The sequence below is a fragment of the Sphaeramia orbicularis genome, chromosome 15 (genome assembly GCF_902148855.1).
Source record: "Sphaeramia orbicularis chromosome 15, fSphaOr1.1, whole genome shotgun sequence".
Lineage (NCBI taxonomy): Eukaryota > Metazoa > Chordata > Actinopteri > Kurtiformes > Apogonidae > Sphaeramia > Sphaeramia orbicularis.
In genome coordinates, this window is record NC_043971.1 from 47,623,787 (window position 1) to 47,767,965 (window position 144,179).

General features: G+C 39.7%; 1 protein-coding gene across 3 annotated transcripts; it reads right to left on the reverse strand.

The window, feature by feature from the left end:
* Positions 1-10,615: 10,615 nt before the first annotated feature.
* fbxw4 (F-box and WD repeat domain containing 4) lies at positions 10,616-87,798 on the reverse strand. 3 transcript variants are annotated; one of them, XM_030156334.1, is made up of 8 exons: positions 87,432-87,798; positions 84,263-84,358; positions 81,327-81,512; positions 77,492-77,623; positions 38,013-38,078; positions 22,692-22,832; positions 10,955-11,096; positions 10,616-10,809 (listed from the first exon to the last, which is right to left on the reverse strand). In XM_030156334.1, exons 1-8 carry the CDS (start codon positions 87,614-87,616, stop codon positions 10,675-10,677), a joined length of 1,083 nt encoding a protein of 360 aa, XP_030012194.1. In that variant the 5' UTR covers positions 87,617-87,798; the 3' UTR covers positions 10,616-10,674. The 3 variants fall into 3 exon arrangements, with proteins under 3 accessions (XP_030012194.1, XP_030012195.1, XP_030012196.1); XM_030156335.1 differs by lacking the exon at positions 84,263-84,358; XM_030156336.1 differs by lacking the exon at positions 81,327-81,512.
* Between the last annotated feature and the right edge of the window lie 56,381 nt (positions 87,799-144,179).

Below are 144,179 nucleotides of genomic sequence, written 5' to 3' on the forward strand. Positions count from 1 at the left end.
CAAAGCAATTCACATTTGATTACACAACAGAATGTACCATAGAGTTGTTGGCAACAAAAGGCTGGGAAAGTGAGTGAGAAACAGCTGCAGGAACATTTTGCAGCTAATTATGTTAACTGGCAATGGGTCAGTAACAGATTGAGCATAGAGAAGGCATCAGAGTCTATGAAAAGTAAAGATGGACAGAGGTCAGCCATTCTGTGAAAAATTGTATATATGTATGGTCCATATATACATATAGGTTCCTGTTCCCTTATTCTCAATCCAGACTTGATGCGTGACTTTGATTCTGGTCACTCAGATCATCTGGGTATGCTGCCAAGAGCCGTTCTTTGAGGGGTACTGTGGTGTTCCTGTTCTGTTGGTTGGTTTTTTTTGTGTCCTTTGCCCTCCCCTATCTGTTTCTTTTCTCTGCAGGTGTGTGGGGAGGCATGGCCAATGCGCCTCCAATTCTTATCTTCCACTCCTGTGTATTTTAGCCCAGTTTCTCCACCACCACTTTGCCAGAGGATTTCACCAAGTGAAGACCCTCATATCCCCGCTGAGAACTACATCCCACTGTCTTGGATTATTGCCTGGCCACCCTCCGCATACATCTACAGTAACCTTGAGTGTTCCTTGTGACGTTACACCTCCTCTTTGACACAATCAACCACAATCCTTATTCATGGACAATAAACATTCAATAATTCTCCACCTTTGCCTCTACTTTTAGGATCCAGTTTAAACTATTTCAGGCTCAGCTCTTAACAGTACTGACAGTAATTGTTCACAAGGGGGAAAATTTAAGAAATTCAACATCCAAAAAATAGCTTGGGAACCTCTTTCAACTGTGTTTTGTACACTTCAACTACTATGTACAATCGTAGATTTTAAACAGATACCTACACCACTAACACTTCAGGTTAATAGTTCCAGACGTGACATAAATTCAGTAGAAACCACTTTGAGTGATCAGTCTGTCCAAATTGAATGATAGCAGAAAACTATACTAACTATTATAACCAAACAACTGTATCTGACATTAGTCTGTCACTCTGATACTCAGTTTTACTACTGGTAATAATGTTAATTTCCTTTGAACTGCTGTAGTGGTTTTAGCATTATTTCAGCACGTTGTTACATTGCTGCATACACGTTCTAAGAAGAAAATCACAATCCAGTTTGGAATCAAGTGCGGTATAGTTTTTGCTACTCATATTTATGGATTTATTGCCCAGTTTAGCAGACTCATGGATATAAGGATCTTTACTTTGTACTTCTTATTTTCAAATCACTAAAACCTGTGGAAACTGTTACATTTTTTTCATCCCTTTGAGACTTTACAAAGCATCCATTTACTTGATGGGAGCATCCATGAATGATTCTGTTCAAGGCCTTTTGATCCATATACTGCAAGCAATTCTGAAAATTACCCACATCCTCTGAGACATCCAGTACTTTTGTCTTTAACAACCATAATGTTAACAATGAGTTATTGTGCCATGGAATATCTATTGAGCCCATTTACATGCACATTAATTCTCCAAACATTATCCACTTCCTGGAGTTATCAGATTATTCCCATGATCATGTAAACAGCATAATCTGATAAATTTTTATCATATAACAGCAGTAATCTGATTATGAGAAATCAGATTAACAAACCTCAATTCTCCTCAATACTCCAATTTCATTCTTTTCCATCTGAGCATGTAAAAATAATTAAAATCATAGGAAACGGAAGTGATGTAGTCAAACAGGAAAGTGGAAGACAATAACAGGAAATTTGAGTCTATGTACACACGAACTCCAAAAGCAATCACATAATGGACTGAAGCGTCTAAACCAGGGTTTTTGATTGTCACATTTCTTAATTGCACGTAAATGCATCAGATCTGATTATTACAATTATCTAATTACTCCCAGTTATCAATTTTTTATGGTCATGTAATCAGGCTTATTGATAAAGTAATCCACAGGTCTTTTGGAGTGATAAGTGCAGTGTCTTCTACTGCCTCGCTTGCAGAAAAAACCTTTTGGTTCAGTTAAAAAACAGCTCCTCTTCATAACATAAGAGTCACATCCAACGTGATGTGATTTGTGTTAGTACTTTTCTTTGTAATACTGAGGTAATACAGTCCACACCTCCCTGTACTTCATCCACTTTGTTGTTTTCTTGCCCTCAATCTAACTTTGCTTGACACCAGAATCTGATGTTTGTCAACACCCTATAATGAAAGAAACAAACCTCAGTAAAGTGTGCTGCAGAACTCATTTAAATACTCTCCTCCCCAAAATTACTGCTATTAAATGGGAAGTTGTACTATGCATATGCACTTAGGTCAGGCACAAGAGTAACTGTAAACACACCTTTTCAGCACTAACATCACATCATGCCCCTTGCTCGTCCAGTGTGTTTTACTGTTTCTTAATCTACCGTCCCCCTGGCCCTGCTGGTGCCTTCTTAAACGATTTCAGTGATTTCCTAACATCAATAATAAAACTGGAGAAGGTTTTAATTCTTGGGGATTTCAATCTGCACATCGACAACAATTCATCCAGCCCAGCAATGGAACTTTTAGCCATGACTGACACTTTTAACCTCAAACAACATGTATCTGGCCCCACCCACAAGAAAGGACATACCCTGGACCTGGTTTTCTCATTGGGCTTACACGTCACAAATGTGTGTGTTGAGGATGTCCACTTGAGTGATCATTGTGGTGTGTTTTTTGACTTATGTGTGCCTCTTGAGCCCAAGCCTGCACCTAGAAGGGCCAAGAGGAGGATTATTACAGAGTCCACAGCCCAGGATTTCCGTGCCCTGTTTAACCCTAGTCTTCTTAATGAGTGTCCCGATGTTGATGAGTTTATCCAGTGCTTTGCCACACACTGCAGCTCTATTCTTGACCAGGTGGCTCCCTTGAAAACCAATGTCACTTGTAAGTGGTCTTGTCCCTGGATAAATGAAAACATCTTAAACCTAAGGAGAACTTGTCGCAAAACTGAGCGTCTTTGGAAATCAACCCAGTTGGAAGTACACAGGTTACATCTTAAAGATCTCATAACCTCATTAAATAAAATGATTAAGGAGGCAAGATCCAGCTACTTCCACAAACTTATAGCCACAAACAAGAAAAACCCCAAAGTAATCTTTGACACAATCCAGTCCATTGTGTCCCCTGCTGTCCCTGCTGCCCCTGTGCTCTGTAAAGCTGACAGCAATGACTTCCTAAACTTCTTCACAGACAAGATCAGGGATATTAAACACAATATCCCACCACCCTCTGGCCGTCTGACCCGAGCTGATCCCCCTCTGCAAACCTGGTCCTCTTTCGACCCTGTGACACTGGAGGACATCTCAGCACTTTTATCCAAAACGAAACCCTCCTCCAACTCTGCAGACATCCTCCCCCATAAGCTCCTTGTCGGTGTCTTTGACACTATTGGACCATGGGTCACAAAGTTTTTTAACCTGTCGCTCTCAACTGATTTGTTTCCCAGCTCCTTCAAACAGGCCATCATAGAACCTAAACTAAAGAAAACCACACTGGACCCCACAGACTTCAAAAGCTACAGGCCCATTTCAAAGCTCCCCCTATTGGCCAAAATCCTTGAGAAGGCAGTGTCTAAACAACTTACAGCTTTTCTGGAGACACACCAGATCTATGACACTTTTCAGTCTGGGTTTAGACAACGCCACTCAACAGAAACCGCACTATTAAAAGTGTCTAGTGACATCCTGATGGCGGCTGACTCCGGGAAATCCACGGTCTTGGTCCTGCTAGATCTCTCCTCGGCCTTTGACACAGTGGACCATACCATAATGATTGAGAGACTGAGGGACCTGGTAGGGATGTCAGGTCCTGTGCTAGACTGGTTCTCCTCTTACCTGACCGGCAGAAGCTTCACTGTGTCAATAAACAACTTCCAATCTGACTCAGCGGATCTACTGTGTGGTGTGCCCCAAGGCTCTGTCCTGGGACCAGTGCTATTCTTACTCTATGTCCTCCCACTTGGCCAAATTATCCAACAGTATAGTGATGTCTCCTATCATCTATTCGCGGATGACATCCAGATGTACTGCTCCTTTAACTCCTCTGAGCCCCACAAACTGAGTTCCTTAATCAACTGCTTGTCAGAGCTGAAGCAGTGGCTAAATGATAACAGCCTCCAGCTGAACTCCAGCAAAACACAGACCCTCATCATTGCCCCGGATAGTGCAATCCCAGGGATCAAACATCACATTGGAGACCTGAGTTCCTCGGTAAAGACCAAACTGAGGAATCTGGGTGTCATCTTTGACCAGGACATGTCTTTAGAATTCTACTCCAAACACCTAGTGAAAAACTGTTTCTTCCAACTATGCAACATCTCCAAACTCAGATCTATGGTGTCCATAAATGAGCTCGAGATGATCGTTCACGCTTTTGTGTCTTCTCGCTTAGACTACTGCAACAGCCTGTTTACATGCTTAAACAAGAAGGAGCTGGCCCGTCTACAGTTTGTCCAGAACTCTGCTGCCAGGCTTATGACCCGCACAAACAGGAGAACCCACATCACTCCCATCCTTAAATCTCTCCACTGGCTCCCTGTTCTATATCGTCTTCATTTCAAAATTCTTGTGCTAACTTTCCGGGCTCTACATGGCCAGGCCCCTGCATACATTGCTTCCCTGATCCAGCCCTACAGCTCGACTCATAGCTTGAGGTCTTCAGGACAGCACCTGCTGATGGTTCCACGGACCTGTTTTAGCACACGCGGTGACAGGTCTTTTAAAGCTGCGGCACCACGTCTATGGAATGACCTGCCTCTACATCTATGGTCCATGGACTCTGTAGAGAGCTTTAAGAAACACCTCAAAACCCTCCTGTTCAAAAAGGCTTTTTAGTCTCCCACCTGACCCAGGACCACCACAGACTGATTACACTCTATGTATTCATCATAACGTACTCCATGTGTCACCCCCCCCCCAGTCTCTCTATATCTCTATCGCTCTCTCTTTTCTCCTCCTTTACTCTCTCTCTCTCTCTTTAACCCCAACTGGTCAAGGCAGACAGCCATCCTTCAGGAGTCTGGGTCTGCTCGAGGTTTCTGCCCGTTAAAGGGAAGTTTTTCCTCGCCACTGTCCCCAATCACAAGTGTTTGCTCCTTAAGGATTCTGTTGGGTCTCTGTAAACTTAATTTGATTCTGATTTGAATTGATAAAGCACTTTGTGACTCTGTCTGTGAAAAGTGCTCTATAAATAAAATTTACTTACTTACTTACTTTATTAAACATCAACAGTAATTTTTTGCACCAAACACAGGTTTGTGCTGGTACAACGTATTAGTAAATCTGAATAGATCTGAGAGTAAATCTTAGAGTTAAAATTATCAGCTTTGACATTATGTTTTATGTTTTTATTTGCAAAGCTTGGAAAAGAAGTATCCACCTCAATTTTGAAAGAAAACTATATTTGTGATAAAGAAAATGTTTGAAAGTGGGTGAAACTAACCCAGGACAATAGGATTAAGTGACCATCAACCAACACACACCTTTCCTTTTGGCCCTTAGCCAATGTGTTTCTGTACATGAAGCTCGGGATGTACTACATGTGTGGTTTCAACACAAATGGGTGAATCCTCACATTGTACAAGCTGGATTTGCAGGTCAAACGCTCCAATCCCCGCTGCTCTGTGATCTCAGGTGCAAGGGTCACATGCATGTAAACCCAAACAGTGTGTTTCTACAGAGATGAGGTAGGTTTGTCAAGAGGCTAATGTGCTTTAATCCCTTCAAAGGCTTCAGCTGGATCTTACAGTCATTCCACAGTATTTGTAAGGAAGGCTGAGCTGCGTTTACTTCACCAGGACTCATTCACAGACTCTGCACTCAGTACATGCACATAATTTTTAGATGCTGGACATTTGTGTTATCAGTGTCTGAAGGCAAATGGCTTAGCCCTGAGCAGTCCCTGCAGGCTTCTTGTGTCCATCAACTGAGCTGTAACCAGCTCCTTCTCTGTCTTTTGTTTTGTCTTTATATATCTGTCTATCTGTCTATCTGTCAATCTGTCTATCTATCTATCTATCTATCTATCTATCTATCTATCTATCTATCTATCTATCTATCTATCTATCTATCTATCTATCTATTAGGCCTGTAACGGTACACAAAATTTTTGGTTTGGCACGTTTTCGGTTTTCAAAGCCACAGTTCGTTTTTTTTTTTTTTTTTTTGGGTTCTGTACGGGAAGAAAGAAAACCCCTCAAAATGTCTTTAATGCATTTATTAGGAATTTTTGAACATTTTTCCCCCAATTTTTGGAGACAATAGAATATAGAAAAAAAGGAATAATATAACTCTGCTGCTGTATATCAAATAGAAAACAAAGTAAGTAAAATATAACTAAATGTATTTTAAACACTAGTTTTGCACTTTCCCCTGAAAGGTAGTTTTGAACAAACAACAAAAATCTAATCACATTTCTGTCAGTTCACATTCTGCATAAAAATAACTACAAATTTCCACATGAAGTGTACCTTTAACAAGAGGGCAAACTGGTATTCTGTTTTAACAAACTGAAGAGCAACATTGACCACAAAATTAACCAAATTATTTATTTTAGGACAGCTAACAAACTGTTTAGGCCACTTTGTGTATCTGTGTCTGTGTGCGTGCGTGCATGTGCAGGGTGCGATTTGTCAAAAACACGGGGGCGTGGGCATTAACATACGTAGGGGTTCGGGTTCTATCCCTCTATTATGCAGCGTGTGTGTGTGTGTGAGAAAGACACAGAGAGAGGAAGTGTAAGTGTTTGAGAACTACCGGACATAGGCGGTTGTCTTTCACTGGGAACCTGTAGTGATTCCAAACTCCCGTTCCTGTCATGACGGCAGAAGGTCTTCAATCTCTCTCTTCCATGTTCATATCATCTTTGTTTTGTTTTGTTTTGGTTTTTTTATTTATCTTATAACAGCTGCTATTTCATATTTCGGGTCAGTGTGCGCTCCTTCAATATGTCTGTGTGGAACTTGCGCAGATTTGAAGTTCTGCATCGACCGACGTCTTTCGTTATTTTTTCTTTTTCTCAACATACTGTGCCGTAACCGAACAGGTGTGTACCGAAATGGTTCAGTTTGGTATGTGTACCGTGACAGGCCTAATATATAAATGTCATGTGTATATATACAGATTGTAGCAAGTACAGTGAATCTGAAAATATACATAAAGCACACTGTCATTAACGTGAAGTTAGCAGCGGGTTGGATATTCGACGGACATTCAAAACCCGTCGCCTTAGGGACTATCAATAAATTACTGCTCTAAATGTTTTTCTTCAATACCTACTTAGTCATGTGACCCAGAGACTCCAAATCAGTCTCAAATTATTATAATAAAGAGGACCTTTAGGAAACACCACTTAATATTTCTCTCCAGTCTATATTAATATTTTTTATGAATATTATTCATATTTTTTAATAAAAATGTCTCTTCTTCTTCAATAGCTTCTCAGTCATGTGACCCAGAGACTCCAAACCTGTCTGAAATTATTATAATAAAGAGGACCTTTAGGAAACACCACTTAATATTTCTCTCCAGTCTATATTAATATTTTTTATGAATATTATTCATATTTTTTAATAAAAATGTCTCTTTTTCTTCAATAGCTTCTCAGTCATGTGACCCAGAGACTCCAAACCTGTCTCAAATTATTATAATAAAGAGGACCTTTTGGAAACACCACTTAATATTTCTCTCCAGTCTATATTAATATTTTTTATGAATATTATTCATATTTTTTAATAAAAATGTCTCTTTTTCTTCAATAGCTTCTCAGTCATGTGACCCAGAGACTCCAAATCAGTCTCAAATTATTAGAAAAAAGAGGACCTTTAGGAAACACCACTTAATATTTCTCTCCAGTCTATATTAATATTTTTAATGAATATTATTCATATTTTTTAAATAAAAATTTCTCTTTTTCTTCAATAGCTTCTCAGTCATGTGACCCAGAGACTCCAAATCAGTCTGAAATTATTAGAATAAAGAGGACCTTTAGGAAACACCACTTAATATTTCTCTCCAGTCTATATTAATATTTTTTATGAATATTATTCATATTTTTTTAATAAAAATGTCTCTTTTTCTTCAATAGCTTCTCAGTCATGTGACCCAGAGACTCCAAATCTGTCTCAAATTATTAGAATAAAGAGGACCTTTAGGAAACACCACTTAATATTTCTTTCCAGTTTATATTAATATTTTTTATGAATATTATTCATATTTTTTTTTAATAAAAATGTCTCTTTTTCTTCAATAGCTTCTCAGTCATGTGACCCAGAGACTCCAAACCTGTCTCAAATTATTATAATAAAGAGGACCTTTAGGAAACACCACTTAATATTTCTCTCCAGTCTATATTAATATTTTTTATGAATATTATTCATATTTTTTACAAAAAATGTCTGTTTTTTTTCAATAGCTTCTCAGTCATGTGGCCCAGAGACTCCAAATTGTTCTCAAATTATTATAATAAAGAGGACCTTTAGGAAACACCACTTAATGTTTCTCTCCAGTCTATATTAATAATTTTTATGAATATTATTCATATTTTTTAATAAAAATGTCTGTTTTTTTTCAATAGCTTCTCAGTCATGTGACCCAGAGACTCCAAATCTGTCTCAAATTATTAGAATAAAGAGAACCTTTAGGAAACACCACTTAATATTTCTCTCCAGGCTATATTAATATTTTTTATGAATATGATTCATATTTTTTAATAAAAATGTGTCTTTTTCTTCAATAGCTTCTCAGTCATGTGACCTAGAGACTCCAAATCAGTCTGAAATTATTAGAATAAAGAGGACCTTTAGGAAACACCATTTAATATTTCTCTCCAGTCTATATTAATATTTTTTATGAATATTATTCATATTTTTTAATAAAAATGTCTGTTTTTTTTTCCAATAGCTTCTCAGTCATGTGACCTAGAGACTCCAAATCAGTCTGAAATTATTAGAATAAAGAGGACCTTTAGGAAACACCACTTAATATTTCTGTCCAGTCTATATTAATATTTTTTATGAATATTATTCATATTTTTTGATAAAAATGTCATATAAATGTCATTATAAATATAAATGTCATTCATAAAAAATATTAATATAGACTGGAGAGAAATATTAAGTGGTGTTTCCTAAAGGTCCTCTTTATTATAATAATTTGAGACTGATTTGGAGTCTTTGGGTCACATGACTGAGAAGCTATTGAAAAAAAACAGACATTTTTATTAAAAAATATGAATAATATTCATAAAAATATTAATATAGACTGGAGAGAAATATTAAGTGGTGTTTCCTAAAGGTCCTCTTTATTATAATAATTTGAGACTGATTTGGAGTCTCTGGGTCACATGACTGAGAAGCTATTGAAAAAAAACAGACATTTTTATTAAAAAATATGAATAATATTCATAAAAAATATTAATATAGACTGGAGAGAAATATTAAGTGGTGTTTCCTAAAGGTCCTCTTTATTCTAATCATTTGAGACTGATTTGGAGTCTCTAGGTCACATGACTAAGAAGGTATTGAAGAAAAACATTTAGAGCAGTAATTTATTGATAGTCCCTAAGGCGATGGGTTTTGAATGTCCGTCGAATATCCAACCCGCTGCTAACTTCACCTCGGTCTGACACCAAAGCAAATTACAAATAATGCAGCAGTCCAATATACAAGGGCAAGGAAAGGTATATGAACCCTTTGAAATATTCTACATTTCTGCAGCAATTTGTTGGAAAATGTGATCTAATGTGTCTAAGTCACCACTACAGAAAAACAAACTGTGTTTAACAAAACGCCACACAAACAATTATATTATTATATATTTCCATTGTAGTCCACAGAACCATTTCAAACAAAATTAGGTGTTCTTTAACCCTGTTTACCACAAATTAAGACTTTCTTGTAAAATTCCTTTAAACTGACCAACACCATATGTATCGCAGCTTAAAATGGAAACAAAAATCAATTTATTACATTATTAAAATTATTTATTCAGTATTGACCTGCCTTTGAGCTGAAGTTACTTTTACTGACATTGCTTCAATACATTTGATTTTTTTGTTAGTTTTTTTCTTGGTCTGAATTCTACAAATGCATAATACTATGGGTTCTCTAAATACTGCTCAATATTATGGAGCTTTATTATGGGAAATACACATATCTAGTGCTTTTGGAGCTTGCCTTATGCTATACTTTAGAAGTCAGGAAACCAATATAATAAACAATAAGATCATTAATATTACACCCCCCCCCAAAAAAAAAAACTGAAGTTTTTTTTCTTATCATAGATCTTCTGTCATTTCATTCTTGTGAGCTATAGTAGGATGCTCACAGTGTTGGCGTTCTATCAATAAGGCCCTCCTTTCTACACAAGTAAGGTAATGCTGGTTTTTGTGGGAAAAATTACGCTCTTACCATATTGACACAATATCTCAGCAAATAACAATACCAGAAATTAAATCAGTGAAACATATGATTGTTTTCAATGAGGACACTCATCATCCAGTTCTCAAGAGCCTAAAGTGGAACAAACTTGCAGGAAAAAACACAGAATACAAAATGAAGATGGAAGACAACAGGGAGATGCAAATAGAACAAACAGCTTTATTTTACAGATGAATGAATAAAGAGTCTGCGTGTGTGTCATCTGATGGGAATGGGGCTGTGTCTGAAGTCCAGTGAATGCAGGGTTGTGGCCAAGGCTGCAAACAGGTGAGAGCTGCAGAACCGCAGGCAGTAAACTGGACTGCTCACCATCTCTGAGCTCAACTGGAAGAACTACACAACAAAACAAAGTGAAACATCAAATCAAAACTATTACTTGTTTGGTTGATTTGTTTTTTTAACTGAAAATAAGGTCATAATATGTTACTATTTTACAAATCATTTCTTTTTGAATTGTAAAGATGCAAAACTAATTCACCTGCAGACATTTAGCCTGTCGTTTATCCCAGAGTCGAACCACACCATAGTATGATGAGCCACTTGCGATCATGTAATTTCCATCTGTTTGGATGCAGTACAGAGCACTGTCATGAGGCTCCTCCCACTCCATCGCACACTTCCTATAGGGTGGGATGGGAAAATTCACAATGAATTGTTGTTTATGTGTAACAGTAAATTTTAACAAAAAAGCCATGTCACAATTATTCAACCCCTATTTAATATTCTTATTTTTTGAGCTTTCTGTTTTTATTGCCTACAGAGTAGTTGAAAAATTATTAAACCTTTGGTAACTCTATAATGATCCTTCATTTGCTTCATCTGTGATGCATATATAAACCCCACTCTTGAAGATATTCAAGGTGAGTTGTAATCATAAGAAAGACAAAGGAGTTTCTGCATAAGCTGAGGGAGGTGATTATTTCCTCACATCTGAAGGGTCTTGGATATAAGAAATTTTCCCAAAAATTTTACATTCCAAGAGACACCATTGGCAGGTTTATAAGGAAGTTTAAATTTATGAAACAGCTGCAAACCTGCCTGGCTGTGGAAGAAAATTCAAAATTTCAACAATGGCCCTTAGCAACTTAGTGAGGACAACTACAAGAAACCCCTGTGTGACTGCAGGACACCTAAAGGATGACCTGAGGAAGGCTGATACAAGTGTTTCAGTGGAAATTATGAAACAAAAAGACTCCATGGCTGTACTCCCAGACGCACTCCACACTTGACCACAAAGAACATCAAAACTCAACTAGAATATGCCAGGAGGAATTTGGATAAGGCTATAGAATTTTTGGAGACATGTCTATGGACTGATGAAACCAAAAGGAAGTGTTTGGATATATGGACCAGCAGTATGTCTGGCATGTGAATGGCCAGGCTAATGACCAGAAGTATACCACCCCCACTGGTCAAGCATGGAGGTGGGTCATTGATGATGTGGGGCTATTTTTCTATGGCAGGAAATGGAAATCTTGATCATGTACCTGCCATCATGGATTCCCAGGAATACCAGGCCATTTTAAAGAGGAATGTGATGCCTTCTGTTGAAAAAGTAAACCTTGATGACCATTGGACTTTCCAGCAAGACAATGATTCCAAGCACAACTCCAGGTCAATGAAAGCGTAATTGAGGAAAAGACCCTGGAACATTCTGGAGTGGCCAATTGTAAATCTTTTGTGGGATTCAAAGACAGCAGTTGCATCATCAAATATCACTGAGCTTAGAGGCTTTTGCACCAGAAGAACGGGCAAAGTTTGTGATGGAGAGATGTCAGAAGCTTGTCAGCACTCACCAAAAATGTTTGTGGAGTGTCCTTCAGCTTCTACAACTTCTAACAAAGCACTGAAGCTTGGGGTTGAATAACACTGAATATGCACATATGTTAAAAGAGCTAAATTTTTCATTCAGGGTTCCCGTGGGGTCTTAAGAAGTCTTAAAAGTCTTGAATTTATAAATCTGCATTTAATACCTTAAAAAGTCTTTAAAATGTATTAAATTTGATATGGTAGGTCTTAAGTTATGTTGCCATAAACTTGTTTGCTGTATTGTGTTTAAATGTCTGGGAAATGTCCAAGCTGCATAGAAAGTAACATTAGTCTACTCCAGGTGTCTCCAACACGTAGCTCGTGAGCTACCAGTAGCTCATGAGGCCCCTTCCAGTAGCTCGCCAAAGAGTCAATAATATAACAACACAAAGTTGGTTCGTCACTTGGTAAAACACGTCTAAATTTCCACCCAATCAAAATTACAAGTGTCCTGCCCCCCTCCCAAAATGAAAGGGTCTGCTAGCTGTTAATCAAACTTTTGCAATGGTTTACTGTCTGTCATTGGAGAGGGGTGGGTGGAGCAGGATGACCAGCCAGGCAGGTAGTGGGTTAGCCCCACAACGATGTCGGCAGAGAGTCAAGCCACGCCAGTAAGAGGGAAAAAAACATATTTTCATGAATAATCAATCAATCAGTTTTTATTTGTATAGCACTTTTCATACATGTTACACGTAGCACAAAATGCTTTACACCAAATCCCCCAATGTCCAGCAGTTGCAAATAAAAATAAAAATAAAAGCAAGAGTAAAGCAATTTTAAAAAGAGTAAGAGTTTAATTAAAAGCTAAACTAAAAGGGTTACTTTAAAAGTTTACTTTTAAAAATATGAACACTCGCAACGGACCTCAGATCCTCAGGTAGACTGTTTGGGGCCATAAAAGCTGAATGAGGCCTCACCATGAGTTTTAGTGTGGACTAGAGGAACGGTTAAAAGATTACTACCTGAGGACCTGAGGGTCAGAGAGGACTCATATATTAAAAGTCAATCAGATAAATAAATAGGGCTATGACCATTAATAGTTTTCTAAACATATAAAAGCACTTTAAAATCGATCCAGAAGCTCACAGGGAAACAAACTTCTGTTTCACAAATGTGAAAGACAAGTGTGCAGGGTTCTCACTAGGATTTTTTCACAGCATAGGGGCACCATGTGTACATGCCGGTACATGGGGTGAGTTTTGTAGGGGGGTCCGGGGACATCCTACCCCGGAAAATTTTGAAATTTATAACTCTCTGAAACACTATTTGCAGCATTTTGAGGGGCAAATTTTGAGGAATGAAGCCAAGTTTTTGTCTTTGTTACAACAATGATTAAAAGCAAAAACTGTTTTTTTTTTTTTCAATTTGTGAATGGTAATTATTGATGGGAATTACTCCATATGGGATAGTCGGAATGGCACTCACACTACATGCATGCACAGGCTCAATTTTAGATATAATTTTCCATGAGTGATCGGTCCGTTTAAATAAGATAAATTGACTGAAGTCTCATTGTCAGCCAATGAGCGTAAGGCAAGTGATGTTGCCGGGCAGGCGTCAGACAATACCAAAGCACACAAAGGGGTGTTGATTATATTGTTCTCATTTCCTGTCTGCAGCGCTTTGCAAAGGTAGGGCAGCACGATTTTGGCAAAAAATCATTTTTTCCTCTAAAAACTCGATTTTTGATTTTGAGTTCGACTTTTGGGTTAAACTAGAAAAGACAACAGAAGTTAGCATGTCATTTTCAAGAGCAGCTCACAATGCAAGCCACTGCTCCCTACCTCAAATCTGTGATGGTATCATGTGACGGGCCCACAGAAGTTTTTTTTTTTTCTTCATTAAATCTTTATTGAATTAAGTAGAGTATACAAACAATGTATACAACAAGAAAATAACATAACATGTTTGCCAAGGGGAATGGAATACACTACAATACAATGTCCAAATCAGAGCAAATACTGATGGTTTTTATAGCCTGTTTGTTTCCAGATTTATCTAACAGCTTTAAATAAAGTTCAACAACTTTCAAAAAATAACTAATATTTGGTTTTGTGTTAAAGAACTTACATTTGTGAATGAAAAATTTAGCAAGTAAGAGAAATAAATAAATATATATTCTTTTTTCTTTTCTGGGTATCTGGCCCACAGAAGTGATATCAATGTAAGTCAGTGACAGGCATCAGTCATGCGTGCGTGCGTGGACCACATAATATGAGTGATCCTCATGTGGTTATATTTAAATTGGGGAATCCATGTGTGGAAGAGACTGACCCAGGACATGCTAGAGGGATTCTATCCCAGGAGCTGGTGGATGTGTCTGCGCAGGGGGCTGTCTGGGCTCCTCTGCTGAGGCTGCTGACCCCGCGACCCAGAACTGGATCGGAAGAAGACGGTACTGTACGGATCTGGGAAAACGTAAGATGAGTGATCCCCATGCAGTTATATTTCAATTGCTGGATCCGTGCATTAAGCATCGGCTTACATTTCTACTGCGGGTTCATTAACAGATTTAACAGATTTGAAGTCTGGTCATTACACGGACTTCTGTGAAAGACCACTGTCACAGATAGGAGGAAGAGCCTATGGTAGCCTGCAGGCATGCTGCCCGGAAGCGCGCGGCCTGGAGGCACGAGAAAGATGAAATCGATTTCAAGATTTCCCTTTTTTAAAAATCATCCTAATTAAAAAATTCGATTTCAATTTAAAATCGATTAATTGTGCAGCCCTAGACAAAGGAATATCCATCCATCCATTATCTTCCGCTTTATCCGGAACACATTTTTTCAAATTCAAATCTTATCATTACACTGGATGATCACACACACACACAAAAAAACCCCCACTGCTACGCTGGTTGAAAGACAGCATAGCAGGTCAAATCACAGCGTTGGGGGGCCCCCGGAACAGCGTCAGGGGCCCCGACGTTCAACGACGGTAGCGAGGACCCTAGTGTGTGTGTCTGATCTGTGGCGCGAGCCTGGCAGTCGGTAAAAGATGCAACGTAGAGCGGCATTTCACCAAAGTTCACAGCAACTTCTCTCAAGATTTTATGGCGGGAAGCAGCCTCCATAAAGAGAAGAAAAAGCTGAAAGGTACGCTCTAAAAACAAGTGGGTCATTCCATGGCAATTCAACCAACGGTCCCCACATGACCCCCTCAGAAAATTCTGAAAAAATTCACACTTGTTCACCTACCAGATAAATTTTAATGTCATATCTGTAATAGTTTAGGAGATACAGCCCTTTGAAAATTAATGGGTTTTTTTTAATTTTGCAGATTTGCTTGTTGGCCAACTTTGAGGAGCTATATTTCCTTAGGTATTCAAGCCACACTGCTGAAACTTACTGTCTGGGGTGAAATCCCCCTGAAAAGACCATATTTTGCATCAAAATAATTGTCGGTGCCTTCATGTTTGGTCCATGAGGCCTTGAAATCAGGCGAAAAGGCTAATTCTTCAAAATGTCCTCTCTCTTCAGGCTTGCACTGTGCCGTAACGGATGAATGTAGAGACCTAATTTTTTTTTGCATGGATTCTGATGGTCAAGATGCAACAATATACTGCAAAAAGACTACATTTTAATGAAAAGTGCTGCTGCGAGGCAATGAATACAATGGGTCGATTACAATTTTTCACAAAAAACACTCTTTATTTGAGCACCCAAATTACCATGTGGCCAGTTAATGAAAATTTTGAAATTTTTACCATGTCTTCATATATGTTTCAAGATGTTGTGGACAAAATTTTAGCTTTGGGATAGAACTGGTTTTATTTTTTTATTTTTATTTTTTCTGCATGACTATATTTTCTTCAAATTGTATACAAACGTAAGTGTAAATGGCATTTTTAACAGTATAATGGCATTGATTATTGCACAAGTTATGATTATACTTGAGATATTTGAACTAGGGTGTGGAACTGCATGATGGTTCAGATAGAATAATTATAGATTTCCCAGAACTGGCTAAGGTTGATGCCTGTAGTAGAGTCTTCTCAGAAATTGGATGGAGCTGGTCAGTTGACCCAATTTCACCAGGATCAATGACATAAATGTAGCTAAGATTTCCCAGAATTTTTATGATGCTGGCCAGCCTAATTTTGGGAATTCTATTCATAATCCTGAACAAACTTGTTCATCATGGAGGAAAAATGTGTTGTTGGATTGATCTTAAAGGATGAATGTCACAGAAAGACTGAAAACTGGTTCCAAAGTGGCACAACCATCAACCACCTCCTCTACAAGAATGACATTATGCTGTGTGCAAAAAAATGACCATGACATGAACTCCCTGATTCACCTTATTCGGATCTACAGCAAAGACGGGATGTCATTCAAATTAAATAAATGTGGGCGGATGGTATGCAGAAGAGGGAAGGTGATCACAACTGAAGGAACTGAACTACCTGAAGAAAAACTGAGGAAGTGGCTGATAGAGAAAACATACCAGTGGTTGAAAGAGACTGGTCTGAAAGACAGCCCAGAGGCACTAGTTACAGTATGGCTGTACAAGAACAGGCCCTGAACACAAAAGCAATAGAGGCCGGGGTCTACCACACCAAACAAGACCCCAGGTGCAGGCTGAGCCGTCGCGAGTGGCAGCCCTTCCAGCAGCTCCGTGTTTGCCGTGTGGTTTTTTTAGTATTTTTTTGTGTTTTTAGGGCTAACTTTGAATTAGTGTTAATTGTGAATTACTATCTATCCTATGGATATGGATTTTCACTTGCCAAAACTCGTTTATTCGCACTGAGGACCAAAGCCCACACTGATGTGGTTCCACATTTACCTGATGAGGTAAGGAGGCTGTATCATGGCTGCAGAGCCGGCACTAAGCTAAAGGCTAAGTGGCTAGAGAAGAAGTGGTGATATAAGCCTGCGGTACCTTCTGTGATCATGGGAAAAGGGAACGCACTTCAAAACAAGATCGATGAACTGGCTGCACTAGTGAAGAACATTAAGACCCACAGAGAGTGTAGTTTGCTGTGCTTCTGTGAAACGTGGCTCACGGCTAGCATTCCGGATGCTAACGTGGAGCTACCTGGCTTTAGCGTCGTCAGGGCAGACAGAGACCCAAAAGCCTGTGGGAAGCGGAAAGGAGGAGGACTCGCTCTTTATGTGAACACACGGTGGTGTAACCTTGGGCATGTAAGCATTAAAATCGCCACCTGCTGCAGGGACATCAAACTTCTGGAGGTAAGTTTACCTATTACCTGCCCAGAGGGTTTGGACATGCCATTGTTGTTATTGTTTACATCCCGCCACGCGCGGACACAGAGGTAGCGTGTGACGTCATCCACTCCGCCATTGCTAGACTGCAAACACAGCACCCTGAGGCTCTTGTGTTAATCTCTGAGGACTTTAATCACATGACACTGGACACAACACTACCTGCTTTCTTCCAGTATGTGGACTGTAACACCAGGGGGAATAGGACAATTGATTTACTGTATGCAAATGTAAAGGATGCATACAGCGCCACCCCGCTGCCTGCACTGGGGAAAGCAGACCACAACTTGATCCTGCTGCAGCCTCACTACAAACCTAAAGTGAGGAGGCTACCCACTACCACTCGCTCTTTCAGGAAGTGGTCTACTTAGGCAGAGCAGACTCTGAGAGACTGCTTTGGAAATACAGACTGGGATGTACAGCAGGGGTCGTGTGGTGAGAACATCGAGGGGGCTGTCGACATCACCACAGACTACATAAACTTCTGCATGGACGCTGTGGTTCCAGTAAGAACTGTACGCTGCTATGCTAACAACAAGCCCTGGATCACAAGTGACATCAAGGGCCTTCTGAATAAGAAGAAGAGAGCCTTCAAAGATGGTGATCAGCAGGAGCTGAAGCGCGTGTAGAGGGAACTCAGAGTCCAGCTCAGGGAGGCAAAGGAGCAGTGTGGGAGGAAGCTGGTGCAGAAGCTGTAGAACAACAGCACGAAGGACGTGTGGGAAGACCATCACCGGCTGCAGCTTGACGCAGAGCAACAACACCATTGAAGAAGGTGTGGGAAAGGCGAACCAACTGAATGACTTCTTCAACAGGTTTGACCACCCCAACTCATGCACACCTCAGAGCACTGCACCCTCCCCCCCCACCCCCACACTCTGCTCCCTCCCTCTCTCTCTCCCCCACCTGGAGCCAACATCAGTACAGGGGAGAATGTACCCCCACCCCCCATCACAGCAGCCCAGGTGAGTGGAGAGCTGCGGAGGCTTCGTCCCAGAAAAGCAGCCAGTCCAGATGGAGTCTCCCCACGACTGCTGAAGGCCTGTGCATTGGAGCTGGGAGACCCTCTACAGCGCCTCTTTAACCTGAGCTTGGAACAGGGGAGGGTCTCTCAGCAGTGGAAGACATCATGTATCATCCCAGTCCTGAAGAAACCACATCCTGGAGAGCTAAATGACAACAGGCCGGTCGCCCTGATGTCACATGTGATGAAGACCATGGAGCGGGTGCTGCTCCACCACCTGAGGCCACAGGTCCGTCATGCCCTCGACCCTCTGCAGTTTGCATACCAGGAGAAGGTGGGAGTGGAGGACACTTTAGTCTACATGCTAGATCAATCAATCGATATAGCATGATCGATCGATCGATCGATCGATCGATCGATCGATCGATCGATCGATCTATCTATCTATCTATCTATCTATCTATCTATCTATCTATCTATCTATCTATCTATCTATCTATCTATCTATCTATCTATCTATCTATCTATCTATCTATCTATCTATCTATCTATCTATCTATCTATCTATCTATCTATCTATCTATCTATCTATCTATCTATCTATCTATCTATCTATCTATGTCCCTGAGACAGTCCAGCACATCACAGCAGGGTGTAAGATGCTGGCAGGCAAGGCATATATAGAACGACATAACCAGGTAACGGGCATAGTGTGCAGGAACATTTGTACCAAGTATGGACTGAAGGTCCCAGGATCAACATGGAAGATACCCCTGAAGGTGATCAAGAACAAACCAGCCAAGATCCTGTGGGTCCTCCAGATCCAGACCAACAAAATGGTGATGGCCAATCAGCCAATCATAACGGTGGTTGATAAACATCAGAGGACAGTGGTAGTGATAAATGTAGCAATCCAGAGTGATAGCAATATCAGAAAAAAGGAACAGAAGAAGCTCTAGAAATACCAAAGGTGGAGGACCTGAGCCTGAAGGACACACAATACCGCCCAGGTGGAGGAGTACACAGTTTACTCCATGTCTATAAAAGTTTCAGTTGTCATTCTTTTAATACCTTAACATTTCTGATAACAAATGTAACACTTAAATTTAGAACACCTATACTCCAGAGTTACATTCATCACAACAAATCTGTCTAAGTGGAGTGACATCCCATGAGAAGAGACATAGGACTGACAGATAAGATATGACTTTACTGATCCCACTGTCAGGAAATAGTAGTGTTTTCAGCAGCAAAAATTAAAAAAAAAAAAAAAAAAAAAGCACAGAAAGACAAGCAGAAACATTCAAGAGTGAAACGGGAAATATAAAAGAGAATTTTCTATTTATATTGCTTTTTCTGTACATACATACATATTATTTACATATTTGCAATATAGTTGAACATAATGTCAGCGTTTGTTTACATTAATATGATATGGGAGGATTACGGTGAACTGTTATAGAATTTAGGGATAAAGGGACAGTTAATATTATTATAATAAACTATACAAACATAATAACATCTGGGAACACTGTAAATCTGCCAAGGGTACACATCTGAGATCCGTTTGAACAACTACTTGTAATCATTATAAAGGTTTATTCATAATAAACATTTCTGTCTATATTGTATATGACATTAAATGTGTCTTAAACACAGAACTGAGCACTGAGAAAGTATTTTGGGAATAAATATTTTTTGCCAATAGAAATTGATCCTCCATTAGCACAGGCTTATCAATAAGTGATGAAGAGGCAGCGAGGGCAGACAGCAGGGCGGCACAGACGTCTGGACAGTCTATCAGAGACTCTATGGGGGAGGTCACTCATTATCATTGAAAGTGAAAAAGCAAACACCAAAACACCAGTTTACCTCTGTATACACACACATCTTGACTAAAGTTTGCGTATACATTTTCAAAATACTCCAAGAAGCTCTGGAATCAGCATTAAACATTAAATTAAACTTAATGAGAGATTGCAATGTAAACAGAGGAACATTTTGAACATTCATAACGTTACTCCTCAGACAAATTATGCTGCCTTTGCCATTCATGTGTAATGGGTATGTAGTTTCAGATATTCTGTCAGTTACTTGTAATATTCATAATGTACATTGATCTGCAATAGAATAATTAAATGAAAATCTCACACATCTGATATTTACAGTTTGAATATTAAAGTCTCCAGATATATATCCTGATACACAGTATTTCAGACAAATATACAAATATAAAGCAAATATACAGCAAATACAAATAAATAAATAAATAAATATAAATATACAGCAAAATATAATGTGATTAGAAAAATATCCTTTCAGCTTTGTTATAAATAGAAATTCAACCTCAGATATTTATAATAAGTATTAAGACTAGAAAGAATGCAATATGCATTGCTGATATACATCAATGTTTAACAGATAGTTACAATAATTATGATAGTCTACCGTTAAATGTTAAAATAGCCATTAAATCCTCTAATACTGTTTTAGACATCTTAAATTTAGTTTTGACTTATACACTTAAAGTCACAGAAATATTGAAATTTCTCCTTGTAAGAATGTGACTGTGGATATCTTTAATTGCCATTCCTACCAGTGAGTGTAGATCTCTGACTAGAAGAAATACATACATCATATCATAATATGACTACTTTATGGTGGCACATATATTTGCATATATCTGAAACATCTAAATCCACCCATTTGCTATGACTGATGGATCTTTGTTATGTTCATATACTCTTGATTTCCAGACACAACTACTTAATCAGTAAATGAAAAATAATTTATCAAACAAAATATTTACATATACAACATACTATAAATGACCTGTGGACAAAATATTCATTCATTGCAGAGAGCTAGTCAAATATAACTAAAGTTCAAGTTCCTTTGAATAAGCTTGCGTTTAAAGCCACACTTGGTTTTGTTTCCTCATTGGTCTTAACTTCCAGACGAGATAAAACTCTTGGCTGAGCCTGTGAGTCTCCTGAGGATGGTTATGTTTGACCACATGAATTATTGATATATAAAGAGGTACCCCCCTCTGCCATTCTTCACCCCAACCCAACCCCTCTCAAACTCCCCAGGGCGAGCTGCCAATCACATCTGATTTGTCTTACTTGACTGATCCTTCTGAAATACAGCCTGAAACCCTGAACCCCTGCAGCCAAAAAGAAATACTCCCCTCCCCAACTGTGTCAGGACCCTGCCTGCAGATACTGAAGTGATGGCCGTTGCATTAATCTGAAAAAGCTCCCTGTGCTCAAAAAAGACAGTGCTGTGGAATTGGATCGTAATTTTTGAAGAAAGGTGAGAATATTTTACTTGATATGTTTTTTCTATTTAGTAGCTTCTCATTTCTCAAATAACCATGTCAGAAGACAGATCCAGTGGTTGTGGAAAAGACTGTGTCAGATGGGTCAAATTATTGGTCTGAGGTAGCTGGAGATAGCTGAAATTGGTAAAATTGGTTTAATAACATTAAATGTTACTAAAGGACATTCTATTACGTTATTAAAGCCTGGATGAAAGTGGTAAAAAAAACAGAAGATAAAAAATCATAACTGAATGGTTGGAGATTACCTAAACATTTGTGAAAATTGTGTAAAAAAAAAAAAAAAAAATCAGCAATAGAACTATGTTTAGTAGTTAAAGTAAAAGCATTTCTAGATGCACAAAGTGGAGGGAAGTCAAGGAATTCGGACTTAATAGTTGTGTAGCCTTTAGGAAACCACTTATCAGTGAGTGGTTCAGGTAGTGACCTGAAAAATAAGGTCAGCACTGCCTAAATATACTGAAGGATCATGTTTTTCTGTCAATGACAGAGGGGCTCAGGAAGTATGAGGCATGATTTGTGCACCACATTGATGCAGATACTCCAACTCACCCTCCATTAAGACAACATTTTGGCTAATAATTAATGCAATTGTGGCATAATGCCTGCCATAATCAAAGCTAAAGGTGGTCAGTGAAATATTAGAGTGTATGACCTAGGTAATTACTAAGTTTCATTATCTTTTTCTTTTCTTTTCTTTTCTTTTTTTCTTTTCTTTTTTCTTTTCTTTTCTTTTCTTTTCTTTTCACTGAAGAACAAAATAATTTCCCATAGGGGACCAATAAACTGAACATGAAAGCGCATACTTATGAAACATATGTATTTATGGTTTCAACATAAACTTTCAACAATACACATCAGACAGATGGGAATGTACCGTGGGCTGAGGCGGAGATCCCAAAGACGAATGAAGGTATCATAACCACATGTGAGGAGCTGGAAGGGCGACTCAAATACCATGTCCAATACACCTGCTCCACGACGGAACTCAGTTCCCAGACTGCACACACACTCCAACCTGACACACAAAGTACATAGGACATACAATGAATAAGAGTGACAAATTCAGCTATGCAAATCTCTAAAATATTTCACAAAACACAATATTTTCTCAATTGCCAATAGATGATGTCAGTCAAAAGGGCTGATATATACTGTATACATATCTCTGTTTGAAATAAAATAAACATTAAAATATAGGTGGGTCCATCTGATAGATAGGCCAAGAGGTCAAGTAGCCTGATCTGTATTCATAATAATGCATAACCACAACTATTTCAAAAGCAGTATTTGCAAAGGCCTGATATAACTTATGGACCTACAGTGATTTGGAAGTTACCCCCATGTCTGTGTTTCATACAACACTTTCACACATAAGCAAAATCTGTTTTTTACTCAAACTGACTTTCCCCAGTTGTGATGTCAAGGGCAGGCTTACCACTTGCAGAAAACTGTTGAAAGGCAGAATAATATTCCTTACTGTATCCTGTCATGCACATCACCATCTCATCATCATCTGAGATGTTGGTTTTCTAAAGGATTTTAAGTTTACTCTTTCAGTGACTACTCATGCTACATGACATAAACTTCCCGAAATTCCACCCAGAATACTTTATATTCACTAACCAACCTCAACAGTCCTCAACTAGGAAACGGGTCAAATTGATGCAAGGCACAAACGAGACATATTGCAAATCCCACCAAATCAGAGAGATGTCAATTTGCATGGGACTATAGATAGTTATTACAAATTACCAGGTCCATAGACAGTACTAATCCCATACAAAAAATAAATGAAAACCTGTGTCCTTGGTAACATCAATTATGTATGTTTGTATTACTATTTTAATGACTCAACATAAAAAGCACCATAGTGGAGACATTGAGAGCTAATCACAAATATGGCAAAAACATTTTTATGGATGGTGGAGGTATGAAAGTAAGGATAGATTTGGCACTGTGTTGAATCAGCCCAAATGGGTGAATACGTCATCAAATCAAATCAAATCAAATCAAATCAAATGTATTTATATAGCATCGCATCATAACAAAAGTTATGTCATGACACTTTACATTTAGAGCTGGTCTAAACCAGACTCTTGATCGAATTTACAGAAACCCAACATAATCCTCCAGGAGCATATACTTGGTGACAGTGGCGAGGAAACACTTCTTTTTAACAGGCAGAAACCTTGAATAGACCCTAGCTCTTGGAGGATGGTCATCTGCCTTGACCAGATGGGATTAAAGAGAGAGGATTAAAGGAAGAGAAAGAGAGAGAGAGATTGGAGGAGGGAAATAGGGGGAGACACATGGATGCACTGTAAACTGCACTACAACTGTCAAAGGCTAAAACAACTGGTGCTAGTATAGTTACTAGGCCTGTAACGGTACACAAAATTTTCGGTTCGGTACATTTTCGGTTTCAAAGCCACGGTTGGTTTTTTTTTCAGTTCAGTACGGGAAGAAAGAAAACCCCTCAAAATGTCTATTAATGCATTTATGAATTTTTTAACATTTTTCCCCCAATTTTTGGACACAATAGAATATAGAAAAACAGGAATAATATAATTCTGCTGCTACAAATCAAATAGAAAATAAAATAAATTATTAATATTACTAAATGTATTTTGAACATTAGTATTGCACTTTTCCCTGAAAGGTAGTTTCGAACAAACAAGAAAAATCTAATCACAGTTCTGTCAGTTCACATTCTGCATAAAAATAACATAAAGATTCCACATGAAGTGCAACATTAACAAGAGGGTAAACTGGTATTCTGTTTAAACAAACTGAAGAGAAACTTCGACAACACAATGACCCAAATTATTTATTTTAGGACAGAGAACAAACTGTTTAGGCCACTGTGTGTATTTGTGTGTGCCTGTGTGCACGGGGAATTTGCTGTTTTTTTTTTTGTTTTTTTTTGGCGGAGCCGGGGGGTAGGGGGGGCACGCAGTTATATACCTGGGGGTGCGGTCCATAACAAACGTAAAGAACACTGTTGTGAAACAAAAGTGAAACTTTACATACTTTCAACGTTCTATTTATTCCTCTATTATACAGCGTGCATGATAGATAGACAGACAAACAGACAGAGCTAGTGTAAGTGTTTTAGAACTACCATAGTTCACAGGGGCCAAACAACGTCCGTCTTATTAACGTCTCTTGCCTCGTTGTTGTCTTTTACCTGAACCTGAACTGATCCAAACTGGACTGTAATGATGGTGGAGGGTCTTCAGTCTCTTCCTTCCAGGTTCACATTATATTTGTTGTTTTTTTAACCTTATACCAACTGCTATTTCATATTTCGGGTCAATGTGTGCTCCTTTATTAAGTCCGTGTGAAACTTGCGCGGATTTAAAGTTCCGCGTCGAACGACATCTTTCATTCCTTTTTCTCATCATACTGTGCCGTTTCGGTATAGCTGTGTACCGAACTGAACAGGTGCGTACCGAAACAGTTCGGTTCGGTACGTGTACCGTTACAGGCCTAATAATTACCAATAGCTAGAACAAATGTACATAATTACCTCCGCCAAGGCAGTTATGCTTTTGCCGGCGTTGGTTTGTCTGTCTGTCTGTCCGTGTGCAAGACAACTCAAAAAGTTATTGACAGATTTGGATGAAAATTTCAGGAAATGTTGATACTGGCACAAGGAACAAATGATTACATTTTGGTGGTGATGGGGGGGGGGGGCACTGATCTGCCTTGGCAGAGGTCTGCACTCTCCAACTGCTTTTCTAGTTCTTAATACTACTACTCCAAATACAAGTAAGTAGTCATCTGATTATATGACCAGACACAAAGCCTGCCTTTGTTCTGGTTGTTGTATTCCTATTATTTCCATTATTTTTTAATGAGTCCCTCTTTTTTGTAACATTATTAATCATCTGTGAACCTAGATTAGTAATCTGAACACAACTCAATGTGTGAGAGAGGAACACTGGTAAACTGTGTGTATGTGCAGGTGATAAATAAAGTTTGTGTCTTGGTTAATGTTGTGTGACTTGTGTCTTTGTGCAGTACCATGCTCTTGTGATCACAGTTCTGTCCTGTTAGCTCCTTGCCTCTTGATTATTGGAGAATAACTTGCACTCACTAGTGCAGATTATTGCAGAATAACTGTCTCTTTGTTGCCATTTAATACCCTCCATGACCGTGACTGTGTGCAACTTTCGCATGTTTGATACCTGCCCCGTAGCAACCATTTAAAGGAGACAGCCGGCCTTGGTGACCAAGCAGCCCTGTGTTTTGACTCGTGCTCCCCTCCCTCGCCCTGCAGCTCAATCCGCAGGCTCGAGCTCATAATCCCCCAGCCTTACTGCAGGAGGTCGTCTTATTGGACTAGGGCTTTCCCCCCAGGGGACCTTATTGGGTGAGAGCTCTCTCATTGCCAGGGTCTCATAACTAAGCTTGGGCCAATAGGGAAACTGATGAGGCTGAGTTTATGTCTGTGAGGGGTACTGACACCTCATTTTCCCTTTAACATTAGAACCAAAGTGCTTTGCACATTCTGCACAAAAATCAATTCATTAAAGCCAAAGCAACACAACCGTATTTGTTCATATCTATGGTAATCATGCCTCCATCATAGCACTACCACCTACACCAAAAAGAGCTAAGCAACTCTGGCCAACTCACTGTGGTGCCAAGAGAATCCAGCTGCTCTTACAGTAGACAAAAATGTTATATAGGTTGGCTTTGATGAAAGTACAGTGATCTGAAAATGGACTACAAGCATTTCATGTTGTCTAATATGTGGACAGTAAAAATGTGACTTTATTGCCAATGTTGCAGCATAAATATGTCCAAATGAAAGCTACGATTACACTATCAGCCCCACTTAAACTCCTGTCAACTCATATTTGTCAATATGAATCCTGAATCAGTATTACAGCACAATAGCAAAACTCTGCGAGAAAGGATTTCAGCTCCATTTATATTTTTCATCCTGCAGAAGATCCAGTTTAGTTTTATTAAATCAAATTCAATCAAATTTATTTATATATTGTCACATCATAACAAAAGTTATCTCATGACACTTTCCATTTAGAGCTAGTCTAAACCAGACTCTTAAGCCAATTTACAGAAACCCAACAGAATTCTCCAGGAACAAACACTTGATGACAGTGGCGGGGAAAAATTCCTTTTAACAGGCAGAAACCTCAAGCTCTTGGAGGATGGTTGTCTGCCTTGACCAGTTGGGGTTAAAGGAAGAGAGAGAGAGAAAGAGATTGAGGGAGGGGGGGGGGGGGGGGGGGAGGGGAGGGGGAGACACACGGATGCACAGCAAACTGCACTACACCTGTTAAAACCAAAAATAGATGTTGCTAGTATAATACCAATAGCTAGAACAAATGTCCATAACTGTTGAGAAAGAGAGAATGAGAGAGAGAAAGAGAGCAAGCGAGTGAGCGAGAGAGAGGGAGAGAGGGAGAGTGTGTGTGTTTGGGGAGGAACATATTATTTCATTTTATTAAAGCATCTGAGACTGAAGGAGCCAAAAATTAATGAATGATATTTCTACCTAACTCTAACCCTAAACTATAAATAACTACAACTGATGCATCTTATGCCAATAGTTGAGAAATGTCCATTTATTGTCCACTTGTTGTTTAAAGTTCAAAATACTCTGTTTCCCATAAAGGTGGAATAAAACATTTTTACCTCTTCTCATGAAATGATTGTGACACTATGAATTATTCTTGATAAAGTGCAACTGGGACCCAGTATATAATCATTGCATCTGGTCAAAGGCAATTACATATTTGTAGAAAATGGAATAAAAGCAGGAATGTGTCTGAAAACCATACTATTCCAACTTTATGGACAACAGTATATATCAGCCAGCGGGACGGGAATGTCTCCTTTCCTTCGTAAAAGATTGACCGATTAGAGCAGTGATTCCTAACCTTTTTTAGGCTTGTGACCCCATTTTAACATCACAAATTTCTGGCGACCCCAGAAATTCAAAACTGATTTTTTTATTTTTTATTTTTTTCTGAAATTAATTTGTTTTCGATCATGTAATATTTTGCTATACTATGTTGCAAATAAACATTAATTTTAGATGACATTTAGGCTTTATAATGTATATTATTATGGACAGAGGCAGAAAAGCCAGGTGGAGATTACTGCGCAAAGGGAGAATTTTATTTTCCTTGTTCAGGATATATACAGTCAGTCCAGCTTGGATTTACAAGGTTGATAATTAATACTGAACAAACAATAACTCAAATTATGAATTATGAAGGAGCTGCATCATCTGAAACCGACCACAATGGACATTTGACAGATAAACAATACCACAGCGCTTCAGTTTCAGCTTCACAGTTTGTCATGTCTTTAATGGATTGGGATCGTCTCCGTCAACTTACCATATATATGTTTTTTTAGTAAGTTTTTTTTGTTTTGGTTTTTTTTTTAGCAATTACTAGAAATTTCAGGTGACCCCATTTGAATTCCAGGTGACCCAATGTGGGGTCCCGACCCCAAGGTTGAAAAACACTGGATTCGAGGTTGATGCCCAAAGGACTTGTCCAAATGTTACGACCCATAGGTGGGTCTATGTGTCAGTCAGTGGGTGTGTCATTGTATCTGTGCATGAGTGGTTAATATGTTGCAGGTGCGGAGCCAGATCCCACACACGGATTGGACCAGCCAGCCGGAGGTGGAACTCTAAAGATGATGGAGCTGGGCCGCTCCATTGTCGCCGTTCCTCCACTCCCCACCCCATCTTCATTCTGTCATGGTTCCTGGTTGCAGCAGTAGGGGTGGGCTGCCGTTTTCTTTCGTCTCATTTTCTCATGTTTAAGTAAGGGAGGTTAGACTTTGTATTTTGATTTCTTTTCTTTTGCAGGTCAGCCTCATTTCTTGGGTTAGTAAAGTTATGTTTTTTCATTTTGGCCTGAGCCCACCCTGAAGACCAAGCTGCCATTCTGTTGAGTTTTCACTACCTGTCTTTATACTCTTCATAAATAAATCACCTATATGTTAAAATGCACAATCTATGTCCTGGGGTTTTTTCTGTCACTTGGGAGTGAGGAAAGGTGTCCACAAATTCATCCTGTGCCCTAGGGTCCCCTAGCCGGGGGCGTAACATGAATTGGACAAATTGGGGCATTACATGAACCTTCTTAAGTTGGACCTACAGTAAATACCAAACATGAAGGAGATCAGGCAATTTTGTGAAGAGTAATTGTGTTAACATTCTTACCAAATGCGAAATTTGACACATCAATCCCAATTTGACCTTGTAGATGAAGGTCAAAGTCAACCTCCAAAGAACTCATCCAAGAGCTTCCCAAGTTGCACCTATTATACCAAATATGAAGTAGACTGGGCCAATTCGGTGAACAGTAATTGCATTGACACTGTTGGACAGACAGACAGACAACAATACCCCTGCAGCTGATGGTCTGCCCAGAGGTAAAAATTATTTTGTTAATGATCAAAGCAAAGAACAAAGGGGCTCAAGAAAATGCAAGTTTGAACAGGTCGTGATCTGAAGTTTTGTATTGAGTCCGAGTTCTTGATTTTTTGTGGGAGTGAGTTCCATAAGGTGGGGGCTGCTGTAGCATAAACTTTACATTAGCTGGTTGCCTAATAAAGTTATTAAGCACTGTAGATATATACCATTGACCATTAAGTTTGAATAATTTGGTTTTCAGACACATTCCTCTTTTTATTCCTGTTTCTACACATCAGCAATCCCTTTTGACCAAGTGCAATGATTGCATACTGAGTCCCAGTTACACTTTGTCTATCAAGAGTAAATGATCAGTGTTGGGCAAGCTACTTGGGAAATGTAGTGAGCTAAGCTACCAGTTACTCTGCCATGAATGAAGCTTCACTACACAGAAGCTACCACCCAGTCATATGTAGCAAGCTAAGTTACACAAACACCGCAGAAGTAGCTCACTACATGTGAAGCTACTTTAAGTTGCGCCAACTTAACATGGCAATAATCATAAGAAACTACATGTTTAAATTACCAAATACATGTAAAGTCAGTTCCATTGGGTTATCAATATGCCAGAGTAACTATAATTAAAGACCAAACACCAAAAATTACTGACCAAATACTGACATCTGCAGACCAGGTAGTTAACAATGCTCACTATGGTCCAATTGGAGTTCAAAGTCACGTGGTAGTGGAGGGCAGTAAACAGAATACTTTGGATGGCTGTGCAGGCAGGGGACCCACTAAAAACCAGGCGTTTCACCCAGGGGTGGGGCTCTACGTCCTGTGTCACACACATCATGGACATTGTGGACAGTGCATTTCTGAGTTTATCTGATAGGTTTTGAAGTGTGGAAGAGAATGATTTATTTAAGGTGAAATATGAACAAGGATGCATTAGGCCCTTTCCCACCGCAGGAACTTTTGCAGGAACTTTCTGTATTACCCTAAACTTTCAAAGTTCCTGGTGCGTTTCCACCGAAAATTACCCTGGTAACTGACCCTCCCTAGCCCCAAATTTACCCCAAAGAAGTTCCTGGTAGGGAGGTAGTACTTTCCAGATTACAAGGAACTTTAAGGGGCGGGGCTGTGTGCTGGAGAAGGCTGAGCGGTGGACTACACTCGCAGCATTTCCGCATTCTGTTCACCGCCAATATTTAACTCATTTAATTTCCACAAGCTTTGTATTTTGATAATTCGGAAAAAGGACCAAAAGTGAAGCTACAACAAGTAGACGGATGATGAGGAAATTCAAACAGACTTTGAATCGCCAACACGAAACAAGCAAGTAAAAGCTGTCAGAGCCAAATATAAAGAGCCTAAAGAAATATGAGAAAAGCCGAAGAAATTTATGCAGGATTAAAAGAAACTAAAGGACCACAACGGTCGCAGTGGATCCGACTGTCGAACAAACCAATGGTATGTATATCACATAAATATTCACTGTTTAGTTGGTTCCATGCTGTAACAGTAGTCAGCAGCATCAGCTGTTTAGTCAAAAGTGAAGTCCAGTTAACCTAACACTAACTGGTCAACAGTCTGACGCTAAACCTGAATCACAGAACTGGATGTATTCGTGTTGTCGCCGCGAGCTGAACACTGATTTATTCTGCATGTTTTGTGATTTCCACTTGAAATGGACCGGACGGACTCGCCTCTTTTTCCGAACCTGCGGCTCGTTTGTGTCCTGGTCCATCATCTACTGCTGTTTACAATGGCCCAGGTCAGACATCTGACATGTCACATCACACTGGTAGGAATCTGTCATCATGTGTTCTGTTATTCATTTAAGCATTTTTTTTAACTTTTCCTGTAGGAAAGCGAAAAAGGGACCGGGACCATGGAGTTCCAGACCGGCTGTCCTGGACTAGTTGGACCACACACTGGTCCAAAAGCCTGAACCTTTCAGACATGTTTATTTCCCTTTTAATCTCAAGGCACCTTTGTTTTGTTTCAATTTTTAATAAAAAAAATCTAACCTAATTCTGTCTGTTCATTTACAAGGCATCAAAATATGAGTAAAAGTACTTTAATCAGTAATATGCAGTTGAATTAAATGCAGACATTTGAGTAAATCTGTCTGACTTCTGTTGAACCTGGACGATATCTGTAAAACAATAGAAATGAAACAGAATCTTCCATCACACTTAAAGTTAGATGTGATTTAGTTTAAGGAATGAGAAGTTGAAAATACATGTTCTACCATTTTTAAATACAAATTAAGAATATGTAATGATGGTTAACTTCATTTAAAATGTATTCCAGAGGGATTAAGTGATTCAACAACCAGTAAAATGTTAAACCCAACCTGTCCACTTTAAAGTAGTGTGTCATTTTATTTAACTAGAGGTTAGTTTGTGAATGTACATGAACTGTACGGCAGTTTCTTTTACTGCTCCCTCATACATCATCAACCTGATTTGAATAAATTACCCTGAACTTTCGGGCGCGGTGGAAATGCAGTTACCAGGAACTTTTTTACCCCAAAAAGTTCTTGGTAAATAAGTTCCTGGTAATAAAGTTCCTGGGCCTTTTGGTGGGAAAGGGCCTATTGTCAACTTCAGATTTAAGAATTTTATTCAAACAAATGCTCAAAAAAAACTGTAACCCTATGTTTGCCTCATGTTGAATACATTTACATTCATGCAGCTGTTTGTGTGATCAGTAAAACCTACAAACTGCTCCTGATTAAGTCAGGATCATTTTATAATAGTGGGAAAATACTGACAGATTTTTTGGTAAACTAGATGAAGTAGTCTGACATGTCACTGTTTATAAAACATGTGTTTTTCTGGACTACTTAAAAAAAAAAAAGAAAGCAAAAATTGAGAGTATAACCACTTCGCCAGGGACCACTACGCCCCTAACAAACTGATTCCTTTAGTGCAGTGTTTGTCAAACTGGGGCGTGTGAAGTCTTTCAGGGGGGTCATGGGATCAGTCCTGGATGTTTTGTTGTTCTTCAGGTCAGAACATGTATCAGGTGGAACTAATGTTTGATGTTTGGAGCACCCTGGACTCATTGTACAAACGGACACCAAATCAGTCTACTGCCATGGTGATCTGTCACTAGACTAGACAAAGAGTTTAGGTTTGGACAATGGACAAGGACTGGACTGGAAAAGACACAAGGGAAATGCTTGTTTTGGACCATTTTTGACAGTTTGGACTTTAATGTTCTGTGATGTGTAATGGAAACGGGGTCACTGACCCACTGATGTTGGTCACATGTTCATCTTTGGTGCCAAAATTTGTTTGTTACTCTAAAAAAAAAGTCACTTTATTGTCATAGTTGTAAGATAACTGCACTTTTCCTATTTTTATAAAATATTGCCACAGTGAGCAGTCTGGTTGAGTTTATTTAGCAAAAATCTAAGTTATTTTCAAGAGGGAATCTGGTTGTAATGCTCTTTACTGTGTGTTTGGCGGCTCTGAAAAGAGCCTTTGTGGTGATCATCATCCACATACCTCAGCCAACAACCATCGGATGTTCTGCAGAACACTGGTTCCCTCTGCATTAAAGTGAACATCTGACAAGTGCTCCAGGGTGATACCAGGTGCGCAGTGTGGGTCTCATCTCCAACTCCGCCATGAAAACTCAGCCCCGCATGATGTACCTGGTCCGCTCCATACCCTATCTGCTGTCCGTTCACTGGTACCGCCAGCAACGACGCAGGAGGATGTTGGAGAACAGGAAGTGGGGAAAAGCTCCATCACTGTCCAGAGTTTGCTAAGCTGTCCACAAGCAAGGGCACGGCACTTCCAAGAATGTGCATGATGACGTTCCAGTAAGACACGCCCACTCCGGGCGAAACTGTGCAGACAGTGTGTGTACCCCACTCCGAACAATCTGGAGTGCTTGTGTTGTGGATTATATAATTATATTTTCTAGTCTACAAACTGCTTCTCCACTGTGTTGAGCCATATAAAAATAGCGTCTGTGGTCGCTCCACGCTACTTGATCAATAAAAGAGTTAAACTACTGAAACGTTACTTGATTCAGGAAAAAGTGACGTTACCGCCAAGCTACTGAAAATTGTAGTAAGTTAGTAGCTTCACTACAAGTAGCGACGCTACAGCCCAACACTAAATGATATTGTCACAATCATTGGAACTGAATGATGCAGCTTCTGGAATGGCCGCAGTCTCAATCAGTTCTTGTCAAAGTTGTATATAAAATTCACTTTTTTTCATGTGATTGATAAAACTTATGATGGACGAGTGAGTAGCAAGAATACAGGATATGAAGGTACAGGCCTTTTCTCCTATCAATTCTTATGGGAAATATTAACTCACTGCACAACAATATGCATGAGTTGGAGGCACTACTATTTGTACTGACAAATCACAGAGTTTATTGTGAGTTCAGTCAAGATTTAGGATTTTGTTTATTGTCATTGTGTACATAGAGCATATGCAACGAAATTCTGATGCATTTTATAGATGCTACTTTTTGAGTAAAAAAATGAAATACAAGGGGCGCTGTCGAGCATTGCAATGGAGTAGATATGTACACCAGAGCTCCTACAATTTTTTAAAAAATTTACTCGCATTGTGAACCTTAATACTGCTAATATTTAAAAAAAAAAAAAAAAAAAAAAATGTGCACAAGTACTTGATAAAGACCATCTCCGACATGTCACAAAAAACTTCTACAGAACCCAGAGAAAGTCGGTCGAGAAAAGCTACTTCGAATACTTCGGCTAACTTGGACACGCAGGCTAACATCAATAGCATGGAAGCATTGACTACTGACAGTCAGTAGTATACAAGCCTCGACTGACTCATTTTGAGCAGAAAGCAGAGCCTCTATTTCATCTTTACATGTGACACTCAAAACCTTTGGTGAAAGAATTACAAGTGTCGAGGATGGGCTCAACGAACTCAATAAAAGACTGAACAAAGTAGAGCTAACACATACCTCGTTAGCTACGGAAAATCACGAGTTGAAGGAGAAGGTAACATACCTGCAGAACTGTACAAGACATCAGAACATTCAGATTGTAGGAATAAAAGAGAACCTGGAGGAACAGAAACCAACAGAGTTAATTACATTATTCAATCTCTCGTTCCATCCTTCCTTCACTCATGAACAAGATCCAGAAATACTTAAACTCCTCCACTTGGGGCGGCAATTCTTCTCCAACCTGGAGAGGGCATTTCGCCCTTTTCCGACTGAGGACCATGGCCTCGGACTTGGAGGTAGTGATCTTCATCCCAGCTGCGAACTGTCCCATTGCAAGCTGGGGGTCACAGCTTGATGAAGCCAGAAAGATCACATCATTTGCAAAAAGCAGAGATGCGACCATGAGACCACCAAACCTAACCCCCTCCTCCCTCTGGCTGGACCTACAAATTCTGTCCAAAAAAATTATGAACAGAATCATGAAAAAGTGCAGCCCTGGTGGGGTCCAACCCACACTGGGAATGAATCTGACTTACTACTGGCAATGCAGACCAAGCTCTGGCTCCGGTCAAACAAGGACCTAATGGCCCGTAGCAGCGGCCCATGGACCCTGTACTCCCGCAGTACCCCCCAACAAGATATCCCAAGGGACATGGTCAAATGCCTTCTCCAGATCCACAAAGCACATGTGGACTGGATGAGCAAACTGCCACAAACCCTCTAGGAGTCAGTGGAGGGTAAACAGCTGGTCCAGTGTTTCATGACCAGGTCGAAAACAGCATTGTTCCTCCTGAATCTGGGGTTCGACTATCAGTTGGACTCTCCTTTACAGTACCCTGGCATTCTCCTTTACAGTACCCTGGCATAGGCCTTCCCGGGGAGGCTGGGGAGTGCGATCCCCCTATTGTAGGAGCACACTCTCTGGTCCCCCTTCTTGAAAAGGGGACGCACCACCCCAGTCTTTAGGGATGGGAATCGAAAACCGGTTCTTTTTGAGAACCAGATCCCAGTAGCTTGATTCCTTGGAATTGTTCGCCTTCCTGCTTAACGATTCTGCTCATCGATTCCGCCTTTGTTGCGCATGCATGATGACATCACACGTACACTGCATTGTTCTGGTCAGAACATAGCCAACACGGTGTTGAGGCAGAAACAGTCTAAAAAGTTGACACCAGGGCCACTTGTAACACTTGCAAAGCTTCCATGTCTTCAAAAGGGTGGAATCCCTCCAATATGCTCAAACATTTGTCCACACAGCATGTGATTCATTTACTGGAATGTCATGTATTTGATACGCTACTTAGCAACGCTTGTCAATGTAGCGGCAGAGTGAACACCAGGCCCAGTTCCGGTTCCGGTGCGGGCAACAAATGTTGTACCTCCTCAAATACAAGTTTCCAGAGGTAGGGGAAAGGAAATGAGGTGCACAACAACAGGAGCTGAGCCGAGCCGAGTCAAACTGGTTCCACGTAGTGGACATGCAGCAATAGAGGAATTAGTAAAGTGTCTCAAGTTTCACTTTCACTGCACGCCGCCGCCCCCCTGAACCAGGCCCATTGTCATCTGTTATTATTATTTGTACATACTGTATATGGTATATTTTCTGTGCAGAGATGGAAATATAAAAGACAGTTAATGCAAACACACCCGATTGTACTCTTTTACTCCCTCACCCAATGAGAATCGATAAGAGAATCAATAAGGAATCGGATTGATAAGCAAAATTGATAATGGAATCAGAATCGTTAAATTCTTAGCAATTCCTATCCCTACCAGTATTCCAATCCAGAGGTACTGTCCCTGTCCCCCATGTAATTTTGATGAGGCGTTTCAGCCAAGACAGCCCCACAACAACAAGAATTTTAAGGCCTTCAGGGCAGATTTCATCCACCCCCAACTGCAACTCTGTGCAACCACATTGGCAATGGAGGCACTGAACGTGGTCCATTTAGACTCCATGTCCCCTGCCTCCCTCAGGATGTAGTTGAAGCTCTGTCGGAGATGGGAGTTGAAGATCTCCCAGACAGAGGGTTCTACCAGGCATTCCTGACACATCCTCACTGTATGTTTGGGTCTGCCAGGTCTGACCAGAATCCTTCCCCGTCATCGGATCCAACTCACCACCAGATGGTGATCAGTTGACACCTCTGCACCTCTCTTCACCTAAATGTCCAAGACATATGGCAGAAGGTCTGAAAAAAGAACTACAAAGTCTATCATCAACCTCTGACCAAGGGTGGCCTGGTGCCACGTGCACTTATGGACATCCATATGTTTGAACAAAGTGTTTGTTATGGACAAACTGTGTCTTGCACAGAAGTCCAATAACAAAACACTGCTCAGGTTCAGATCAGGCAGGCTGTTCCTCCCAGTTAAAACCCTCCAAGTCTCACTATCATTGCCCACATGAACGTTGAAGTCCCCCAGTAAAACATTTGAGCCCCTGCACAGAGTCTACTACTTCCACTACTCTGAACTGCTGTTTGGTGCATAAGCGCAGACAACAGTCAGAGCCTGTTCCACAGGCTGAAGGCACAGGGAAGCAACCCTCTCGTTCACCGGGGTAAACTCCAACCAGATTATTGTAATTCACTTTTCTCAGGCTATCCCAAAAAGTCGTTGAGGACCCTTCAGTTAATCAAAAATGCTACTGCTCATGTACTGACTACAACCAGTAACAGAGACCATATTTCTCCTGTGTTAAGTTCTCTGAACTTGCCCTCTGTAAAAGCTAGGATGGACTTTGAAATACTCCTCCTCACTTACAAAGCCCTTCATGGCCAGGCAGCTACTTATCTGAAAGAGCTTTTAGTTCCATACAATCTAGACCACTACATTCTCAACATGCAGGCTTACAGGTGGTTCCTAGAATCTCCAAAAGTAGGATGGAAGCTAGAGCCTTTAGCTATGAAGTTCCTCCATTGTGGAACCATTTCCCTGCCTCGGTCTGGAAGGCAGACATGCACTCTATGTTAAAGCGTAGGCTTAAAACTTTCCTTTTTGATGAATCCTATAGTTAGGGTGGCTCACGCTGCTCTTAGTTATGCTGCTATAGGTTTAGACTGCTGGGAGACTCATCTGGATACACTGACCTCTTCTCTGCTCCTCATCCTGTCTGACCTCCCCTCTCCTCTTCTCTTCTATTCACACCCCAGCAAATACATGTTACTGACTTGACTTCTTTCCCTGGATCATCTCTGGACCTGCTGCTGTGGTTCTGCTTCTCTCCAGCCTTCATTGTTATCACCCATTCATCCATATAGTTGTGGTAGTTTTTGTTATAGTTACATAGATGGTAGAGGTTTTGTATTATTTTTACTAACAGCTGCGGTAGTAGTATATCCACTGTCAGTGCTTGAATTTGGAGTAGTAGTATTAAGTTATGGACATTTGTTGTACCTATTGGTAATTATACAAGCACCAAATGTTTTAGTTTTTAACAGTTGTAGTGCAGTTTGTTGTGCATCTATGTGTCTCTCCCTGTTTCCCACCTCCCCCAGTCTCTCTCTCTTTCACCCCAACTGGTCAAGGCAGATGACCATCCTTCAAGAGCCGTGGTCTGCTTGAGGTTTATGCCTGTTAAAAGGAAGTTTTTCCTCGCCACTGCCACCAAGTAATTTGCCCTGGTGGAAACTGTCGGGTTTCTGTAAATTGCCTTAAGAGTCTGGTTTGGACCAGCTCTAAATGTAAAGTGTTATGAGACAACTGTTGTTATGATGTGACACTATATAAATAAAATTTTATTGATTAATTAACTAATTCATCTTCAATGAATCATGTGATCCTGCCACTACAGGTTGTTTCACATTTAAGCACTTTTTTTTTTACCTTTCAACATCCCAGATGTGAAGAGGGGAGAAGTTCTCACAGCATGCAGTTCCTGTAACAAAAGAACTGAACACAGAAAAAAGAGAGACAGAGAGGGGAAGAATTAGACCTCTGTACTGTAACAATTATTTGATTCATTGCCAAGATTTGAATCAACTGATTAATTGGCTTGATATTTTTCTGAGAATAAAATGGAAAAGAATGTTATTGCAAATATAAAAGCAGTAGTGTAGTCTACGTGATACGCAGGTATACGCCGTATAACCATTACAAAAGGTCCCAAATTTCCATATAACCACTGAAAATGCGCAAAGATACATATCGGCACGGTTTTATGACATAACTTTCACTTTACTGTTCATAAATTCCACTTCTCTGTGTTACGAAGTGGACACTTTTGGACTATATGGGGCTTCCGTCAAGCGTAACATTACCTTACGTTTACAACTAAGGAAGCAGTCAAACTGTACGGCGGGAATGACTGGTCTAACACTAGACAATGAAGGATTGTGTTGAAAAAATGAAAAGAAAACAAAGCCAAATGACACTGTTTCAGTAAGTCCACCATTACTACTGCCGCTAAGGGGGACAGTAGTTGTAACCCTAGTATTACTGTAAGAGAGCCTGATGACTGCAGAGGCCACAGCAGCTTTAGCTGATGGTACAGAAGGACAGTCTGATGATGTCACCATCCTACCTGGTAAGTGTAACTCATGCATGTTATTATAAAAATAGTAACTGCTATTGTAACAGCAAGTGATTGGCACACTGAATTATATCGAACATTAGCTAACTGGTGGTTTGGTTGAAATTAATGAGGTGCGGCTGCTACTCTGTGTGTGTGTGTGTGTGTGTGTGTGTGTGTGTGTGTGTGTGTGTGCGTGTGCGTGTGCGTGTGTGTGTGTGTGCGTTGTAGATGAGAACTGGACCTGTCCATCCTTGTGGAGTGAGAGTCAGGTAAGGGAATTCACGGAAAGTTAGGTAAATATTAGACAGCATATAAAGCAGGTAGAAACCATGTAAATGTACAAAGTTAATGCTATATTCAAATGTTAATATAGTTCATTCATAAAATTGCTAATAAAAATTAAATTAATTCATTGGACTAAATCCAGTGGTGCCACAGGGACACATTTCCTGTTCAGTAGTCTCTGTGTTGAAAACTAAATAACTTATCTCCATGTTTAATACATGTATGAATAGGTCTGAGTACGTACTTTCACATGACATGCTGCAATTTCCAAAAAGAAAATTTTGGGTAAAAATACTTAAAATTACTGAGTGTGACACAGGGACTCAAAATTAATACCTTTTTTTTTCACCTTTCACAAACACATGTACAAAACATGCTGGTCTCATAAGAAATGGATCCTAAATGAATCATAGGGCTTTAGCTATGACATTGAAGTACAATTGTAATCAATAATGGATAAAAATATTGAAATGACAAGTTTTTATGAATGCTAGTATGTTGTGACACAGGGACAGCAATTTGTACCTTTGTTCAGTAGTCAGAGTAAAAGACTTTGCTTTAACTAAAGCACAACAAAACTTTTATTTACATACATATTCCAACTGCAGTGATATATACAGATAATAGCAGAGCATATCTGACTAATAATTGGATTGGACCGAACCTTTCTATATTATTGTACTGTTGAATTGCTCGTTCCTTCAGATTCACAGACTTAAAATATCACTGATACAAGCAAGAACAAATATTATTAAAGTTAATAGTGCATTAACATATTTTAGTCCTTTTTAGGCAAATTTTGTATTGATTATATCTTTCTTTTTTTCTACAAGTGATAATGACATTTTGTAAACAGTTCAATAAAATAGAGTTCTTAAGTTAAAAATGAGCCTATTTGGGAAATGACAGGTGAAACTTCAATTTATGACACCGATGTTCACTTTCACATGATCTGGCCCCATTGGCATCTTAACAGTCCATTAATTAAGACACCATGTACATCATTGTATGACTGATATGTTAGATAATATAATAACATAATTTGAGCCCTTGAAAGAGTGGAATTTTTGCCTCCTTTTGTTTATTTTTCATGCATTTTCTTAGCCATGGCTGAAGATTGTAAACAGTTCACTAATAGGTTTTGACCCTGTTCAGCAGGTCTTAATGCTAGCATAGATACAAAAAAGACAACTTGTGTTATACTTAATGTTAATTACTGATGTTTTTGTGTACCTCCAGGTTTTTGTTTACCTCCAGGTTATATTATTTATTCATTCACTTTTCTTGATTTGAAACGTCTTTGTCTTGTCTTGTCACGGGCTGTTGAATAGTTAAAGTCCAGCTGCTAATGACAGTTACACATCTTGTCTTGCTTACAATACATTTACATTTAGATAATACATAACCAGTCTTTCATGATCTCACTTATGTGTAGATGTATACTTTATGCATTAATGAGCGTGGTGGTTCTTGTGTGGGGCTGTTTTGGAGCAGCTGCTGCTCTGGGAGGGGTGCTGTGGTACAGATGTTGCTCCAGGACGGGGGTGTATGAGGCTGGAAGGGGAAAAATCAGAGTATACCCACTAGAATAAACTAGACTACACCATTGTATAAAAGTGAATATTTTATAATATAATGATTTTATTTGTTTTGCCCAGGAAAAGCTGAGAAATCTCAAGATCCTGACCACCACCTGCAACTGGATCCTCGACATAGACAGACTAGTGGTGGTGAGGATGGGAGGAAAGGTCTGGGATGACCTCACAGTTAGTAGTGGGTCACTAAAGGGCTTCTACCTCAACCAAAACTATTCACCCCCCCCAAAAAAAACAACTATTCACCCCATATACACATGACTGTCAACCACCCAAGACAATACCATCTTCATTACGTATGCTGATGACACTAGTGCACTTCCTAGGTTTCATCAAAGGTGAGGATACACTACACTAAACAATGTAGCAAAAAAGTCCATAACAACCAAAAACTCAAATCACACATCTTATTTTCTACACAGGCTTTCTATTGTCTTGTTTCTCAGGTTGTACACAGAGTGTTTGTGCCTATGGCTCTACACAAGCTTCCTTCTTGCCACAGTCAGACTGATGGCAAACATAAAATAATTAACTGGACTCATGCAATAATTTCACAGACTCGTGAACTTAAACTGACTCCTTTGCAATAAAATAGACTGAAGCGCAATAACAAAGTGATGTGCTATTAATGTCAAGTGTCACAAATTTACATCAAACGGTTTCCATTGCAGGATCAACCGAGATAGCATACGTATTCTCCCAATGCTGGTACAGGCATGTTCAATACATACCTAGTCAGGACATCAATAAAAACATCTGTGGTGTTCCAACACAGGGATGTATGATTTTAAGTTCATATGCAATGACCTGATGGAGGTCTCTTATTGGTTGATTTTGACAGTATATGATTGGTACTGCGCCACTTAGAGCCCTCCCCCTCTTAGACTTTGGAGCCTTAGGCTGTGTATAATGTATGCTGTGACTAATAAAGTTATAGATCCGTTTTTCCTAAGTATGTTGTTGTGTCCAGTTGTCTGCTTAAACAGTTAGAACTTAGTTTTGTGTTTAGTACATGACACTCCCTCTATCTCCTAGGACAAAAAATCTGTTGTATTACTTTTTCATTACTATTGACCATTATGCCTATTGTTGCACATTTGCAAAATACCCAGATTTCTATCTATTTTATGTGCTATAGTCAAATGAACAATCTCCACTTAATTTTGCATCTGCTTGAAAGCAAAAATTACTTATTTTTATAAATATACTGGTAGATAAATTCAGGCGTTAAGGGGTTAACTCCTTAACCCCCGTACCCTAAGTTAACCCTACTTACATACACATACATATAACGTCTGTCTAAGTGGGTTCTTTCCAGATATTCCGACTTCCTCCCCACCATCCCAAGAGGTTAATTAGTCAATCTAAATCAGCTGTAAGTGAATTTGAGAGTGAATGATTGTTCATCTGAATATTTCAGCCCTGTGACGAATTAGGACAGACTAGGATAGACTCTGGTACCTCCACGACCCTCATAAGGACTAAGCAGTTCAGAAAATGAATGGATGGATGGACATACACGCTAATACAAAAATATGATGCAGAACACAAAGACAACATGGACACTGAAATGTTAAAAAGGTTAAAGATTAACACATGTTTATCCCCATGGAGAAATTTGGTTCTATATAGCACCAAGCACCAGTAGTACTAGCTTTTATGAGAAGTGAGCTGCCATTGAGGGAGCTCTGGGTCCAACTTCAGAACTTCATCAGTACCTCGGTGAGGGGCACTGAATTTTCCTACATATACTGGGTTTTGGTGGCAGGTGAAGCTGGAGGACCCAGGGATTCAGATTTCCTGGGTAGGTGAAGTACTGTACTTCATTATGATCATAGTAATTTTACGTTACACTCAGTGCAGCAGTGAGGAAATGATTTTGCTCATATGTGGAAATGGGATGAAAACTTTCTTCCGACCACCTCATCCTGCAGTCATTGAATGCTTGCTCGACTCCAAAAGAAAATTAATCCCAGAGAACACCATGTTACAGACATTTTTAAGTCTTTATTTTTAATATCCCTATTCATGATAACTGTATGGGGACCAAATTTGCATATAACTCACTGGTTTGAACTCTGATAAGGCATGTATAAAGTCAAAAGGTACATCAGATTTGTGTTATTCAGGGGCTAACAAATGCATCCAACTGTCTCCACACATTTCATTAACTAACATAAGGCCTATTTTCCATTGAAATGAACAGAGCGATTCATCCAAGTCAACTGTGACTCCACACTGCTCTTCACTCAGAATCAGTTTTCTCATGACTATTGTCCCTGCCTCCATCCACTGAGCATTGTTTCCCACCAGAAGAAAAGAAAAGAAAATAACAACACTCCCTCTTTTGATTGGACTGGCAGGTTGAAATTAGCAGCCAAGGTATGCACCACGAATGCCGTGCATGTGGAGAGGTGGCGGAGGGGTGAAAGGAGAGGGGAGGAGCACTGCAGGACAACCCTGATGGGCAGTGTTTGTGTGCTGGAAGCTATGTAGTGGGTGGGGTGGTGACCAGGGGTGATGGAGGCAGGAGGGCTTCTGTTGGGCTGGGCCATGGTCTTGGGCTTAGGGCCCACCTACAGGGATGACAGACAGGGAGGTGGACCCACCTTTTACACACACAGAGATAGCCACTGCAAAAAGTCATGGCTAGATTAGAATACTGTAGATGAAAATACAGAGACAAATGGATGGAGAAACAATTAACACATGCTTCTATTTCTCTGGAATGTTGGAGCAGTTAGAGATGCTAGAAATCATATCTCATTTCCATGTCAAAACCCATATTTAAATTTCTAATTCAGCTTTGTGTATTGGTTCCTAATCATGGATACTGTACATATCGCTAAGGGGCATACACATCAATCTCCCAGGACCCAACTGTCAGCAGGAGTTATCCAAACAGAGTTAATGTGACAACAATATGAAATATGGTGCAGAGCAACCTCTTTAAAATTTATTTGTGGGAATCACACTTTTGTTTAGTAAAATGAAAATGGTGGGTGTTCATTTGTACATATTCACTCTACGTACATTACAAAGGAATGTCACAACTTTTGGGGAATTTGTAATAGTATCTAAATAGAAAAAATCCAAAATGTAAAAAAAACAACAACAACAAACAAAACAAAATATTTCATGAGGCAGTAGATGGTCATAAAAATGTCATTCCTGACATTGTGTCTTAGAGACTGACCATACAGACCAATGGATTGACCATTGGACACACCTTATCATGTGTTAGATGAAGATGTCCAGTGGAAGCATCTAAAAAGATATAGTTTTGTTTTCTAAACATGTTACCAAATGTACCTGGAATGAAAAAACTATTAAAGACCCAAACTATTCACAAAAACACCTTGAGTTAAGGATCTTTTTTTTATGAAAGAAAACAGACATGCCACTGTGTAAACTGTCTTCATATTCCATTATTGCGTAACTGAACCCATTCTCCCTTCCAAATTGTCGATTTATAATAATAATAAAAATAATACATTTTATTTATAAGCGCCTTTCAAGACACCCAAGGACACTGTACAACAAGATAAAACAAACAATCCATAAAATACAAAGAAATAAACAGATTAAAACAAATAATTACTATATATAGAAATGAAGTAGTAGAATGGATTTATGCCGCTTCGATATGAGTTTTTCATGTCCATTTTCCTAACCCTAACCTAACACAAGCACAGAGGTGAATTGGTGAAACTGACATTCTGTAATTTGGTGAGATATGCAAGATTTTTTATTTCCTTCACACATGAATGAATGAACATTTATTTAGCTTGTTTCCTTGAATGATGGAGATCATAAATCAAAGATTTAAAAGTAATTTTATGTGGAAATTATGTCAATATAGCAAGAGTGACATTTGAAAAGATAGATGGATGACATGCACGACAACAACAATATGGAACATATTTATGTGTTTCAACTGTGATGTGTGAGTGGTAAACCTGCTCTTGACATGAGAACCAAGGAATTATATCACGAAATTTGAATTTGAGTAAAAAACAGACTTTGCTTATCCCATACAAACATGGTACATGAAACACAGATGTGGGGTTTGATTTCCCAATCACGAGAGGCCCACAGGTTACACTAGTTCCATGTGAATACAGTTTAAATCTAAAATGTAACTAAACTGTAACCATGGCAGAGTCTATGTCTTTTTCACTATCCCATGCTTAGAAAAATAATGCTGCAGGATTCTCTATATCAGGGGTGCCCAGCCCTGGTCCTCGAGAGCTACTATCCAACATGTTTTAGATGTATCCCTCTTCCAACACACCTGATTCAAAGGATAAGCCTATCATCAAGCTCTGCAGAAGGCTGATAACGACCGTCAGGTGTGCTGGAAGAGGGACACATCTAAAACATGTAGGATAGTAGCTCTCGAGGACCAGGGTTGGGCACCCCTGCTCTATATATACAAATGTGCAGATGCAAATGCAGCGTGATACAGATACGAGGGCCGTTCAATAAGTTCATGGCCTCACCCAGAACAGAACACAGACTGATAATTTATATTTTATTTTTCAACATAATCTCCATTTACAGCAATGCACTTGGTCCATCGATGTTCAAGCATCACTATCCCATCACGAAAGAATGTAACATCCTGTATTATAACAACCAGTATTTCTGGGTGAGGCCATGAACTTATTGAACAGCCCTCGTACATACCACTGCACACGCCAATGATCCACTCTACTACAACAGTCTCCTGTTTCCCTTTGCAAAATATTAGTGAACCGGCCCCGATGCAGTGCGTTCGGTTGATAAAGCCCCCCTCACTAGTGATGCGCGGATTAACGAGTTACCCGCGAACCTCGGGTATCGGGTTTGGGCGGGGGGGATATACCTCCCATACTATGATACAACGGACCTCAATCTGGGGGTCTGTCCAAGGGGTCGCTGACACACCCCTCTCAGCTTTCTTGTTCCAAATGCCCAGCGACAATGTCACCCCTGCTCCCCCGATGTGCTCAACCCCCGAAAAAAGAGAGAGACTCAGAGGTGTTACGGAAGATTCATGTATGTCTTTCTTCAGTTCCTACAAGAATATCAGTTTTGTGTTCAACTAAACAGACCAAGGTTTTACACTGAGTAAGTAAATTGATAATAAATTTGCATTATATTTCAATAAATACACTTTTTGTGACACTTTTGTTTGGTGGTGTGCCTTGTGATTTTTCTAATGTAAAATATGTGCCATGGCTCAAAAAGGTTAGGAAACACTGTCATAGACTGTACATAGTTAGTGGAAGAAGGAATTGTATTGTCACTTGATTTCTGAATGGCCATTTTGAAGTGAACGGAGATTCGGCCATTGCCAGTTATCGTTGACATACTAGCTTTTTGAGCCAGAAATGACCACATTTGGAAAACAAGGGCAGACTTATGGGAGCCTGAGGGGCCTGAGGTTAGGTTATGCAAAACACTAACTTACTGACCAGGTAAAAGGATACACTTAATAAAGCATTGTGTACCAAATTTTGCAATGTTGTTTGCAGAAACTATTAATTATAACTACAGTTGAGCTCTCTGTCAAGAAAAAATGTATCTGTCTTATTAAATAAACCAAAACTCAGAAGTCCAACCAATAAATAAAAACCTGACAGAGCAGACACAAAAGCCTTGCATCCATCCTGATATCTTATTAACAGTGGACAAAAAATAAAGATGGACCACCAGATTGCTTATTAGAAAGCTCTAATAAGCAATCTGGTGGTAAAATGTAGGAGCCAAGAATGACTCCTGGAAAAAACCTTTGACTAACTATTTTAGAGGGATCCATGTGTAATTGATAGCCAGTGTTGGTCAGAAGGTAATCCTTTATTTCAAGCTGGTGTCGAGAAAATTATCTGCTCCAGATATAGGTACACACAGATTTTCTTCATATTATGCTGGCCTACATTATACATCACATATAACCATTAGTGTCACACAGAGCTCTAGCCAAGATGTTGCTAGCATCACATCACACATGTGCTACAAGGGTGTGTGGTGGGGGGTCAAGAAGCTCTAAGTGAGGCATAGAGGCAGCTGTCAGGCCTGGGCGGCCCATTGGCAGGCCCCCAGTAATTAGTGTTGGGTAAACTCATTTATGGTCCAAATGGGTCAGGTGGGGCTGGGACCAATATGTACGATGGATGACCTCTGACCCTGCTAACACAGGATACAATAGGGTTATGGTCACACTCAATATCTGGGCCCTATTACTCTCCATTACTCACATTAATCACCCATCAGCAGACTGTAGCGCTGGCATACGCAGGTCGGGAAGAGCAGCCACACAATAAAACAATGACTCCCCTTCATGTCTCCTCTTTTCCTCACCCCTCTGAAGCACCAACCAAGCCTGGTCTGGGGTCACAACCTGCACTGATATTATAGCTGCTAAGGTCAGTGCCTCTTTCGCCTAATGGGGAGCAAGTTCCCCTCCTAAACACACACATACCCAGTCTCTATCCAAACAGAGTCAGTTTGCTCTGCCCCAATCTGTGCCCACTCCACCAATCAACCGTCTGGTCCCCCAAATCCCCCCAACCCCACTTCCCATCATTAGCAGCATGCTGGGTCTTTGCTGCCGTTTGGGTAACCTCATCAGCTAGCTGTATTATCTGAGGGCCTGTGTGGCAGGGTCACACAAACTAACTTAGGAACACATAACACCAGCACTACATGCACACACAAAGCCGCTAATTTCACTTATGTGGAGCTTGTATTTAAATGTCTGAATGGACTTGGTTACCAGTCTCTCTGATACATATACACACATTAAGAAAAGTCACAGTGTTCTACTCTGTAAAACATGTATTTTCCTTTTATATGCTCATCATTGCTCTTACTTAAGGTGTACTTGAATGAGAAAGTCCATACCTTGTCTGTGCACATTTTACCCCTGTGGTCCTCTTGTCTGTGTACTGTATACCATGCATATTACAGACATGGTATATAAGGGGTTACACAATATGAAAGTTATTGATTATTTGGTATTTTTCTTTATGGCTCAAGTTGGGCGGGATACCGGAGGGTAAAGTTGTTATCTTTAACTTGTCATTACTTTAACAGCCCCTATAAAATCCTCTATAGGTCAACCTAATACATCTGTTCCTAATCACAGTTTGTTATCCAACATATGTATATTTTTAAAATGCAAACCCCCAATTATACCGGCTTGGATTTTAATGTATAAAACAATTAGTAAATAACATATCCCCTGGCTAAGATGAAACAAATATTTTAAATCCTTCCCTATCAGAATGGTCAGAAGACATCAATGTCTGTCTTGACTTCTGTTCAAATTAGAGATTTCCAAACAAGACAACATAATACAAACACAAAAAGGGAGTCAGTATCTCAGAAGCTGCCCCCCAGACCAATTACAGATGAATGGAGCAGAACAGGTCACATCCCTCCTCTGGGAATGTGGAGGCATTTGGCACTGGACTCCAGGGGCGGTTTAGTGTTGCCCCCCACACCCCCAACCCCCACCACCACTACCACCACCACAGTCAGGAGGAGGGTTGTTAATTTGTTGCGCTTGACCCCGGGCTTTGTGCCTAACGTGTATCTAGTTTGTAAAAGTGCTTTTATCTGCTCTCTAAATATGTCTGAGCTCAAAGGGTTACAATGCTTTTATACTGGTCAGGGAGGGAGACAATGGCCAAATGGTGGAAGTACTGACCCCCGCTGACACACACACACACACGCAAGCACACACACACACACACACACACACACACACACAATCTCTTTTTCAGTCTTTCTTATAAATCGTTATGCATGGGCAAACATATGAATGCACACAAACATGCACCTTCTCCATCTTACAAATCCACACCATAATGCATGGGCACACACACACACACACACACACAGACCCTGTTGTACTCTCTCCACACCCCTGTGGCCCTTTTGGCTTCTGTTTGCGTCTCCCGTGTGCAGGGTCACCACGACATTCCTCACCCGGCCCCTTGGCTCTGTTCATTCGGCTGGAACAGACCCGGACCCAACACAAGCACCACTACCACACTAACATCACACAGATGACAGATGTTTTACAAAAACAATAATGATGATACACTAGAGTATGGAAAAGCTTATTTAAAATGACGTACTGAGTAGAGCAGTAGCTATCAATTATTTTTGTAATCAATTAAGCTATTGATTATTTTCTTTTATTCTATTCAATTAAACGACTGTCTGAATAGGTGAAAAAAATTCTAAAAATGTGAAACAGATATGTCTGAAAATGACAAAAAACTTGTCCTTTATTCCAGAACCAGCTGAAACAACCACAAAAAGTATAAAAGTAAAAGGATATATAAAAAATATCTATATAGAAATAACAACACCAATAACAACAGTATAACAAACAACTATGAAGTCCGATGGTATCTACAAACAATATGTGCACTGCAGTCTTCAACACATACTAACAACTTACCATGGAACAAACATACAACTGAAAAAACATAAAGACAAATATTTGTAATGTTTGTGTGAAAGATTGAGTTTAAAGACGTAAGTGATGGTTCCAATGTAGAAAAGTGAGCATATACATATTCTGTGTCTTTTTGTCCTTGTCTCTTCTGAGTTACACTCCATGTTGTTTGTGTTGATCCTGGTGTCATGTGCCTCACAATAACCGTCCGTGTGAAACACAACAGTGGAACCAATATTAGTGGCAGTGAAATTAATGAAACAAAGCTTTGATTCAGGGAAAAAATCAATTATACATATATATATATACATATATATATATATATATATATATATATATATAGAGAGAGAGAGAGAGAGAGAGAGAGACATACACACCTGTATGTGGCAACTGTAACATACAACACTTTCCTCTGGGATTAATAAAGTATTCTTTCTGAATCTGAATTAAATGTACATTCTACAATTCAGATTTTATTATAAATTTGTGTCATTGGTCTTCAAAATCCAATTTTTATTTTGGCCTAATTGAAAATGGAAAAGGACTTGTCAACAAGTTAAATGCTAAATGAATTCAAAGTTGTTTTCTAACTTGATAGATGCCACTCATATGTGCCACCCTATTTTTCCCCGATGGACAAAACAATTTAGTCCAAATTTCTTTTGACATCTACTTGTTTTACCACAATCTTGAGACACTGTAGTAGAAAAAACCTTGGATATATCAGACAGCTGTATGTTTAAAGATGATCTAAAGTAAATGTAGTACGAAAAGCAGACGCAATAATGCAGTAGTTGTATTTGTGTGAGTGAAAGTTGGTCTCTGTCTCTAACATGCGTTTGTGTGGTCGAGGTCATCAAGGAATGCAACTGGCCAGTATTAAATTGGGATCCATGAGAAGTAGAGCTTCAGTGATCACAGAGCGTTCTGCTTCTCAAAATGTGGTGGGAGTGATGCTCATTAGGATAATGCCCTGTATGAATAACACTACTGCCACTACATATCACATACTCCAATGCCGTTCCACATACAACATGACCAAACTGATGTTTCTGCTTTAGGTGGGTGATTGTTTTTTCACAGTTAAACTTTAACAACTTTAAAATCAACCAAATATATGAATCTATCTATAAATGCAATAGAAAAGAGTCACCAACTGACTACCTGATTTGTGAAATTCCCATTTTTTTCACTAAACTACTGAATTAAATCAAATAAATATATTAAATGTCAGCCCTGCGACGAACTGGCGACTTGTCCAGGGTGTACCCCGCCTTCGCCCCTATGTAGCTGGGATAGGCTCCAAGCGACCCCCGTGACCCTAGTGAGGATAAAGCGGGTTCAGAAAATGAATGAATGAATATTAAATGACTCAATGCTAGTACAAATAATCCAAAATAATTCCATGTTTTAAGCCATGTTTTTATTCACTTTTCTGAGATGCCAGCCAAAACTTGACATTTAATCAGAGATGATAAAACCAATTGATCATAAAATAATCAAACTATGCTAGTAAAGCTCTTGTTTTACAGTTTCAAAGACATAATTACATTGTGGTGATTTGGCCAAAATGTTCCCTTTTAAAAAGTTGAAGAGACCTGATTTATGGTTTCAACTCATTCTTTATGGACAGAACATGATAAATATCTAACAAATAGTAGAGGCAGAAAATTCAAAACGCAGACCTCCGCCAAGACTGACCCCTCCCTGATCACCACCAAAATGTTATAATTTCTTCCTTGTGCCAGTATCAACATTTCCTGAAAATTTCATGAAAATCCGTCCATAACTTTTTGAGTTATCTTGCTAACAAACAAACAAACAAACACGCAAACACACAAAGCAAAGCGATCACAATACCTCCTGGCAGAGGTAATTATCAAATATTTAATCAGCAGCAAAATATACCTGAGTAATGTACACTGACAACAAAACATTAACACATTTTGCAAATGTTTGAGCTACCAATGGAAACAAAATGAGCACACAGAAAAAAAAAAAGAGAAGAATATTGTAATTTGATACCAAATCTCAATATACAAAAAGTAGATGTCATCAGCGCTTAGTGCATTCAGCTCAAACTGCTTTGGCACATTTTTATTAATAATAATATTTAGATAACTTGAAGTTGATGTAAAAATGTAGATTTTTTGTTTATTTTGTAAAAAATGCTTTGAGCATATGGAAATGCAAATGGGTTTGAAATAAAATTCTAGATTACTAATGTCATTTTATTTTAATGCTTAGGGACTGGTAATATGTGGAAAATGATTTGTATTTCAATTCAGCCTCTATAGTGTACATTTTTACATTCTATATACTGTACGTACACCAAGGTTATAATAGTTTTGGATTTTTAATTATAGTTTAGTTTTAATTAGTTTTGACTTTTTTTTCTCTTATTCAGTTAGTTTTAATTAGTTTTTAGAGCAGGTTTGTTAGTTTTTATTAGTTATCGTTTTTTTCTGAATGCTTAGTTTTAGTTTAGTTTAGTTTAGTTTTAGTATTAGTTTTAGTTATTTCATATATTTTATCTTCCTCATCATCCTATTCAAAGAAATTAGTGAGGCGTGGATATGGGCTACCCTGGACACTTTATTTGGGGGTCGGGTTAGGGCGGCTCATGGACTGAGCAGAGACACAATGTACCGTACAATGTATAAATTCCCTATAGCAGGTTGAGGTGGGGTGCAATCCATACACAACGTCACTTACGTGAAACAATGCGAAGATGTGCAAAGCATGACAGGAGATGCACAATGCAGCCAGCAGTTAAAGCAGATAGAAACATATATAAACCAGCTAACCAGCAGTTAAAGCAGATAGAAACATATATAAACCAGCTAACCAGCAGTTAAAGCAGATAGAAACATATTATAAACCAGCTAACCAGCAGTTAAAGCAGACAGAAACATATATAAACCAGCTAACCAGCAGTTAAAGCAGATAGGAACATATTATAAACCAGCTAACCAGCAGTTAAAGCAGATAGAAACATATATAAACCAGCTAACCAGCAGTTAAAGCAGATAGGAACATATTATAAACCAGCTAACCAGCAGTTAAAGCAGATAGAAATATATATAAACCAGCTAACCAGCAGTTAAAGCAGATAGGAACATATTATAAACCAGCTAACCAGCAGTTAAAGCAGACAGAAACATATATAACCAGCTAACCAGCAGTTAAAGCAGATAGGAACATATTATAAACCAGCTAACCAGCAGTTAAAGCAGATAGAAACATATATAAACCAGCTAACCAGCAGTTAAAGCAGATAGGAACATATTATAAACCAGCAGTTAAAGCAGATAGGAACTTATTATAAACCAGCTAACCAGCAGTTAAAGCAGACAGAAACATATATAAACCACTTATAAACATATATAACCCAGTTCCTCAGCAGTAAACCACACCTTAGCAGATATCTCATCTCTTAATCATCTCCAGTTCCATTATTAGCCAACTTTGCTTCAGTTCAGTTCAGCTAGCTGTTGCTAGTAACATCAAACGTTTTTTAACATTCTAACAGGTTCCATACCTCTGTAATTGGATTAGTTTTGATCCTCCTCTTTTCTCCTCTTCTAAACTGTGCAGTTCAGGGCTTGGAAGGCCTTTTCATGGTGATAAACTTTCCAGTTTTAACCTGGATGCTAGTCCTGTTTGACTCTGTACTTTAGCTCAGCTCTGTCTGTCACTCACGCGCACACACACGGTACGCCAAAAAAAAAAAAAAAAAGAAAAAAAAAAAAAAACCCGACCCATGTATCACTAAAGTAAACCCCAGACAGGACTGTGCTGCTTTGTCCCAGCTTTAGTCTGTATGTTCCAGGTAGAGTGGGGACCAGAAGACGACTGGAAACCACCAGTGACCAGACATGACAGACTGTGTAGTGTCATATGGTGTCACCAGCTCAAACTGCTGAAGTGAAATAAATTAATTTCATATCAATCCGACATTGACAGAAACGAAAACGAAGGGAATTGTATCCATAATTTTTATACGTTTTAGTTAGTTTTGTAAGCTCACAATACAGTTTCAGTTAGTTATCGTTTTTTTCTTTTAATTAGTTTTTATTTATTTCAGTTAACGAAAATGTTTTTTCAATTTTAGTTTTCGTCATTTCGTTCGTTTTCGTTAACGATAATAACCTTGACGTACACATCGTGACAATGACAATGTGTGTCCAGCCTATATGCACATGTAATTGTTTTAAATATATGGAAACACCATGTGAACCCATGAAAACCATGCTAAACCTGAGCCCTGACAACACCTGTATGTAATGAGTGGTCTTTTTGTGAAGTGTATTCGTGGTGTCATTCAGTGAGTTGTGTAGTTGTGTGGGTCATAAGTGTGAGGTGTCTCTGGACGGTCTTTCTCATTAAGGGAATGCCTGTCTGAAATGTGCATCTGCACAAACCTATCTATGTGTGTAAGGAATGTTAGGTGTGTGTGTCTGTGTAGGTGTGTGTGTAATGATGGGGTTCAGACGGAGCTATGATTATTCCCATCTCCTGTGGTGCAGGTCCTCTGGAGCTGTGGGCCCCAGGGAAAGCGCCCTGTATTTAGTGTGTGGGAACGCACATTCGCCCCCTTGTCGTTGCATTGTTGTAGCCCCATTCTTTTCTTCTCTTTTTTAACTAACTGAATTCTTGACTCCTGAGCTGCAGGGACAGCTTGGGACAGAAAGACATGAATTTGGACCTTTTTGTTGCTGTTGAGAAGGGCAGAGTAGTGGGGGTGAAACTGGAGTGCGTGAGGATGATTGGATGGCAGTGGTATTGAGGGGGTGGGTTGTCAGAGTGGGCTGACTCTGGCTGGCTGACTGGGTGGCTGCTGTGGCTTCACCCTGTACTTTGATACTGGAGGTCAAAGGTCATCCTACCCTGGAGCGGGTGAGAAAGTGGCAAATTTGGAACGGTTTATCCAACAATCATTTTCTCTTTTTGGAAACTTTCAAAAGCGCTTTTGGTCCCTGCAATGTCTTTGTAGTTGTGCTTGAGGAATTCAAGACAAAACAATTGGAGTTGGGTAGCTTCTCCCTTCACTGACTTCTGCCCAGCGCCCCTCCTCTACCCTAATGGTCAGTGTAGTGTACCCCCACCTCAAACCCACCCTATCTCTAAATCAGGGTATCCACATAGTTTGGCAGAAATTCAGCACAGCAGTGTCTACATATTTTTTTTTTTTATTCTTTGCTAATTGTAATTTGGCCTTGCATATTGTGTAATACATCAAGACACTATGTAATATGTAAATAAAAACAGTAAGACTTGTAAATCTCACAAACCCATACTTTTTTCGTGTGTGTACAGCCTGTTGACGTGGCTCCATATCATATCTCAGTTCTTTCCAACACTGTTTTTATTATCACTTTTTGGAAGCCGTGGCCTTGTAATCCATGCTAGTTAGGGGAATTTTGCTGGTCTTATTCATCCTGGATGTGCTTTTTATGAATCTCGCTCAATTTGCACAACTACATCATGATGGGTTGTATACTCCTGGAATCAGCTGATTACACTGAAGCTGACTGTCTTGGTGGATGTGATAGCCAATACTGCTGCTGAAATCACAGGAAGACGTGCTGAGGATGCATAGGAAAAAAGTAATGAGGGAAAAAAAGGGCTACCCCAGACACATAACAGATAAGGAATGTATTTGTTGCCTGAATTTTCACATGCTAACATAATAGAGATAGTCTCCCTTTTTACAATAAGAGTTATTGGTTTAATTTTCAGACCATTCTCTTTCCTGGCATCTCAGTTATCTTTTTTTTTTTGACAAAAATGACTGAGCTACCTTCTCCCACAATAAAAGCTGTGATGAAAAAATGACAACACAGTAATCTCCATTTTCTTCCTCACGGTCTCTGCACTCATGGGACCTGATTTACTAAAGGTTTGCGCATGAAAAAAAACATGTGCAAACTTGACTGCGCATGCAAAAACACGTTGAAGCTTATCTACTAGCAGGGTGCACCAAGGTTTGTGCCCCTCAAATGGGCCAAATAGCCCACGCAACCCATTTAGTGTGTTTGCCCTGATGCAATATGGGCGTTTTTGTCAGAACGTGCAAAATTATTGGGAGGAGTAGATACAAATATTTATTTAGCGCATGCAATATGATTTACCAATCCTGAAACTGATTGCGGTGGCTGACTTTGCATCTATATTTAGCGGGTCTGAAAGGCAGGTTTTAACTGGCACAGCTTTATGCAAAACTGGCTGCAGGTGTTGTGGCAAGGAGGTGACATAGGCATAACCAAAGGAAACAAACAGAACCAGTCTGTTCTTTTCACATCAACATTTTTGGAATGATGGGAGAAAAATATACTAATTTGAGACATTTGGCCCCCCACTTTATGGGCCTGCCCCCCATGCCCGGTTCCACCAATGACACATCACCATTAGGCCAAGACCGACTCCAGAGAAACCTCTCTCTCTCTCTCTCTCTCTCTCTCTCTCTCTCTCTTTCTCTCTCTCTCTCTCTCTCTCGCGTGCGCACGTGCAACGGAAACCGAACGGGATGGGTTCTAGCGCTGCACAACACACACACACATACACACAGACACACAAACAGCGCTGTCCATGATGTTGTGACTGGACTCCTGAACTGGCTATATAAGTGGATTTTTTTTTTTTTTTTTTTATCATGCCCACAGACTTAAAAGTTTTCATTCACCATACAGAGCGACATGGAGAGAAGGTATTTATTTCACTAATAACACACTTCACCGCTGATAAACAACAACAGAGAAATACCTATTCACCCCTCGGTGTGGAAAAAGAACAAGTTCATATTTATGAGTGCTGAGATATCCCAGAGCAATTTTTACAGCACACTGTCTCCATGACGACAACCAGCAGCACACGCAAAATCGTCATTTCATTAGGGTGGTCTCCAAGACTTTACGCCTGTTGTCATTTGCGACGGCAATCTTAGTTGATCACCCGTGACACGCAAATCAATAGCATGTGCATATTTTTGTGTGAGCAAGCACATTTGCACCCTTTATTTGCGATCTTAGTAAATCAGGCCCATGATGTCTGGTAATGTACATGTTCAAACAGGTCCTGCCCAGGCCACTTCATAATGATTTAGCTCAAAGTAATCTTTGTTAGGATGACATTTGCGCATGCAAAAGCTTGGGTCTTTTCCATATAAATATTAGAGGTCTTCTGTCCAAAATAAATGAACTAAAAGCCTGGGCCCATTGATCTAATCCTGACATACTGGTTGTAACTGAGACATGGCTGATATTATGGTTGACATATCCAGGTACAATCTATTTAGACAGGATCAATCTTCTAAAGGTGGGGGAATGGCAATCCACATTAAAGAAAGCTTTAGTTATTTAGCCCAATCAAAATCTATTACAAAACAGTCTGATCTTGTGATTATTACAGTTAAATTATCAAATAATTCAATCACAGTGGCTGGTTGTTATCTCCCACCGTCAGCACCAGCCTGCGCCCTAGAAACCCTAAGCAGTGCCCTGGCTCCCTCTATCAGACTGGAGTCTGTCATTTGGCTTAAGTATGTTCCAATTTAGGTCACCAAGCATGACAAAGTTCTACAATTTGACTCTTTGTCTAATTACATCCAGGCCAACTAGATATGACATGAAAAATACAAAAAACACTGACTGATATAATTCTCCTGATCTCTATCAGTCTGGTGTGTTTAGCCATGATATTAGTGAGCACTGTTGGATAACCTGTATACATTTCAGCAGTTCTGCCAGACAACCTGCCCCAATCTGTCATAAACGCATCCTAAAAATTTTTAACACAACAACCTCGTTGCAGCTGGACTTGTGTAATCTGCGGTGTCCTGGTCAGGTTATTTTAAATTCAGGTCCACAAGTATCTGTATAGTGACCCCCGTACACCTCAACAATAGATTTGAAATGAACCGGTCAAGATGTGTTTGAAGTGTAAACTAGAATGGGCTTTATGCACAGCCCCACTACTTCCTGAATTTAAGGCAGCTCCTTTATTCCTGTCTTTCATTATTAGACACACCGATTAATCCAGGTGTGCCTGCTACTTCTTGTTGTGACTACTGTGGTCAGGCACATCTGAATTAATTGGTGTGTCCAATAATGAAAGACAAGAAATAAAGGAGCTGCCTTAACTTCAGGAGGTAGTGGGGCTGTGCATAGAGCCCATTCAAGGGGTTCACCAAAAATACTGCATTAATCATTTAGGAATTATAAGCATTTCAAACCGGGTAGTACCATTTTCAAAGGTTCAAAAGTCATTGGACAACTAACTGACAAGCAGCTTCATAGGCAGGTGTGGCCTGTCTCTTGATTATTCAATAACAAATCAATACAGGTAAAAAGTCTGAAATTGATTCCAAATGTTTAACTTGAATTTGGTAACTGTGTGTCTGTGTGTGTGTGAGGAGAAGGGACCAAACAGAGAGGGGCTCTACTGCTGGGTGTTGCGTGGTGGTGGTTCGGTTTAGGTTTTCCAGTGAGATGTATTCTAAAAGGGGGAGGAGAGAAGGAGAGAGCGGAGGGGGGAGAAAAAGGGAGAAGAAAGTGGCGAAGACCAACACCAACAACACCAATAATAACAACCATGGTGATAACCACAATGGCAACAATGACCAAAACAAGAACAATAAAAAAATTTTTTTTGATAAATAAGACCAGCCAAACGAGAAATAGAGAAGAAAACATGAATAGAATTCCACAAACAACACCAGCAACAGATCCACACTGCATCAGCTGCCCACACCAATCCCCCTGCTCAATGACATCTTTGGCCGGATTTAAACAGAGATGAAGCTCACTTCAAAATAAAACAAACCAGCTGTGGATAAACCACAGTGAAATTAGATGATCATCATCATTAAATGTCCTGCAAATTATTTTCATTCATGAATCTTCTTTTATTTTTTCACCTCCTTGCCTACTACCCGCCCTCTTTTCATTTAATTCTACCCGAGCCTGTACAGGTGGAAATTTGTATAATTAGAGGGACAAGGCCACAGGGACTGGGGGACGTGTATGTCAGCATACACATTCGACAGTACCAGTGGTGCTGGGAACCCTACTGTTTTTGTTCAGATTTTTTTTTTTTTTTTTTTGGCTAAAACTGTTGCTGCAGCCTGAACCATGCATGGTAGAGTGGTGCAATTTGGAGGGTTGGTCCAGACCCCTGCACGTAACTCAGATGCAAAAAATGACATACATCCACTGGTAGGGGGCGCTATAATCAAGGCCAATGCATTTTGGTTTATAAATCCCACTCCATATATCGCACATTCAAAAACCTTATATCCTCAGATTCCCTAAATAGAACTGAATCACCTGGGCCATGCCACACCAACTCCCGCCTATACATGTATTTTTTTTCCCAAAATTGCGAAAACTGGAAAACCTACTTTTTCAAACTCCTACTAGGGGTTGTGTCCAATCTGCATGAATCTTGGCACATACACTCCTCTCATTGACCTGATTCAAAGTTATCAAAAGAATTTTGTTTGGTTGAAAAATGCGAAAATTATTAATGAATAAATTTCTATACCTAGCTAAAAAATGGTAACTGTTACATATCTCTATCAAAGTAAATGCTATCGACACCAAGTCTTAGACATTTGGTTGTCATGTGATTGTGAAGGTATGACCCAAAATTGGTGAATGCTGGCCACTAGGGGGCTCTGCAAATATCGGAAATTTAAATCTCTTAAACAGCTTTACACATTTCTCTGAAATTTGGTGGGTATGATGACGGGCCACTCCTGAGACTATATGTTGAAGATGGGTGTGGCTGGGTAATGTGGGCATGGCTTATTACAAGACAAACAACAAACATTTACTACAGCTGAACTGTTTTGCTGAGGGCTGTGAAATTTATATGGACCTTATAGAATAGGACACAGATCTACCATACCAAAAATTGTGGAGGTATTCAACGAGGTGGCATTATAACAGATAAATATGCGTTTTTTTCCTTTAACTTCTACATTTTAAATGACACATTTATAAACTTTACATCTTTGTATTCCTTGGATAGATATAGGTCTTCTAACATAGGCCCCACCCACTTCCGCTGCATAATTCTCTTTCTAAATCATTACATATCGAAAACATTCTTTTTCAAACTCCTACAAGGGTTTAAGCTCCAGTGGCATCAAACTTTGCACATGCAATCTCCAGAGGCCTTCGATCTAAAGTTATCAAAAGAAGTTTGCTGCTGTAAAAAATGCCCTCCTTATAAGCAAACTTTTTTTTGTTAGCTAAAAACACATATTGTTGCATATCTTTGACAAAGTAAATGATACCAACATCAAACTCAATTCACTTGTTTCAGAGGTCAACCAAAGGCTCTGTACCAAATTTGGTTGCAAATCGGCCTATAGGGGGCGCTATAAACAGCATGATATCAAGTCACATAAAAGTTGATCCGATTCACATGAAATTTGGTGAGCATGATGTGGGGTCACTCCTGATGTCAGCAGTAAAGTTTGGTAATAATTGGTCAATGTGGGTGTAATTTAGTACAACAAATCCAAGTCACCACACATTAAGCCTTTCACACTACTGGTGCATTACAGTGAATATGGCGGCTGAGATGTTGGAATATTAACTACAACTGCAAACCATAATGAACGGGGTCCCAGCCTCCCTGAGCTTGGCCTGAGCCCGTTGTCCTTCAGGGCCAACTTCCGTGGGTCCCATGGGGCCTGGGGGCCGAGTGGGCGGAGAGGCTTGGATCCCATTCATAACTGCTTGCAGTTCTAGTTTTTTTGTACCCATCCCTGCATGTTTTTGCGGGTTACTGTTGGGTATCATACACTATATTGCCAAAAGTATTTGCTCACCTGCCTTGAGTCGCATATGAATTTCAGTGACATCCCATTCCTTGTCTATGGGGTTCAATATGACGTCGGTCCACCCTTTGCAGCTATAACAGCTTCAACTCTTCTGGGAAGGCTGTCCACAAGGTTTAGGAGTGTGTTCATGGGAATTTTTGACCATTCTTCCAGAAGCGCATTTGTGGGGTCCCACACTGATGTTGGACACAAGGCCTGGCTCTCAGTCTCTGCTCTAATTCATCCCAAAGGTGTTCTGTCGGGTTGAGGTCAGGACTCTGTGCAGGCCAGTCAAGTTCATCCACACCAGACTCTGTCATCCATGTCTTTATGGACCTTGCTTTGTGCGCTGGTGCACAGTCATGTTGGAAGAGGAAGGGGCCAGCTCCAAACTGTTCCCACAAAGTTGAGAGCATGGAATTGTCCTAAATGTCTCAGTATGCTGAAGCATTCACAATTCCTTTCACTGGAACTAAGGGGCCAAGCCCAGCTCCTGAAAAACAACCCCACACCATAATCTCCCCTCCACCAAACTTTACACTTGGCACAATGCAGTCCGACAAGTATCGTTCTCCTGGCAACTGCCAAACCCAGACCCGTCCATCAGATTGCCAGATGGAGAAGCGCAATTCGTCACTCCAGAGAATGCGCCTCCACTGCTCTAGAGTCCAGTGGCGGCGTGCTTTACACCACTGCATCCTGCGCTTTGCATTGTACTTGGTGATGCAGCTGCTTGGCCATGGAAACCCATTCCATGAAGCTCTCTGCGTACTGTTCTTGAGCTAATCTGAAGGCCACATGAAGTTTGGAGGTCTGTAGCGATTGACTGCAGAAAGTTGGTGACCTCTTCGCACTATGCACCTCAGCATCCGCTGACCCCGCTCCGTCAGTTTACGTGGCCTCCCACTTCGTGGCTGAGTTGCTGTTGTTCCCAAACACTTCCACTTTCTTATAATACAGCTGACAGTTGACTGTGGAATATTTAGGAGCGAGGAAATTTCACGACTGGATTTGTTGCACAGGTGGCATCCTATCACAGTTCCACGTTGGAATTCACTGAGCTCCTGAGAGTGACCCATTCTTTCACAAATGTTTGTAAAAGCAGTCTGCATGCCTAGGTGCTTGATTTTATACACCTGTGGCCATGGAAGTGATTGGAACACCTGATTCTGATTATTTGGATGGGTGAGCGAATACTTTTGGCAATATAGTGTATCTGGTGCAGGACTCTGGTCAGTACCATTCACTGTGGAATTAGACAACGGAAACTTTTATGATTTTGCTTGGTTAAGTAAGTATTGTTTCAAACTCCTTTCAAAAAATACCATTTTGCTTTTTACTTTTGTACTTCATTACAATTGAGAAGTTGTACTTTTTCACTTTTACTTAAGTAAAGGACTTGAATCAGTACTTCTACTTTAATGAGAGCATTTTTTCACACAAGTGGCTGTACTTCTATTTAAGCACAGAATGCCAGTACTTTTGCCACCTCTGGACATTGATGGGTAAAATTAGTGTAATTTGGTACAGTAGTGCTGCCTATGAATCACGTTAAACTGGATGACATGGTGTCTAGAGTTTATGGAACAACTGTGAAAAGTTTTAAGACTTGTTTCCCAACTCTCATCGTCAATTGTCAGACCAAGATCCTTCTCCCAGGCTTCTTTCAAGTGCTGTGTGGAGACTGGTTCATATCTTACAGAGTCCACAAATTTTGTAACCAGTTTCTTTGAGTGGGGGGCCTGATTCATGAGAGTATATAAGCTGATAGCAGCAGGGGCAGTCTCGAAGTTAGGCAAGTTAGTGCAGACATAATCTCTTATCTGAAGGTAATGGAAAAAGTGGGAAGCTGGGAGTAGGAACATTTCCCTCAACTGTGTAAAACTTGCCAAAGAGTTGTCTATATAAAGGTTTGCCAAAGGGTGATACCTTTCTTTTTCCAAATTGTTAAGGATTTATCAGTGAGAGATGGGGGGGAAAGATATAGTTGTGGCAAATGGATATATCCAGAGATGTCATATAGAGTACATGCTTGCCTGACTTGATACCACATTTTTTGAGTTTAGCATAAAATTATCTACTCTGATGGTTTTTAGAGGAATATTCTTAGAGAAGAGAAGAGCAGGGAGAGAGCTCTTAAACAGTTCCTGCTCGATCACAAGCCATGAAGGGGTGGAGGTGGTTACTCTGTCTGGGTATGCACCTTGCCAATATGACACTGCTCAGCAGTTGGCAGCCCAGTAGTAAAATTTAGACCCCCCCCATACTCTTGGGTTTGCGTATGTGTCTCAGCTATACGATGTACGGTATATCCCCAGACAAATAGAAGGACAATAGAATCTAATAACTTAAAGAAAGATTTAGATATAAAAATAGGTAGATTCTGGAAGAAGTATAGAAACCTAGGGAGACCCACCATTTTAACTGCATTAACCCGACCTATCATAGATAAAGGTAGAAGTCTCCAGGCCTCAGTGTTGGATTTCAGCTTGTCTACCATACTCAGATAGTTAAATTTATAAATGAGTTTGGGATCTTTAGGGATGACCACTCCTAAATATTAAATTTTATCTGTAGAGATATGGAAGGGCATATTTTTAACAACTGTTGGGTTTGACTTCCCCTTAACCTGTATATATTCACTTTTGTCCCAATTTATGGTGTAGCCGGAAAGCTTCCCAAACTCTGGGATAAGTTTCAGTCAGGATGGTAGGGATTCTTCAGGGTAAGAAAGAAACAGAACCACATCACCTGCATAAAGGAAGATTTGATGATCTACCTTTCCTAATATCAGAGGGACTATAATAGCAAGGGGCTCTATAGCAAGTGCAAATAATAATGGGCTAAGAGGGCATCCTTGCTGGCAGGAGCAGTGTAAAGAGAAGGCTGGTGATAACCAAAGCCTTTGGGCAGCTGTATAACTTTTCAAGCCAGGAGATGAAATTCATGCCAACATCAAATTCTTTCATCACTGTTAAAATGTATCTTAATTCTACCTGGTCAAAGGCTTTCTGGGCATCGAGTGCTAAAACAGCAATACTGGCATCTTTATCATATTTAGAATAATTATATTCATTAACCGTCTGACAGTAAAGAAGGAAAATCGTCTTGGGATAAATCCAGTTTGGTCATGGTGGATAATAGTTGCAATACACCTATTAAGTCTGTTTCCAGGATCCTGGTGAATTTCTTTAAGTCCCAGCCAAGGAGGGTTGGATTGGACCATCTTTGTCCTTTTTCAATATCAAAGATATGTTTAGCTGAACACAAGGATTCAAGGAGTTGTCTTATTGTAATCAAATGATGGAACATCATTAGTATGATCGGGGTAATCTGATTTGAGTATGCTTCAAAGAATTGGATGCCATACCTGTCTGGCCCAGTGGATGTCACCCTTTATTAATTTTGTTCACAGTGCAAGTGTGTTTTATGATGTATTTCTGGTGAGGGTTGCAGAGCCTCTCAAAAAACAGTCTACTCCATGTGGTGCACACTAGCGCCCCCATTGTCTTCTTTTTTTGTCTTTTTTTTTTTTTTTTTTTACCTGATTTGAGGAGCAGGCTGTTCATGACTCAAAAACAGTGATTTGATTTGAACACTGTTATTGGTTTAGATGTTGAACTGAAATCATCCATAATCTAAAATCTAAAAGAGTGAATGAATGTTCGACTGTGTATGTCAACCCTTCTGATGAACTCGTGACACGTTCAGAGTGTACCCTGCTGTTACCCATAGGTAGCTGGGATAGGCTCCAGCACCCACGAGACACTCATGAGGAAAAAACAGTTCAAATAAATGAATGGATGGATTATTCTCATTTGGAACCTTTAAGCATCAAATGTTGAAAATCAAAATTATTAGACTATTTAGGTAGTTATTTGTTCTTTCTTTCAGAAATTATTTTTCAGTCTATGATAACTGTCATACAAGTAAAATCATAACAGAACAGACACTACAACTGAAGGCAGACATTTTACAACAAAATGCTACATACGCACATCCATTGATATCATTTAACAGAGTTAAACTGGAAAATGTAAAGAATCTTTAGGCATGGGAAGTATCCTACTGCGTGTACTGTTGGATCATACTGATATAAAAGCATAACAGTGACATCATATCATAAAACGGATTTTGACACTGAGTCTCTTATGGTTAAGTTCATTTTTTTGGTCTGTAAGACCAAATTTTTAAAATAATATTTCATTTTATATTTAGTAGTGTGGCCACCTCTGTCATTTCCTCAAATGCTCAGTGATTATGCTGGCAGCCTGCAGCTGCTGGAGGCTGCTCTCACTGGTGAGTTGTGTAAAAGTGAGTTGATACCTGGTTTAATTAACCAAGCCACTGGTCAGTGAGAGGTAGGGAGCAGTTTTCCATTAGAAGTAAGCAACAGACCCATGCACAGTCTGCTTTTTCAGCCAGCAAATTGAAGAATTAATGATGTGGATAATCTGCCTATTCCTCTCAGACTTGCTGAGACAAGACACCTCTCTTAATATGGTGCTGTGGTTAAATACTTTATTTCTTATTGTGATTTTCTTGTATGTAACAGTTACAGTATTAGACTTTGTAAATGACGAAATTTGGTATACCTCTCATTTATCTGTTGTAGGATCTTAATTGTTACTAGTATGTGAAGTGACTGGATTATCTAACCCTTGCTAACTACAAATTATATTTTATAGGAACAAACAACCGTCCAATGGAACTGAACCCAGCACTTCCTTGCTAATTTGTACATCAACAACATTGCCTGTTCTGTCAAAAAGAGGAATACTGTCTTCTCTTCCAGGTGGCATTAATAATCTCCCATCTATCCATCACCATTCATGAACTGGTTTTTCACTACAATGATGGACTTCATAATCTCTTAAACTTCCTTGATCCTCTAAAAACCTGGACTGTTGCATTTACACACTGCATCCTTTTGTATGTACTAGAATTACATCAACTTAAAATAAAGGGCCATTTCTTTGAACACCTGGGGCCTCATGTATGAGGACTTGTGTGGATTTGATACTGAAACCTGGTGTATGCTTAAATCCAGAAAACTCCCTACGCACAAAAACATCCAGATGAATAAAACTGAGTGTACACCCAAATCCAAGCACTCTTCCTTTATAATACATCCCAATCAGCATGGAATTGACTGCATATGTTGGAGTACCAGACTCCTCCCTCTCCACTCCCACATTTAAATATGCAAATCAGTATAAACAGAGCAGCAGGTGGGATTACCTCTGGGATTCCCCTCTCTGCATGATCACATGATGTCAAGGTGGACGCGAAGCGGAGGCCAAAACAGGCGGAAGGAAAAAAGAGGATGAACTCAGCCTATTTGAGCAGAGAGTCGCCGCTATTGTGGGTGACACTGCTCTCATAAGGGTGGGGAGGGAGTGGGGACATGTGGATGATGAATTACCCCCAAGGTAAATATATATTTTGTATTTGTGCAACTCGTACATTTGTTCATTCTACAGGTCATACAATAATCTGATCACAGCCAAACAAGATAAAGCCTCATGCATAATCCTGCCAGGATATCAAAGAGGAAATCAAAGACTTTGACTCATGTTTAATCACTTATTATTTTCCAACAGACAATGAGGCAAAAGACGGTGAGATGCAGTCACAGGCCCACGAAGGCTTCCTATTGCCTTCCCAGCGTCAGCCGATCCTCCGGTCCGCCATAACAGCCAGCTGCTGATCCCTGTCCGACTGGCATGGGTCTGTGCTTACCCGAGTCAGAAGAGGACATCATAAGGGCAGTTGGTGGCATCAATGAGCACCTGGACGAGGGCATTACTGACTGATTTTCAGATCGACTTATTTGTCAGTAAAGTCAAAGAGCAGAATAAATACTGGAAAGACACAAGCATCAACAGTCCTTCTCAGACATTTAGCCAAAACAAAACATAGGCTAACATATTGAATTTTCTTTTAAATTTAAGTGAGCAACATAAAGTGGGAAAAGGTTAAGACAGCAGCAGCCAAGACGCACAGCATGCTAGAGAAAAGAGTGCATTGTCTTCATGAAATAAATGAACAGAATAATCCAAACACACTGGCTGTCCAAATTATTATTCAATATTCGTCGTGCTTGCATGGTTCACATAATATTACTTTAATGACAGTTTTTCTATATCACAGTCACTTTAGTAATCCTAATCTGAGTCATCTATTTCCTTGAGTCGTGGCCTTGTGCTAGTGATGCGCAGATTGTTTTGTTTTTTTTGCAACTCGCTATTGTGGAGTTATTTGACCCACCCCAAAAATGAAGTAACATTTTTTGGACCTGCACCAACCAGGTCCGCTGATCCACTCATAACTACCTTGCGCTCCATGTTTTCATGTGGAAAGATGAGAGTATTGACATGTGCTGAGTGAAGGCTCATGTGCTGTTGGGTGATGGAAGGGAGAGAGAGAATAAAACACGACTAGTCGACTCCTCCAAAGTAACGTCGACTTGTGCCACAGACGTATCGACAAACCGGCTTTTCTGTTAATGCCCTAGCCTGGACCAACTTATAAATGTTCTCACAGACATTAACGCTACATTAAATGCTTTTATCAACCAGTGAATTTTGTGTCCTTGTCTTTTTATTAGGGGTGTGCACTGGCAAGAATCTGGTGATATGATACAAATCACAATACTAGGATCACAATATGATATATCACGATATATCATGATTCTGTTAAAAAGGCAATTTTTAAATTTTTTTTTAATGATTATTTCCTTGAAGAATTGAATTACACCAGAAATATGCACAAATACTAAATACATTTTTATTTGATCACAACAGGATCTAATGCTATATCACAAAATGTTCATGTGTTCAAACTTAAATTATGTTTTACAGACATTACAGTTTAAGATCCAGTTCAAATGTTCATATTCTATTAGTTCATAACTAACATCATAACATTATTTTTGTGCAATCCCAACACAGGAACTAACATTATTTAACAAAAGAGTGTTAAATAATAATAAATAAAATATAAACAAAAAAGAAAAACAAAATGAACCTCTACAATATCTGCATTTGAATAAACCTAAAAATATCGAAACAGTACTTTTTTAATATCGATACAGTATTGTGAAATGAAATATCATGATATATTGCAGAACCGATATTTTCTTACACCCCTACTCTTTATATGGTTGTTGCCGGGCATCGATGGATCCAGGGTTTGTCTGGTTCTGGTAGGGGGATGTGCTGCTCTGGCAGTAGGATGGTGTGCTGGTGTCAATTGTTCATCTATGTATCTCTGATGTGCACATCAATCAGAGGAATGACCTTTTTCAAATTATCAACAGTTTCCCAGTATCATCTCTAAGTGTCGGTAACAGTTCAAAAGCACTAGAAACTTGCATAGTGGAGCACTGCACATTTCCACGGTCATCTCACTCTTTATACACCTGACTGTGAACGTGGAAAAGGGCGTACGCCCCGTTTTGGGTGTATGAACTTTTATACATGAGCCCCTGGTTTCTTAACTGTACACATCATAACTGACCTGGTTGCTGTAGCATCCTCTATGACCGTTTAGGTTTCACTGGTACTATTAACTTCTAATCCTGTCAATCCGTTCTTTTGGAATGGATGAAAATGGACAGGATTAGGAACGAGCACATCAGAGGGACAGCTCAGGTTGGACATTTTGGGGGGAAAAAGGGAGAGAGATCAGATTGAGATGATTTGGACAAGTGCAGAGGAGGGATGGTGAATATACAAATAGAGGGATGATAAAGATGTTCTCTACCAGGCAGGATGCAAAGAGGAGATTTCTGGATGGGATGAAGGAGGACATGCAGGTAGTTTGTGTGAAAGAAGTAGTAGGAGACAGGGTTAGATAGAAATAGATGATTTACTGTGGCCTGTGGACTGTGATCTCTAATGCCAGCTGAAAGAAGTACTAGTTAGTATCAACGTCTCACTTAAGTGGTTTAGTTCATACATTTCTGGCCATACTCAGTTTGTACAGCTAAACAGTTTCAAATACTGTCTATCTCCAGTTACTAGCACTTCTCCCCTGGGTACTGTCCAAGGACCCATCCTTTTTTATCTATTTTTTTATCTTATGTACTCCTCCTTGGGCATATGTATAGAAAACATGTTATTCAGTTTCATTGCTACGCCGATGCCACCAAGCTTTGTCAGTCCACCACACCTACTTCAACACTTAGATCAGTGGTTCCCAACCTTTTTTGGCTTGTGACTCCATTCATAAATTTCTGGTGACTCCAGACATGCAAAACAGAGACCTTTTTTTTTTTGCTAAAATTAATTTGTTTTTGATCATGTAATAGTTTGCTGTACTAGGTGGCAAATAAACATTAATTTTAGATGACATTTAGTCTATATAATGTATATTATTATGGACGGAGGCAGAAAAGCCAGGTGTAGATTACTGCACAAAGTGAGAATTTTACTTTCCTTGGTCAGGATATGTACAGTCAGTCCAGCTTGAATTTACAAGGCTGACAATTAATACTGAACAAACAATAACTCAAACTATGAATTATGAAAGAGTGGCAGCATCTGAAACTGGCCCCAAAGAACATTTGAAAGATAAACAGTACCACAGTGCTTTAGTTTCAGTTTCAGAGTTTGTCATGTCTTTTATGTATTGTGATTGTCTCTCTCAGCTGACCATATATTTTTCATTAGTAAGTTTTCATTTTTATCAAGTACTAGAAATTTCAGGCAACCCCATTTGAATTCCAGGTGACCCCACGTGGGGTCCCGACCCCAAGGCTGAAAAACACTGACTTATACTCTCCTCTTCTCAAATAGAAACGTTTGTTTGCAGACAAGGAATCAAATCCTGGTCCTCTCACAGCTTTCTCAAAATTGTTGAACCAAGTGCACCCTCACTAAATATGTGAATAATATAAAATATGTTAACTTCTAGCATGTTGTCAACATTACAATTCACACTGATGCACAGCGAAGCAATATCTTGAACTATCAGCCTCTGAAACTATGAGAGTTGCAACAACAGAAAAATCAACCCAATTCAATGAGATAAGCAGAGTATCAATGATAACCGTAATGTTATTGTTGATTGTTGTTTATTTTTTGAGCTGGTTACTTAGTTATCATTAATCGGTATCCAACGTATGGTTTTACAGTGAACTGAGCAGCTCCTCAACAGCAGTAAACAAACTGTTTAGGGGGACACTACTGTGTGGCTGCAAAATTATGAAAATCCCAATAGTGAAATTTAATAATTAATAATTTTACATTTTTGGTTAATATCATCAAAAACCTGACCAACCAATTGTCACACACAGCAGGTAAAAAAAAAAAAAGATTCTGACATGCTAGAATAGGCATCACAGGTAAACAACATTTGATAACCTAAATTAAACTTAAACCCATCATTCTGCATGTCTCACCTGGTGTTTATCTGCAGGGGTGGTTTTATCTCATTTTTTATGAAAGATGTAGTACGCCCAAAACTAAGAAAATGTGTATGGTCAGAAATTTTCAGATGTGTGTACACCTTTCCTTGATACGTCCCAATTGACCTGGAACTGAGCAAAGCTGCGCGTGCCACCTGGACCTTGGACCACCTTGTCTCCTCCCGTAAATGACAATTCAAATGAGAAGAAATACTGCCATGCTTTCATTTGTATCAAAATAGCAGTGACAAATACATCAGCAATGTCAAAGAAGAAGAACATTCACATTCTCATGGAAGGTCTAAAGGTTATGTACAGAAGTGCGCATTTCCACACAAAGTTTATTTTTGTACATCTCAACGTGTCCATGGAACACTGCATACGTAACATTTTAATGCATATGCACCTCTTTGTACACAAGGCCCACGGTTTTTCTGTGGCAAAGACCTGGCTTTGGTGCACAGTGCTGTGATCTTCTTCACCCACACATAATATTCTGCTGAAATCCTGCAGCACAGTCAAACTTTGTCCACATTTCCTATGGGCTACAGAATATGAATAGAGGCTTACCTTACTGTGGGACTAATAGCAACCGACCACACCCTGTCATACATGGAAATTGTGCCTCTGGGGGCAGCTGGAGCTCAAAGTCCAAATCTAGACAAAGATAAAATCCTGTATTAAGTATGATTGAAGTGTGTCTTGATGGGCAGTTGTTACACAATGGACCTCTTGCATTTACACATATTTGCTCTTATGGTTTAGTCTATGACATGTTTTGGAATCGGGTGATGAAGCTGTGGTTCTTTGGTTTCGGAGGCTGCTGGTCAGGCATCTGGATTGGGACCGTTTTGCACACAGTCATAAGTGAACATGCAGTTATTTTCTAAAATTTTAGTTCAAATATGAACTTACGTTGTTAGCTACATGGTTAAATGAGACTTTCTTCACAATATTTTCAGTTCATTTTAACAACAAAATAGGCTATAACTGCAGCAGAAATGTAGAAAATGCAGTCAGTGAGGGTGGGATTCTTCAGACCCATTCCACAGTGTTCAATACTCGGTCTAACACTCTTCAACATCTACATCAACAATATAGCCCATGCATATAAACAACTCGCATATCCATCTGTACGCTAATTGACACCATTGTCTATACGTACATCAAGCCTCTCCATCCACACCGCATGCTACAGATTAGCTTCAGTTAACATTCAGCATGCTTTCTCTGATCTTCATTTATCATCAAACATAAGCAAAACTAAATGTATGGTCTTCAACAGAAACCAACTACAAACCAAATACCCAATCAAACTTCTTTCACTGAATGACTCTGAAATTTAATTTGTGTCCTGCAACAAATATCTGGGAATATGGATTGGCTGTTCACTCTCATTTCAAACACAACTCAGTACTCTCCTTTCCAAAGTTAATTCCAGACTCTGCTTTCTCTGTCGCAATAAATCTTCATTTACACACTCCACCAAACTCCTTCTCATTAAAATGACAGTCCTTCCACTATTTGACTATGGTGATTTGATAAACAGATCCGCCCTCAATAACCCTCCTACATAAATTAGATACTACCATGCTTCCATCCGCTTTGCTGCTGGAGCTCCCTACAACAATTCACCACTGCAGTCTGTACTCACTGGTCACCCAGTCTCATATCAAAACGTGAGATGGCTACGTTTGTCCATAGTACAAAATGTGAAATTGCTACGTTTGTCCATAGTACAAATCGTATCAGTCTCACATGAGGGCCTGAAAATTGTAAAATGTTCATGGTTTTTTTATCCTATTCTTTTCCATTGGCCTGCATTCGAGTCACGTGACTTCGAGATTCAGGCCATGAGAACAAAAAAAACGGCAGACATTTCTCTCATTTTTAGTAAAAAAATCAATATTTGAGTTAGTTTCTGCATAAAAATGCATTTTGGTTACACTTGTAGTGAGAAATATATATTTTATTTTCATAATAGTCACTCAGTGAATGTACATAATCACTCGCTTGCACGTTGTTGCGAAAATTTTTCAGATCTCGCCCGAATATATGACCACTGCAACATTAGTCAGTTGCCAAGGATGCTGCTGTCACCTAGCATAGCTATGGCACAGATTTCCACATAGGACTCCCATGTGATTTCGCTCTGACGGATCAAAACCCTCCCTTGCCTACTGAGGTTGATTTCCTGATCAACACATTATTCCGTGGCAGCGGGAGAAACTAATGTTGACAAAGTGTTGAGTTACGATCGGATGTTAGTCTGCTGTGTTTTATTTTTAAATCAAACGGGATCCTCTCTGCATTTAATTTCCTGTGTGGTGGAATCTCATTGATGGGTTTTGATGCATCATGGCCCCATGGAAAAGGAGAATATTAATAACAATTATTAATAACAATAATTTATATATATACATAAACATATATTTTACAGACTGATTCCTGTAACATATCCACTCACTTATAAATACTTCAATTTGCACTTTCTGTACATATTACAATGTAAAACCCACTGTAATTAATAGGCCTTTAACGGTACACAAAATTTTCGGTTCGATACGTTTTCGGTTTTCATAGCCACAGTTTGTTTTTCTTTTTTTTTATTCGGTTCGGTACAGGAAGAAAGAAAACCCCTCAAAATGTCTATTGATGCATTTATGAATTTTTTAACATTTTTTCCCCCAATTTTTGGAGACAATAGAATATAGAAAAACAGGAATAATATAATTCTGCTGCTACAAATCAAATAGAAAATAAAATAAAGTAATAATACTACTGAATGTATTTTGAACATTAGTATTGCGCTTTTCCTGAAAGGTAGTTTCGAACAAACAAGAAAATCTAATCACAGTTTCTGTCAGTTCACGTTCTGCATAAAAATAACATAAAACATTCCACATGAAGTACAACATTAACAAGAGGGTAAACTGGTAATCTGTTGAAACAAACTGAAGATAAACTTTGACAACACAATGAACCAAATTATTTATTTAGGACAGAGAACAACTGTTTTAGACCACTGTGTGTATTTGTGTGTGCTTAGTGTGCATGGGGGATTTTTTTTTTTTTTTTTTTTTGTCGGAGCCGGGGGGGTAGGGGTGCAGTCCATACTAACGTAACGAACGCTGTCGTGAAACGAAAGTGAAACTTTCAAAGTTCTATTTATTCCTCTATTATACAGCATGCGTGATAGACAGACAGACTGACAGACAGAGCTAGTTTAAGTGTTTTAGAACTGTCGTAGTTCATAGGGGCCAAACAACATCTGTCTTATTAACATCTCTTTCCTCGTTGTCTTTCACCTGAACCTGAACCTGAACTGATCCAAACTGGACTGTAAAGATGGTGGAGGGTCTTCAGTCTCTTCCTTCCAGGTTCACATCATATTTGTTGTTTTTTTTTTTTTAACCTTATATCAACTGCTACTTCATATTTCGGGTCAATGTGTGCTCCTTTATAAAGTCCGTGTGAAACTTGCACAGATTTTAAGTTCCACATCAAATGACGTCTTTCATTCCTTTTTCTTTTTCTCATCATACTGTGCCGTTTGGTACAGCTGTGTACCGAACCCACAGGTGCGTACCGAAACAGTTCGGCTCAGTACGTGTACCGTGACAGGCCTAGTAATTAATATATACATATATATTTAATAGACCAGACCCACACACCCACTCGATGTATAAAAAACTCCAATTTGCTCTCTGTACATATCACATTGTAAAGCCACTGTAAATCCACTGTGAATCTCAACCCATTGTTGTCTCTGTCTCTAGTGGACCGTTTGTCTATATTGTGTCTAGTTCCACATGTTGTCTGGATTCATGTCGTAACTGCATGTCATGAGCATTGTAAAAACCAAAGCCAAATTCCTTATATGTGTTCACATGCTTGGCCAATAAAGCTGATTCTGATTCTGAAAAGAAACATAGTAATGAATTAATATCAAACCCTTGCCTATTGCATGCATTGCGTCTGAGGTTGATTTGGTAATCACTGAAAATTGAGAGAACGTCTGTCATGTTTTTTGTTCTCATGGCCTGAATCCTGAAAGTCACGTGACTTGGATGCAAGCCAATGGAAAAGAATAGGATAAAAAAGAAAAAAAAAAAAACATGAACATTTTCCAATTTTCAGGCCCTAATTCTAAGACTGATACGTTTTGTACTGTGGACAACGTAGTTGATGTCACATTTTGATATGAGACTGGGTTGTCACTGGTCACTGGCCCTCCCCTCACTCCGCGCAGACAATTACACTGGTTGCTATACATCTATAAAACCCTCATCGCTAAAACACCACCTGATCTGCGCTCACTACTCCCCATTTAAAAGTCCACCTGTACTCTTCGTTCTAGCAGTTTCAGTAACCTCCTCATTCCCAAAGCCCGTACCGCACTCAGTTTTCTGCCGCTTATGACTGGAATTCTTTGCAACGCTCTTTAAAACTTACCTCATTCATACCGCTTACGTCGTTTGAAAGGTCAGTGAGAGATACACTTCTGGACAACAACACCTGCGTTTAGCTTTTGTATTTATTATGTCATTGTGATCGGTTCTGCTGTCCATCTGGTTTGTTTGTTTGTTGTATATATAATCTGTTCTGTTGTTTGCTGTATATGTAACCTGTGCTGCTATTTATTTTGTTTGTATGCTGCCTCTTGGCCTGGTCATTATTGTAAATGAGAATCAGTTCTCAACTAGCTTACCTTGTTAAATAAAGGTTACATACATACATACATACATAAATGTCTTTACCCCTAACAGAAATGACAAAACAATGTGGATATTTTTCAAAGCAGCTTTTAGTTAGTAATCAGACTAAATAATAATCTCTTGTCCCTGTCACTCTATACAACCTGTGTTAACCTATAACCTTCAGCTCAGTAACCCACTACACTCATGATACATGATGTATACTCAACGATTCCTCCAACAGACAGGACCCAGACTCACCTGAACATTACACAACTACAGCTGAAAGCAGTCTGAACTTGTTTTGAGGACAGCATTATAACTTTACAGCATTAAAGAAAACACACAACATCCTACAGGTTAGGGCTGCACGATTTTGGCCAAAAAATAAAATCCCATTTTTTTTTTCCTCTAAAAACTTGATTTTTGATTTCAATTAAAATTTTTGGGTAAAACTGCCAAAGACAACAGAAGTTGCATGTTGTTTTCTTGAGCAGCCTGCAATGCAAGGGACTGCTCTCTACCAGAAGAGACACCAATGTAAGTCAGTGACAGTCATGCATGTATGCCTGCTTGGACCCTGTAATATGAGTGATTCCCATGTGGTTATATTTAAATTGGGGGATCCATGAATGGAAGAGACCGACCCAGGACACGCTGGAGGGATTATATCTCTGGGCTGGCCTGGGAACGCTGCGGGATTCCCCTGGGAGCCAGTGGATGTGGCTGGGGAAAGGGCTGTCTGAGCCACTCTGCTGAGGCTGCTGCCCCCGTGACCTGGACCTGGATCAGAGGAAGATGGTACGGTATGGATCCGAGCGGGGCAACGTAAGATGACTGATCCCCAAGTAATTATTTTGAATTGGGGGGATCTGTGCGTGAAACCATAGCTTGCACTGGTATCACTAATGCAGGCCATCACAGACTTAAGGTCCGTGGTCATTACATGAACTTCTGTGAAAGACCGCTCTCACAGATAGGAGGAGGAGCCTACAGTAGCTAGGAGGCGCGATGAAATCGATTCAGCATCCCTTTTTTGAAAAATCATCCTAAATAGAGCTGTATGAATTATCGTTTGAGCATCGTCATTGCGATGTATGTGTGTGCAATAGTCATATCGCAGGTCCTGCAATGTTGGAGGCAAATGAACTCAATATGTTCTCATCTAATTTCAAGGGTACCTGACACACACTACACACAGCGATCTACCAATCACATTCATTCTTAGTCAGTTTGCCGAAGCAGACCACGCCCCTGCACATGGAGTGAGTCGCTAGGAACAACGCAGCATTTCCACCGGTAAGGTTTTGCCATGGCACAGCGTCACATCCTGCCCCTTCAAATGAAAGTTTGCAAAGCTTCAGGAGGTAGGAAAAAGATAAATGAGCGTTAAGTTTCACTTTCACTTCTGCGGGCGGCACGTGTTCTATGTCGATAGTGCCTTGTCCCTGTTGCCACAGTGAGAGGTAACACAACTAATTTGTTTGACCATTTATGTCAGCACCACACAACTATTATATCCTCCTGAATATTTTTCATATCGCAATATATACGCAGGGTTAAAAAAAAAAATCACAATGTCAGTTTTTTTCCAATATCTTGCAGCCCTACTCCTAACTAAAAAAATCTGATTACGATTTAGAATTGATTAATCGCGCAGCCCTGCTACAGGTTGAAGTGGATTAACCAACAACAAAGTGCTGACTCTCATTTTGCTGTGTTAATCTGTACTGTGTTCTGTATAGATATTCCTGTCATTCAACCTTTCAATTTGAACAGAGATTGACAGGATGCTCTGCTCCTTGTGCAAATTAGAATAGAATAGAATAGAATAGAATAGAATAGAATAGAATAGAATAGAATAGAATAGAATCTTTATTGTCATTATGCGAGGCACAACGAAATTTCGTCCAGCAGCTCTTGGCATTAGGCATACATATTTACACCCATATAATATAAAAGGCACATCTAAGATATATATATATGTAAATAGAAAAATAGAATAAAATAAAGTGACAACTATCCATAGTGCAAACATCCAACTTTAAAGTGACCATGGCATTTAAGTAGTCCAGGTTTGCAGTGCAGTGAGAGAGTGTGTGTGTCTGCAGGAGTTGATACTCAGTCTGTGTATGTGGGGCTGGGTGTGTGAGGAAGTGGGGTGATGGATTTCACAGCTCTGGGGAAGAAGCTGTGTCTCAGTCTGTTTGTGTGGGTTCTGATGCTCCTGTACCTCTTTCCTGAGGGAAGAGGTACAAACAGTTTGTGGCCTGGGTGGGTGGGGTCTGCAGCTATACGACCAGCCCTCCTTTGTAACCGGCTGTCGTACACTGAGTCCAGGTGTGGGAGAGGCCTTCCCACGATCCCTGACAAACAAACCCTGGCTTGGGAAAGAATATATCTTACTGTCGTATGATTGTCTTATTTCTTGTCAGCAAATACTATTCAAATAGTCTGATATGTGGGTTCTAGTCCTGTTTCGTATTGCATTGACTTGGTTTGTGGTTTGCACACGGCGTATCAATCTGCTGCCTTTTTTTGGTGCGTTTTCCTTTTTAGATACAAATATTTAACTTTGTATAACAATAGTAAATTGTTACACACTGCTCAGCCAACAAATTGAGAACTAAGCAAACAGGTAAGAGCCTTCGAACTGGGTAATTACTGCAGTGATTAATAGATTTCTGCTGGCAACAGGTTTTTAATCCTAAGTAAAGCAGTGAAAGCATCTCATTTAAAAAAAAAAAAAAAAAAATTTGTTGGGAGCATATAAATTGTAGTCTGATGCAATGGAAAAAGGTCATGTGACCTGATTAGAGGCAAATGAAGTGATCATCCATCATTTATTTCCCAGTTTGCGATCCAGTCAGTCAGTCAGTCTGTTTCCACAAATGCATTAGCCATCATGGAGTCCAGACCTTATTCTCAGTGAGAACCTTGGGATGTGGCAGCTGTGGCTCAGTTGGTAGAGTGGGTCGTCCCATGACCAAAGGGTTGGCGGTTCGAATCCTGGCTCCAACTGTCCACGTGTCGAAGTGTCCTTGGGCAAGACACTGAACCCTACCTTGCTCCCAGTAGGGCCAGGCCCTTGCATGGCAGCAGCTGCCCGCTGGTGTATGAGTGTGTGGAATAGTAAAGCACTTTGGGCACCATGAAGGTGTAGAAAATGCGCTACATAAGTTCAGTACATTTTCCATATGGTAAGACTACACTGAGGTCTGATGCTCACATCTTCAGTACAAGATCATGGAAAAAAGTAAGTACAAGTCTGGATATAGAAAATATAGATTTTCATTTTTATTGCAAATTAATGCCACTTTGAATGTGTCCAATAATCAGACCTATAGGCAGTACAACAAACTATTGTGTATTTGGCAGCACAGTGTGCATACAGCCCATACTGAACCAAAGGTAAAAGACTCATCTAAATTTTATCTAACAATCTGTTTTAACAAACCGAACAGAAAGCTGCGTAGTATAGACCTTGGTTTTATTGTTTTGTAGCAGTATACTGACCTTTGCTGTTCGTCTCTGGATCCACTGATGATGAGTCCATTTTTGGAATCCAAGCAGTTTACTTCCTGGTTAGGCCCTCGCAACTCCATCGACATGTCCTTCCTCCTGCTGTGGACCAGAATTTTGCCATTGCTGACAAAGACAAAGGCCGTTTCTCAATATCAAGTTTGCGAATATGTCTTGTGAACTTGGTGAGTACTGTCTTAGTAAGAATGTTCCTAGAGAACAGACTTCCTAAGAACACAAGTCTCTCTAGTTGGAACAGCTGTGCATTCATCAAGTTTCCTCCCTGGCTCTGCTGTTTTTTCAACCATCAGCTCCCCAACCTATTCCCGCAATCCACTACAATATGTCACTCAGTCTGATTTCACTGCATTTGTACCACTATATATATATATATATATATATATATATATATATATATATATATATATATATATATATTATATATATATATATATATATATATATATATATGTATATACATACAGGGTGGGGACGCAAAATTACAATATTTTGAGGCAGGGATTGAAAGACAGTGTATGACCAATTAGTTTATTCAAAGTCATGAGAATTTATTTGCCACAAGAAAATTTACATAATAAAAAATGTTTTTATTCTATGTGTCCTCCTTCTTTCTCAATAACTGCCTTCACACGCTTCCTGAAACTTGTGCAAGTGTTCCTCAAATATTCAGGTGACAACTTCTCCCATTCTTCTTTAATAGTATCTTCCAGACTTTCTCGTAACAGTTTTGCTCATAGTCATTCTCGTCTTTACATTATAACAGTCTTTATGGACACTCCAACTATTTTTGAAATCTCCTTTGGTGTGACGAGTGCATTCAGCAAATCACACACTCTTTGACGTTTGCTTTCCTGATTACTCATATGGGCAAAAGTTTCTGAAAAGTTACGGATAATAGTGTTAGGTATGATTATGACATCAATATATGTTTGGTTTCAAAACAATTGACAAAGTGCCTGCTGAGAAAAAAACAACTAAATGTTCATTGTAAATTTTGCTTCCCCACCCTGTATATATTATATACATTTTTTTATTCTTCAAAACTGAATAAACAAATTTCATTGAATCCCATATCATGATAATAAAGATGTATTTTCCCACTATTCTACCTCTTGAACGTGTTTCAACTTTGTATCAAATCATCTCGTGGCAGTCATTTACTTGATAAAACATTTCCTAGGTAAGTTGTCACAGAAGCCACCGTTGCCTTTGAGAGGAGCATGAAATGCATCTCGGAGTATTTGCCAGCCAAGTGTCACCAACCAGTGCATCCTTGGTTTAAGCTAGCAGACAAGGTTTGTGCGAACTTTTAAATGGAGCAGTACTTGGGCCTGGGCTGGTGATGTTTCACTACATCGCAAGAACAGACAATAACTGTATTGAAAATGGCCAAAAAGTATCTTTTTTATTCACATCCCTGTAGTATAGGCTGGCAAAGTATTGGGAAAACATAAATATAGTGAAATTTAAGCATTTTATGGGACAAATGGTGATGCAAGATATAGCATAGAAATATTTTCATAAAACATTTTTTTTTAAATCTATTGTTAATCACATCATATAGCTTTTGTTGGCTCACTGTGATTTATTAGTCATTCTACACAGCTTGACACTCAGTCAATCAATTAACCAATCACGCATATTTTGTACAAATTAATGCATGTGCTCATCCTGTCCATTCCTGATACACACCACAATAGCTGTGTTGTAGGATATTTTTGGATGTCACAGGGTTCATAGTTGTATATTAAGTCCGCTGTGTGCAAGGTGAAAAGGAAGAGAGCCAGAAAGTCCCCAGTGCTCCTCATTATTATTGCAGACACACAGTTCACCAGCCTAACAAATTGTGATCTTCTTATCAGGTAGTCAAGTCCTGGGCCAAGTCCCAGTTGTGGTTTCTAGTGTGGGTCCAAAAAAATCTAAAGGACTGTGTCAAGATGGGCATCTGATGTAAGATTTCTGCAAAATTAACCTTACAAAAACAAGCATTACTTCCCTATCAGATTGGTTAGGGCCCGGGTTTACTATGATCACTATCAGTGCTGTTGAAGAATGGGCTGCCTGCAGAAATTGGACTATTGTTAGTCAAAGAAAGAGATTAGGTGAGCATGTTCAAAGACGGAGAGAAAAGAGAAAACGTGAGAGTCTAAGACAGGTTAGGGACTCTGAATGTTGACACAATGACATGTAAAGATGATATGATGGAAAGAAGGTTGATATTTTGTGTGTGCAGGAGACTAGGTGGAAGGGCAGCAAGGCTTGTAGCATTTGATTAGGGCAAACTTTATCATGAAAGACAAATTCTGGAAGGAGTTGAATGACGCAATGCATAGTTTTCCCAGAGGCAAAAGAGAGGGGATTGGAGCAGACTGCAATTAGCATGTTGATGAAGGGGACAGAAGCAACTGGGCAGGTTGATGACCAGGAGAGGACCTTGAAAGGATGGTTGATTTTGCAAAAGGATGGAAATGGCAGTGGTCACCACTACTGCAAGCATGAGGACTACATACTATGAAGATGATTTAAACTGAAAGGAATTAGTGACTGCAAAATGGGGGCAGGACCGAGTGTAGCTAGACAATGTTGAATGGTGATATGTAGAATGACTCTGTTAAAAAGAAAGATGAAGTGATCAAATACAGAAAAGAGAACCAAGTGGAAGCAAGAGAGGATACCTGAGGAATTTTGGGAGAAGCACTGATGTTGATATTTAAGACAAAGGGTGATGTGCAGAGTTGTAACAACTGTAGAAGTATAAAGCTGATGAGCCACACCGTGAAGATGTGGGAAAGAGTAGTGGAAGACACCCTCAGAAATTAACATTTGTGAGCAGCAGTATAATTTCATGCCTAGAACAAGCACCACAGATAACATATTTGGTCTGAGAATGCTTACAGAGTAGTACAGAAAAGGGCAAAGGAGCTGCACTCTGTCAATGCAGATTTGGAGAATGCATGTGACAGGTTACCCAGGGAGGAACTGTGGTTCTGTATGAGGAAAGTCTGGAGTGGCAGAGAAGTATGTTAGTGTGGTGCCAAGTATATATAGGAACAGTATGACAGTGATGAGGTGTACTGTAGGTGTAACACAGGAATTCAAGGTGGAGGGGATGTGCAACAAGGATCAGCTCTGAGCCCCATCTTGTTTGCCATGGTGATGGATAGGTTGAAAGATGAGGACAGGACAGCTCAGGCTGGATGTTGTGGAGACAAAGTGAAAGGGGGGAGATTGAGATGGTTCAAACATGTGCAGAGGAGGCATAGGGAATACATTGGTAGAAGGATGATGAAGATGGAGCCACCAGGCAGGAGGCAAAGAAGAAAACCAAAGAGGAGATTTAGAGATGTAGTAAAGGTGGACACACAGGTAGTTGGTGTAAAAGAAGATGATACAGAGGAAAATGACAGGAAGCAGAGGATTTGCAGTCACCTCCACTAAAGGGAACAGCCAAAGTAGTAGTATATCAACAGACTGTGCCAGTCACTGAGTAATGCGCATTGTTTGCATACATTTGTATTATGGTGTCATCAAATTTTTCTCTTCAGTTGAAAACTTGTAGCTGCAGACAGCCAGGCAAAATAACAGTTAGAATATTCACACACTGCAGCCATTCATTCATTTTCTGTATACTCCTGCATGCAGCAAAATAATAATAATAACAATAACAATAATAACAATAACAACAATAATAATAATAATAATGATAAATATTAGACTAAGTACTACTTTCACGTGTTGTGTGACACTGAATCATTTATTTTTTTATGCCAAAGTAAGTCTAATGCAGAACAGACAAAGTGTGGGCTACCTTCCGCTGCTGATCAGGTGAGCATCGGTTAGGACAAAGCGACACACATCACCACTGTGGCCTGAATAAATTTCAAATGGGCGGCAAAGGATCCTCCCATAGTCTTGACGCAGACGATAAGCTCCAATGTCTGCAGCTTGAGAGAGAAACAGAACATCCCCATCTAACTGCAACCACGGCAACAGTCTGAAGAAAAGATATGGATGAGAAGAACAATACAATGATTTGAAGGTGATTAGAGTAAAGCTAGCATGAAATTGGTCACCAGTAGAGACTCATACAGACAGAAGTCAGTTATTACAAATCAAATATTTTGCAATGCAGTGTGTCCAGAACAAAGTGTGGGTCTAATGAGAGTGAGTGAACACAAGCACATGCTTCTTACTGAAAGTTCACATACAGCGCACCAAACTGCATGTAATTAGTTCAATGGTTGGAAAGAACTGAAATGAATGCTACTACACAGATAAATACAGCTATGTTATAACATCATATCTGTACTAGATTTCGTAATACAGCCCTAAACACTAAAACACTGGCCATAGCCACAGCTGTAGGTACTAGGGGTGTAAGAAAATATTGGTTCTGCAATATATCGTGATATTTCATTTCACAATACTGTATCGATATTAAAAAGTACTGTATCAATATTTTTAGGTATTTATTCAAATGCAGATATGATGGAGGTTCATTTTTGTTTTGTTTTTCTTTTTTGTTAATATTTTATTTATTATTATTTAACAGTCTTTTATTAAATAATGTTAGTTCCTTTGTTGGGATTGCACAAAAATAATGTTATGATGTTAGTTATGAACTAATAGAATATGAACATTTGAACGGGATCTTAATCTGTAATGTCTGTAAAACATAATTTAAGTTTTAACACTGGAAAATCTCATGATATAGCATTAGATCCTGTTGTGATCAAATAAAAATGTGTTTAGTATTTGTGCATATTTCTGTGTAATTCAATTCTTCAAGGAAATAATCATTTAAAAAAAGAAACAACAAAAAATAGCCTTTTAACAGAATCATGATTTATCATGATATATCATATCGTGATCCTAGTATTGTGATTTGTATCATATCGCCAGATTCTGCCGATACACAGTCCTAGTAGGTACCATCAGGATATTTACATAATCTGCATCTGGATAAAAGTGTATTATCCATTTACATCCTTTCAGAGAGTGGAACAATCCAAAATAAGACAAGTTGCCAGTTTCACAACATTTAAGAGATGCTCAGGGACAAAAGACACCAGATGAAAATTTGTCCCATTTTTCCTGCAACCAGACCTTAAATCTGCAGCAGTTCAGCGTCTTTGTTGTCACATTTTGCATTTCAAGATATGTTGCATATTGCATCAAAACTATCAAAATATGTTGGATTATATTTTAAGCTGAGGCATTTCCTACTCAGTGAAGCACTCCTTACATTATACCGGTCTTTATTTGAGCCTCATCTGAATTATTGTAATATTATTTGGGGAAATTGATAAATTTGCAGAAGAAAATCATGCGTGTCATATCTTGGTCCGCATTTGATGTCCCCTCTGATCCACTCTTCTGTCGCTATGGCTTTCTGAAAATTACTGAACTCAATATCTTTCATAATGCTTGCACAATGTATTCTGTTGTTAATATGCTCAACGGCAGACTTTGTGACCTAATCCCAATTTCTCTTCCTTATCAGACGAGGAAAAAAGCATCATATTATGGGAAATAAAATGGAAACCAAATGTACTAGTCTCAGTATAGTTTGCAAAGGTCCGCAGGTATGGAATAATATAGATAAAGATGTACAAATGTCTCCAACTCCCAGAATCACCAATTTTCAGAAAGTTTAAAATCAGTCCAACAACACATTTTTCCTCCATGATGAATAAGTTTGTTCAGGATTATGAATAGAATTCCAAAAAAATTAGGCTGGCCAGCATCATAAAATTCTGGGAAATCTTAGCTACATTTATGTCATTGACCCTGGTGAAACTGGGTCAACTGACCAGCTCCATCCAATTTCCGAGAAGTCTCTACTACAGGCATCAACCTGAGCCAGTTTTGGGAAATCTATAATTATTCTATCTGAACCATCATGCAGTTCCACACCCTAGTTCAAATATCTCAAGTATTATCATAACTTGTGCAATAATCAATGTCATATACTGTTAAAAATGCCATTTACGTCTACGTTGTATACAATTTGAAGAAAATATAGTCATGCAGTAAAAATATTAAAAATAGAACAGTTCTATCCCAAAGCTAAAATTTTGTGCAAAACATCTTGAAACATATATGAAGTCATGGTAAAATTTCAAAATTTTCCTTAACTGGCCACATGGTAATATGGGTGCTCAAATAAGAGTATTTTGTGGAAAAATTGAAATCGATCCATTTTATTCATTGCCTCACAGCAACACTTTTCATTGAAATGTAGTCTTTTTGCAAGTATATTGTTGTTATCTTGACCATAAGAATCCATGCAAAAAAATAGGTCTCTGCATTCATCCATTATCCACAGTGCAAGCCTGAAGAGAGAAGACATTTTGAAGAATTAGCCTTTTTCGCCTGATTTCAAGGCCTCATGGACCAAACATGAAGGCACCTACAATTATTTGATGCAAATATGGTCTTTGGGACTTCACCCCCAGAGAGTAAGTTTCAGCAGTGTGGCTTGAATACCTAAGGAGATATAGTCTCCTCAAAGTTTGCCGAAAAGCAAATTTGCAAAATTAAAAAAAAAAACATTAATTTTCAAAGGGCTGTATCTCCTTAACTATTACAGATATGACATTAAAATTTTGGATGTGTTTCAATTTATCTGGTAGGTAAACAAGTGTAATTTTTTCAGAATTTTCTGAGGGGGGTCATGCGGGCACTTTCTGAAATCTGGCTGATTTGGGATGGAATGACCCTGTATGAAAATCATGGGCTTACTTTAGTTTCCATTTCAGAGGAATGGCCTTTCTACACACGCCATCATACCAGTTCTGTGCAATTTTTACTCTCTCCTTCAGTGGGATGTGGGGATATCTGCAAAAGGAGCAACACAAAAACATTTCTACTAAGATTTGACTATTTTTTGATAGCAGAAATTTTCAATGCTACTTATTTTTTTTATTTCTTTTTAATCAGTAAATGCAAATACAACTGTTACAGTCATCACAAGGGTCACTGCAGTTGGCAAGACAAAGCATGTTTATTTAAACATCACATTTTATTCACAGACAATTCAACAAGATTTACATAAATAAAAGGAACATCCAGGGGACAATAAAAACACGTGTGTAAACAAAAGAGCATAATATTTAAAATATATAAATAAAAGACAATACAGGATATGTGAACAATAACAGAAAACAATAAAATCATTGTATAAAAGCTATATTAAAATGTTATTGTGTAAACGTTTATTAAAATCTATATTAGCTAACACTTGCAACCAAGTGTGAAGCCATGAAAATTAGCACCTTCAGCCTGAAACACCTCCCTGGTGACACCAACAAGGGTTCTGGAAGCTGCTCAGTTATTTTATTTTAACTTTAGCGAAAGTCAATATCAACATGAAAAAGTTAATTTGTACACATCATTTATCAAGTGGGCTCATTTTTTAGCTAAACATCTCTATTTTATGGCATTGTTATCCTTTTTAAAATACCACTTGTAGAAAAAAAGTTACAACTGATTTTATTGATGATACTTTTTACACCATAGCCATGTCTCAAACATAAAAATATAGGCTAGCTTGAATTAGACGCTAAAATTATATCTAAAAAATTTGAAAATTTAGGCTATTCAATCTGTTGATTATAGAGATGATTGTCAAGTTTCAAGTAAAAATGTGTCCACGTATTACTGCTTGATCGGACCTTTTAGTTCAGGGGTCTCAAACTCATTTTCTTTCAGGGGCCACATTCAGGCCGATTTGATCTCCAGTGGGCCGGACCAGTAAAATAATAGCATTATAACCTATAAATAATGACAACTACCAATTTCTGTCTTTGTTTTAGTGCAAAAAAAAAAACCCCATTAAATTATGAAAATATTTACTTTTATAAACTATCCAAACAAAAAAGATGTGAATAACCTGTAAAAACTACAATTTCTTAAGAAAAATAAGTGCAATTTCAACAATATTATGCCTCAACTTATCATTTCTACATGTGCATTATGGATTGGATTTACAAAGACACTAAACACTTAGTAACAGGAAGAAAATTGTTGAAATTGTGCTTAATTTTCTTTGGACATTTCAGGTTGTTCATATTTGTTCAGGTTATTCACATTTTATTATTACAGGGTAGTTTGTAAAATAAATAGGTTCATAATTTAATGTTATTTTCTGCACCAAACAAAGACAAAAATTTGAAGTTGTCATTATTTATAGGCATAGTGTAATTTTTGTATTTATTTTTTTTCTCTCACATCAAACCAAGAAGAAAATGTGGAATCATTATTTTTTGTAGGTTTTTTTGCTATTATTTTACTTGAGATCATATTGGTCTGTATGTGGAACCTGAACTAAAATGAGTTCAACAGCCTTGACTGTGGGATTTTGCATTTTGCAAAATCATCCCACGGGCCAGATTGGAACCTTTGGCCCCCAGGCCGCATGTTTGAGACCCTGCTTTAGTCAGTTTAGTTGGTTAGTTTAAAAACAGTCCAAAACCAAACACAACTAAATCAGTTAGATTAAATAAAAACACTTTGTTTATTGCTTATCCCAGGAGAATCAGTACATGCAATCTGACCTGAGTTAAGTGATATATTACTTATATTGTTTTGTTTATTTATCTTTACAAACTGGTTACTATGACCTCAGGACACCTAGACTTATTCAAACCTAACAACCCTTAAAAGGCCCAAACATCCACTCTTGACCAAAAACATTTACTGATTTAAAATCTTTAATACCTGTTGATCCACTAATCCCGTCAATACATGTAAATAACTGGCATAAATGCAGTTTGTCATCTTTTCATGGTCATCAGATATGACCCATTTGGACATTCAGAGGCCCCACAGTGAACACGGAAACACCATCATCTTCTACAGCACTGATTCACCAGTAAAACCCATAGAGTTCAATAAATGACAGTGGATGGGCACACTTGGTATATGTTCAGTTAATGATAGATTTAATTGAAAAAGTAACTTTTTCCTATATGTCTGATTTGATCTAATAACCTTTGATACCACTGTGATCTTTTATGAACATCTACATGATCAGTAAATTAAATATAGAAAACATACCTGATTTCCACTGATAATTATGTCTAATGTACAGAATAGTATTATATTAAATTGTGATAAATTACTTGGGAAAAATTAATAATTTGGATGTTGTGATGAAATAGTTATGGGTCTAAAGCACAAGTGTCAACATGCAGCCTTTGGGCCAAATCTGGCCTGCCAAAGGGTCCCTTGGGATGAATTTGTGAAATGCAAAATTACACTAAATATTAACAATCCTTTTAGTTCAGGTTCTACAATCAGAACAATTCAATTTCAAGTGGGCAAGATTCAGTAAAATACTATCAAAATAACATAGAAATAATGACAAATTCAAATGTTTCTATGTGTAAATGTAAATATTTTCATGTATTTACACTAAAACAAAGGATAATTTAGCAAAAAATGTGAATAGCCTGAAATGTCTTAAGAGAAGTAAAATTTTGACAAAATTCTGCCTCTTCTCAATGTTTTGTGTGTTTGTAGATCCAGTGTGATCTGTAAGTTATAATATGCCTGTGGAAATGATAAACTGAGGTGAAATATGTTAAAATTACACTTATTTTTTTAAGTTTGTTCATGTTATTCACATCTTTTCAAAGGACAGTTTGTAGATGTAAACCTTTTCATAATGTAAATTAACTTGTTTAGCTCTAAACATAGAGAAAAGTTGGAGTTGACATTATTTGTATATTATTATGTTATTATTTTACTGGTTCGGCCCACTTCAGATCAAATTTGGCTGAATCTAGCCCGTGACCTAAAATGAGTTTGACACCCCTGGCCTAAAGGGTTGAAGATGAACAGGTTAGCTCAACATGCACAGCATTTAGCAGTAGGCCTGTGTGAATTTAAGAAGCCACAGTTAACTTACATGTCCGTTCCGTTCCGGGTTATTCCAGTGTTTAAGAACTCTTTAGCAATGTTCCTCCACACAGCATCCCGATTTACAAAATGGTATATGCTTCTACACACTTGAGAAAGTCTACTGAGGGATTTGTAGTCCAGATAAGACAGTATGCAGTAGAGCACATCGTCGGGCAGCTGGGACAGCAGCATGCCGGGGCTCACACACCCGGTGTACGGTGTTTGGTAACCGGTGCCCGCAGCACCGCGTCCCTCCGTCTAAGTCTGAGGATTCATCAAAACAGCTCCGAAAAGTGTAAAACAATATTCCATCATTCGGGATGACCAGGATGGAAGAACAGGAAGTCACTGCAGTACAGAAAATACGGCTGATAAGACGATTACGTAACTCGACGTGATGACGTACGGGGTTTACGAACGCCACCGTACAGTTGCGTCATGTTTCTAAAATTAACCCATGACAACGTGACTTTGTAATTTCTTTCTTTCTTTCTTTCTTTCTTTCTTTCTTTCTTTCTTTCTTTCTTTCAGGTTTAGACACATCCACATTCTCTTGCCATTTTGAACAACAATTGGACAGATTAAAGGACTGCCTATTTAGCTGATACTGTTTGTGTTAAATGAAACACAATGCAACATCTTATCAAATTGTTTTAAAGAGGTCAGAAAATTTTAAAAAAGCCAAACATGTAACAAGTGCTTCATATGCACAGTACAATGGTCCCTAAACACTTGACCAAAACTGTCTACAATGAAAAACAAGTCAATGTGCATTTCAAACCTCTAAGACCCAAACATCCACCGTCAACCAAAACCATCAAACTGATGTAAAATGTTTAAATAACTGTGAACAACACCCTTAAAAGGCCCCAAACATCCATTCTTCAACAAAAGCATCTACTAATCCTGTCAATCCATGTAAATAATTGGTGTAAAATACAGTTTGTCATCTGTTTGGCAAATTCACCAGACTTCAAACCACTAGACTTTTTTTATGGGGATACCTAAAAGACAAAGTCTACGCTATAAGACCTACAGCAGTCGCTGAATTGAGAGCAGCCACTGAACGCGAATGCACGAAAATACCAAGGGAATTGTTTTGTGATGTGTGCGATTCATTGCTTCCCGCTGATGTTTTGTAAATTCTATTACATTTTGAAAATTTTATGCATTTTAATAAATACCAACTTTACAATTATTTAAAGTGTGTGTCATACATATATTATATATATATATATATATATATATATATATATATATATATATATATACTCACATATATATATATATATATATATATATATAATATCTATATATATATATATATATATATATATATATACAGACCTGATCAAAATCTTAAGACCAGTTGAAAAAATAGCTAGAATTTACTGTTTGCACATTTGAATCTTAATGAGGTTTTAAGTAGAGCTACAATATACAAAAGCAAGAAGGGGGAGTGAGACAAAAGCACTTTGAAAAAGTAATTTATTGAAACAAAAAGTAAACTGAAATAGGCTGTTTATCAGCTGATCAAAGTTTAAGACCGCAGGCTATAAAAGCCAAAATCTGCTCAAAATTCTCATTTTCTGTCGGGCATTCACACGGTCATGCCTCCCTGGTGGCTAAAGCTAAGAAGCTTTGTCTTCTTGAACGTGGTCGGATCGTCAAGCTGCATAAGCAAGGCCTCTTGCAGCGTGCCATTGCTGCTGAGGTTGGACGCAGTAAGACAGTCATTCTAAATTTTTTGACAGATCCTGAGCATTATGGAACAAAAAAGTCAAGTGGTAGACTCAAAAAAATTACACCTGCGCTGAGCCAGAGGATCCGATTGACTGTCCGTCAAGACACAGGTCGGTCCTCGACCCAAATTAAGGCCCTTACTGGTGCCGACTGCAGCGCAATAACCATCCGACGGCATCTGCGGGAAAAGGGTTTCAAAAACAAAAAACGAATTCAAAGACCTCATCTCCTACAACGCCACAAAACTGCCCGTTTAGACTTTGCCAGGGAGCATCCACATGGGACACTGAAAGGTGGAAAAAAGTTTTATTCTCTGATGAGAAAAAATTTAAACCTTGATGGTCCAGATGGCTTCCAACGTTACTGGCATGACAAGGAGATCCACCCTGAGATGTTTCTACCCGGCACAGTGGAGGGGGTCCATCATGATTCTGGGTGCTTTTTCATTCAGTGAACACTGGAGCTTCAGGTGGTGCAGGGTCATCAAACGGCAGCTGGTTACGTGCAGATGTTGCAGCGGGTATCCTCATGATGAGGGCCCTCGTCTGTGTGGTAACAGCTGGGTTTTTCAACAGGACAACGCTGCAGTTCACAATGCTCGCATTGAAAAAGGACTTCTTCAGGGAGAATAACATCACTCTTTGGACCATCCCGCAATGTTCCCCTGATTTAAATCCCATAGAGAAAATTTGGGGATGGATGGCAAGGGAAGTTTATAAAATGGCCATCAGTTCCAGACAGTTGATGCCCTTCGTGAAGCCATCTTCACCACTTGGAGCAATGTTCCCACCAGCCTCCTGGAAAACACTCGCATCAAGCATGCCCCAAACGAATTTTTGAAGTGATTACAAGAACGGTGGAGCTACTCATTACTGAGTCCTTCTGAGAAAAATTTTGTTCTGGTTTGGAGAGTTTTTGTAATTTTTTGAGCGATGGTCTTAACTTTTGATCAGCTGATAAACAGCCTATGTCAGTTTACTTGTTGTTTTCAATAAATTACTTTTTCAAAGTGCTTTTTGTCTCACTCCCCCTTCTTGCTTTTGTATATTGTAGCTCTACTTAAAACCTCATTAAGATCCAAATGTGCAAAAGGTAAATTCTAGCTATTTTTCAACTGGTCTTAAGATTTGATCAGGTCTGTATGTATATATATTTATATATATATCTATATATATATATATATATATATATATATATATATGTCACAGTAGAGATGAAATCCAGTAGGATACCTAATCCTCTAGGACAGATAGTAATTGTAGTTGTCCTAGGACAAACTACAATTACTATCTGTCCTAGTAGGATTCCTAATCCTACTAGGAAAGATTGAAATTTAGTTTGTCCGTAGGACAAACTGAAATCCTACAAGACATTAGAATCTGAAGATTGGAATTCCAATCTGTCCTAGGAGAATTGGCAATCCTACTAAGACAGATTGTAATTCTATTTGGAAGTGGGATCTGAAGATTGGAATTTCAGTCTGTCCTACGGCAAAAATTTAAGAATTCTGTCAGGACAATCTCGAATTCTATTAGGAGAATGTCAGATTATATCAAAATGTATGGAAAATAGACTGAATCATTTCACAGCCAAAATTCCAGTCAATTTCAGCATAGGTAAGCACATTTAAGTCTTAGAAAAAGTCTTTGAAGCTTTGCTATAGAATATTAGATTGAAAGTCTGTGTAAATTCTGAATAAAATCATGGTTTGTAAGAATATTGTTGTTTCTATAGAATATTAGATTGAAAGTCTGTGTAAATTCTGAATAAAATCATGGTTTGTAAGAATATTGTTGTTTCTATAGAATATAGATTCAAAGTCTGTGTAAATTCTGAATAAAATCGTGGTTGTAAGAATATTGTTGTTTCTTTTACTTTTAACCCTACCATCTAGACCAGGGGGCAGCAAAATGCCAATGCCAACTTTAATATTGTACATTTCTGAATGGCTTGGCAACAATTAGATAATAATAAATTGTATGTTGCCATGGCACCGGGTTGTTTACAGGTACGTTTTTCAAATTCTACCGATTTCTGAATACAAATGTGTCTCATTACATACCAATGACAGTTACAAACGGCCACTGAATAAGGTTGGACCAGATAGGAAAGCTGGCATCCTGGTTACAATGTGTATTGACCTAAGGGCCATATACTGTATCTAAGATATGAAAATAATTACGCTGGAATGGTGATGGCGAAATCGTAGGACAGACTGAAATTCCAAAATTCCAATCTTCAGATCCCACTTCCAAATAGAATTACAATCTGTCCTAGTAGCATTGTAAATTCTCCTAGGACAGATAGGAATTCCAATCTTCAGATCCTAATTTCTTGTAGGATTTCAGTTTGTCCTAGGGCAAACTAAAATTCCTATCTGTCCTAGTAGGATTTGTAATCCTACTAGGACAGATAGTAATTGTAGTTTGTCCTAGGACAAACTAAAATTCCTATCTGTCCAAGTAGGATTAGGAATCCTACTGGATTTCAATCTCTACTGTGACATATACATATATATGTGTGTGTGTGTGTGTGTGTGTGTATTTATATATATATATATATATATATACAGGGTGGGGGAGCAAAATTTACAATGAACATTTAGTTGTTTTTTCTCAGCAGGCACTACATCAATTGTTTTGAAACTAAACATATATTGATGTCATAATCATACCTAACACTATTATCCATACCTTTTCAGAAACTTTTGCCCATATGAGTAATCAGGAAAGCAAACGTCAAAGAGTGTGTGATTTGCTGAATGCACTCGTCACACCAAAGGAGATTTCAAAAATAGTTGGAGTGTCCATAAAGACTGTTATAATGGAAAGAAGAGAATGACTATGAGCAAAACTATACGAGAAAGTCTGGAAGATACTATTAAAGAAGAATGGGAGAAGTTGTCACCCAAATATTTGAGGAACACTTGCGCAAGTTTCAGGAAGCGTGTGAAGGCAGGGATTGAGAAAGAAGGAGGACACATAGAATAAAAACATTTTCTATTATGTAAATTTTCTTTTGGCAATAAATTCTCATGACTTTGAATAAACTAATTGGTCATACACTGTCTTTCAATCCCTGCCTCAAAATATTGTAATTTTGCTTCCCCACCCTGTACATACATATTATATATATATATATACTATATAATTATATAATATATATATATATATATATATATTATATATAGATACTATATATATATAATATATATATATATATGTATATATATATATACATATATACATATATATATATATATATATATATATATATATATATATATTCATTCATTCATTCATTCATTCTCCTCCGTTTTATCCGGGGCCGGGTCACGGGGACAAACAGTCTAATCAGGGATGCCCAGACTTCCCTCTCCCCAGACACCTCCTTCAGCTCTTCTGGGGGGGACCCTAAGGCGTTCCCAGGCCAGCCGAGAGACATAGTCTCTCCAACGTGTCCTGGGTCCTTCCCCGAGGTCTCCTCCCGGTGGACATGCCCGGAACACCTCCCCAGGGAGGCGTCCAGGAGGCATCCGAAACAGATGCCCGAGCCACCTCAGCTGGCCCCTCTCAACGCGGAGGAGCAGCGGCTCTACTCCGAGCTCCTCCCCTGGTGACTGAGCTCCTCACCCTGTCCCTAAGGGTGCGCCCCAGCCACCCCAACGGAGGAAACTCATTTCGCCCGCTTGTATCCGGGATCTTGTCCTTTCGGTCATGACCCAAAGTTCATGACCATAAGTGAGGGTAGGAGAGTAGATTGACCGGTAAATCAAGAGCTTCGCCTCTCGGCTCAGCTCCTTCTTCACCACGACAGACCGGTACAGCGACCGCATCACTGCAGACGCTTGCACCGATCCGTCTGTCAATCTCACGCTCCATTCTTCCCTCACTCGTGAACAAGACCCCAAGATACTTAAACTCCTCCACTTGGGGCAAAGACCTCCCCATCGACCCAGAGAGGGCAGACCACCTTTTTCCGGTCGAGAACCATGGCCTCGGATTTGGAGGTGTGATCCTCATCCCGCTCGCTTCACACCTCGGCTGCAAACTGCTCCAGGGCACGCTGAAGGTCCAGGTTCGATGAGGCCAACAGGACAACGTCATCTGCAAAAAGCAGAGACGAAATCCTGTGGTCCCCAAAACGGACCCCCTCCGGCCCCTGGCTGCACCTAGAAATTCTGTCCATAAAAATTATGAACAGAACCGGTGACAAAGGGCAGCCCTGCCGGAGTCCAACATGCACCTGGAATAGGTCTGACTTACTGCCGGACTGCCCTGAACAGAGGACCCTGGACCCCATACTTCCGAAGCACCCCCCACAGGATATCACGAGGGACACGATCGAACGCCTTCTCCAAATCCACAAAACACATGTGGACTGGTTGGGCGAACTCCCATGAACCCTCGAGCACCCAATGGAGGGTATAGAGCAAAAACCGTATTGTTCCTCCTGGATCCGAGTTTCGACTATCGGTCAGATCCTCCTCTCCAGTACCCTGGAATAGACTTTCCCCAGGAGGCTGAGGAGTGTGATCCCCCTATAGTTGGAGCACATCCTCCAGTCCCCCTTCTTAAAAAGGGGTGACCACCACCCAGTCTGCCAATCCAGAGGTACTGTCCCCGACTGCCACGCGATGTTACACAGATGTGTCAGCCAAGACAGTCCCTGCATATCCAGAGACTTAAGGTACTCAGGGCGAATCTCATCCACCCCCGGTGCCCTGCCACCGAGGCTTGCCAACCACCTTGGTGACTTCAGCTTGGGTGATGGACGAGTCCACCTCTGAGACCTCAGCCTCGCTTCCTCCATGGAAGATGTGACGGTGGGATTGAGGAGATCCTCGAAGTATTCCTTCCACCGTCTGACAACATCCCCAGTCGAGGGTCAGCAGCTCCTCACTTCCACCGTAAACAGTGTTGGTGGGGAACTGCTTTCCCCTCCTGAGGCGCCGGATGGTTTGCCAGAATTTCCTCGAGGCTGACCGATAGTCCTTCTCCATGGCCTCCCCAAACTCCACCCAGACCTAAGTTTTTGCCTCCACAACCGCTCGGGCTGCAGCACGCTTGGACTTCCGGTACCCATCAGCTGCCTCGGGAGTCCCACGAGCCAACAAGGCTCGATAAGACTCCTTCTTCAGCTTGACGGCATCCCGTACTTCCAGGGTCCCACCACCGGGTTTGGGGATTGCTGCCACGACAGGCACCGGAGACCCTGCGGCCACAGCTCAGAGCAGCCGCTTCGACAACGGAGATGGAGAACATGGTCCACTCGGACTCAGTGTCCCCAGCCTCCCCCGGGATCTGGGAGAAGCTCTCCTGGAGGTGAGAGTTAAGACCGCGCTGACATCAGGTTCTGCCAGACGTTCCCAACAGACCCTCACAACACGTTTGGGCCTGCCGAGTCTGTCCGGTTTTCTCCTTTGCCAGCGGATCCAACTCACCACAGGTGGGATTGGTTGACAGCTCTGCCCCTCTCTTCACCGAGTGTCCAAAACATGTGGTCGAGGTCTGATGACATGACAACAAAGTCGATCATCGACCTCCGATCTAGGGTGTCCTTGTGCCAGAGTGCACTTATGGACATCCTTGTGTTCAAACATGGTGTTCGTTATGGCCAAACGGTGACTAGCACAGAAGTCCAATAACAAAACACCACTCTGGTTCAGATCGGGGAGGCCATTCTTCCCCATCACCCCCCTCCAGGTCTCACTGTCATTCACCCACATGAGCGTTGAAGTCACCCAGGAGACAATGGAGTCCCCAGTCGGAGCACCATCCAGCACCCCTCCCAAGGACTCCAAGAAGGCCGGGTACTCTGCACTGCTGTCGCGCCCGTAGGCCGAGACAACAGTGGGCACCTGTCCCCGACCCACAGGCGCAGGTACAGCGACCCTCTCATTCACTGTGGTGAACTCCAACACATGGCGGCTGAAGCATGAGGGGCTATAAGCAAGCCCACACCAGCCCGCCGCCTCTCACCGCGGGCAACGCAAGAAAAGTGGAGAGTCCAGCCCCTCTTGAGGGGTTGGGTTTCCAGAGCCCAAGCTGTGTGTGGAGGTGAGCCCGACTATATCTAGAACAGTATCTCTCAACCATCCCTCACAAGCTCTGGCTCCTTCCCCCCCAGCGACAGTGCATTCCATGTTCCAAGAGCTAGACTCTGTGTCCGGGGATCAGGTTGTCGAGCCCTCTGCCGTCGACTGCCACCCAATCCACAATGCACCCAGCCCCTATGGTTCCCTCGGCAGGTGTGGGTCCACCGAAGGACGGGCCCACGTCGCTCCTTCGGTGTGTGCCAGCCGGGCCCCGTGGGCATAGGCCCAGGCCACCAGGTGCTCGTTTCCAGCCCCAACCCCAGGCCTGGCTCCAGGGTGGGGCCCCGGCTGCGCCATACCGGGCGACGTCACGGTCCTTGTTGTAGTTCTTTCCATAGGGGCTTCTGAACTGCTCTTAGTCTGGCCCATCACCCAGGACCTTTTTGCCTTGGGAGACCCTACCAGGGGCATAAAGCCCCTGACAACATAGCTCCTAGGATCATTCGGGCACTCAAACTCCCCCACACGATAAGGTGGCAGGTCAAGGGGGATATAATATCATATATATATATATATATATATATATATATATTATATATATATATATTATATAATATAATATATATATATATATTATATATGTGTGCTGTGTGTGTGTGTGTGTGTGTGTGTGTTATTATGAAGAAATATACATAAGTGTGCAAAAATATCACTGTGTGTATTATAATTATGTGATATTATGAGGTGGAATTAAACAGTCTGATGGCCCACAGGCAGGAATGATTTTTTTGTGTGGTTCACGGTGCATTTGGGTGGTATCAGTCTCTTACTGAAGGGCAAGTAAAACAGCTCTGGCCTTCTTGTATAGTGATGATGTGTCTTGTTTTGTTGAGTCTATCCTGAGTTCAAACTAAAAGCTATTTAAATAATAATAATCCGACTGCTTTGTGGATATGCATGGCTTCACCATGACGGAAATGGTGAGGTGAAAGGGAGAGGACTTGTTCTATATGTTAACACAACCTAGTGTCATATTAGGGCTTGTCGATTTTGATATGGAACTCACTCATCAGCTTATTTATTTAGTATGGTGTCAAGGACATTAATGCAACTGTATGGTTGCCAGGTGAGGGAGGCAGGCACTAGACCTATTAAAGAAGATTGGCAGAAGGTAGTGTGGTGACCACAAAAATCTGAAAACCTGGTAAAACCCAAAGGTCAGAGAAAGGACTTACATCCAGGAGAGCAGTTTGTAATTATTGCTGCTGTTACTGACAGAAAACAGCAGGCCAAGTGCAAGGGCCTTATTGATCCCAAGATGTATTAATCTTCACTTGATTGGAAGAAGAAAACCTCAAACCTCTCATGTGAATTCATTTTTTATCACTAGTCCAGCTACTGTGAAGCTATCACAGCAAGTTATATCCCATGTATGAAACTTTGGTCACTCAGGCTAATGCAGTTGGCCCTCAGTGCAGACAGTCTTCAGAACACCTTGTGGGATGTTACAGTTTCAAGGTGATGCCCTTTGGCCTCCAGGGGGCATCAGCAACATTCCAACAGCTCATGGACCAGATGCTGATGGAGGTGTCAAAGTTATGCTTCAGCATACCTGAATAATGCAATGATCTTTAGACCTGGGAAGAGCATGTGGCAAATCTCCAACATTTTCTCCATCTGCTCACACCTGCAGGCCTAACCTCACCCTTACAAGTGAATGGTGGAATAAATCAATGCAATTTAAGTGGCTGAACTCAGACAGGTCCAGTATTTAACCAATCCATCCATACTCAGTGCCCACAACCAAAAGGAAAGTGCTTTCTTGGGGATGGGTGAGGGTGGGGGAGGGTTGAGAGCAGTGACCATGCCTTTTTAAGACAACTATCTCTGATATCTGTTCTGCATAGTCTGGACTTCACATATCCATTCACACAGACAAATGCCTCTACTGTAGGAGCAGAGCTGCTGCAGAAGGTGTCTGGCAATTAAGTCTGCTGAGGAGTCACTGGAAGGCTGGGGTGGTGGTGAAGGTGGGTAGGTTGTGTTTGGGGCTCTCTTGGTCCATGCCTCAGTATCAAAAACTTAAGCCAAGACTGGTCCAGCCTGAAAAAAACTTGCATGTTAACATAATGTCCTTAATAAAAATGTGTAAAAGCTGTTGGTGTTAATGAGATTTACTCCCTCGATGTGAAACAGAACAAGAGATTTCATGATACTAGATGGCATTAAACCATAAGGTATTAAACCATGGGGCCATCAGGTATTAAGGTTTAGACAGGCAGGACAGACAGTGGTAGACAGGCAGAAAGGACAGAGACAGACAGAAAGACAGACAGCACAGAAAAACAGACAGACAGAAAGACAGCACAGACAGACAGACAGACAGACAGACAGACAGACAGACAGATAGATAGATAGATAGATAGATAGATAGATAGATAGATAGATAGATAGATAGATAGATAGATAGATAGATAGATAGATAGATAGATAGATAGATAGATAATTAGACTGTAAGGTGCAAGATAAACTGCAATATTCAGAATGATGAATTTTAATACCATCAAATCCAACACTCCCAGCGTCTAAATAGGAAGAAATGACACCATACATTCACACTTAATGACAAGGGAAAACTTGACTAATCAGTTCAATATGACAGATTTATTTTGGCTTAAGTTTTATTTAAGAAAAATCTGAAATACAGCAGATCTAGCAGATCATGCACAAAGTCACACCCAAATAATTTCTACAACAACCATGTCAGACAAACCAATCCTAAACAAGCAACTGTATTTGAAAACTAGACTTCCATACATTCCTGAGGGAAATGTAACCCATGTGCTCTTGCCTCTTACCGGATCGGTGGACTTGTGCGATGTAGTGTATCTGTGTGTCAGTGTTTGTGGACTGATGTCGCCACAGACTTCTGTAGACCTGTATTCAGATGAGAAGCCCCTCCCACAGTCTGTGTCAGTCCTGTTACAGCAGTGTTTAAATAGGCTCCTTTAATTGAATAGTTCCATGTGTCTGTGTATGTGATCCCAGGTGAGCTCATTCATTTCATAGAGAGAATTTATGGGAAGTTTTTGAGCTTTATTATATTTATATATTTTTATATTTATTCTATTGCATTCATTATTTATTTTTTAGATTATTTTAATTGTACTGCATCTGTATTTGTGTATCTTTTTTTTGTGGAGCCTTAATTACCTTAATTGTCTGCAGCTGTGATACACAGACCCAATGTGCTGTTACCATTACAACGAGCAGTGCAGCCACTGAGGACACAGACACAAGCACACTCATCTATGACTGAACACTGAAAACAGCTCCTGAACAGCTGCTAATTATGGGAAAACATAAATGATAGGTGAAAACTAACATAATCGTGAGCAGCAGACAGACCTGGGAAACACAAGATGTAGTTTTTTTCTCCGTATTGTGAGAAATGACCAAGTTATGTCAGTGTAAAAAACAGTCAACTCACCAGGAGCACAGCAATCTGTTTACCACTGATTTGTACTGATTTGAATAGGAGCCGAGAAGGGATTTGCCCCTAAACTATTGCCTACCATTTCACTTTAGAAAGAACTAGGTCTTCAAACATGGGTTTCATGTGAAGCCCAGGAACCGTGGCTACATTTTGGAAAAGATCGTTCACCTCCTATTTATCGTTTGCCCGGAGGGTGAGTTGTTCAGAAAATTTTCAGGTGAATTTTCGCTGCTCCTCCACTCTAGGTGATGACATCACCCACTCTAACAGATCAGATTTTGACTAAACTCAGGGGTTTTTGAAGACTCACCTATTGAAAACCATAAACCCCATCCTCATACCACAGACAATTTTTGGAGAGATGACAAAATGCCTGCATTTTAAAGTACAAATGAAGTCTGTAGGTAAAAGTATGGCGAAGCAGTAGTGGTCAGAAACGGATAACTTTTTTGTCATTCCATTGAAAATGAATGGGTTTTTTTTGCATTCTTGTGCGAAAACCGTAGGTGATATTGTTACCACGTGACCACACAGATAATCTTTGGGCCAAGCTGAACATTTGTGCGTTGACAGAATAATTTTAGCACGAATCGTTTGGGAATGGTAGCCACTAAAAATGGCCCCAATTCATTTCGGATGGACAAATTTGACCAGTTTTTCACAATTTTAACAAAATACGTGCATCGGAATGTCAAGCCATATACATAGCACATCTTTCGAGATCAGCTGCACATTTTTGTAATAACATGTTGGGTCTATTACCAATGGTCGGGCTGCATTTTTTTTCAAAGTTTTTGTATAAGTCAGAAGAAGAAGAAGAAGAAGAAAAAGAAGAAGAGGAAGAAGAAGAAATATGATGAACAATAGTCCCCTGTGCATTGCATTACATGCAAGCACATGTGGAAATATCTATTTTTTTCCTGCATCATGCATGAAAAACAACTAAGGATCTCAGGAACAAATATTCATAATTGAAGATGGCTTACATTGTGGTGAAATACAATTGTTGTGAGAAAAAAAAAAAAAAAAAATTTTAGAACTCACGGTGGTGCAGACAGACAGACAGACAGAGAGAGAGAGAGAGAGGGATGGATGGATGGATGGATGGATGGATGGATGGATGGATGGATGGATGGATGGATGGATGGATAGATAGATAGATAGATAGATAGATAGATAGATAGATAGATAGATAGATAGATAGATAGATAGATAGATAGATAGATAGATAGATAGATAGATAGATAGATAGATTTGAACACAAGAGCAAACACACTTTACATAATAAATTAGAAGTGTAAAAACAGAACTAGTAACCAGAACTAAGCTGAAGAAAGTGAGAAAGTGCTGTGCATTTGAGAGCTGTCAAATTAATTTCCTTCATTTACTGTTTATTTGACTGTTTGTTTTCATATCCAACCAATTCTGTAAAGCCCTGTGAGGCAACCTCGTTGTGATATACAGCTCTACAAATAAAATTGAATTGAATTGAATTGAATTGAATTGAACTGAATTTTACTTCAGGGACAACATGTTTCCCAATATGATCTCAAGCCAGTAAAATAAGCATAATAGCTTTGAGAACTCCAAATTTTTTTCTCTGCTTTAGTTAAACTTCCTTAAGAAAAAGAGTGAATCTTAACAATATTATTGCTAAACTTACAATTAATTAATACGTATACAAACACACATGCATGCATACATGTACATACAAGTAGTACATTACAACTACAGATCACACTGGATCTACAAATACACAAACATTTAGCAACAGGCAGAAGATATTGTTAAAATGTAGGAGTTTGGAACTAACATGAGTTTGACATCCTTGACTGTTAATATCTTTGGTGTAATTGTTGCACTTCGGAAATTCATCCCAGGGCCAGATTGGAACCTTTGACGAACACAGTTTTGCCCACGGGCTGTATGTTTGATGCCCCTGGTGTATGTAATTTGGGAGCAATTAAAGTTAAAGTGACTTGACTGCAAAAAGCATTAACTTAAATATGATATATACATTAAATTGTGCGTGTTGATAGGTTGTGGCATTTCAGATCTGTGATTACAATGTGTTTGTCAGTTTAACCTTCTTACCTCTGTGAGATTTTTGCAAATGCCTTGAAGGTGAATGAAAGTGCAAAGCAGCCCACACAGCCTTAAGGCCTGTTTAGTCACTGAAATTGCCAAGGTTGTTGTCACGGTCAAATGACTACCAAAAGTTAATTGACCTTATGACATTTTGTGAGGCACTTAACCGTTTAGCATCAGTAGCATCAATTTGTGTTCATTCGCATCATGTGGGTCCTCAAGCCTTCAGCTACATGAGGCATCGCTGCACTGCTTTGATCAGCTGAGCACAACTGCACATAATTGAAATATGCAGATAGTTTCTCTTTCTTTCTTTCTTTCTTTCTTTCTTCTTTTTTTTTTTTTTTTAAAGATGTGTCCCAATGTTGAAAGCTGTTCACTCTAAAAGGCATGTCCCAAACACTGGGACGTCGAAAAAATCATTTATGGTTGGCTTTTCCAGCTGAACTGTCTGGTTTAAAAGGAACTGAAGAGATTGGGAGGAGGGATACAGCGAGTGGAGGGGGGCGTTTGGGCTGTGGTGGGGTGCTTAAAGGGGCTATGAAGGGGAGGTGGGTGTCTTCCTTTTGATCTTTTTAGGGCAGCAAAGAAAGAGTAGGGAGGGAGGTGGGGGGTGGTTCACCCTGAGCTGGCAAACACATTTAGCTGGTAATTGTTAAGATCAGACTGACAATCAGTCTTGGAAATGGATGGACAAACAAAAGTTTACAGCTCCAATTGGAAAAGTCAACAGGTCTCGCATAAGGTCTGTACATAAACAATGAAACTGTCGAGTTAGAGCTTCACTTTTCTCAGTTGTTTGCATTTCAGTTCTGCAGTCTGCTGTGGCTGCTGGCTTTTGTTAGTACTGCTGAATGAGAGCGGAAGAGAAAGCATATCACACACAGCAAATGGGAGAAAACAAAAATGAGGTAAAAAAAACAAGATGAAAAACCCTAGCAGGCCTTTGTAACTTTAAATCTAAATAAACAAAATGAGAACAGTCTAAGTTGTTTGATAAAAAGGTGAAAACAACATAAAAAAGAACCACATGAAACAGACAGAAAAGGGAGCTGACATTGAAAACTGATTTGTACATAGAAGTGAAGTTAATAGTCATTACTTTCAGTCAATTAATTAAATTAGTTTAATAGACTTCATACTATATTGTTGCACAGAGTTCGGTTTACTTTGCCCAGAAACAGCCACTAGAAATATCCTTCAGATGCCTGCTGATATTTAGAGCCTTTTTACACTAGAACCTGTACATTTTCACTTTAACTGTAGTTAGACATTGTGTATTAATGTCATATCCTCTATTTGTAGGTATTTGTAAGTATTCGTGGTTTTTGTAATGGCAATTGCTCTAACGTTACACTTGTGAAGGACAAAAGTCAGATGAGTAACTAATTAAAACTGTTATATCAAAATGAATGTGTGAACCTGAAAAACAATCCTGAACATGAGATCTTTTCAAATTCAAATTATTTAAGATTTTTTTTTCCATTTTTGTTCAGAAAATGTTAAAGAACTGGGACATTGCTGAGTCAGATGAATGATTTTGCGGTGTGGAATCTATGTCAGTAGTACAGTTATTCATGTTTTTTCATGTTGTATATGCCTTTTGCAGAGAGGTTCAAATGAAGTGTGAGGCAATGAAGCTTGACTTTAAATACATTTTTTTCTCTGTTATAGTGGGTGACATTACTCACACGTAAGCTCATTTTCTACCAACATTCACAGCAATTTTTATGACCAGGACCTGGATAAAAGAATCAAAAGCGCAACTTTAAATACTCAAAAGAGTGTATTTGTCAAATGGACTTCATCATCCATCCACTTCCTGTAGCTCCTCTTCATTTGCTCTATTTTCCAAGTGATCAAAACAGAAATGAAGTGAATCTTGTAGAAATGGAATATACAAGTTAGCAGACACACACTGGCTTTAGTGGGTGACCATAAGTGCAGAACACTGCGAGTGTGCTCCGCCAATCACTATTCTTCAGCACAAAGTCTCACACCCCTCCTTGGAACTTTTTTCAAGTCTGGGGTCGAGGAAAGGTTTTTACCCAGGTAAGTTAGGTGGAAACCCACCAAGGTTTTTCAATAGCCTGGGTAAAGCAAAGTAAAGTTCCTGGAAAAGTTCCTGCGATGAAAAACAATTAAGAATTAACCTGATTATTTTCCCAAGGAAAAAAACCATATTCTAAAGTTGCTGAGAGGGATTCCTTACCTGACAAAAGGCAAAAAATAAACAGCAGAATAGGCGAGATTAGAGAGAGTGTGGACTGTGCTGGTTTACACATTATTACAAAAAAAAAGTAGATCGCTGCATATTTTAAATGTGTTCCTTATGAATATGTACCGTTATTTTATCTAAACTGATTTTATTTCTGCTAGCAAGGCAGTAGAAGCACCTACTACTCCAGATGACAAAAAACAGCTGTAGATTAACTTACAACAAACCTTTATCCTGTTACCTCAAGATAAAATTATGGTGGTAATATCAATGGATTAGTAAGTGTCAAAGGACTGGTGAAATGTTATTGAAGACAGAATCACTGCAGTTAAATTTGACATCTGCTTACAGGAATGGGTTAACATGTGTCAGAATCATTCACGTAAAAATCCATTTAAATAATTCATATATGGTAATCAGTCCACTTAAAGTGTTCATTTTAGCTCTTTTAATACCTGAGGCCGCTGCTGCTTCACTTTGAAGTCATTTTTGCTTAATGAAAAACTACAGAACTATTTTTCTAAACAAGAAATGTTTAGAAAAACTAAGTAATGAAAAAAAAAAACAACAAAAAAAAAACATCAAGAGTGGAATGAGACACTTGTTTGGCTAACATTAACTTGCAATAGAAGGATTATTGGTATTCATTAAGGCTAGAATATGGAAGAAGGTCTGAATTACATACTACAGTCCTTTCTGTCTATGTCTCTGATATTTCAGAGAATGTCTGATTGACCCTTTACTTACTACATAGCCTGAGCAAAAAAAAGTCAAAGGTTTGTGGGACTGGCTTTAGTCTTGATCATACAAAGTATTCACTGTGGCATTGTCTCTACAAACTCATAAACTGTCCAGCACATCCTAAAGATTCTTCCTAGGGTTAATGTCTGAACTCGGGTGTTTCATGTTCCCTAACCACTCTTTCACAGTTTGAGCCTGATGAATTATGCATTGTCATCTTGGAATATGCCTGTGTTATCAGGGAAGAAAAAATTAATTGGTGGAAAAACCTGGCATCATATTCAGATAGGGAGCTGATCTCCTTTTTGGGCACATAACATTGCTGAATTTTAACCTTACCACCTGAATCAACCTCAGATCCTAACAGTGACACCTCAGTTTTTTACAATAGACACCAGGTATGATGAGTATCACTCCCCCACCTCTCTGGAACAGGTTAAATCTGAATTCATCAGACCACATTGATCCAAAATCCAATTTTTATACTCTTAGCAAACTGAACCCTTTATTCTGGTTACAGATACAAATAAATTTGAATTATTCCAAAGGGGGTATTCAGTTTGATTAAACCTCACATAGTCTGCAATTCAATGGGATTTTGCACCTTCGTCATTCTGAATATTACCGTTTATCCTTGCACCTTACAGTCTCATTATCAGGTTTTTGTTTTCTTGTATATTCAGTCTGTCTGTCTGTTCTGTCTGTCTGTCTATCTATCTATCTATCTATCTATCTGTCTGTCTGTCTGTCTGTATACACTACATGAGTTCTAATATGATTTTTTTTTTTTTTTTTTTTTTTTTTTTTGTACAATTGTATTCTTCGATTATGAATTTTGAGATCTTAGTTGTTTTCAGCATGATGGAGGACAAAAAAATAGATTTTTTCTAATACAGTAGCATGTTTAGGATAGCTTTTCTGACATGGTTGTTTTAGAAATTATTTGGGTGTGACCTTGTGCATGATCTGCTAGATCTGCTGTATTTCAGATTTTTCTTAAATAAAACTTAAAGCCCAATAAATCTGTCATATTGAATGAATTAATCAAGTTTTTCCCTTGTCAATTAAGTGTAAATGTACGCTGTCATTCTTTCCCTATTTCGACTCTGTAGTGTTGGATTTGATGGTATTAAATACTGAGTACTGAGAAAATATTAGCTAATTTTGTATTTTCTTGAAACATGTGCTCTGTGCTGTGGGATATGAAGTCTCTCCATTAACCTCTGAGTTTTTCAGTGAAAGTAAATTCCAATGTGCTACACATACAGATTTAGCAAGAGTTGTTTGCTTCCTGGGAAATCCTTGACTGCCTGTGTCAGTGTGTATACAAGTGGCTGGAGGTTTTAAGTGCTTTTTGATGGGGGCAGTTTCTGTGTTTGTGCATCATGGCTGCTGAGCGAGCCTAGGTCCTGGTCCCCAGTCACCCTGCTATTCTATGACTTCAACAGGAGGGTCGAGGCAGGGTTAAATTGCTCCCTAAGCAAATGAGGGAGGTAGCTGTGTTTGTTTATCCGGGGTTAAGGATCATAGTTGTAGCTCAATAAAATGGATGAAAGCAATATTGCCCCGTTTTTCTACCCTGGAATTGCTTTACATTTGCATGGCAGCACTGGTGACACAGAAAGGTGTGATTTTTCCCACCAACCAGCTCTTCAGTCCTTGGAGGCAGTACAGTCCAGGCCCTTATTCAGGCTATTCATATGATTTTAGATACAGTTCAAGCAGGACAATTCGTCTGTAAATCCACAGGTTGTCAAACTAAACGAGCGCTAACTTTTATGGCTTTGTTGAGTCATGAACAACCAGCTACGATTAATTGTTCTGTTGACTGAGAGATTATATAGGAAGTCTTCAGGGACAAATCCTTCTGGTAATTCAATGTGGAAGGATTTAAGGAGATTAATGTCAAGACCATTTTATTTAGCGCAGTTTAAATGGACCATTCATAGGTTGAGGGAACGACTCCATCTTCCATGTGTGTCCTCGCAGAAAAGAGGGATACATTCAAACTATAGTATAGGCTGAATCGATTAACGCCAATTTGAATTGATTACAAAATTTGATTACAATTTCATGAATCAAGGCTTCATTTCCTTGACGTGAGCCTGTACTGGTCAAGCTTACAGCATTAATTGTGCTTTGAGAATCACAAAGCACATCATAAGAAAGGGAGGTGCAAATTCAGTAAAAAAAATTGCCATAAATGCACCACACTGGACTTTTTAATTACATGAATTATGCACGTGAGCAGAGCCATTGCCAGTCGTAAGTGATCTACCTGTTTTTGATTCCGGGTACATGGATTATGAGTATTCAACGAGTAGTCAGTGAGCAGATAGTGGAAAGTATGTGTTCGCACTGTTGTTCGTGCAGCCGTATGCTTAGCATTCCACCATTGTCCTAGAGACATGACATTGGGACATCAGGCAACAACGGTAAGTTACCGGATGGAATCGCTAGCATGACACGTGATCTTGTGAGATAGCTAGCAATGAAAATCACTAGGTACCCTTTCATTTTGCTGCTGCTAAACATTGGTTTCACTGTTGTGTTTCACATGGATGCTGATTTTGATGCACATGACACCAGGATCAACACAAACAACATGGAGTGTATCTCAGATGAGACGAGGACAAAAAGGCAGAAAATGTCTACATGCTCACTTTTCTGCATTGGAATCATCACTTTCTCCTTTAAACTTTTAAGCTTTTACACAAACATTACAAATATTTAAACTTACGTAATGTTACTGGCCTGGTAAAAAAAAAAAAAAATTCCTTTCAAATATAATAGCTGAGCCAAAAGCATAATAATACAGAGGTTGCACAAAATAATGGAAACACCTTAAAAAGTCAACAAAATATAATTTAATATGGTGCCTTTTGCTGCAATTACAGCCTCAATTCTCCGAGGTATTGATTCATACAACTTGTGAATTGTTTCCAAAGGAATTTTAAGCCATTCTTCAGTTAGAATACCCTCCAACTCTTTTAGAGACGATGGCGGTGGAAATCCACGTCTTACTTGAATCTCTAAAACTGACCATAAATGCTCAATAATGTTGAGGTCTGGGGACTGTGCCGGCCATACGAGATGCTCAACTTCATTAGAATGTTCCTCATGCCATTCTTTAACAATTCTAGCTGTATGGATTGGGGCATTATCATCTTGAGGTGAAGGTGTTTCCATTATTTTGCCCAACCCCTGTATATTAATATCACTGTATTTAAGTTTCATTTATTAGATATAACTGTAATAAAATCTCCCCCTCTCTCTCTCTCTCTGTATTTGTCTGTTTAACTTGATGGTTAAAATAATCTCTAGTCCTGTCTGCGCTCCTTAGCCTTTCAAGCTATCTCCAAACGAAAGTGGAAGCACCTGTTTACAAACATAGACAATAGTATGATATGAAATATGTCTGACATGTATGACATGGAACTCACTCTTGAAGATGCATGTACATTTACTTTTTTTTTTTCACTGTGAGGATTTTTTGATTTCCCATAATTGGCCAGTAGATGGCAGTGGTGTAACATTGACTTTCTTCAGTTGACCAAACTTCCTTTTTAGGACACATGTGAAAGCTAATCAGTACCAAGTTACTGACTATACCTGGCTAACTGTTGGCTAGTAATAGCATGATTAACTACTACAGTTGGATAATACCAGGGGGAGAAACATTTTTAAAGAAAAGTGTGTATGTATGCGTGTGTGTGTGTGTGGACATATGACTAATCAGATTGGGATTTGTGACAGAGAGAGCCACATTGAAAGAAGTCAGCATGCATTGGAACTTGGAAGTGTTTTAGATTACACAGACCTAAAAATATACAGGTTTTCACTAATTTAGAGGTGGTTTTACAAATAACAGCTTTAATAATGCAACATTTGTTATTTACACACTGCACAGCGCTTAGTATACAATCATCTACGTCCACATCATCTACATAAATCAAAAATAATAAACAAATAAATCATAAATCATCATAAATCAAATCATCGACGTAAACACAAATTTTGTGAATTTGCCTTTAAGAGATATACGTCTACATAAAAATGAAGGTGATTTTAAAAGTTGTTTTTCTGTTTCTCTCTTACAGGGCATGGTATGGATGACATCCGCATCACCCACACCATCTCTCTTTGTAAGAGAGTTGTTAGCAGTTCCTCCTACAACTGGAGGAAAAGAAGGGAACTGGCAGAAGCGCAGATGCAGCTGGGTCTTCCTAGTCACCAACTTGTCACAGAGTCAGCAACACGCTTGGGATCTAGGCTGCAAATGATTGAGAGGGTCCTGGAGCAGGAAAGAGCACTTGCTAAAGTCCTCTCTGCTGACAAGAAAACCTGAAGTCGTGTCCTTACCTGGCAGGACATAGAGGACCTGGAGGCAATTCAGAAAGCTCTGAAACCCCTTCAAGACTTCACTGATGCTCTCTCAGAAGAGGACTATGTGACCATCTCATACATCAGGCCCGTGCTCCAGCTTTTCAATGCTAGTCTTCTGGCTACTGAAGACGGAGACAGTGAGCTTTGTAAATCCATTAAGACCAGAGTCATGGATTACCTCACAGTAAATATGCAGACCCAGCCACTAGTCATCTGTTGGACATCACATCATTTCCAATAAAATGTCTAGCACAACCTCTGATACCTCTGATGATGTGTATGTGTAGTCATGAATATATGGTACCCATCTTTTTTTTTCTTAAATGTCTCATTACGCTTAATGACGTATGGTGGTATTTCTGAATTATTCCACCTTTTCCTATAAAAATGCTTGTGGAATTGGTCCAAGACAAGGTTGTGACATTACATTATGCTTCTATGTTTCAGATTTATAGGAAGATGTTACAATTGGTTGTTTCTTACAGAAAATAGTATACGTGTTTTCATTCCATTCAAGCACCCCATCCGAGGCAAGTAAATATCAATGTTTATTTGAGACTTAGTCAGACATAGTTAAGATTGAAAAAAGTGAAGTGATGATAAATTTTCTTTTCATACAGAGCAAATGAAAGCGAATGAAAGTTCTGGAGTTCTGGAGTGATCACAACAAAGACAGCAATTTAATAATGACACAACTACAGAGCAGAAAACGAATGTACCATTTCATTTCATACATTAGAGCACATGTTATAATGCCAATCCTGATGCAAAGAGACAAGAAAAGAACACAAAAGGTATTTTGGTGTCTTTGCAGGTCTGGATGCTAGGGCCTAACTGAAAATGGACTCAGGGGTGAGTGGCACAGCACACAAGCAGGCACACCTTAAATGTCTGATACTACTTTTGTCTCAGTTCCCAAATAAATGTTCTCTCTATTTAACCTTTCTTAAGTGATTTATCACCATTTATCAGGATTTTATCCTCTGTGATTTGCATTTTTTCTGTGAAAATCAGGTATTTTCCTGTATTTGAAGACCCTGGTGCTAAAAGTACTGATATCACAAAAAAAAACAAAAAGTCTGTTAAAAAATTTTTAGAGGGTGGACTTAGCTAAACAAATACATCATGTTTATATGCTCAACTTGTCCAAAAATGTGACTTCGGTACTTTTAGCACCAGAGTCTTCATTATTTTAATTTGATGTAGTGTTTTATTCTGAACATACAATGAAATTTAACATATATGCAGCAAGCAAAACACAAATAATAATACAAATATCAACAATTATAACAATCTTAGACAAAAGAACAGCACAATAGTTTCATTACATACCCGAAAAGGGGTGGGAAGTGCAATTTATTTAATCCCACCCCCTCTCCAGAAATATTATTAATAATAAATATTATCTCCCTATTTTATGAATCATGTACTTTAATCATTATGGAACTTTAGAAATAGTGACTTTTTCTGTCAAATCTGTCATTAACTAAACATAAACCCAGTGTGTCCATCCATTGTCACTGACCCAACTCCATGGGTTTTACTGGGGAATCAATGTTGTAGAAGATGAAGGTGTTTCCATGGTAACTGCAAAGCCTCTGAACGTCCAAATATGGTCATAATCTAGGGATGGGAATCGTTAAGAATTTAACGATTCCTATTCCATTATCGATTCCCATTGGGTGAGGGAATAAAAGAGTACAAACGGGTGTGTTTGCATCAACTGTATATTTCCATCTCTGCACAGAAAATATATCATATACAGTGTGTACAAATAATAATAACAGATGACGCCGAGCCCGGTTCGGGGGAGTGGGGTGCGGGGGCGGCGGCATGCAGTGAAAGTGAAACTGAAGACGCGTTAGTAATTCCTCTATTACCGCATTTACGTGGAACCGGTTCGACTTGGCTCGGCTTGTCTCCCGTTGCTGTGCACCTCATTTCCTTCCCCTACCTTCGGAAACTTGTGTTTGGGTACGACGTTTGTTGCCCGCACCGGAACCGGAACTGGGCCCGGCGTTCACTCTGCTGCTATATTCACGAGTGCCGCAAAGTAGCGTATCGAATACGTCACATTCCTGTAAATGAGTCACATGCTGTGTGGACAAATGTTTGGGCAGATTGGAGGGATTCCACACTTTTGAAGACATGGAAGCTTAGCAAGTCTTACAAGTAAGTGGACCTGGTGTCGTCTTTTTAAACCGTTTCTGCTTCAACACCATGTTGGCTACGTTCTGACCAAAACAATGGAGCGTACACGTGAGGAATCGTTAAGCAGGCAGGCAAACGATTCCAAGGAATCAAGCTACTGGGAGCCAGTTCTCAAAAAGAACCGGTTCTCGCCGGTTTCATCCCTAGTCATATCTGATGACCATGAAAGATGAAGAACAGTATTGTAACACCCCGGAGAGTTCCACTCAATGATGAAGCCAGTAGTGACGTTCAGTGGGTTTATTAATCATTCACAGGACAATCTGTAACACGGCTCTCCTCAGGTACATCAGCATCCGCACACAACCCTCTACTTCCGCTTTTCTCAGCCTCTCAGCCATCCCCCTTAGTCTCTCTCTCTAACTCCGCCCATCCTCAGTCACAACCACCTGAACCAAAACAGTGCAACTAAACAGCAGAACACAATGACATAAATAACCCATATTGGTTAACTATTACAGATTATCACAACTGCTCCCCCCTTTATGAAGCCCCTCGCCCACGAGGGGTCAAAGAATAGTCATTAAACCGGGGAGGCCTCCGTCTTTGCCTCCTGGCCTACCCTGCCCAGGGCCAAGTCCAACTTCAGTCCATGTTGGTGAGGGGCACGGTGGTGACACAGGTGAAGTAGGGTCAATGGGACCAGGGGGTGTTTTGAGAACAGGGTGGGGGGTCCCCAGGCCGTAGACAGTCCTGTGCTGGGTTGTGAGGCAGGCACCTCAATGAAGGTGTCGCGGTCCCCCTGTAGGGTGCCAGTCTGTCCCGGTGCAGGATCACCTTGCGACCTCTAGGAGGTACCTGCACCCTGTATACAACCTCCCCTACACGTTCAAGAATCCTGCAGGGGCCATCCCAATGACTGTCCAACTTTGGGCAGCGTCCCTTCTTTCTTTTAGGGGAGTACACCCAAACCAACTCCCCTGCGGAGAAGTGTCTGCCAGCACTTCGAATATCATAGTTCCTCTTTTGCTGCATACCAGCACTCTCCAGCTGGTTCCTGGCAAAAGTGTGGGCCGACTCCAGTCTGTCCTGCAGCTTGCGAGCATACTCCAGCCCAGGCACATCCTCCACAGGGTCCGGTGGCTTTCCAAAAGCCAGTTCTGCAGGAGTACGGATCTCCCGTGCGAGCATCAAGAGGGCAGGGGTGCAATTAGTCGAACTTTGCACTGCGGATCGGTACGCCATGAGCACAAGGGGAATGTGTGTGTCCCAATCACGCTGGTGGTCAGCTGTAAGGATGGCTAGCTGTTGCTGCATAGTTCTGTTGAAACGTTCCACTAGTCCATCACTCTGTGGGTGTAGGGGTGTGGTGCGTGTTTTATGCATGTTTAGGTCTCTGACACAGTGCAGTAAAAACACGGGACTCAAAATTTCTCCCCTGATCGCTGTGGATGACCTCAGGGGTGCCAAAACGACTGAACATGCCCTCAACCAGCGCATCAGCCACAGTCTCCGCTCCTGGTCCGGCAGTGCATAGGCCTCCGGCCATTTTGTAAAATAGTCCATGGCACACAGGACGTATTTATTCCCCTTGTTACTAATTGGAAAAGGCCCCATGATGTCTATAGCCACCCTCTCCATAGGTGCCCCTGCTACCTGCTGTTGTAAGGGGGCATGTGACTGGTCTAGGGGCCCTTCCGTGCTGTGCACACATCACAGCGCCTACAAAAGTCCTCCACATCCCGTCTGTGCTGACCCCAATAAAACCCCTGCCTAACCCCTGCGCAGTGTTTTGGAGCTCCCAAAGTGACCCGACCCTACACCTCCGTGACATGCTCCCAGCACAGCCTCTCTAAGGGTTTTGGGCACTACCACTTGCCACCTCTCCTCTCCCGTGGCTGGCTCCTTCCACATCCGCTGGAGCACCCCACCCACTAACCGCAGGGCATCGAATTTACTCCAGAGGCCCTTTGTGGTCAATGATGTCCCTGTCACCTCTCCCCATGGCGGCCTACAACCATCCTGTACCCACTGCCTCACTGGCTTTAAATCAGCATCCTCTTCCTGTCTAGCCTCCCATACCGAAGCTCCTACCACCTGCAGCCCACAACATGATGGCTCTACAGCGGACTCCTCCCCCTTCAGCTCCCTTTCCTTAGCCTCCCTCCTGTCACAATAGCTGCAGCCATCCACAGCACATGGGCGCCGGGACAGGGCATCAGTGTTACCATGCTGAGCTCCATTCCGGTGCACCACCGTAAAGTGGAAGGACTGCAGCTCCTCTAACCACCTAGCCACCTGCCCCTCTGGTTCCTTGAAAGACATCAACCACTGCAGGGCTGCATGGTCCGACCTGATAGTGAAGGGGACACCGCAGAGGTAGTACCTAAAGTGTCTGGCAGCCACCACTACCGCCAGCAGCTCCCTCCGTGTTACACAGTACCGCCTCTCACTCCTGTTGAAGATCCGGCTAAAGTATGCCACAACCCGTTCACCCTCAGTACTCACCTGTGACAAAACTGCACCCATACCCACATTACTGGCGTCGGTGTCCAGAATGAAAGGCAAGGTGGGGTCTGGGGGTTTGAGCACAGGGGCATTGATGAGGGCCTGTTTTAGGGCAGCAAATGCCTCTTGGCAGTCTGCTGACCATGAGAAGGGCTGGTTGTTTTGAAGGAGGCGGTAAAGGGGAGCACAAACACAGGAAAACCCCTTAACAAACTTCCGGTAGTAGGAGGCAAGACCCAAAAAACTTTTGAGCTGCCTCTGGTTTTTGGGGATGGGCCAGTCTCTAATAGCAGCAACCTTTTCCTCAAGTGTGCTAATACCTGCACCACCAACCTTATGACCCAAGAACTCAACCTCCCCCTGCATAAAGTGGCACTTTTCCGGGTGCAACTTCAGCCCCGCAGCCGCAATCCTTCTGAACACCACCTTCAGGGAGTTCAGTGCGGCCTCAAATGACCTCCCGTGGACCAAGATGTCATCAAGGTAGACCAGGCATTCCTGGCGGGGGACACCAGCCAGCACTCCTTCCATGAGTCTTTCAAATGTACCAGGTGCGTTGCACAACCCAAAACTCAGGACTTTGAACTGCCAGTGCCCCCTACCAGTACTGAATGCAGTCTTCGGTTTGGATTCGGGGGTGAGGGGGACCTGCCAATACCCGCTGCGCAAATCCAGTGAGGTGAACCAGGCTGAACCTGACACCAGGTCCAGGGTCTCATCCACCCGGGGAAGGGGGTAACAGTCCTTCCTTGTCACCTTGTTTAGGGGCCTATAATCAACACAAAACCTCCACCTGGGGCTCTTCTTTCTAGGCACCATAACCACTCCCGAGGACCATGGGCTGTCTGAGGGCTCTATGATACCAGACTCCAACATGGCACGGACCTCCTCCTCCGCCGCCTGTTGTTGGACCATTGGCAAGCGGCGGGGGCGTGTCTTAATAGGTCGTGCATCTCCCGTATCAATATGGTGTTGTACCAGGTGTGTAAGCCCCACCTCCCTGTCAGTGAGAGCAAAAATGTCCCTGAATTCCCACAACAGCTGCCACAACATGATCTGCTGCTGATCATTCAAACCCCCACAGTTCCTCTCCCATATATCTCGGATAGCTGCTGTGCGATCCCCTAGACTCTGGTGTGGATGTGGTGTGGAGTCTACAGCCAGTGAGGGTGGGTCAGGCTGACTAATTTGGCCCTGAGGACTGGTATGTTCTGTGTTTACTGTGCTCAAGTAAGACATGACATGGGGGGTCCCTGTGTGTAGGAAACATCAATGGCACTCTTGCCCACCCGGCAATACTAGTTGCCCCCGCCCCCACATCCAAAACACAACCCGTGTAGCGCAAAAAGTCTAGTCCCAGGATACACTGGTCCCCTATGCCGGCCACCCATGCTGCAAAGTTTACTGTCAAGGGGCCCCACCATAAATGTAAACACACCCCTACCTTCCATGGCTGCCGTCTCACCAGTCACTGTCCTCAGTTTTCACAGAAGTCTTCTCTAAGACAGTCCCAGCTGGGACAATGTCAGGTCTCACCAGAGTCGCTGTGGAGCCAGTATCCACTAGAGCGGTGCAGGAAACACCACCAAGGAGCACAGGAACATGACAGAGACTTCCGACCTCCGTCCAGCCCACGTACACAACAGGGCCAGCCGCAGCTTGTGTTCCATCCTTGTCCTCTCCCTCTGTGATGGGTTGCAGCTCCGGAAGTTGATAGAGGAGGTCTGTGTTGTCCGGGTTACACAGACCCCTGTCCGTTTCCCTGCTGATGTCTCTTCGTTGGGCATCGGCGAAGCAGGTGGCCCGACTGGCCACACCCCCAGCACACGACCTGGACGAGCTGGACGACCTCCCTCCTCAGCCGACCGTGTTGACAGCGTCCTCACTGCACGTACCAGCTCCTCCGCCCATGCAGGTTTCTGGTCCGGAACCTCAGCTGCAGCGGCGACCACCACAGTGGGAGACACTTGTTTTGTGGCACTGATGACAGTTTCCCTCTCTATAGCGAGCTCCAGTGCCTCTCTGAGCGTGGACGGATGCCGGAACTGTACGTGGAGGCGCAGCTCATCTGGGGTCAGGGCTTGAATGAACTGGTCACGGGCTAGCTCATTCTGGATATCCGGCGGCATGGTGGCATAAGCACGCCTACCCAGGCTCTCAATATCAAAGGCCAGCAGACGAAGTGACTCACCCGGGTGTCTGGAACGGTGCTTAAATTCACAACGCAGCGAGTCTCGGACGTTCGACACACCATATCTCCCTTGTAGTGCACCAACAAGAGCCTTATAGTCACCTCTTTCATCCGGACTCAGCAGCAGTAGACAAGCTGATGCCTCATCAGTCAGGGAAATGGCAAGCTGTATGGCCTTAGTTTTTTCAGACCATTGGGCTGCATCCGCAATCAGTTCGAATTGCATCCGGTAAGCCTCCCAGCTCCCTTTTCCTGAATATTTCGGCGTTTTTCGTGCCGACCGGGAGATGGCTGAGGGCACCGCCATGTTTGTTTACATCCGAGCCATCCCGGTATGCACCGCTGGGTCATCACGTAGAGCTGGCGTTCCCCGCGAATAGTCCGGGTGGCGCGAAAAAAACAGCATCTCGAGCAGCATAATGTTCTTTTCCACATCCGAAGGCGTTCGAGACAGCTCCAGACATGTCCACCCACACACTCCCCCTTCTCCTGCTTCACCTTAGGTCTGGCTCCGGTGTGTAAATTCCATCTCACCCTCGGCGTCAATCAAACGCAGTACGTTGCGGGGCCCTAATTCCGATCTTCTGACACCAAATGTAACACCCCGGAGAGTTCCACTCAATGATGAAGCCAGTAGTGACGTTCAGTGGGTTTATTAATCATTCACAGGACAATCTGTACACGGCTCTCCTCAGGTACATCAGCATCCGCACACACCTCTACTTCCGCTTTTCTCAGCCTCTCAGCCATCCCCCTTAGTCTCTCTCTCTAACTCCGCCCATCCTCAGTCACAACCACCTGAACCAAAACAGTGCAACTAAACAGCAGACACAATGACATAAATAACCCATATTGGTTAACTATTACAGATTATCACAGTATTTTACACCAATTATTTACATGTATTGATAGAATTAATGGATCAGTCAGTATTAAACAGTTTAGATCAGTAGATGCTTTTGGTCACATGCGTATATTGGGTCTTTATGGGTAATTATGCTCATAATGAAACTGCTAAACTATTATATACATTTAACATTTTCTCCTAACCTCAAGGACTTTCTCTCACATTCACTTTCCTACCTTATTTCATTTAACCTTAATTAAACTTAGCTTAGAGGAGAGATTATTCATCAACAAGACTGCTATATGCTTCAGTATGCACTTATCTACTGTCTAAACTGTTTATTTTGGTTTATATGTAACTCAGATCTTTGATAATAAAGAACTGGCCATGAATGCGGTGAATCTGTGTTGGTATTAACATTCCATACATTCAAATGACGTTTTATGACCTCTGATTTTGTCCCTTACAATGAGTTTATTCAATGGCTGATAGCTAGGACTAAGCTACAACTCTGGAATGGCTATCATAGCAAAATATTATCTATAGATATAGGCCATTTCAAAATGCATCACAAGAACTTGCCCCCTTGGGTGGTACCAATATCCCAAATATCTGGTCTTGGCCCCTGGACTATTCCTCTGATTGGATGGTCAGAGCAAAACTATTATTGCTATAGATTTGGCAATATTCATTTTTGATTCATGCCAATTTTTGTCATTTTATTAGATAAATATTGATTGTGAACTGCTCCAGATGATGTACATGACACAGTTGCGGTTGTAGGGTATCAAATCAATCAAATTTTGTGTATATAGCGCCAAATCATAACAAAAGTCATCTCATGACACTTTACATATAGAGTCAGTTGAAACCAGATGCTCAAGCCAATTTACAGAAACCCAACAGAATCCTCCAGGACCAAATACTTGTGGCTGCTGACAGGGCAAGGGAGAACTTCCTTTTAACAGGCAGAAACATTGAGCAGACCCTGACTCCTGGAGGATAGCCGTCTGCCTTGACCAGTTCAGGTTAGAGATAGAGGGTAAAGGAAGAGAGAAAGAGAGAGAGACTGGGAAGAGGGGGAGAACACAGGAGAAATATGGTTTCTGATACTGGTTCTGTTCAGTACACGAGCAGCAGCATTCTGGATTATCTGAAGGGTCTTTAAGGACTTTTTGGGACAGCCTGAGAGAAGTGAGTTACAATAATCTGGTCTCAGTGTAATAAAAGCATGGACTAATTTTTCTGTGTCATTCTGTGTTAAATATGTTTAATTTTAGTAATATTATGCAGATGAAAAAAGGCATTTTTGGAAATCTGTTTTATGAGTTAGTTAAATGGTAGATCCTGATCGAAACTAACACCTACGTAAATTCCTCACAGTGGTTTTGGGATCCAGGGTAACACCATCCATGGTGACTACTTCACTTCACACTGCATCCCTAACAGTTTTTGGGCCAAACACAATGACTTCAGTTTAACAGCAGAAAGTTGTTGGCCATCCAGTGATGAATGCTGGGGAAACAAATAGTGGTATAAGCCCAAAGAAAGGGCCTGCTAGGTTAGAGTTGTCTCCGATAAGCATGTTGTGCAGCCTGGGTTTCCTTGTTGTGGTGTCTGTGGAGAAACTTGTTGGCTTTCGCGCTAAAGACACACCGGCTAATTCTGGTAGCTATGCGGTAGCTGAGTAGGCCCAGATTAAAGCTAGTGGTCAGATCGCACAGGGACCACGATTGTGTGACGGGCCAGAGAACTAGGCCATAGACTAGTAGAACTAGTAAAACCAGTAGGATCTGTTCAAGCTGGAGCATTTGTGGCATTGGCGTCTGTAGCAATGGTGTCTGTAGTGACGGACAGGAAACAGGAATGGTGAAAGATAACAACGAGGAAAGAGACGTTAATAAGACGGACGTTGTTTGGCCCCTATGAACTACGGTAGTTCTAAAACACTTACACTAGCTCTGTCTGTCTGTCTATCATGCACTCTGTATGATAGAGGAGTAAATAGAACGTTGAAAGTATGTAAAGTTTCACTTTCGTTTCACGACAGTGTTCGTTACGTTAGTTATGGACCGCAACCCCAGGTATATAACTGCGCCCTACCCCCCGGCTACGACAAAAAAAAAAAAAAAAAAATCCCCCATGCACACACACAAGCACACACAAATACACACAGTGGTCTAAACAGTTTGTTCTCTGTCCTAAAATAAATAATTTGGTTCATTGTGTTGTCAAAGTTTCTCTTCAGTTTGTTTCAACAGATTACCAGTTTACCCTCTTGTTAATGTTGTACTTCATGTGGAATTTTTATGTTATTTTTATGCAGAACGTGAACTGACAGAACTGTGATTAGATTTTTCTTGTTTGTTCGAAACTACCTTTCAGGGAAAAGTGCAATACTGATGTTCAAAATACATTTAGTAATATTATTAATTTATTTTTATTTTCTGTTTGATTGTAGCAGCAGAATTATATTGTTCCTGTTTTTCTATATTCTGTTGTCTCCAAAAATTGGGGGAAAAAATGTTTAAAAAAATTCATAAATGCAGTAACAGACATTTTGAGGGGTTTTCTTTCTTCCTGTACCGAACCGAAAAAAAACGAACCATGGCTTTGAAAACCGAAAACATACCGAACCGAGAATTTTGTGTACTGTTACAGGCCATTTATTTATTTATTTATTTATTTATATCTCAACAAGGAAGTTTTTTCTCACCACTGTCACCAGGTGTTGGGTTTCTGTAAGTTGGCTCAAGACCTCAAGAGTCTACTTTCAACCAGCTCTACATGTAGAGTGTCATGATATGACTTTTATTATGATTTGGTGCTGTATAACAAAGTTTGGGGATAATACAGAATAAATAATCTTTTTTTACCCCAAGGGGCAATTCTCTGTGCTGCCAGCAGTACAAAAAAATTGGACAAAAACATACCACATGACATAACAACTAATTGAAACACTGCTCAAACAATTCATAAAGTACAGTCATAAATTATAAAGTGGTGTTTTAAAAGACCAATGGCACTGGGGACAAAGGAGTTCTTATGTCTGTTTGTCCTGCATTTAGGCATTTAGCCTAAACCTTGAACCTGATAGGATCAGCTTTAATGCAGAGTTGATAGGGTGGCTGGAGTCCACTAAGATTTGGCAAGGCAAGGCAAATTTATTTGTATGGCACAATTCATACACAGGGCAATTCACAGTGAATTACAAAAATGAAAAAGAGACAAGTTAAAAAAGCACAATTGCAATTAAAACATAATCAACAAAACATAAATAATAATCAATTAAAATAAAGTAAAAGAGAAGAGTGCAGATAGAACCCTTTCAGTTGTTATATGCCCAGTTGAACAGAGCTGTTTTCAGCCTGGATTTAAACATTGTCACAGTAGAGGTCTGTCTCACATCATCAGGAAGACTGTTCCAGAGTTTAGCTGCATAGAACTGAAACGCAGGTTCACCATGTTTAGTCCTGACTCTGGGCACCAGAAAAAGACCAGTCCCTCAGGTTCTCAGGGTCTGAAATGGTTCATATGGGACCAACATGTCAGAGACATACTTTGGTGCTAGACCATGGAGAGACTTATAGACCAGTAGGGCTGGGTATCATGGCCAATTTCCATAATCAATTCGATTTCGATTCATACGGTTCTGAATCGATTAATCACGATTCGATTTGATTCAATATTGATTTGATTCAGTATTAATTGACTGATTCAGAGTAATTTAGTGATACCAAAGTACAATTTTGAGTTGTAACCTGATTATTTTAGTACCGCAGTCATGCAACACATCAATACTGGTATCAATATTGATATTAGAAAGGAAATAAATATGACATTTCAGCAGTAAATTGCTGAATGTGCTCTCAAATAATCAACGGGACAGAAACATTCTCATGTTTTTACAGTGGCTCAGAACGGACTTCGTCATCTTTATTCTGTTTTATGGCTGGAGGTTACTACTCACGGGGGGGGCGGCGTTCCTGGGTGGGGGGTGGGGGGGTAGTGCAGCGGTCAGACATTGTTGCTTTACTCTTCCTCTAACTCCATACTCAGCCATAGGTGATAGTATGGATCCAAGTTTTTATTCCAAGAACGACCGGCTTCAGCAACTCGCCGGGTGCCCACTTCCTTCACACTGCAGGTTCGAGTTTGAGGCCGGAGGACCTCCAGCGGAGGGGGTTTCCCCACTGCATCTTTTCCGCATCTTTTTCGCGAGTGAGACCAAGTCTCCCCAGGGGTTCACAAGATGGAGCGGCCCGCAGTTCCGCATACTCCCGGTCCTGCTCTGAAAAATCGATCTCATCCACTATTAATCGATTACGCAAAATTAAAATGAGATCGATCTAAGATCAATTAAATCGATTTTTTTACCCAGCCCTATAGACCAGCAGAGCTGTTTTAGAGTCTATTCTCTAAGTGACAGGAAGCCAGTGCAGAGATCTGAGCACAGGGCTAATATGGTCGTAATATGGCCGTACTTTGCTGTGTTTTTGTCTGGGTCCCAGCCCTGTGCAGAATATGGAGGTCATTTAGCTTAAAGTTGGCAGTTTTGCAACACAGCTTAACAAGACTCTGCAGTCTGTTCTTCCTTTTAACAGAGAGGGCTCCGACACGCAAAAGAAAAAGTAAGAATGCATTCAATAAAACAACAGTAAAACATTCTCCTAAAAGTCTAGTCAGTTAGTTTCCCAAGAACGTCCTGTGATTGGCATTTTTATACACGATATCTGCTTCAATCAATCAATCAAATTTTATTTATATAGTGCCAAGTCATAACAAATGTTATCTCATGACACTTTACATATAGAGCTGGTCAAAACCAGATTCTCAAGCCAATTTACAGAAACCCAACAGAATCCTCCTGGAGTAAACACTTGTGACTGGTGACAGTGGCGAGGAAAAACTTCCTTTTAACAGCAGAAACCTTGAAACCTTTAACAATAAAATCACAACTATTTGAGACAAAATAGATGAAGTACACTGAAAAAAATGTTTTGTTGAACAAACGTAATTTTATTTCGTCAAGTTTTTGCACGAAATAATTTTATCTGAAGCTAGATATAATATTTACGTTGACTCAACAAATCATTTTTAAGTAAATTCAAATTAATAATATTAGTAATTTTATCTCAATAACTTTGAGTACATTTCACTTAAATTTCCTTAGTAAGTCCAATTAAACCAATTCTGAATGTACTTAAATTATGTATACTTTTAAATTTTTTTTGTGCCCTCTCAAACCAATTAAATTGTTTAAAACAAAACTATTCATTTCAGTTGATTCTAGTTAAATGTTTTAGCTATAATTAGTTCAACTTTTAAAACATTTTAATACTGAGCATCATACACTACACAGAACCACAAAATCTGTTTAAACATCCAACTTTAATAAGATATCAATTCTTAACATCTAATATCAGAGCAGACAAATGACCTAAGAATCATTTTATGAGATGAACACCTGTAAATACTAAGTGCAGACATAACAAACGCTTTAACAGATACATGAATATGTTTGTTAATAAAAAAGCTCTGATTCTGTAAATGACCATTAAGCAAGAAGACAACCTGATACGTTGTAAGGGGTCTCCTGATCAGACGTGAGGCAACTTTTGCTCTCAACATGTACAACATGGCTTATAAGACAAAAACCTGTAAAATGCAAGGTGCATAATAGTTGTTTTAACTTTAACCCGTATCTTTTAAAAACATCTACTAAAGAGATAAAACACAAGAAAGCAGAAACCCACTGTTCAGGTTCTGTCAACCATAATAGTAACCATAACCATAATCATGAGGATGGAATGAACAATATAAACACATTTGTGACACATTTGTGTAGGCAGCGGACTATCCCTGTGACATGCAAAGTCATGGTTACCCTATCCTTCCCACAAAATACACCTATACCTTCAATTGCTGGTAAGAACATTATCGGGAGAAAAAAAAATCAGAATCACAAGTAACTGAATAAACAAGGAAAGCACTTAGAGAGCGCAGACCTCCGCCTAGACAGATCTGTCCCCCACCCCGAAAATTGAATCATTTCTTCCTTGTGCCAGGATCAACATTTCCTGAAAAATTTCATGAAAATCCGTCCATAACTTTTTGAGTTATCTTGCTAACAAACAAACAAACACGCACGCACGCACACAAAGCAAAGTAATCACAATACCTCCTGGCGGAGGTAACAAATTACCACATCATGTAATTACAAATGTGGCTGAAGAATTCCTACCGTCCAACATTGATTTTGTTGTTTAGGCCAAGGACCCTGGAAGAGCTTTTCCTCATCCATCTGCATGAGTTCTTTTTGAATGAATTCGTAGTAGTGTCTCAGTTCTTTAGGGTCGGCCAGGTTCAGTTCGTAGATCATTCCATGCATCACTGCACAGGGCTGGGCTTCAGATCCAAGATAACTGTCCAGGAAGAGAACTCCTTCAACAAAAATTCCAACGTCATCAGAATGTCCAGGAACTCCATTTTCCTTGCTCATGACATAAATACCCATGGTGCACCTCTGCATGTCTGTCTGGATGTCATTTCCTTTGTCCTGCATTTTAAGTAAATAAGAGAAAAGGGAAACATGTGAATACTTTGTCCACACAAGCAACATTTTTGCATCAAGCTGTTTCATGGGTTTATGTGATCCAAGGTGTGCTTCAACTCCATGTTAGGATCTATAATATACTTCAAGCGACAGGAAGAAAACATTTTACCATACTGACTTTAACAGGTAAAGCAGCACTAGAAGCTACACTACATGTCAAGTAATCCATTATGGTGCACTGTAACAATAAGTGATTCTTTTACACACACTAGACACCTCTATCAGATATGAAAGAACCAGTGGCAAACTGCAGCTACAGCAACAACTTTAGAAACTTTTTACAGGTTAAGAATACAATTACATTCAAAATGTAAAGCAAATACACTAACTTACCATATACTCATGGATCAGATGTCCATCATCCTCACCAAAGTAGAGGCAAAGTGCCTTGAGGACTGCTGCCCTTCTCCAATGAACATCACTCATACCCTGTATATTCCACTGATATAAACATTTCCAAACGCTTGAATAATTATAAAAATATTTGGAATTTTCATTTTCAACCTTTGGTTATACTGCAAATAACCTTATTTCTTTGATTACAAAATAGTAATGTGTAATTATGTAATATGTGACATGTATGGTAGTTTACGTTCACTCCTCCACCTGAGAAAATAGGGATGATTTTGCTGTTATAACATTTCATCATCCTTTATGTGGAAAAGTATCTTACAGTAATAATCCAGGCTGTTACTGAAACCAAAATAGGTTCAAACACTTAGAGAGTATATCAAAGCACACATACGACTAATTTTAAACAACATTAAATGAATATAGTTACTAGGCCTGTAACAGTACACAAAATTTTCAGTTTGGTACATTTTCGGTTTTCAAAGCCACGGTTCGGTTTTTTTGGGTTTGGTACGGGAAGAAAGAAAACCCCTCAAAATGTCTATTAATGCATTTATGAATTTTTTAACATTTTTCCCCCAATTTTTGGAGACAATAGATTATAGAAAAACAGGAATAATATAATTCTGCTGCTACAAATCAAATAGAAAATAAAATAAATTATTAATATTACTAAATGTATTTTAGACATTAGTATTGCACCTTTTCCTGAAAGGTAGTTTCGAACAAACAAGAAAAATCTAATCACAGTTCTGTCAGTTCACATTCTGCATAAAAATAACAAAAAAATTCCACATCAAGTGCAACATTAACAAGAGGGTAAACTGATATTCTGTTGAAAAAAACTGAAGAGCAACATTGACAACACAATGAACCAAATTATTTATTTTAGGACAGAGAACAAACTGTTGAGGACACTGTGTGTATTTGTGTGTGCCTGTGTGCACGGAGGATTTTTTTTTTTTTTTTCTGTCATAGCCGGGGGGTAGGGGGGGCACACAGTTATATACCTGGGGGTGCGGTCCATAACTAACATAACAAACGCTGTCGTGAAACGAAAGTGAAACTTTATATACTTTAAACGTTCGATTTATTCCTCTATTATACAGCGTGTGTGACAGGCAGACAGACAGACAGACAGACAGAGCAGGTTTAAGTGTTTTAGAACTACCGTAGCTCATAGGGGCCAAACAGCGTTCGTCTTATTAACGTCTCTTTCCTTGTTGTTGTCTTTCACCTGAACCTGAATTGATCCAAACTGGACTGTAATGATGGTGGAGGGTCTTCAGTCTCTTCCTTCCAGGTTCACATCATATTTGTTGTTTTTTCTTAACCTTATATCAACTGCTGTTTCATATTTCGGGTCAATGTGTGCTCCTTTATTAAGTCCGTGTGAGACTTAAACGGATTTAAAGTTCCACGTCGAACGACGTCTTTCATTCCTTTTTCTTTTTCTCATCATACTGTGCCGTTTCAGTACAGCTGTGTACCGAACCGAACAGGTGCGTACCGAAACGGTTCGGTTCGGTACGTGTACCGTTACAGGCCTAATAGTTACCTCTTGTTAGATGTGCAGATGTTTGGCTGGTTTCTGGCCTGTGACACCTCCCTTCTTCAGCTGAGGCTGAAGACTGTCCAACTGTGCCATGAAGGTCATCTCCAGTGGATATGTTGTAATTCGCTGAAACTCAGCATTTATCTGTTACACTTAAAAGAAAGTGGAAGAAGACAAAGAGTACTGTGTTTAGCGACTTATGTAATGATGATCCAAGACCCCACCATCAACTGAGGTTGTTTACATGGCATAAGAATTTGTGTACCATGTCAACTGCCTCAAATCCATTAAGAGAAATACCATTCTTTAAATCATAATGCACAGTGAAAAAGCACAATGAAAAAAGGCACAGAGGAGGGAGCAAGCCTGTATTTACCTCATCAACATAGAAAAGTGCAGGCCACCTCACTTTAAACTCTCCAGCACATGGACTTCCATGCACCACTTCTTTTTTTCTGTATGAGAAAGTATTAGGCATCATCTATCAAGAAGAGCAGACAAAATCACACATTACTTCACCTCAGGGAAACCAACTTTGATTATACAGACAGAATGATAACGCACATGTAGTTCAACCTACTCTATGTGTATAGACAATCATGACTACTCCTTATGGCAACCTGATGATGATCTAATTAACTTTTTTAAATTCACAACATTCTTAGCTTGTCCCATCCTTTCTGACCACAGAGTGACCTTAAGAAAGATACCACACACTTCTACACACCTATACTTTATTATCTATCCTCGGCACAACTGGCAGATCTATTATGAGATTAATGTTCAATTTAAACTGACTGATTGATGTATCACTTCCAAGTTTAGCATGGCTGTGAGGAATCTTTTTGTTAAGTGTACTTACCCAGACAATATAAAGGTCGCAACCTTGGGTTGAAAATCCAAGAGGTAAACCTGCCAAATAAGAACACAAATATACAAAATCGTGAGTAAAAAGTCTACATTGCAACTGTGCCTCAGTAATACATGCATAACAAAAGACAGATTAGAGTTAAGTAAGGAAAAAGATGCTATGTTATTTTCGGTATTTATTCACTACTAAATTACTTTCTGTGCTATACTACTGCAAAATGACTATAGTTCACCTTACAGCATTCATTTATCACACATTTTATTTTAAAAAATGAACATTTTTAACGTATTTATTAACATTCTAAATCACAAATGCATTAATAGTAAATACAGACATTTTCATATAATTCTCATGTTCAAAACAAAGTCTTAAGTTGTTTATGTTTTGTTTTTTAGTTGTAATGTCATGCCTCTTGCTGCATGTCTTGTGTCTGTAACGGCCACATCTAGCGAGTAAAACCTGTGCATACTAAAAATAACCTGTTCATAGCATAAGACTGACTTTTCTCAGCATCCAAAGTGTGCACTGCATTATTAACATCAATTCTCTATAAACTATACAGGAGCTAGTCAGACACCTTTGAAACGAGTCAGCTCTTTCAGTGTTTATCCAACTATAACGCAGAAACATACACACTAGGGATGTCCGATATTGGCTTTTTTGCCAAAAACCGATATGCCGATATTGTCCAACGCTTAATTTCTGATTTCGATATCTACCGATATCGCTGCCGATATATGTGGGATATTAAACTAATTTTAGGTAACATCACATGTTGATTTTCAAGATAAAATTGATTCCTATTTACATTTTTGACTCTTTCTCATTTACCAACAGTAACACTGTATTCCAAATCACAAAATAAAATAATAATAACAATAATAATAACAAACAGCTCTAAGATATCCCATCATTCCACAAAATATTAGAGGAATCTACACCAAACTTTAGACCAAACATCTTCTAAAGCACCAGGTTCCTTCTAAACTTATCACATTTACATACATCAGTTAAAAGTCTTCCACATAGTAGTTTAGTTTTTTGATATAAACACTTAAATATTCCTCATTTTCAAGAAAAAAAGAAACAAATGCACTAAATACTGTAGATTTCTGGCCTTTGCTTGGCTGCACCAGGTCCTCCTGTTGGACCACCTGCTGTGTTTGATCTGGAAATAATTATATGGACATCTAGTTATTTATCTATGTATGAATATATGTATTTATTTATTTCCTACCAAAGCCAAATCCAACAGTGTCTTCCCTGTGTCCCTGCTGACATTATACAGCTGAATCTGTTCTGTGTCCTCAGTCTGAATCTGAACTCACTCTAACAGATGAACACTGTCCTTTGTCTTGTCCCATGTCTGTGTGTCTGTCTTCTCCTTGAATGTCCACTAGAAATGTCTCTTTTCTCTTCCTCCTGTCATTTTACTCATGTCGCTCCGTGCCACCAAGCTGCTCGTGTCGGTCCTGAGCCGCTCCGTGTTTCCCATGTTCCGTGTCCGTCTCCCTCACCTTCTGTTTCTCCGTTCCTGTCTCTAAATGGTTCTTTTGTAGCTCCATCATATATTGAATTGTCAGACTCTGTCTCCATAATCATCTTTAAGGCTTTTGAAACTGCGCGCGGTTCCTGCACAGTCTGCATTTCCTCATTCAGTGACTGCCGCTGGATGCGTTGCCATGGGATACGGAGACTCCAGCGCGAAAACATTAAACCCGGTCCGTCATTTTTCCGAAAAAGCTGCTTAATTGTTTGTTTCTGGACTAAGGAAAGTAATTCACACGATCCGCAACAGCTTCAACTACAGTATAACAGTGAAAACACGGAGTGACGGAAAATCTCGTCATTGGCGGAGAAAGAGTTAAGTTGTGGAAAAAATGCCGTATTTATTTATTTTCTCTCCCTCCCTCCATGAGTCTATTACAGTGTGGCAACTCTACTGTACAGTTTTGAAAACTGCACATTTCTTTCAGCTACAAACAATGCTTCATTTACGCGTCGGTAAATGCCGGTGAGATCAAGGCATTATTTTGTCGGTTTTAATAATAGGCAAAAAAAACGATACCGATATTCACCGATATTACATTTTTATGCCAATATCGGGCTAATACACACAGTAAATAAGTGAGCCGCAGAACCAAACCGGACGTAGTACTAAGCTAAGACCAACTTGGAGGTGATAACGCTGCACAGGTGTGTGTGGTGGACAGCAGCAGCACCACCGCTTCTGCTGCCCAGAAAAAACAAAGGCCCTCCGATTTCAGCAAGCCAGGCACTTATAGATCAGTTTCATGATGACGTAGGACGTACGCTGCGTACGCACCTTGGAGGCAGAAAGCACACTGAGTTCGTAGCTAAGCACTAACTGCAAGTGTGAATAATGCCGTCTTCTTGCTGTGCGGTGGGTTGCTAGAACAGAAAAAACACACAGAAGGATTTAATCTTCTGTAGAATTCCTGCTGGTAAACATCCCTTCCAAAAAAATCGGCAAAAGTTATGGTTGCAGGCATTACAACGGGAGAACTGGTCTGAGGAGGAAATTAAGAATGCTCATCTGTGCAGTGCACACTTCGTATCTGGCAAGTACTGGAGATCTACCAGACCGAAAATATCATTGACGATTTTTTTTTTTTTTTTTTTAAATGATGGAAAATTCTGAAAGCCGTCCGTCATTTTGACAGATTAAAATACTGAGGGTAATTGTTGTTTAGCTAACTTTAGCCAAAATTAGATGCTACTTTGCTAGTGCAAACTGTGCAGACAGCTGAGTCTCCTTAGTTATTTTAAAAGCCCAGTAAATGTGATGGTATTGATAAATGCGGTGAAAAAAGAGGAACTGATGCGGTGAAAGATGACAGACGAGCAAGTTATATGCCAGTTCTGATATCATTTGGTGTGCTATATGTATGCATTTTATACCTTTCATGTGTTATTTGATGGCATGTCAGTTTGTGCCCAGATCTCTGGTTCACAGAACCTGAACCCTAACCCTCAGTGCATGGGATTTGACACTGCGTAAACATCCACAAGCAAAGCTTAGAATGTCTACAAATAACACACCAATTAAAAGTGGCATATATAATTATGCCAGTCGTGATATCACGTTGGTTTATCAGCCAGCAGCAACTACAGCTGCTGCATCATTGAGATGTTTTTGAACATTAAATACTACTAAATATATCTCATTATCCAAAGTTACAAGTCAAAGTCATCTTTATTGTCAGTTCTGCCATGTACATTGTATACAGAGAGAGCCGAAATTACTGGACTCTAAGGCCCTACAGTGCAAGTAAACATAAAGTGCAAATAACATGGAAAAGAGCAAAGTGCAAATAACACAGAAGAGTGTAAAAAGTAAACATAAAAGAGTGCAATAGAGGAGTAACAAAAGAACAATCAAGGTGCATATGTGCATCACTTGCACTAAAGTGGCGATGGTTTGGGGGGGGGGGGGGGGTGTTAGAGTCCTGAGTTTGAGTGTGTAAGGGGGGGTAGAGCAGGGAGGGAGTTCAGCATTCTGATAGCCTGGTGGAAAAAGCTGTCTTTCAGTCTGCTGGTCTTAGCCCTGAGGCTCCACAGTCTCCTCCCTGATGGTAGGAGGCTGAAGAGGCTGTGAGACGGGTGGGTGGGGTCCTTTATGATATGGACGGCTTTCCGGGTGAGGCGGGTGTTATAGATGTCCTGAAGGGAGGGGACAGGGGCTCCAATGATCTTCTCAGCTGCTCTCACTATACGCTGGAGGGTCTTTTTGTAGGATGCAGTGCAGGCACCGAACCACACAGTGATACAGCTGGTCAGGACACTCTCGATGGTGCCTCTGTAAAATGTGTGCATGATAGGGGCTGGGGCTCTGGCTCTCCTAAGTTTGCGGAGGAAGTATAGGCGTTGCTGGGCCTTTCTGGCCAGTGATGCGGTGTTTATAGACCAGGAGAGGTCCTCCGAGATGTACACACGAGTGTGTGTGTGTGTGTGTGTGTGTTAAGTGCATATTAATCATTCAAAGGTTTTTTTTGTTTTTTTTTGTTTTTTTACAGGAAAAGTGTCAATGGACCATGGTAGGCCAGACTTTATTCCTTCTGTATTTTCATATACATTAGCTGTTACAGCAAGTGGACAGTCAAAGCTTGAAAGGTAAAACTATAACAACTGGCAAAGTTAAAGTTTTTGTAATGGAAAAAAATGAAAAGATGAAATATACAGATGTATGAACATCATATTTAAATAGTTGTATAGATCATGAGTATATACAGAATTATAATTTTGACAGATATCAACGCAAAAAAAGGCGACAGGAGACACAGGTCACAAGGAATCCTGATGATGAAGAAATGGATGCAGCAGAGAGTTTAGTGAGCCTTCATTCACAAGTGACTGGTAAGTAGTCTGCTAATCTGTTATCACATTTGCATCTAAAGTTATCTTTACAAATGAACATAATGTTGACCCAGCTGACAATTACACAATAAATATAGTAATATGAATATGCAGTTGGAAAAACTACAGGTATGAAATTAATATACAGTTATGTGATATGGTATATTTTGCAGATGATCAACCACCTGCATCTGTCACAAGTACAGCTCCCTCAGTCATCACCGAGCAAGTCCACAGAGACAACTTGGAACTGCGAAAAGAGTTGAATGAATTAAAGAAAGAAAACAAGTGCTTAAAAAAGATTTCTGAGCGGCAGTTTGGTTTTCTGAGTTTGAGAAATTCATCCTCACTTTTTAAATTCTTTACAGGTCTGCAAACTGTTCAAATTTTCATGTGGCTGTTGAATGTATTGAAACCAAATGTTGTAAAAGTGAAGTCAAGTTTGTCTCTTAAAGATCACCTGTTGATCATTTTAATGAAGCTAAGATTGGGTTTAACTAATCAGGATTTGGCTGTGAGGTTTGATATTCCAAAGTGTTTAGTTTCAAGATTGTTAAGACGGTGGTTACCTGTAATGGGAAAAATATTGAAAGATTTGATAATTTGGCCCTCTAAGGAAGCTGTGAGAAAAAACATGCCCAGAATATTTAAGAAATCATTTCGCAAATGCAGATGCATAATTGATTGCTCAGAATTTTTCATAGAGCGCCCATCGAACCTTACAGCCAGAGCTCAGACATGGTCTAACTACAAACATCATAACACTTTAAAATATCTAATAGGAATTACACCAGCAGGAGCCATCTCTTTTTTTATCAGAAGGTTGGGAGGTAGAGTGTCTGATAAACAGATTACAGTTGAATCTAATTTTTTAGATAAGATAGAACCACGTTATACTTGCAGATAGGGGTTTTTTAATCAAAGATGAACTTGCTATGAGAGGTACTATTCTAAAAATTCCAAGTTTTACAAAAGGAAAGAAGCAGTTACCAGGAACCGATGTAGACCACTCTCAGGAGTTAGCTCGTGTTCACATCCATGTTGAACGGGTAATAGGGCGTTTGAGAAAGTACCAAATTTTACAAACTGTTATTCCTCTGTCACTTGTAGATCTTGCTGATAATATTGTTATAGCATGTGCTGCTCTGGTTAATTTGTCACCAAGTGTTGTTCCAAAAAAGAAAAAATGAAGCATTAGAATTCCAAGCCGTCAAGACTTTATTAATGTATAAGACGTCATATCACATATCAAACAATATCTTAATAATATTAATAATTTCATAAATCTGAAGTTGAATCTGTCAACCTGTTAATAAATTCACATATATATTTATATACTGTTATCAAACTTGTAGACATTAATGTAATCTTAAATGGGGATGATACTCCAAGTCAACAAGAAAATGTTATGCTTCATACAGCAGTATGGAAATTTATGATCGCTGCAAATATATTTTCATAACTTCTTGTAGAGTGTTATATTATTTTCCCCATGTAGTTTGTAATGGATTTCAGCAATTAATATATTGCAGATGTAATGAGAACATTCTTGAAAAAGTCGCCTTATCATTTATGTAATCCAATATGTATTTTGGATAATGCATAATTATATATTATACATTCAGTTTCAACAACAAACCCAGGCTTTCTTCATTCTTTTCACATTTACACATTTGTAATGATGTTGCTTTAAGCAACCTCTCTTTGTACACTGGATAACTTTGCCAAATAGAAGACATGAGCAAGGAGCACATTTCTGCTTTCTTACAATTTTTGGGTCATTTGATCTTGTAATAACTTCAGGAAGTACATGGGATTTATAAATTTCAGTAGCTTTACCAATAGCAGACATGAGGAAATCATCATCTCTTGGAACTGTCACCACTTTGACCCCTGGTATGGTCCACACACAGATATCACCATATTGAACATCACATACAAACATTTGAAGCTGCATTTGATAAAAATACGAGTGAGTTCTTTTCAGATTATCTGACTCATCTAAGCAAAAAGTTTTATCTAAATGTGAATTTTGAAGACCATCTCTATATTTATAAGGACATTTTGTTTCAAGAGTGCCCTTACCACAGCAGTCACACTATATGACTGCATCAGGTGAAGCTCCTAAATGAGCGTAATCAGACCGCACAACAAGCCCTACCTCTGTAACAGTGAAATTTGTGTGATAGCTTTTGAGAAAATTACAGTATGAATCTTTTGCCTTACTTTCATTATCAATACCCCATTTTACAGCAGGTACATTCAGCTGGGTGTCATCATATTTCATGACAGACTTTACAAAAGATTTTGAACATGCTGAATTACAGGAATTATGTAACAGGGATCCTGTGATTCTTCCAGCTCGGTGCTTCTGCCAGACTGAACAGTTACTCTGCTGTCTAGTTGCCTGTTCCAGAAGCTGGAGTGATGATGGCAAGTACATTTTGCCCAATGATGAAAAGGTCTGATCAGCTTTAGATGAAAGTTCTTCAGGTGTGAGATCACATGCTGACTCTTCATACAATGCTGTAACAGGCTCAGGTAGACAGTCCTCACACTCTGAAGCAGTATCTGTGTCTGTAGAGTCCTCATGTGAGGAAATGCTTGTGTGAATCACAGCTTTTGTACTAATTGATCTCAGCAAGCCCATCTGATCATCGGTTATTCCTGAATATAAAAGAGAATATGTATGAGTAAGGGCATCTGAAAAATGCAAGTTTAACATGTCAAATACTAGTAGCTGTTTTATTTGTGTAGGATTAGTGTTATTTTATTAAGTTAGAACATTACTTTTGTTGTATTAATGCAGTAATTTATTGTCAGTAGATTTATATATATATATAAAAGAAAAAACATCTTAATATAATTATATGAATTACCTTGAGTTATCACAAAACTGTCTCTGGATGTCTTGCTTGTTGATGTCGAACTTGACGTCTTATAACTTCTTTTAACTTTTCTAAAATTTATTTCGGAGACTTTCGCCGGGTCCACTTTTTTCTGGACATGTCATTCCAAACACAGGACTGTGATGTACAAGCTGATGTGGTAAGGCCCAGTCTCACTGCCAGGTCCACCTTAAACATGATGGCTGCTGCATGGCTACAACATGAGCCGAGGCTGGGAAAAAAAAACCAAAAAAAAAACCAGATTGTTAGATTGAACTGGACTGTGACATAATGAACACATACAGTTTAACATTATTTGTGATATTATTATATCTATTATATATTTATTATACTGAGACACTGGAGTTCATGTGTACATAAATTTAATGCCTCCTTCAACTTCAATTACAACTATTGCAGGTTAATTGTTTTGGCTGGTAATTAAACTCGTTATCATTCATCAAATAAGTGGCAATGATGCTAGCTACATCTAATAACTGCTGCATAGTTATTTCCTTAATGACCCTTTCAGCATTTATTACAGGACAGTATAAGTACCCGGGAAATAACTGAATTTGATTGTTTGTAACTTTGTAACTGAACTTTGAATATACTTACCCTGCCATGCATGTGCAGCTAGCTGTCAGTATGGAGCCAGTCTTTTTATTCACGCACACCCATGCCTGATAACACTTAGGGCCGGATCTACTAAGATCCCAATTTGCGTGTAGTAATTTGCTTGCGCAATGTAGAATTTTACGTGTGGGGTGTGACCACAGTTTGCGGGTGATTTACCAAGACTGCTTGTGCAAATTACAACCGGTGCAAAGTCTAGCAGACCGCCCTATTTAAATGAGGGTTTTGCGTGCGCTACTGGAGACAATACACTGGGAAAACTGCTGTGGGATAAACCAGCACTAATGGGAACAGTGCACTGAATGATCCAGAGGCTCGGAAATGTAATGTTGGAGGAGTTTTGTCATAGAAGGCATTGCATGACTCAGTCAGTCATTCATTTATTTTTCATTTTAAAAGTGTGTGTGTGTGCGCGCGCGGGGTGGGTGGGGGGTTGTATTTGGATAGAATGACTGTCAGGCGCACATAGTTTTGTCACACTGTAGCCCAGGGGTCTCAAACTGGCGGCTGCTGTATGTGAATTTGTGGCCCCCCACTTGATACCAAAGATTAATGTTAGTGCGGCCCACAAGTTTTTTCTCACAGGATCTATTTTTTGGGGGGAATTTATTTAAAAAGTAATTATTTGTAGCTACTTGTTACGTTCCCTTTCATTAACGTTGATGTTCGGAATTCCAATGCCCGTGAACGCACCTCGCATATGCGCGATTAGTGAAGGAGGACGTGACAAGTAAGTGACATACAAATGTATCCTGTCCCAGTCATGGCTTTTTCAAAACCTACCATGAAGAGAAAGATTAGCGACGAGCACAGACAATTCCAGGAGAAGTGGGAGATGGAATATTTTTTTGTTGAGCACAGGGGGACCCCGACGGGTCTGATATACACAGAAAAAGTTGCAGTGCACAAAGAATACAACATCAAATGTCATTATTGAAACTCAGCATGATGAGCATCTGCAAGACATATTGAGGGTCTCAACTGCTTCCTCCCTCAAGCCAAATGTGGCTCATCTGTGCAGGAGGAAGTGCTGCCAGACGTATGGTAGCAACAAGTAGTTAATGGAAGCCTGTTCTGAAGAAACGTTCATGTTTGAAGAAATGTTCATGTTCAGAAGAAGCGTTTGTGTTCAGAGGAAGTGTTCTTGTTGAGTACTTGATGCGGCCCAGCCTCACCCAGACTCTACCTCCAGCAGCCCCCAGGTAAATTGAGTTTGAGACCCCTGCTGTAGCTATATGTCGGTGCATATTTTTAATCCCAATCATCAGGAGTGGAAAAGAGTCCTGTAAAGTGTGTGTGGGGGCATATGCCTCAGTTATTTTTTCTTCCATCACTCCAAAAATGTTCACATGAGGGTGAAAAATATGTTCTCTGCATCTGGTTTCATCATTTCTTTGTCTCCTAACTGCAGCCAAGTGTGCGCACTTACGCATCCAAACCGTTTGCACCTCCTTTTGAGACGTGTTAAATATAGACGCAGTTTCTATGAGCAAAATTGCTTTCGGGTTTGATAGATTACTCTGCGTGTGCTAAATTAATATATTAACATTTTCTCCTCCCACAACACGCACAACTGCGTGTAAATGCCCCATATTGCATATTCATTGAGGCAAACATACTAATTGGATGCAGACGCGCTATTTTGCACCTTTGAAAGACGTAACCCTTATTGCGCACTGTTAGTAAATCAGTTTGTACATTTTTTTGCGTGTGCAATGAGTGTGCACACGTTTTAATACACGCAAACCTTTGATAGATCCAGCCCTTAGACTTTTGTCCCTGTCTTTGACTGGGCAAAACGTCCGCCTTCAGGAAACAAAAGTCACACTTTTCAGCAGCTGGGTGAAAAAGAACCGACTGAACATGACCACATGCCACATAATTATAAGCATCAAGACTCTTGTAGGCTTTGAGATTCTCATGTGTGAAAACGCTTGGAGTATTGATCAAGTAGATGTAAATGTTCGGAAACTCCAAGCTAGGCCAGCGTGACATGTAATCTACCCATTCACTGTCCAGTAGAGAGTAAGGATCAGGGAGCTGTACCCTGGACGTCAGTGTTAGCTTATTCAAATAAGCTTCTGTATCAGGTTTGTCGAGGCTTTGTAAATAGCTATTGACTGGCAGCGATGCGTTAGCAGCCATTATTCATTGTTGTTGACTCTGTTTTTGCCTCCTAGTTGCGTGCGCATCACTGTTGTTGGTAAACATTGAAACTCATCTATTGCACCCAAAACACAATGAAAAAAATCCTAGATTGTTGGAGCAGGAGTCCAGTTGTCTGAAACAGTCTGGCTGAGTCCTAGCTAACTCACCTCACCATCTCTGATAGCGGCTAGATAGCGGCTTAGAGCCAAATTAAACGTAAAGTGTTTAAGTAAAGTAAAATGTACAAACACTGTGGTTAAAGTAAAACTAAGACGCATTGATGAATATTGAAGACTTACCCAAAGTAGCTGGCAGGTGTCCGGAGTAAGGAGGCTAATCGACTTGTATGCGGCAAGATCCTGAAAAGGCGGTATGTGTGTGCATGCGGGAAAGTCAAAGCTCCCAAACCGGAGTCCCCTTGCTGGTGCGTTCCAGACTATTGGAGAAGTCATACTTTCAGCGTATGACATTTCTCTTTCTCTCTCTCTCTCCCTTAAGTAGCTGATGTACTTCTCCAGAAGTGTTTTTAAATACTCTAAAGACATCCAAGCAAACATCAACTTACTATGCCCCGCCGTGTTTTCCGAGGTTGCGCAATGAAACGCATTTACCTCAGAAGTTGGAATTTCCGACCCGGATCTTTCCAAGTTCCGAGTGCAACTGAACGCATCATTATGGGCAAATTAAGATGAACTAATTTTTTTCGAGTTAAGATTTAATTGAACGAAATACGTTTACCATAATTTTGACTTTTTATGTTGGAATTATTTATATTTTATTAGTGGAGTCAAATAACACAAATATTTTATTAAAATATGCTTGATATTTATATGTAACATTTACTAGGGATCAGAATCATTTTTTTCAGCTCTGACAAAGCTCAGGCTCTAAACCTAGAACAAGGTTATAATAGTTTTGGATTTTCATTATAGTTTAGTTTTATTTAGTTTTGACTTTTTTTCCTCTGATTCAGTTTTAATTATTGTTTAGAGCAGGTTTGCTAGTTTTTATTAGTTTTCCTTATTTTCTAAATGCTTAGTTTTAGTTTTGTTTTAGTTTTTCATATCTTTCATCTTCTTCTCCATCATATTAAAAAAAAAAAAGAAAAAAACATACAGGACTCTGCTGCTTTCTCCCAACTTTAGTCTCCATGTTTCCAGGTAGAGTGGGGACGAGAAGATGACTGTAAACGACAAGTGACGAGAAGTGACAGACTGTTAACTGTCATATGGTGCCAGGAGCTAAAATTGCTCAAGGGAAATAAATCGATTTCCTATCAATCCGACATTGACAAGGACGAAAACGATGCAAATTTTATCCATATTTTTTATACATTGTAGTTAGTTCTATAAGCACACAATACAGTTTCAGTTAGTTATCGTTTTTTCCTTTAATTACAGTTTTTATTTATTTCAGTTCATGAAATGTTTTTACAATTCTAGTTTTTGTCATTTCGTTAGTTTTTGTTAACGATAATAACCTTGACCTAGAATCTCCTGTAAAACCCTCTGTCATGTTAATTAACTTCACCACTGTAGACCAAGCTGACATAACGTCAACCATTATGTCCTCTAAATCATGAGTTTGCCTCTTAGACCCAATCCCAACCAAACTTTTTAAAGATACTCTGCCCCTAGCTATTGACACTATCCTAAATATAATAAATACCTCATTAGTAACTGGCTACGTGCCACAGTCTTTGAAATAGGCAGTTATTAAACTGCTTTTGAAAAAACTACTCTAGAGCCCAACATTCTAGCCCATTACAGACCCATATAAAATCTCCGCTTCCTTTCAAAAGTCCTTGAAAGAGTGGCAGTCAAACAGCTATGTCAGGACCTACAGGACAATAGGTTATTTAACCCTGTGTTAGTCCCCTGGGGTGTTTTGTCACCCCAGTTTTGCTTAAGTGCTTGCAATTTCTTGTTGGCAATTTATTTCTTTTTCTCCCTCCTAGTACTCTTCTAACTTAACAAGAGTGCATCACATGTAGTGTGGCGCAGTTGTGGCTCAGTTGTCCTTGGAGGTAGACGTCGTTTTGACCTTCTTGGGAGTTCAGTTGCCCCACCAGACAAACACAGGTATTTTTTTTTATGATTTATATATAATTACATACAATTCATATGTAGATATAAATACATATTATGTATCGGTAGCCTACTCTGTAATATAAATATGGAATAAAATGCTACTTGTGGTTAGTGTGTTGAAGCACACTATTATTATTATTATTATTATTATTATTATTATTTATTGTATTATGTCTTATCAATATCAACCAGCTACAAGCAATTCAAATTATTCAACAGGGATTGTAGATACATCCTGAACTAGCAGTATGACTATATTTTACATAAAAATAACGCTATGAACATTTTTGTATTGGGGTGTGTAAATACCCCAGGGGACTACTCATGTTTGGAATCCCCAGCATACTAACACAGGGTTAAAGATTTCCAGTCTGGCTTTCGAGCTCATCGGTGCACTAAAACTGCACTAGTCAGAGTTGCTAATGGCCTGCTACTAGCTGCTGCTGATGGACTGGTCTCAATCCTGGTTCTGTTGGACTTGAGTGCAGCTTTTGTCACAATTGACCACAGCATCTTACTGCAGGGATTAGAATGGGACATAGGCATTAGAGGAGTAGCCTTCTGCTGGTTTGTCAATGTAAACCAACAATCATCACCATGTTCCAGAGTTATTTATGGTGTACCACAAGGGTCGGTGCTCAGGCCCATTTTGTTTACACTGTATATGCTGCCTTTAGGTAACATAATTAGAAAACATGGCATTAATTTTCTTTGTTACACAGATGACACAACTGTATTTATCAATTAAACCTGTTAAGACCAAGCAAGCGGATAAACTAAGTGCCTGTGTCTGAGACATAAAGACCTAGATGACCACTGATTATCTTTTACTTAACCCTGGAAAAACAGAGGTCATTATTGGCCCTAAAAGTGTGAGACTTCCTAACTGACCAGATAGTCATTCTGGACAACATGAATGTAGCCTCCTGCACTACAGTTAAAAACCTTGGCGTTTTATTTGACCAAGATTTATCATTTAAAGCTCATATTAACCAAGCCTGTGGAACACCTTCCACCTGTGTAACAGCCAGAATTAGAAATACTGTGTCTAAAAATGATGCTGAAAAATTGATCCATGTGTTTACTAGACTAGATTACTGTAACTCCTGACGCTCAGCATGTCCTGAAAGTTCTCTAAAAAGTTTTCAGCTGGTTCAAAACACAGCGGCAAGACTGTAAATAGGAACTAATAGGAGAGAGCACATCACCCCTGTGCTACAAGCCCTTCACTGGCTTCCAGTCAAATTTAGAATTAAGTTTTAAATCCTGCTTTTTACATACAAGACCATTAGTGGCATGGGCCCTTCTTACCTCAAAGATGCTCTGGTGCCTTCCCATCCTAACAGATCACTTCGCTCTCAGAATGCAGGTCTACTGTTAGTTCCCAGGGTCTCTAAAAGTACAATAGGAGCAAGAGCCTTTAGTTACCAAGCTCCTGTCTAATAAAATCAGCTTCCAGCTAATATTAAAGTGGCAGACACAGTCTCTACATTTAAGATCAGACTGCAAACGTTCCTTTCTGAAATGGCTTATGGTCAGGCTAGTTAAACAGACTTAACCCTACAGTTCAGTCTAAGCTGCCCTGAGAGCAATAACACTTGGGGAAGAACAGTGCACTGAGTCCTATGATCTGTTTCACAACTAATAATCTGCAATATTTAGTTTACTTGGTTTGTTCACTGCTATTCACCCTCTGACCCTTTCCCCCACTCCCCTCTCGGGGAGTAGCTACTGTTTCAGATGTGGCCACTTTAGGCCCAATGACGACGGGACCTGGGGTGACCCATCTGTGCCCTGTCCTGACATGTGACCCCAGACCTCCTCCCTTACCCTCACCTATGTGGATGGACTTCCTCACCCTCAACCAGTCTAGATGGACCTCCTCACCCACACCAGATGTACCCCTTCAGCAGTGTGCATGTACCCCCACCCTACTGCATCCCTACAGACTGGAATTACATCAGCAAATGGATGTCCGTCAGTCCTGATCACATCTACAGCCTGTCCATCCATGAAAGTGGCTCTCTTCTTCACTGTGGTTCTCCCCGAGGTTTCTCTTTTTCCTACTGGGTTTTTTTTAGTTTTTCATTGTGGAGAAGAAGGATCTAAGGACAGGGGATGCCCAGGGCATTGATCCATTTGCTTCAAGGACAACAGATTACTTGACTATTTGTTTATTTTCATTGTGTTTTTTTTTTTTATTTTTTTTTTAATCAATTCAACAATTTCTGTAAAGCCCTGTGAGGCAACTTTGTTGGGAAATTGGGCTTTATAAATAAAATTGAATTGAAAATTGAATTGAAAGCTGTGGTTGTACTGAAACTCTCTCTCCCTCCTTGCAGGTGCACCAGCCTGATGATGTGCCCTGTTTAAGTTCTCCTTTTGTTAATTTAATGCATTCCAACACTTTCACCTTGCTCCCACACCCACAACATGCACCACATACTGACGTACTGATACTCACACTCCATACTTGTGTCTTTGTTACCCTGATCATTTAAATCATTTGTTATAAATCACTTTTGCTAACTCTTCACATGGTGTACTTCCATTCTTGTCATAGCTGAGAGAGCCAGGCTGTGACACTTAGAATGAACATATAAATTGAAAACTTAAAAAAAAATTAATTACAAATTTAGCAAATAGTAGTTATATGCAACTATTTACATGGAAATGCAGACAATGCCTCAGGTGTTTTCAGGAAAACTCTATACAGCTATTTACAGAACAATCAGGTGTCACAATATTATGGCTAAACATGTTCAATGTAACATTTTCATAACTTAGAAAACTATACATGACTATTAACAGATATAATTAGATGTCACAAGATGCCACATGAGTGGTTGATGTAGTTCGCTTGTCCACCAATAGGAGCGTGGTGATGCTTTTTGTTTTTTTTGTTTTTTTTATTTAACCACTTCTTTTAGAAATTGGTTTTTACAGTCTCTTCCTCTACCAAACGTACACTATACGTGATGATAATGTAGAAATTTATGTTTCTATTGTGTATTATAAGTCTGGTTTTATTCGGTTTTTCAACACAATTGATTTCACAGTATTACTTTTACATCTGCACTTTCACACAAGCATAAATGAGGACTCAGCAAGGCTCATTCTGCCGATATGTCACCTTAAATTGGTTTGTGATTTGGACGTGAGGGCATGTTAAGGGACTCCGAAGGGTTAAATAAACCATATGGTTAGCATACTTACAAAGAAATAACAAGTGACATAGTAGTAACTGCAAGCAGTTTTGATGGGCCCTTATGCACCAACGTAACTCTGGGCAGGTCACAGTCAAGAGGTCTCGCAACTGTGGGAATACAGGGGTCTCGAGGTGTTACGCAGTTGAGGATGTAGCAATATTGAGTTAAGTGTGTCTTCCATTGTCCACCATGTGGCACTACAGAAGTCACACAGTATGCGTCACATCACTGGATATCACATCTACAACAACCTGAGCAAATTCCATATCAATCACATGATGTTTACATTGCAAATTTGATTTTCAGGGTGGGACTCGTGAAGTTTGATGCAAATTGCAACATTTTGAACGACTGTTCATCATCAAGTTCAGAGTTGTTCAGAGAAGCAATAAAAATCTGTTATAACTAGAGATACATCATACTGTGATAATGCAGATACATGACAGTGAAAGCACTACTCAGAGGTCAGCATTTTCAACAACAGAAAATTTCTCTTATTACCAACATACTGCTGCTACCTTCTAAATAGGAAGGAGGTGCTGATTTGTAAGGCTTCAAATGGCCTTGTTATTTCTGTTGGGATCAGACCTAGAACACCGTCCCTAGTAGTTTTCCTGGTCAGGTTTCAAGTTGGGGATTAAACAAAGGCCATAGCATTTCCTCTCCGCTGGTTTAGGAGCTGGTAGTCCAAGAAAAGTAACACAAACTTATGTAAAAAAAATATATGTTTACTAGAGTTGGGAATTGTAGTTTTAAGGCTGATACGATATGCATCTCGATACAGCATCTCTGATCGAATTTATTAAAGATATCTGTGTGGCATCTCGTGATGCAATACAATTCACATCCAAATCACGATACAGTGATTAAGCACATTCTGATTCAACACATTCATTCTAGTAAAAAAAAAAAAAAATGTGCAGTGCAATTCAATAAGCTTGATTATTTATTTATCAAATAAGACCATGTGGCATTTGTGCCATTTCAGAACATGTGCCTCACATACAGTCATGTGAAAAAGTAAGAACTTTGTTTCCAAAGTCATTTCTCTGAATGTTTCTCACGCTCAACTTCTTGCTCCTTCACCGAATCAATTTGTAATGTAATGTATTTGTAATGTGGGTAATACAGAAAAAGGTTCTGTCACTTTAAGAGACACCTACGCAAGGTAATCTGGGATGCAGTGTTAGATATGTATGTCACTGTTTAAGGAAGTATCTCTGGTATGTATGGCAGTGTTCAATGATGTAGTATAAACTGCATGTTAAGAGACAACATGTCGTCACCTCCCTTCCATGTCTTGTAAGATGAAGATACAGACATTTATTCATCTGTGGCGCTCATGCCACAGTGCATCCACGGAGCTCACATTGTAGTGTGCAGTGTACACATCCGCGAATCCACAGCACACGTTAATGTGGGTCTGAAGGAAAGAAAAACTTAACCCAAATAAAGAGTAACACTTTTAAATGCAAGTAAAAATATATTCTATTGAATGGATCGAAATTTATTGATACAAACATTCAATGCATCGTGATATCATTCCAAACTTTTCATTTACTCACAGCTTCTCTAATTTGGTGCACTCAGACCGTGGACACGTGTATCGGCATTTCAATACGTATCGACTAATCTTCCCATCAATAATGTTTACTACTCAGTGATCCCAGTGGATAACAAGGTAAACTTCAAAATGAAATTTCCAATCATATTTTAATGAAAAGTTAATAGATATAAACAACCCATCTGAAGGAAAAGGATAAAAATGATTACCCATCATGCCGAGTGCCTACTGTACAAGCCTGTGGGGGGAGTGTTATGATATGGGGTTGCTTCAGTTGGTCAGGTCAAGGTTCAGCAATATAAAATGTTCAATATTTGAGGCCAGACGATGACATGAATGTATGGGGAAAAAAAAGCTTTTTCTATCGTTGCATTTTTTCCCTCATGACTCGTGCATATTCCACAATAATATCAGGATTCTTCAGGCTCAGACTGTGAAAGAGTGGCTCACAGAGCATGAGACATTATCTTCAGTGATGGATGGACTCAGTGGCGGTGCCAAGGGGGGGCATGGGGGGGCAAATGCCCCCCAAGTCACAACCTTTGCCCCCCCAGTTGCACCCCCACCCAGATTTGGGCAAATCTTTGGGAAAATTTGGGCAACGAAGAAATATTAAAAATCTGTCAATGAAAGCCTAAATAACACATTTTGATACACTTATAATACAACCAGGCAGACAGTCCCCCCCACTCCATGCATGCATCTATAGAGGGTTCTCTCAAAGGCCAGCTGGTCACTGTCCAACGCCGCACTAGAGAAATATGTGAAAGTAGATTGTACCTATTAAAAAATCATAACAAAGTCTGAGTTGTTCATGCTGTAGTTTTTAATAAATACCTTGAATAAATTAAGTATTACCTGATTTTACCTAAAATTGCCCTCTATATAAAGTGTAATGGATATATATATATATATATATATATATATATATATATATACATACATACATACACAGGGTGGGGAAGCAAAATTTACAATATTTTGAGGCAGGGATTGAAAGACAGTGTATGACCAATTAGTTTATTCAAAGTCATGAGAATTTATTTGCCACAAGAAAATTTACATAATAGAAAATATTTTTATTCTATGTGTCCTCCTTCTTTCTCAGTAACTGCCTTCACACGCTTCCTGAAACTTGTGCAAGTGTTCCTCAAATATACGGGTGACAACTTCTCCCGTTCTTCTTTAATAGTATCTTCCAGACTTTCTCGTAATAGTTTTGCTCATAGTCATTCTCTTTTTTCCATTATAAACAGTCTTTATGGACACTCCAACTATTTTTGAAATCTCCTTTGGTGTGACGAGTGCATTCAGCAAATCACACACTCTTTGACGTTTGCTTTCCTGATTACTCATATGGGCAAAAGTTTCTGAAAAGGTATGGATAATAGTGTCAGGTATGATTATGACATCAATATATGTTTGGTTTCAAAACAATTGACATAGTGCCTGCTGAGAAAAAACAACTAAATGTTCATTGTAAATTTTGCTTCCCCACCCTATATATGTATATATATATATATATATATATATATATATATATATATATATATATACATATATATGTGTGTGTGTGTGTATGTATATATATATATATATATATATATATATATATATATATATATATATATATACATATATATATATATATATATATATATATATATATATATATATATATATATGTGTGTGTGTGTGTGTGTGTGTGTGTGTGTGTAACTAAAGCGCAAAACGTTAATTTCACGCTATGCGCAAAATTTTTTTGTCCACCCCCGCCAACATTTTCTTTGCCCTCCAGTTGCCCCCCCACTTTTAAAATCCTGGTGCTGCCACTGGATGGACTGCTACAGAGTTCAGACCTTAACAATACTGAGAATCTTTGGGATGTGCTGGAGAAGGTGATCTGACTCAAGATGTTGGTGAAAAATTAAATGCAACAATGAAAATAAAGGATGTGATGTTTCATGAACTTTTAAAAATGATGCAGTGATGCTATTGTTGTGAATTCACCATGATCCCTAACATTCATGGATCAGCTTCAACA

What these genes read in the sequence shown, in the direction of transcription:
- fbxw4 (XM_030156334.1), bottom strand. Translation starts at nt 87,616, where the DNA reads ATGCTGCTGTCCCAGCTGCCCGACGATGTGCTCTACTGCATACTGTCT. An exon ending in CACATCTGGGATGTTGAAAG is followed by an intron (nt 22,833 to 38,012) that starts GTAAAAAAAAAA and finishes TTTGTGTGTCAG; the next exon opens with GTTGGAGTGTGTGTGCAGTC. An exon ending in GATCTCCGCCTCAGCCCACG is followed by an intron (nt 11,097 to 22,691) that starts GTACATTCCCAT and finishes CCCACCCTATAG; the next exon opens with GAAGTGTGCGATGGAGTGGG.